This window comes from Pocillopora verrucosa, chromosome 3 (genome assembly GCF_036669915.1).
Source record: "Pocillopora verrucosa isolate sample1 chromosome 3, ASM3666991v2, whole genome shotgun sequence".
NCBI classification, from domain to species: Eukaryota; Metazoa; Cnidaria; class Anthozoa; order Scleractinia; family Pocilloporidae; genus Pocillopora; species Pocillopora verrucosa.
This window is the reverse complement of record NC_089314.1, coordinates 9,345,516-9,467,411: the sequence shown is the minus strand read 5'-3', so window position 1 is coordinate 9,467,411 and position 121,896 is coordinate 9,345,516. Positions and strand designations below refer to the sequence as shown.

The 121,896-nt window shown below is 38.2% G+C and overlaps 11 protein-coding genes and 1 pseudogene across 11 annotated transcripts in view; 5 read left to right on the top strand and 7 right to left on the bottom strand.

Moving 5' to 3' along the window:
• Nucleotides 1-1,420: 1,420 nt before the first annotated feature.
• On the bottom strand, nt 1,421-4,502 carry LOC131780279 (uncharacterized). The gene has a single exon (XM_059096899.2). It carries the CDS (start codon nt 4,475-4,477, stop codon nt 2,270-2,272), a length of 2,208 nt encoding a protein of 735 aa, XP_058952882.2. The 5' UTR covers nt 4,478-4,502; the 3' UTR covers nt 1,421-2,269.
• Nucleotides 4,503-5,660: 1,158 nt separating this feature from the next.
• LOC131780298 (uncharacterized) lies at nt 5,661-17,466 on the bottom strand. The gene is made up of 14 exons (XM_059096915.2): nt 17,413-17,466; nt 16,930-17,001; nt 16,579-16,650; nt 16,083-16,151; nt 15,545-15,616; nt 15,132-15,203; nt 14,968-15,039; nt 14,814-14,885; nt 14,374-14,448; nt 14,172-14,246; nt 13,558-13,757; nt 8,683-8,808; nt 6,789-8,351; nt 5,661-6,109 (listed from the first exon to the last, which is right to left on the bottom strand). Exons 4-14 carry the CDS (start codon nt 16,100-16,102, stop codon nt 5,724-5,726), a joined length of 2,733 nt encoding a protein of 910 aa, XP_058952898.2. The 5' UTR covers nt 16,103-16,151; nt 16,579-16,650; nt 16,930-17,001; nt 17,413-17,466; the 3' UTR covers nt 5,661-5,723.
• Nucleotides 17,467-20,699: 3,233 nt separating this feature from the next.
• Nucleotides 20,700-25,138, bottom strand: LOC136279525 (dorsal-ventral patterning tolloid-like protein 1). Its single transcript, XM_066163462.1, has 5 exons — nt 24,745-25,138; nt 23,807-24,043; nt 23,099-23,225; nt 21,459-21,530; nt 20,700-20,775 (listed from the first exon to the last, which is right to left on the bottom strand). The coding sequence occupies exons 1-5, from the start codon at nt 25,136-25,138 to the stop codon at nt 20,700-20,702; spliced, it is 906 nt and encodes a 301-aa protein (XP_066019559.1).
• A 3,121-nt stretch (nt 25,139-28,259) lies between these two features.
• On the bottom strand, nt 28,260-33,071 carry LOC131780297 (uncharacterized). Its single transcript, XM_059096914.2, has 3 exons — nt 32,618-33,071; nt 31,194-31,451; nt 28,260-30,846 (listed from the first exon to the last, which is right to left on the bottom strand). The coding sequence occupies exons 1-3, from the start codon at nt 33,069-33,071 to the stop codon at nt 29,543-29,545; spliced, it is 2,016 nt and encodes a 671-aa protein (XP_058952897.2). The 3' UTR covers nt 28,260-29,542.
• A 616-nt stretch (nt 33,072-33,687) lies between these two features.
• LOC131780282 (uncharacterized) lies at nt 33,688-39,327 on the bottom strand. The gene is made up of 3 exons (XM_059096903.2): nt 38,748-39,327; nt 36,665-36,818; nt 33,688-36,033 (listed from the first exon to the last, which is right to left on the bottom strand). Exons 1-3 carry the CDS (start codon nt 39,117-39,119, stop codon nt 35,720-35,722), a joined length of 840 nt encoding a protein of 279 aa, XP_058952886.1. The 5' UTR covers nt 39,120-39,327; the 3' UTR covers nt 33,688-35,719.
• A 486-nt stretch (nt 39,328-39,813) lies between these two features.
• LOC131780296 (ATP-binding cassette sub-family C member 4-like) lies at nt 39,814-52,946 on the top strand (annotated as a pseudogene).
• A 1,602-nt stretch (nt 52,947-54,548) lies between these two features.
• On the bottom strand, nt 54,549-64,690 carry LOC131780294 (ATP-binding cassette sub-family C member 4-like). The gene is made up of 8 exons (XM_066163966.1): nt 64,549-64,690; nt 61,816-62,387; nt 60,696-61,078; nt 58,669-60,011; nt 57,663-58,233; nt 56,844-56,980; nt 55,996-56,357; nt 54,549-55,398 (listed from the first exon to the last, which is right to left on the bottom strand). The coding sequence occupies exons 2-8, from the start codon at nt 62,353-62,355 to the stop codon at nt 54,847-54,849; spliced, it is 3,888 nt and encodes a 1,295-aa protein (XP_066020063.1). The 5' UTR covers nt 62,356-62,387; nt 64,549-64,690; the 3' UTR covers nt 54,549-54,846.
• Nucleotides 64,691-66,612: 1,922 nt separating this feature from the next.
• On the bottom strand, nt 66,613-76,557 carry LOC131780293 (ATP-binding cassette sub-family C member 4-like). Its single transcript, XM_066163970.1, has 8 exons — nt 76,420-76,557; nt 74,300-74,871; nt 73,447-73,829; nt 70,717-72,059; nt 69,687-70,257; nt 68,833-68,969; nt 67,971-68,332; nt 66,613-67,394 (listed from the first exon to the last, which is right to left on the bottom strand). The coding sequence occupies exons 2-8, from the start codon at nt 74,837-74,839 to the stop codon at nt 66,843-66,845; spliced, it is 3,888 nt and encodes a 1,295-aa protein (XP_066020067.1). The 5' UTR covers nt 74,840-74,871; nt 76,420-76,557; the 3' UTR covers nt 66,613-66,842.
• A 586-nt stretch (nt 76,558-77,143) lies between these two features.
• LOC131780260 (very-long-chain 3-oxoacyl-CoA reductase-like) lies at nt 77,144-84,268 on the top strand. The gene is made up of 11 exons (XM_059096882.2): nt 77,144-77,323; nt 77,844-77,890; nt 79,169-79,244; nt 79,593-79,703; nt 80,598-80,653; nt 81,155-81,199; nt 81,340-81,374; nt 82,069-82,150; nt 82,468-82,533; nt 83,023-83,172; nt 84,025-84,268. The coding sequence occupies exons 1-11, from the start codon at nt 77,173-77,175 to the stop codon at nt 84,139-84,141; spliced, it is 936 nt and encodes a 311-aa protein (XP_058952865.2). The 5' UTR covers nt 77,144-77,172; the 3' UTR covers nt 84,142-84,268.
• A 1,232-nt stretch (nt 84,269-85,500) lies between these two features.
• Nucleotides 85,501-97,712, top strand: LOC131780257 (uncharacterized). Its single transcript, XM_059096879.2, has 10 exons — nt 85,501-86,896; nt 88,652-88,939; nt 90,913-91,281; nt 91,986-92,137; nt 92,697-92,856; nt 93,431-93,519; nt 94,149-94,386; nt 94,949-95,063; nt 96,086-96,158; nt 96,325-97,712. The coding sequence occupies exons 1-10, from the start codon at nt 86,797-86,799 to the stop codon at nt 96,412-96,414; spliced, it is 1,674 nt and encodes a 557-aa protein (XP_058952862.2). The 5' UTR covers nt 85,501-86,796; the 3' UTR covers nt 96,415-97,712.
• A 12,291-nt stretch (nt 97,713-110,003) lies between these two features.
• LOC131780258 (organic cation transporter protein) lies at nt 110,004-115,043 on the top strand. Its single transcript, XM_059096880.2, has 9 exons — nt 110,004-110,288; nt 110,791-111,019; nt 111,262-111,457; nt 111,794-112,006; nt 112,579-112,713; nt 112,959-113,056; nt 113,271-113,382; nt 113,669-113,741; nt 114,348-115,043. The coding sequence occupies exons 1-9, from the start codon at nt 110,004-110,006 to the stop codon at nt 114,540-114,542; spliced, it is 1,536 nt and encodes a 511-aa protein (XP_058952863.1). The 3' UTR covers nt 114,543-115,043.
• A 1,841-nt stretch (nt 115,044-116,884) lies between these two features.
• LOC131780249 (kinesin-II 95 kDa subunit) overlaps nt 116,885-121,896 on the top strand; it is a 15,411-nt gene continuing 10,399 nt past the window's right edge. Inside the window, exons 1-7 of the mRNA XM_059096871.2 lie at nt 116,885-117,078; nt 117,687-117,772; nt 118,325-118,429; nt 119,371-119,441; nt 120,242-120,295; nt 120,456-120,580; nt 121,103-121,186. Coding sequence (XP_058952854.2) covers nt 117,076-117,078; nt 117,687-117,772; nt 118,325-118,429; nt 119,371-119,441; nt 120,242-120,295; nt 120,456-120,580; nt 121,103-121,186 — 528 coding nt within the window. The 5' untranslated portion in view covers nt 116,885-117,075. The remainder of the gene's footprint in view (nt 117,079-117,686; nt 117,773-118,324; nt 118,430-119,370; nt 119,442-120,241; nt 120,296-120,455; nt 120,581-121,102; nt 121,187-121,896) is intronic.

Sequence of the window (121,896 nt, the reverse complement as noted above, 5' to 3'; positions counted from 1 at the left end):
TGCAAGTTAGATAAGCACGCGACTCCAATATTTTTTCTCCGCGACACGAAGCGACGAATTCAAATGTGAGCACGTCATATATTTTGATTGTAAACTTCTGCAACAAAAACAAACAAAGCAAATGGACTTAATTCCTATAATCTTTGTTCATAAGTTAACTCCTTATCACTCTCACTCAAGAGACCGTAAGTAATTTCGTGTATAAACGTTTCCGCTTCAATGCGGTTCCCACGACTATTTACTGATATCAGACAATAAACCAGGGATTAAGTCTATTGGGTGGCCTCTTTACCTATATAAGACTCTTCTTTGCTTTCACCCTTTCCCTTCAAACGACAGATTTTGTTAATATTTGAGTTTCTCTCACGAAGGGAAAAGGATAAGATTTCACCATTGGACGAATCGAAGCTAAACTTTTATAGAAATTTTTACAATCGAGTGGTGAACGTGATCGTGAATTTCAATGTTTTTTTTTTCTACGTTATCTCATTGGTCTAAATTGACTCACGCCACCTTCTCAACCAATTAGATGCAATCTAAAACCAGGCACGACCAAGTCACCCAACACAGCGGTCAAACGTCTACGTATGTGCGAACGTTGTAATGGCTGCGTTCATGCAGTCATACGCGAATTACAAACAGTAACACAAGCCAGTAAGTCATGATGTTATGAAAGCATACAACTTTTTTGGTCAAGCTTAAAACATGGTGTTAAATCAACAAGATACCCGTACCTAAGTGAGCTTTGTGTTCGAAAAGTCGAGTTCGCCTTTACCTTACTTTTGTTTCCTGATACATATTTCTTTGAACGTTTCAATTTTTCGAGCAGCGTTTGTTCCTTGTGTTTTACTTTGAAATTCTGCGCGGAAATTGGCGCGCGGCCGTCCAGTATTGATACCCTCGCGCATGGGCATAGTTTAACCGCTGCGTTGGGCCACTCACGTTTTCCCGCGCTTGGGTCAGTTTGCACGATTTGAATACAACGAACCCCAGTCACGCGGAGAAATTATCTTAAGTCCCACTGGTATAAAATGTTTTCATTTATCGCTTAAATAAGCAAGAGAACTCAAAAACAACCTTGGGGAGTAATATGAAGAGAAATGATAATGGGGGAAATTCGTAAGATGAGAGATGGAAAATGGTGAGAAGTGATAAGATGTACTGGCATTGGTCACAAGCATATCTCTTTCTATCTCTGATTGTAAATCGTTTTTTGTTTGTGACCTCAAAAAAAAAAAGATCTCTAATGAAATGGAAACTTTTTTAAAAAAGACATTTCCATTTTTGTGGTTACAATCATTCAAAACGATGTAAAGATATTTCATCTCTGGTTTATAATCATGATTACTTTATCACAAAGCTCTAATGGAAATAATTCACATATCTCCAACAGCGGTTGAGAAAACTTTTTTTTGGTTTCTTGGAAGGAGTAAAATTTTAAGATAGCATTGGTTCAAGATATCCTGGGTACAATTACAGTCAGTGCAGCAAAGACTCAAATTATCCAAGTTAATGGCTGGGAGTCAAATAATTGCATGGGGTATGTAAAGATAAAGTCTACACACAAGCCAAAAGGCCCACTCTGCTAAAACTCATCCTGACTTCCATGGCAGTGGATATAAGTATAGCTACTCCCCTTGGATGAGATGCCAGCTGTCCAGGTCACCTTCGAACAATTTATGCAGTTTCCTTGACAGTTCCCTAATACCCATTAATTCTCCTAGATTGAGGGAGGTACTTAAGGAGTTACAATGGCATGTCCATGGTCAAACTTTTTGCAATTTGAAAGCCATTTTCAACCAAGTAACTCTTTGGAATCTCAAAACATGACAAGCATCTTGCTTTCTTGAATAATTTTAATAGTGGGGATTAAAATAAGTTTGTTTTGGGAGCATACTTCTCCATTAAAAGTTCTGAGTTCAAACTAGAAATCAAAAGTTAACTCTTTTACAATTCAACATGTGTTTATAATGATTTCCCCTTTAGAAACTTTGACACATTTCAGAAATTCTGAGACATTGACTTTAGGCATTACAGAGGTAAACTAACAGCGAGCAAACTCCTGACAAACTCTAAGTACATAAATGCACTTGATATTGTTGGCATGACGACCACATTCAATAAACCCTTGTGTATTATACACTCAGGATGCAGTAATTTCAAATTCAGTATAAAATGGGGCATAACCTTATACTGAACCATTTTGTTAAACAATGGCTTACCTTTGTTTAAATAATCCCATAAAACAAAGCCCTGCAATACATGTATATTAAACATTTTTCAATGAGTCTTTCAAGGCTTTTTCCAAAAGAGAAACATACTTTGGATGCACATGAGTTCCATCAAGATGATACTCACTGTTGAATTCACAAGTTTGCTTTGCAAGTAAAACATCCAAGAGCTCTAGCCATTGCAGTCCACTGCAACTTTCAACAGCTTCTTTAAGTTTCTCATTAAACTGAAGCACCACATTTCGTGTCTCCTTCAGCACAGGAAGTATAGGATGAACAAAAGTTACAAAGCCATGGCGTTCATTCTGCTCTTTAAGAAAATCAATATAAATGCTGACAATTGTCTCAATCGCTTCTTCTACAGAGTCATAATTACATTTGTCAACAGCCCTCAGCAGACCCTCTCTGCAATCAATTTCTCCAATGTTGAAAATAACAGTTGAATCATTTGGCACTTCTTTCAATGCATTCAAGAGAGCAAACTTGGGGTAAAAGGAGCTTTCTTTTCTAATGTGCCAAATTTTCACACCAGTGGCAAGCAATGGATGAATGACATGTGGTTTCTCCTGGTAATTGATGGTCCTCCAGGCAGGAGATATACAGTGGCTATCAGAAGCAAAGTAAATGAAATCTGGGTTTTGAGGTAGTGGAGAGAATGGCACTTCCATCACAAGGCTGATGCAAGAAAAAAACGCAGCTTCATTACGTAGGAGTGTGAGATGTAAACCTCTATCCTTGTGTAGTTTGTCCAAAACAGGTATGAAAGCCTTTGTTGAATTAAGTGCACCTTTTACAAAGAGTATCTTTACAAGAGTAAACAACAATCCCAGCTGTTGAAACTCAGAATCAAGAGCTTTCCCGATATTTTCCTGGTTCTCAAAGTCTGGAGGAATGCACAGTGTGGTGTTGTTGAGGTAAATTTCTTCTGTGATCAGCTGTAGAACTGGTATGAAATGCGAGCAAGAAACCCTTCCAATTTGTAGGTTGCCATTTCTAATCAAGAAAGAGCGGGCTTCTAAAAATGCTTCATTGTGCTTGCTGAGGATTTCATAAGTGTGAACAAGGTAAAGGCAGATGCCTGGATCATGCGGTGATAGCTCATATGCACGAAGCACAAGCTGCAAAGTTTCCTTTAAAGCACCCCACTCACGCAGAATGTCAGCTATGAACATAAGTGATTCTGATGTACACCAGACTTCACTTAGCTGATCTTCAAACACACCCATTCCCCCTGGAGAACTCATCAAATTAGCAAGTTCTTTTCTAACATCATGCTGGTATTGGCCACCAGATTGAACCAGTAGTGACAACAAGATAACTATCGCTTCCTGTAAGTCATCCTGACTGGTACCAGCGGTATGGATTGCAAATCCTTTCAAGCTCTCCATGTGAGAGGAATCTTCCTTTAGCACATTTGAAAATAGATCTATAGCCATTTTAATGTTCCCTGACTTGGCACAGACCTTGGCAATAGCTGCTTGAACATCATGAATTTCATGTTGAGAAGCTCCAAGAGATTCCAAGTGACTCATGTATTTCACATAGGCATTAGATGCCTCTTCCAGTTTTCCCACCGCAGCCAAACAATTTCCATGGATGAAGCACAATGATGGGTCAGTGGAGTTAACATGAATAGCTAGCTCAATGTACTCCAGAGCTATCTGTGGACGGCCAGCTTCAAGGTAAATTTCAGCCAAGCAAGACAGAGGAGAAGAATTTTCTTCATCCACTGAAAGTGCTTCAGCACAGATTCGAGCTGCATTTCTCAAAGTACCCATCTTTTTCCGTAGATCATTCAAGCAGAAACTAGTCTTAGTTTTTTCACTGATTTTCGATACATTCAACTCCACTTCAGACGAAGACTTTGTACATGAAGGTTCGCCATTCTTGACAAACATCCCAGGTCCCTTTTGATGAACAGACGAAATACTAGAAGCAAGAGAAACTGGAGGGTGCATAACAATTCTTCGTCTCTCCTTTGGCACAGGAAGTTGTTTTAAAACGACAAATAAATCCATGCCGTCTTTTACGACCGACGTGACGTCTTGCTCTAGAGACAGTGTGGATTTCCTTGTGTTCACGAGTGTCAAGTTTTCGAGGTTTAGTTCGAAGAGAGATGCATGGTTAGCCTTGAGAGCCTCAAAAAATATATCCACCACTAGCTTCAGCTTTTCTTTTTTGCTTTTATTCCATCTAAAAACCATGCTAAACTCCGGAGGACCATCAAAGTGAACGTAGAACTTCATGGTTCGACTCCACCAAGTAGCACTGCAATCAACGAAGAGATATTTCCTGACACATTTCCTTCCGTAATCTTGTACCCAGTCCTAAAGGAGGGAGAGGTTACTCAGCTACTTGAATAATGCTTAAATAAATAAAGGCGAGCATGATACGTCCAATTTTTTGGTCGATGTTGTTATTGTTGTTTATTTTATTTTTTTTGTTAACAAGAAATTGAATATCATAATTTAGACGTGACTTTAAGCAGAAATTACTATCGTATTATTTGTTCTTCGACTGAAACCTGAAGTGTACCTTCCAAGCTATTTTGAGTCAAAGAAGGGAGAGTTTTATCCTTTTAAGCAAGAATTTTGTTTTTCCATTTTACATGTCGATACTAAGCTTGTCATAAGTTACTGTTATTACCATCATTAATATCATCTAAGAGAATATCTCTTGCCTTCTTTCGATATTTAAAAATTATCCCCGAATAAATTACAGCAAAATGAACAACGACAAAAACAATGTCTACATAAGAAAAAACACGAAGCAACAATGTTATGTGACTATGGCCCGCTACTATGTATTATTCCAATAATCATCAACAATCATCAAAATTGACTCATCAAGGAGTCTGATAAACGAGATTGTTACGGTATAATTTAACTGGCGAAAGAATTCTATATTCCTACAGACTACTTTATTAGACAACAAGTCCTAGGTTATAATTCGTATTAAAAAGTGACTACTTTTAGCAATATAATAATAATCCACTTAGAACCTGCTTAAGCACAGTACAGACTATAACTGAATCAGTTCACTACTAACACCAACTCAATGTTGTCTTCAAATCTCCTCGAGATGCACACTAGTTCACTGTCATTAAAGCTTTCTAGACAGTCGATCTCTGCCGACAGCAGCAGCTATTACTCGCATACGACTAAGTACTTATATACATCCACAACGTATTCTAAATCTTTTCAGAAGTCTAAAACATAACTATTCCGGTAGATTTTCTATCTGTAGGTCAAATGAAATTATTTCGTAATACAAATGGTATTCTGGTAGATTAAATCATGAGTGCATAACGTAATAGAATGCTGCAAACAATTTCTTGGTTTGACATCAGAAAGTTCGAGTAACCACATTGCCATGGCCAGGCATTCTAGAAATTTCCGGAAACAACTGTTTTTATTTCACAACCTATAACAGTGATCTACCCAGTAATTCTGTACTAATCCGTATTTCCGAATTTTTTTAATTTAATTTTTTTTACAATGGAGCCTCATTGCCGTTTTGGGGTGGATGAACCACCAAAGCGGAAATGCCAAGATCGTTCATCGAAATACTTCCGGAATTTCTAGAAGAATTCGCACTCTGCCTGTTGTCCTGTTGACGCCGACTATCTTGGCTTTCGTCGTCACCTTCCTCAAGAGCGAAGTCGACAGCTCCACTGTCTTTGACAGCTCCTGTCACGGACGGCATCCCGATCCGTCCACTTTGAAGCTGCTGCCTCATCATGTTCCTTCCCACCAACCCTCTGAGTTCGCCTTGTAAATCGTTAAGAGGAAGAAGCATCGCCAAGCAACACGACATGGACCATTTGGGATTTTTGCGCCATTCTTTCAAAAAATTATAAAGGTAGACGGAGTACTGAACTGAAAAAAACAATTGTGGTGCAAAAAGCATATATTTATGGATCCACAAAAACTTTCTTGAGAAAATTGCTTACCATTTACTTAACAAATCAAAACAAATAAGTAAGGTGCAATAACGTTGGCTGAAGTGTTGACCGAAGGATTGAAGTTTGAAATATTGGGCGTTACATGGCAATCGCTGTTATTATGTGAAAACAGTTTTTGGGACGATCTCGGAATTTCCTGGGTAGATTTCTTGCAGCTTCAGTATTTTCTTTTTCATGAACGCCTTTCCAATTGGCTCATGACAAGAGTACATTTTACGCGGAGACACTGAATGGAGTAATAGAAATACACTATTATGCATCCCATGCATCCTGAAAACTTTTTCCTTTAAAGTAGATGATGTAGCTGCTTCTAATTCTTTGCTCACAAACAATCTCACTATAGAATTTCTTTGCATTATTTTTCATCAAGAAATTTGGCAACATATTGCAATGCGCGGCATTTTCCAAGGTATGCCAAGTGCTGGTACTGGATCAGTTCTTCTATGTACGCTTTTGGAGATAAAACTGCGATTGGTAGAATGAGTTGAAAGTTTCGTGACAAAACTTTCGTGTAAACTTTTTTATTGATAAGTGAACTTCCTAACCTTATGGGACTTGTAGAATAGGTTAGCTTTGTAAGTGCGTTAACTTACCGACTAGTAAACCAATCACCAGCGTATTGGCTCCAACCACTAACAAATTGAACGTAACAGTGTCAACATATGGATCAATTGAAGCTGGAACATTCTCCTTGGGGATCTTACTGACGGCGCCGATGCCTAGGTTTACGAACGTAACTGCAAGGGTTATAATCATCATTTTATTTTCAAATGAGTCTTCAACTGGGCTTACATAGGCAAATAAAATACCATACAGTCCCGAAATCACACATGCCAGGCCAACATAAGCCCTGCTTTCTCCTCCTATGAGGATCAATCCAGATGTTAAGATGACTTTACGCACCATCTCGACAAGTTCCCAATACCAAGAGGTGCCGGTGTAATTCTCGGAAAGAAATCTCAGTCCGGCTGCAAGTTCACTGATGTATCTTTGTTGTTCTCTTGATTCGTTTTCCGTAACCTTTACTTTTTTGTGTTTCTTCCAAAGGACTAGGTAAGAAACCAAAGGGATAAGTAAAATGTATACAACGGCAAAATATGCAACGTTGACCAAGCGCTTGTACCTTGGACTGCGACACTCAACTGTGAAATCAGATTTGAGATAAGTAAAGCAGCCGTAACCTTTGTCAGTAAAACAGAGCTCCCGGCAGGAGAGTGGGAGAACATTTGCAGTCTTAGAACAAGTGCTAAGGTAGGTCACGAATAAGAAGAAAAACAAATTTCTGTAGACAAGTTCTTTAGTCTGAGAAACTTGTTTGGATTTATCGTCATCTTCAAGCTGGTCGTTCCTGAGGATCATAAACTTTCGCGCCCAATAAGCTACCACCGCAAATACAATGGCCCCAATGTTGATGGCCAAAATGGCAAACAAACTCCCAAACGCGTCTATCTTAAGTTGCGGCAAAAGGCAGTGCATTGGCGCCATTTGAAGGACATTAAATTGAAGAATTTCGGAATACCGTGCAATAACAGACAAGGAGTCTGGCCATGAAATGAATGAAAAAGCATCCAGTAGTCCAAATGTAACTTGATAAAATCCTATGATTATCTTCAGCCTAGCCAAAATGATGTCGACCAGCGGACGCTGGTTGTTGCTCTGTCTGTTCTTCTTTACACTTGTCCATACGATGACCACAACTAGAATCAGCAACAACGCGATGGTGATGGCTAACTGTGCTCCCATCCAAGACTTTGATGGACACTTCTTACAAGTCTGAAGTCGTTTGTGATACTCAGGGCTGCAAACCTTGCAAAGAGGGCCCTCGTAGCCTTGTTTGCACGTCGAATCCAGACCACCGAGGCAAGATTCCTTTCTTGGGCATTCGTAGGCTAACGGTAGATCAAAACTATACTCAACTTCGTTATTTTCGATGGAAGGCTTCGAAGACCGCAGGTTGAGAGTAAAGTTCTGGTACATGCCTTTGTACACATCATTATACCACCTCCACCAAAATCCTGGTTTGAGTGTGACGTAGTCGTCTATACACAGGAAGCCTTCTTTTTGACAAGCCTTACAGCCCTTAAACAGGTGGGTACGATAAAATCCTTGTAGACATTTACAAGCACGGAATCCGGCAAAAGAGTTTGTATCCGTTCCTGTAAAGAAGATTTTGATCGTTATAAGATGACATCAGAGATGCATAGATGCCTGAACCATTTTAACTGTATCTGAGTTGGCTGGCTAAACAAGTTAATCTCGGAGTGGCGTTCATGTATCAGTGATCATATTTTTGTCTTAGCTAACTGAAAAAAAGGCAGCATCGAAAAAAGAATCTAATTAACTGACTGTTAATGCTAGGTGAAGAATTCTTCTGCAAAAATCTTTCTTCGTATGAAAAGTTTGATCTTGTTTGGGTTAGGGTTGAAATTTTATAGTAGACGTTGTTACATATATATCGACAGTTGCATATCTTTTAGCTTCTGCTACCTTGGGGGCATGCGACACAATCCAATGCTCGCCTTCCTGGCTTTTTATCGAGTGAAACAAATGTCCCGTTCGGGCATCTTTTACACTGGTCGCTGACGTATGCTAAGGTATCGGAAAAAAAGCCTCCTGAAACAAGAAGCCATGAAAAGAAAAAAAAAGCAATTTAGAGCCTTAACTCTCTATTCAGGTGTTAAACTTTAATGCTTCCGCTTCTTTTAATACATTAAAAGTCAGGTTCAGGCATTTTAATCCGGCGTCCAGCAGGCTAACCTTGAGATCACTACATGTATTCTACAGGTGAAGGGTGCGTTAAATTCGCTAGTTAATGTAACGTACTATTTTAGAGATACGCAATATTTAGAAAATAGATTCCATGTTGTCGTGCATCTGTTCAGTAATAGATCACAGCTGAAGTCAAAATGTGGTTAGAACAAAAAAGTGGCACACGAGGCGCAGCCGAGTGTAGCCCTGATGTCCTTACCAAATTTTATTTACTCCTGAACAGACCAACGGAAATATGGAATCTATTTGTTTATATACTAAAGAAGGTGAACGATTGTTGAGGGTTGTTATGATAGTTAAACAAACGTTTGGCCTCGTTTCTAAAGGCTTTAATCTACAAAAACCTCGTGCTACATATACTTCACAAAATGGCGTCTTCACAGAACGAGTCCGCTGACATATGTGTTGACGGGCACTAAAAGGTATCGGTATCCCGGATTAACAATAACATCAACAATGTAAATTACGAGTACCGGTAAAGTTACTTAAATGAAGTTTCCAATGTTTGACTGTCACTACATTCACCCCTTCCTATAAATTGAGCCTATCTACAGGGCGGCGCTCTCGCTGTGATCTCCTCAATTCTGTGGGTTCTGGTTCTTTAGTTGGTTCTTGCGTCTTATCAACATGATGATCGTTGACGGGAGAAAACTCACTAGAAATATTGGGTTTAACGACTGGGAGCTGGATTGAAGAGGGTGGTTCTAGAAGTTCCACTTGACCACAAGGAGCAAGATTCTTGGTTGAAACTGTTGTTTCTCTGCCATTAGGGTAACGAACGTGAGCGTAGTGAGTATTGGTCTGGAGAACATCAGCTTTTTCAACCAGAGGATCAAACTTACTGTGTCGTACATGACGCTTTACATAAACAGGGCCAGGTTCAGCCAGCCAAGAGGGGATCGAACTACCTGTGGATGAACGGCGTGAAAAGTTCAGGAAACGTTCATGCGGAGTCTCATTCGTTGCGGTGCACAGAAGAGAACGGATCGAGTGCAACACATCTGGCAGGACCAATTGCCACTGTTCTGCCTGAAGCTTCTTTGACTTAAGAGACGTTGTAATCGCCTTCCATACAGTGCCATTGTACCTCTCAACTTGACCATTACATGTGGGGTTATAACTGGTTGTACGACTTGTAGATACACCTTTGCTAGAGAGGAATTCCCGTAACTCTTGACTCATAAACGAAGCCCCTCTGTCAGAATGCACATAGGCAGGCATACCAAATAGAGAAAACAATGTGGTGAGACACTTTATAACGGTCGGAGTAGACACATCAGGGCAAGGGAAAACGAACGGGAACCGTGAAAACTCATCAACAACATTCAGGAAGTATTTATTCTTGTCGTTGGAAGGAAGTGGCCCTTTAAAGTCAATGTTGATTCGTTCAAAGGGTTGGGTAGCTTTTATAAGTTGAACTGGGTCCGGGCGGTGGAATACCGGTTTACATTCACAACAGATTGGACAGGAGTTCACAGTCCTCCTAACATCTTCTAGAGAATAAGGCAAGTTCTTGACTCGAATAAAATGCCATAATCGGGTAATCCCAGGGTGACAGAGCGAATCATGGAGCTTGTAGAGAGCATCACTGACGCTAGAAGCACACGTGGCTCGTGAGAAGGTATCCGGTGCTACATTATCTCTGCCTGGTCGATACTCTATGTCAAAGCTATAGCAACTCAGTTCAATCCTCCAGCGCATTATCTTGTCATTCTTAATCTTTCCTTGATGACGCTGGTTGAACATGTAGGAAACTGACTTTTGGTCCGTTTTTAGAGTGAAGTGGGACCCGGTGAGAAAATGTCTCCAGTGCCTGACCGACTCAACTATTGCTTGAGCCTCCTTTTCTACAGCAGAGTGTTTCAGTTCACTACCTTGAAGGGTGCGGGAGAAAAAGGCTACAGGTCTGCCCTTCTGATTTAGGGTAGCGGCTAGCGCTACATCTGAGGCGTCTGTTTCCACCTCAAATGGAATACTCTCGTCTATGGCAGAGACAGCAGCTTTGGCAATGATCCTCTTTAAGTCTTCAAATGCTTTCTGTGCTTCAGAAGATAAAGGAAATGATCTACAGCTGGTTATGGGTTTAATTCTGTCGGCGAAACAAGGAACCCATTGAGAATAGTAAGAGAAAAGTCCCAGACATCTATTAAGAGCCTTTGAGCTTTGCGGCAGTGGGAGCTCCAGTAGAGGCCTTAATCTTTCGGGGTCTGGACTAATAGAACCATTTTCAATGACATATCCCAGTAACGGCAGTCGTTGAGCAGAGAAGACGCTTTTGCTGTCGTTGAATTTAAGATTCGCCTTTTGAGAAGCCTCCTGGAATAATATGAGGTTAGCATCATGGTCAGCTTGATCCTTTCCACATACAGTTATGTTGTCGATGTATGGAAACACAGCTTTCAAGTGGTTATCTTCAACAAATCTCATCATTTCTCTTTGGAAGTAGGCTACACCGTTGGTTACACCGAAAGGAAGCCTGGTAAACTGATAAAGCCCACCTTTAGCTTCAAACGCAGTGTAAGGCTTGTCATCTTCTCTTAAAGGTATTTGATGATACGCACTCTGGAGGTCAAGGGTACTGAACACTTTGTACTGAGCTATTTCGTTGATCGTATCACTGATCCTCGGCAGCGGGAAAGCATCTAGTTGGGTGAATCTATTGATTGTCTGGGAATAATCAATAGCTAGGCGTTTCTTGTGATTTTCATCCTTTGTGACAACTACTTGTGCCCGCCAAGGGGACCGGCTTGGCTCAATAATGCCTTCCTTGAGCAACCGTTCTACTTCATTGCCAATGAAGTTCAGGTCTTCTTTGCTGTAGCGCCTGGACTTTGTAGCAATAGGATGGCAGTCGGCAGTGAGGTTTGAAAATGGTGATGGCGGCTCTATGTTCAGAGTAGTGAGACTGCATACCGACAGCGGCGGTTTTGTTCCGCCATACTTGAATGTGACACTATCATGTTGAGACTGAAAATCGAGTCCTAAAATCAGATCAGAGCAAAGCCCTGGCATAACCAACAGGCGAAAGTCTTTATAAGTTTGACCTTGGTAGTTAATAGTAACAGAGCAAGAGCCCTCGGTCTTTGTACTTAACAAAGATGTTGCCATGGAGACCTGGCTGACCGAAGGGTTAACAGAGATAGCAGCTACTTCAACGAGGCTTGGATGTATGTAGCTTTCACTGCTTCCGCTGTCAAAGAGTGCTTCTACACTCCAGACCTTGTTGACAACAACAGTAGCAGTTGATCCTTTAAGAGATTGGGGAATTCCTACGGTGGCAAGAGTAGGTGGCCAGAGAGCAGCTGAAACTTCGCTGGGTTTAGAGGCCTTGCTTCGGCAGACTTTCGCAAAATGTCCCCTCTTTTGACATTTATTGCAAATTGCATCTCTGGCTGGACACTTGGAACGAGGGTGTTTAGGATTTCCACAGAAGAAGCACTTTGAATCAATTGCAGCGAGTGTGGAGTCTGACTGAGCAGAGTCGACTTGGATTGGATTCTGAGCGGTCATTTCTTGTGCTGAGGCTGCAACGCTGACAGGTTGAGGGACAGAGTAACTCTCTGAACTGCGCATGGCAGAGTCGAGCGCCCTGGCCTGGTCAAACATCGTTTTCAGATCTAGAGTTTTGTTTTCTAGTAGCCTTTGGCGTATTTGGTTAGAATGTAGCCCAGTAATGAAAGCATCCCGTATATATTCCTCACAATATTTGGCAGCGGTGACAGATTGAAAGTTGCAGTCTTTGGCGAGAGTTTTGAGCGCTTGAAGATATTCGTCTAGAGTTTCACCAACCTGTTGTCGTCTGGTAGCGAGCACGTGTCTGGCGTGGATTTCGTTCGTCGGCTTCACGAAAATATTTTGAAGAGTTTCGATTGCAGATTCGTAGTCGGCACATTCTTCTACATATTCGAATACCGCAGGCGAAATAAAATTTGTCAGGACTCCAAATTTATCGAGGCCTTCTTCCGTCAATACGGCGAGGAAATTTTCGAAGGTTCGACGCCAGTGAATCCACGATTTTGATGCTCCAGACGTGCTTGGATCGGCGCTGAATCTCTCGGGCCTGAGGACTTTATCCATTTGTTTTTTTTTTTTTTTTTTTTTTTTTTGTAGATTAAATTGTTATGATAGTTAAACAAACGTTTGGCCTCGTTTCTAAAGGCTTTAATCTACAAAAACCTCGTGCTTCATATACTTCACAAAATGGCGTCTTCACAGAACGAGTCCGCTGACATATGTGTTGACGGGCACTAAAAGGTATCGGTATCCCGGATTAACAATAACATCAACAATGTAAATTACGAGTACCGGTAAAGTTACTTAAATGAAGTTTCCAATGTTTGACTGTCACTACAAGGGTGATGTTATCTATACGTCCGTCCTTCAATAGATTATAAGTAGGGAACCAATCAAAAGTGTGTGCGTATTTCAGCTTATCATATAAAAACTAATGGCAACATTAACGAATAATGATTTTTTTTACTGTAGCAAATTCCGAAGGAAACTCTCAAGAAATAGTTTGCATAGTTTTGATTTAATTCTCACAATGGATCTTTTTCTCAATTAAAAAAGGAACGTAATCGATCACACTCTTACCTGGAGGACATTCTGAACAACTCGTGGAACCTTTATCTGCAGATTTAACAAATGTTCCAGCAGGGCAAGGCAAAAATTTGGAGCTATCTTGTGACCACTGTGCAAAACCGGATTGCTCCAAAACCCTCCGTAACACACCCTTCATGTCTTCGTCTATGTCATCGAACTCTATATACTCTTCATCGCTTTGTCCAACGCCTCTTGATATTTAAGGGAGATAAGCAAGAGAATAGCAATTACGTATCACTGAAATTAGTTCCTTTTTACTAAAATGAGGTCTGCCTCGAGGGAAAAATCATCCACGTAGCATGATGTTATCTTAAGGCTTCCGTTTCAATAACCTGTGAGCTGCATAAATGCTCACTCCAGTAAGGTTGCTGGTATACTGTAAACAGCGAATTTGCATTTCGGTATGAAAGTGTTGCATTTTTCAGTCAGGAAGAGAGCCAGCTAGCCATTCAGCTAGAGTGACAGACAGACAGGAAGACAGAAGGACAGATATTTACTTCCAAGGTCACCTTGGCATCTCTGATAAACTGAACCTTTGTTCATGTCAAATGACTGTTTGCCACCGTCTTCTAGTGAGAAATTGTCAAAGCTAACAGAACACTTACAGTTGCACTCTGCATTGCACTGAACCGTTCTCTTGGTTGAAATTCAGCGACCCTATCTCTCCCTCATTCATGCTTCTGCCAAAAGGAAGACAGGTACTGTCAAAGCTTTGAAAATATTGAAGTAGTCTTCATGTCTTCATGTTTTTGTTTTTGTTTTTTTTTTTCTACAAGCTGTGCATTAAGGATTGTTTTTAATACTTGCATTTTGGTGGAAAGGCCCTCGATGCCCTCAAATGACTCTAGATGTACTGCTTTCATTGCTGTGCGAATCAGATATCTAAAAAAGAGATTGAAAAAAATTTTTTTCTAAAACATTAAATTGTAATGATGTAAATAAAATTTTGATTTATAGTAAACTGGAACAAAACCAGAATGTCCCAAGATCACTTCAATGTTTGAGAAAAGGCCACCTGAAATTATAAGGTAAGAGATAAATTGAAGGATGGGTGGAAAAGAGAATTGATGGTAAAATAAATAAATCAATGGTCTGGATAAACAGACAGACGGGCTGACGGATAGATGGAGGGAAGGATATATAGGAAAATGCAAGGAAATATGGAGGGATAGATGAATGAATGTAAGGACAGAGGATGTATATTGGTGGATGGATAGATATGAAATAAGAAATTTGTCAAAACTTACATTCTCATACTTGAATTGCTTAAAACGAAAGCCTTAGATCCAATGAGCTCTATTTTGTTTTCTGAAAGCATTCTGGAGAAAGTACACACGTTAAATAATGAAAAATCGAGAAATACAAGATGTATTGAAAATAGTAATGATGTCTTAAACTTACAAGACTTTAAGCTTCTGTAAACTTTTAAAGGCTCGATTTGGAATGTGGGTAAGGCGATTATCATTCAATAATCTGAAAGTTGAAAACATCAACGTGATCTTTAGGAATTGAAGTCATTCCAGATTTGAAATAAAAAAAAGTGATAATCATAATATTTAACTTACAAATACTGGAGATTGGTGAGATTGGAGAAAGTCTGACTTGATATGGAACTGATATTATTTTGTGGCAATGACCTGTAACATAGTGTAAGGAAAAAAGTGAACAATTTTGCCACTGTAACAAAACATGAGGAAATTGCAAGGCCGTTAAATAATTGTAGGAAAACATTGTCGACTCGATTTGTTTCATGGTTGAGTCTAAGGAAACCACTTCGACACTAGACAAAACTGATTGAGTTAAAATTAAGTATGAGTTGAATAACTTCTCCACCATCTGCAAGACGGTTGTTTGTGACCTTCATTTTTCATCTCAACCTTTTCTTTTTACAGAAATTTGCAATAAGGGCAAATGAAATTTGCTTTAGACTCGATGAAATCATGAACTGTAAACAAAGCTGTTGCATACTAATACTCACAGTAGTTTGAGTCTATTGAGATTGCCTAACAATCTCTCAGGAATTTGGTCAATCTTGTTTCTTGACATGTCTCTAAAGAATGATTTCAAACATCGTATGATTTCATAAAATTATATTTTATATTCATGTTTACTAAAAAAAATTTACAGTAACACAATAATAGATACTGTTTTGCAAAATTTTAGAATTTCTGTCGTACTTTTCCCAACCAATCCTCTTCCTTTCATAGAATTGCTGAGCTCTACCTTTACATAATTTAGACCGCTGTCCTAACAATAAACTCGGGAGGCTCAGATAAAGAAGTCAAAAATGAATTCTTTGAGGCTGAACTTGGCAGTCGTTCGCCGAGGACCACTGCAGTGACGATCAGATCACCTTCACGACTCAAAGATCGGGATCGAAATCAGGATCACTTTCACCGCTAACATCACGGAAACAACTTTGAGGATATTCATCACGACCTCTATCACTTCAAGTTCTCGTTCAAGTTCACTTTTACGTACTTTATGAAGGGAAAGCATAATCGACAGTAACTCACAATTGCAGTAGGTTCTTCATTGCCCCAATGTTTTCAGGAATGGCTGTAAATTGATTGTTTTCCAGTGCTCTGCCAACAACAGATCTCCGTGAATAAACACTCAATAAACAAGAATATTCATTACTTCAATTCCTCACTAATCAAATGAAATGGATTAGTTAGTATATCTAATGTACATGAGGACATGAATTTTAAGTATAAGAGCAGTAAGCCCAAGGATTGCCTTAAATAAAAACATGAAGAAAAATGGAGAATTTTCAAGAAACAATGGAGAGAGAGAATTTACTGGGAAAAGCATTCACGCCTATTGAAACTACGTCATCGCCTTAAAAAGGTTACAAAGCTTAAATTTAATGGTAGAAGCACGAGTATCTAAGTGTTTATTTGTTGAAGTTGCCAAATGGAACAAATATTCACAGTTAAATGAAATGTAAATCTATCGCTTTTTCAGACAACAAGCTTAGGGTAGTGGGAAGGGGGAACTCAGTTTACTCACAAGATCAGTATTGACGAAAGGTTACTTGAGATTGGGTCTGGAATGGCCGTCAAGAAGTTGTCACCCAACTCCCTATTTTTTGAGATGAAATCAAACAGGACAACATTTAGTAATGAACATCAATTCAAGAAAAAAGATAAAGGTAGCAAGGTTAAACACCTTTTACCATACGGCGTGAGAAAGGTCTCCATCAAACTGCTCAAATTTCTATGGATTTATTTTTGACGAAGTATGGTAAGCCATACGATACAATTCCATGCACCTGTCTTAGTATTTTCGTAATGATAATACAATAAACGAAGGAATGTTTTAATGAAATTCCCTTCATGAAAGAAGTCTTTGTGCACTCACAATGTCTTGAGCTTAGGGCAATTTCGAAGAAGGCCATCCGGAATAAAAGAGATGTTGTTATTTGACAAATGCCTAAAAATACAAATACAATGTTATCTACTTAGCGCTATATAACCCTTATATACCATAAAATCAGTAGGTAGATTCTCCAAGTTGTTCTCTATATACCACCTAAGGTGCTAAAAAGGAGAGTTGGTCAGCAATCAAGAGCTTCTCTAGTTGGAGATCATTTTAACTGATGGCTTGTGGCAGACACATCTATTTTCATAACTTGGATATATCTGAAACCAGGAGAGAGCAGGCACAGCTTGTTGCGTATCGCCAAGCTCAGTATCTAGTTCTTTGCAGCTCAGAATGAAGGCATCAGTTGACTATTTGTAACGTCTCAAGAAAAATACACAGAATTTACCAGTTAAGAGCTGGTTTTGTCGCCTTACCCGACCGGCTCTTCATGTTGATAACCATATCAAGAATCATACTTACAAATTTCTCAATCTTTTAAGATTCTTAAAGCTGTCCCTCTGGATGTGCGCAATTTTATTGCTTTGAAGTCTTCTAGCAGGTAAAAAAGTGATATTTATGATAAATAAATATTCTGTCGCACAATCACTTACGGAGTCCTAAGTTCAAACTCGGCTTAGTTACGTTTTTTGTACCGCAACAATTTTTTTATTGCGTTTGGTTTTTATTAACTTTTTTTTTTGGCTTTTGTTTTTTTTCCTAATATATTAATTAGAAAAGATATTGGACCAAAAAAATGTATACAAATGTGACGATGAATATAAAGCAGCTAGAAACTTGGCTACATCCTTTAATTATTTTTACAATTTCTTGCAAACTTTTCATGATTACCGTTATTTTATTCAATTTTGCTTTCTCATTATTGTTATTATTATCATTATTATTGTTATTTCCAATATTATTATTATTATTATTATTTCATATTGCAAAGTTTTTATATATAATGTTGAAAAACAAATTGGATATTGAGATCATTTTAATTTTCGTTGCAAAAAAAACCACTCACAATGTTTGCAGGTTAGCCACCTCCTCAAAAATGTTTTCCTGTAAAGTTTGTATCGAGTTTCCACTCAGTTCCCTATAAGAAAAAAATATTAAGGATAGCCCTCTTAAATATGCTATGAAAAATCCATCTACGGCGTAAAATTCTAAACTGTCTTAAGAGGAAAACGAAACAAAGCGATACTCATGAACTGAACTCTATTACCTACTTCAGCCAATTACTTTTAGTGCAATTGGATGAGAAAACGCATTACTGACAGAAATTGTTAGAGCGCTTTTCGATGAATGACGTAAATTCAAAACCAAAGTCAACACAACGGCCATTTAGAAGAAAGGAGAGTAACTTTAACAGCCAATGAGAACTCAGTTGAAGGTAAGACCAACCAATCTGTTTAAAACGCGGGCAACTAAGTTGTAATTGGTTGTAGTATTGTATCTAATTGGTTTAGAGAGTGGCGCAAGTTTTCTGTACCAATAGGAGAGAGAGAAATAAAGTAAAAACAAAGCAATCCCAATTTAATTTTGACACTTTATTGAACCGAATCCATCGAATGTGGTATACAGACTTACAAGTGTGATAGCAAAACTGTTCCATGAAATATTTCAACTGGTAATTCCTTGATCTTGTTATACGACAGATCCCTGAAAGATTTTCAATATTCAATTTAGGGAAAGAGCACTTGTTCTATGCACCATTTCTGATTGTATGCAAAAGAAGTCGAACTAGAGGGCAAAAAACAGAAAATGTATAAAAGTAACCTTTTCCCTTGAGGTATTTTTCATATCATCCAGTAATGTTACAAATTCGAGTGCACGAGAGGGATTATAAGCATGTGAATTACACGGATGCAAATAAATTGGTTTCTACTTAAAACCCACGAATATTTTTTTTCCATTTCAACAAATTGTTCATATTTGGAGACATCCTTTGAAAATCTTACATCACTATTTGATATGTAAACAAGTTATTTACCAAACAGCTCCTCACTTATTCTAACTGAGTACTCTTGTACAAAATAGAAGGACAAAGGAGCATCAGATCTCGGAACTTACAATGTTCTCAGTCGATTGAGATTTCTAAAAACTTCTGGTCGCAAGATGGACAGCGTGTTGCTATGCAGATTTCTGAAAAGGAATCAAAGCAAACCCAAATGGCTCACACAGAGTTTTACTCTCATGTAAGAAACAAGAAGGAAGAAAGAAAAATGTTTATTATCATTGTGAGATGCTCAAATACCATAGAGCATGAGGATTTTAAATATATGAAATTCATATATTTGCACTGCGGTGAAGAGATTAAATTAAGAGATCCTCGCAGCTAAGAGCACTACTGAAACGAGTACTTGAAAATAGGACCTGAAAAAAATTCAGGCCGAACGGGATTTGAACCCATAACCATAGCGCAGTCGAGCCGAATGGCCCACTCATCTGAACTTACTCTGGTTTCCTTTGCATGAAGCGATAAGAGTATCACTCCTCCCCCTAGTTGGGATATTAGTCCATCGCATGGTTATCTCCAGCATTTCATCAGGCTTCCCTGACAATTAACAAGTACCCATTTATACTACTGGGTGGGGATAGGCACTGTTAGAGTCAAATGTTTTGCCCAAGAACGCAACAAGTCTTGATCCCAGACCTCCTGCCCTGGAGTCCAGCAAATTAGCTATTAGGCTGTCTCACATATTCATTCAATTTTGAGGAGGGAGAGGGCTTAGGCCCGTCCAAAGCGTGCTGTTTAACAATGCAACAAAGTGGCGCTAAAACATTCAAAGTCGCTGAATAACTCACATATAACTCAGACACTTAAGGTTGTCAAATATGCCATCTGGAAGATCCTTTATCTGATTCCAATTAAAATCACTGAAAGAGACCAGAGGTAAAACGCTTAATAAATGAATCACAGAATAAGCCAAATGCAGTCATTACACTCCATTTAGCTATGAATCCTCACAATCTGCGCGCTTTCCACGCCTATTTTAAATTTTTCTTACACCAGCAAGATAAATATCAAAGTTATCTACTAGTTTTATCAGAATCAACACAGTAAGTTCATCTGGTTGCCCAAGAACTTCAAAACAAATGCACTAAAAAACATTTCCAACTTACATTCGCACAAGTGAAGTCAAGTTGAATAGGGACTCATTTGATAATTCTCTGATGGAGTTATGAGCAAGGTCCCTGAGGAATGGTAATTTATTATATATATTATTTATGACACTCAAGTACAACAAGAAACAATGAAAAAAATATGAGAGTAAATACACTCGGTCTCATGATGACCCTCCCTCCCCACCCTTTTACAGGTCTATAAGGCAAATTAGAAATTAGCCCCCCGTTCGTAAACGAAGTGCTAAATCTCCTCATTAACTGGCTTCTGACTATTCGTGTGGCAACTTTGTGAATGACTGACACCCAGAAGAAAAATAAAATTCACCTACGTGGATACAAGGCTTAAGAAAGTATCTGTGAAAACCAGAGGAAGCCTCTTAAGTAAGTGGAAGGGGAGTTGGTCTGTCACCATATACTTTTGTAGGTAGTGTCGCAATTGCCGTATGAAATTAAGCCAAAGTAAAAACAAATTTGGTTTATAGAAAACATCATCGGGCACCACCCTCGCCCCCCCCCCCCTTCAAATTGAACGTTCTTCCTCCTAGGAGCGCCGTCCAATTTCGGCCGAAAGAATTAAAAAATTAGTGTCCCAGCTCTAAAATATTCTTCAATCAAAACGAAAGATTATTTCGCTGTTCTTACAGTTGCTGTAAGGTCATCAAGTTTGCAAATATTCTTCTTGGAAGCTTTTTAATCCTGTTGAGTCTCATATTCCTGAAAAAGAAGATATGCACTATTACAGAGAAAAAAAGAACTGGAAACAAACTCGCATTACGTTGAAAACAAAATATTATTCTATCGATCATAACCATAACAATTTCCTCTTATGTGATTGGTGCATCAGCTGCTTTGTTTTTTCTAATTATTCTGAAGAGTAGTACTCGGACAGTTGGTTGAAGCAGCAAAACATACGACGTTCACTTAGCTACATCCACCAATCATAAGACTAATTACAATAACCATAGCAATAACCACTTACCTTACAAAACTGAGTAATTTTCAAAAAAGTGGGGGAATTTAATACTATAGAAAATGTATTAACTGGAGATATTTTCTAAAATTTAAATAAATGTATCTTTTTTCGGAAATTGCAATGGTTATGATTGATTGGTAACAGGACTTCGTTTCGTCCAATTCATTCAGTCCTATTACCATTATTAATAAACTATATAGAGAAGCGCTGTAAGGAGTTAAGTGGTTATGGCCTAGATTATCAGAACAGAAGTTTGAGTTTTGAAGTAAAGCAATTTCAATTTCTTTTATCTCTTCAATTTCCAGTTCACAAGGTTCGTTAAGCGCATGATGATACCTTTAAACACATACAGTCCCTTTCAAACCTTATAAGTAATTGACGATTTTGATAAGTTTAAGAAAGAGTAGGCAGTAGAGATACTTACAGGATTTGCAAATTAGAAAGCGAATCAAAAACGCCCTCAGGTAGCTCTTCAATTTTGTTTTGCTGCAGGTACCTGCCATTATTGAAATGTAACACAAATAAAAGATTTCAAATATGGTTTCGAATTTTTCTTGGCTCTATATCATAGATATAAGTTAAATACTTCTACTACTGCTAGTTATCACGATTACATCTTTTAAATCAAAGGTAAGTAAAAAAAACATTTCAAAAAATGAAACAAGCATTTTACTCACAATTCTCGGAGTTCTTCAAGATCACTGAACATGTCATTATTGAGCTCGTATAAGTGATTATCTCGAAGGTCTCTAAAGGGTGAAATGGGAATATTCTTTCCTCAGGAATATCTCTTTCATCATGTTACTATTAAGAAGTATAAATTATTTTGTCACTTCCTTCCTTTTACAAGAGGTACCTTTTATTTCCAATTTTCGGTCGCAAGAATAAAATTTTCTATTAGCTGTACAAAACTTTTTCGAATTGCTGTATTTTTCAGCGAAAATTATCAATAGCCACAGAGTGTCTTTATATACTTACAATATCTTCAACGAATCCATGTTTTGAAATATATTTTCTGGAAGATTATAAACCTTTAGTTTTCTTAGGACCCTTGAAGAAACAAAGTTAGAAATTTCAGTATTTTGGCTATTTTTTTTTACATTCCCGTTACTTTTGAATTCAAAGCTTAAAGATAAAAAGTAACTAAATTGGCATTGTGCAGTAGATAGGATAAGAGTCGAAGACAGATCATTTAAACGGAAACAATTCGTTGCCATAGTTAGGGTACATAACTATTTTTATGCACGTTTACATCTTCAAAATAAATATTATGGCTGCATCTTATGATTATAGCTGCATCTTAACAAATCTCCATCTCCAATACCAATCTGTGTTATTTTCGTCTGTCCTTGTGCATCTTCTCTTTTGTCTTCCCTGCACAGCTGGTAATTCAGGGCTAATTTTGCGGGTCGCAAAAAACGAGTGAAAATTTTATGGCACAGCTCCCATTAGCCGTCTTCAGCTGTTTGGTAGATATTTTTAAAATAATAGGCTGTAATTCCATTATCACATGAACATCAGTTAAGAAATTGACGTTCAGAAATAGCTTGGATCTTATTGTACCCGATGACTGAAAGGAAACCCAAAGATCAATAAAGCATAAATAATGAAAGCTATTTCAATTTATATCTTCAGTTGCCATTGAAAAAAATTTGAACGAGATGCTGTGATCGAAAGCGACAAAGGACCTCGTTCTTTGCGATGGTGGCGATAGCAGCAATCGAAAGACAGACAGTCAGAAAGACACCAGAAGACACATAACTGACACATAATTGTTATCATCCACGTTATCAACTCGGAGAAGGGATTTATTTCTGATCAAAGTTCGAAATATTCTTAACAAATAGATTCTGTGTTGCCGTGAATCTGTTCAGTAATAGATCACAGATGATGAAAAAATGTGGTTAGAACGAAAAGAGGCAAACGAGGCACAGCCGAGTGTGTCACCGACGTTGTCCATGGAGACATCATCAATGCAACCACAGCTCCTATAATAGATTACACGCAGGACCCAATGAAAATGTGTGTATCAAATCATTCGGTCTATTACATAGCAATACTTACAAGTCCATGGTAGTTGTTGGGATGCATTTCAAGATTCTGTCAAGAGGTGACGCACTGTGGCAATTGAAGTCATTCCGTGCTGCTCCATCTTCTAGGTGGCCATGACCGGTGCATTGGCTGTCACAGTCTTTTACCACCAAAGAAAATAGAAGCATTTATCGTATATTCAAAAGAAGTATCTCGTTCTTGATCGGCAATGCATATGTTGGTTATAGATTGCTTACAGGATTCCTGTATTGCACCCGCTCATAATGTAATCTTTTAAGGATAAATTAACCATGTTAGATTCTGCAATAATTCGAAAATTATTGCAAATGGTTAATCTGTTACAAGATTTTTAATGAAGTGATAAATCCAAAGAAACACAAGCATTTAAAAGTCCCGTCGAAGTTCACTTTTTTCCTGTGATCTCATGAGTTGGAATGATTCGGTATGAGAACAGTACCTCTTTCTTCGTTTATTTCATTTTATTTCTTGGATCGCTCGGTAGTTGCACTAGAGGTCGTGGATATGTAAATGTTGTCTTCTTTCATATAGAGAGACTGCGCTAGGATTCGTAATATTTTTCACATTCTTTTCTCGAGGCAAGGCTTTCTTATAATGGATCAATGCCAGTGTCTGGGAAACTGTGCATTCCCCCCCCCTCCGACTCCCACCCAGCCCAACTTTCTATCCCGAAGGGATTATTGATCAACAAAGTGTTCTTACTTGCTGTTAAAGAGACTTGTATTTCTTTTGAATCAATTCCGGCTTGATTTTTTGCAGTGCAAGTGTATGTTCCCTCGTCATAAACTCTGATCAAGGCATAGCCACTGCTAGTCACCAATACTTCATCGTTGTTTGTTATCGTTATGTCCACAGAGGGTGTACCCACGGCTGAACACCACAACCAATGTCCAGACAGAGCCCTTACAGTAGAGGCTGGTATCTTCACTGTTGGCTTTTCTAAAAAAAAAAGAGAGAGAACTTTGTGGAAAAATTGGTGATAAAGAAATGGGAAAAAGTGACATTAATAAGTCAGAATGCGGGCCATTCAATGTCATTGGTAGCATCAAGGAACGCATAGCATCACCATTGAATTGTGTTCATATGGCACACATACATTCATATTTCACTCGAATTTTAAAGAAAAAGCGTGCACTGACTTCTTCCGCCATTACTTCTCGTACTTGGACCATAAACCTTTTGAAAGGTATTATCATATAGAGCACAATCCGCTAAAAGAGAGTCAGAAATCATGAATATCCTCATAAATCCAAACCGAAACAAATTATGCCAGGGCAGTCAAAGGACGTTCTCTACATGCTCACAAGGTGGATGTAATTTAATATTATATAAATTGCGAAGAAAGTTATGAGACATAGATACACCTACTGAAATGTTAACTGAAGATAACGACATGAGACTTCAAAGGAATTATCGCCTTCTTATTAGAGGCAGCTATTTAAATAGCCCTGCGGTAACTGAAAGGTTCCTTGTGGCATTATTGATACTAAAGACGGAATTTGAAGCCTCTGGGAAACTTTATTAACTGTCTCAGTTTGTTTAAAACTAAATTTGTGTAGTAAACTAGTACGGAACCAGTGCGTGGTATTTCAATGTCTTTATGTAACAACAGGAAGTCAGGTTTGCTGTTTGCTCTTTACCTGCAGTGGTAGTTGAGATGAAAGATCCTTCAAAATTACAAAGGAGAACATCGGTGTCCAAAAATAGGCGAAGGAAAAGATGGCGATCACTCGAGTTCAAAGAAAATGAACGTTTAGTGCCGCGAAAAATCCCAAGTGAATTGCTTTTGTCGTCGACTCCGTCCCAAACTTGCAGTCGAGTTTCGATTTGTCTACCAAATTCATCTTTATAATACAGCTGGAATGTTTCAAATGTTAAGACGATTTTATGATTGACGGGCGCTGTTATCAACCAGCTACAAGTGTTGTTGGCAAAGAATCGAGGGGTGAGGATTGTTCCCCGTTTGCCTTCAACTTGGTAAGAACATGATGAAGAACCCAAACCTACACCTGAATAACGAGAGTCAAAGTTCATCTTGCTGATTTGCCAGATATGAAAATTAAGACAAAATAGTATCTCATTTTTCTTCTTCAATCATGGTTTATCATTAGTATTAAATGTCAGCTGTATTGAACCTATAAGGGAAGGGGGGGGGGGGGGTGAGTTTCTAAAGAAACCGTGATGCTGCGTCGGTAAGGGGTATAACAAGCTTAAGATAATTTGGTTTTATCAACCGAGCGGATAATGTGAATTGGCCACCGTAAAGAGTTCCTGGGAAACTCTTTACGGTGGCCAATTTGTGGTGGCCACCCAGGAGTATATATGATTACTGGCGAATCGTCAGGGAAGCCTATTGAAATTTTTGGGGGGGGGGGACGGAGGGAGGCATCCCATCCAGGGGGGTAGTGGTAATACTCCCAGTCACTTCTTGCCATAAAAATCGTTTTAAGCTCCGGCTGGATGGGCCACTAGGCTGGAGTGCAGACCTGACTTACTTACCTATCTAACTGCTGATCTCAGTGCTTCATCAGGGTAGAGCTTATTCCGGTTCTGTAGCACTAAGTGACAAAGTGTACTATACTGCTACTCCCCTGGATAGGATACTAATCCCATTTCAGGTGTCCTTGTAAATGAATTATGAAACGACATTCAACTTTAATGTAACAGCTAGAAGATTTAGATATTATAAAAATGATTGTGATGAAGCAAAAATCGTTCATTTTCTATCGCAGGAGCGAATGTTAAACATCAAGCGCTGAAGAAAAAGAGGAGGGTTCCAAATAACGTGTAACTAAAGTGAAAATAAAAAAAAGAGACTCCCACCGTTTGCATATAGAGTTGATATTAGGAGAGCCAGCCATGTTCTTGGTATTGGAGTCGACATCTGAAATAACGAAGTTAAGTTCAAATTAGCAACAAAATTTCTTAGGATTATATAGCAGTAGCCTGAACAACATTTGCAAACTCTTTTAAATAATAAGCAAAGCTTTGAAATGTTGATCATTGATTCCGTTTTTGAGGATAACTTTTTGCGGGTACTTAATTTTGTGAAAATGATTTACTTAGCAGTCGAGTCAAAAAAAATATTATTGCAACCGTTGATTTATTTTTCTCTTAATAATGTTCCTTCGGGAATTTTTTTTACAGGACTGCGATAAAAGTATTTAGAAAAGGCCTTTTATTAGAATTCGCAAAGCTTCGAATTTTAATATTTTCTAAACTCATGTATGACTGCCTAATATAGCATAAATTGATTAGTTACGACGTTAGTATTTTGAGATGGTCACTCGAGAAGGAAAATGCCTAGATGGAGGCAGGTGTTCCTGACCAGAAATATATTTTAGTTTGAACTACTTACGTTTCAACATGCCTTGGTACAACTGCCTTATCTTATGCGCTACTTTCCTGTATCCTAAATGGATGCCAACTGATGTAATTGCCTTGTTGTGATATAATCTTGCAAATTCCTTCTCCGATTTTTGTGCTTCGGTTTCTTCTGGTCTGCGCAGAATTCAGATAAATTGTTAACGTAAATGTCATTCCTATAATGCACCTACCAGTAAAGAACTGACTCAGTTATGGTAAAATACTAAAAGATATACTTTAGATGTGTTACAAATTCCCATGTTTTTAGGACACGAAAGCTATTTTTCTAGAAGTTTACGTTCTGTTCCTCTAAAAATTATAACCAGCCACTGGCTCACTTGAAGTTGAATGGCTGTGCAATGAAATTTTATACAAAAGTCTAATAATATATTACAATCCAAAAATGACATTTCATTGCATCCACGGAGCCAAATAGCTAGTTGGCTTAATAGTTGCGAAGTTGCATTTATTACTTTGGTTCGAATTTCGATTTTCTTGTTTTCCAAACGTAATATTTCTTAATACACCTTAGTAGAGAATCATTCTCTGCCTTTCATCAGTAGAGACGAAGGTGTGAAATTCGAAACAAAGTGCACCGTTCGAAGATCGTCATAAATTGCATAACCTGTTAGAAAATTGATTTTAAAGGGGGCGTAATATCTGTTTAACCATAGATTCGGTAAACCTGACCACACTTTAATCCAAGTTGGATGCCTGTCCAAACGGTTACAGTAAAAATTACTTAAAACCTGTACTTACTGCAGTGGTTCTCAAAAAAGCGATGGCGAGCATTTAATCACCTGTCTGAGATGTTTTCAAGTTATTTGCTGTCTTCAGTCTCCAGTGATTTGTCCTTGGAAAGAAACACTTTCGGAATGAGCCCACCACGGGCTTTGACAAAAAATTTCAGCCACTATTCTCTCACAGTAAGTAATCAATGTCTAGAAATTCAGTTAAAACAAGTCATTTTAAAATACACAAAATGCAAATTCCTGTTTGTTCTTGGCACACATAATATGCTAAATCGCTGTTAACGTGGTTCTTTGACTATCGTAAATGACTTTATATTGTATTAAATTAAGCAGAAACTATATATAACAGCAGTTTTGATAGGGGAGGGAGTTCATGTTAGATAGAATAAGAAGGAGTTCATGAAATTTAGAAGTTTTAAATTTAAAAAAATGGAAAAATTTAAATTCTGTCACCTGCATTAGAGCCTTGTTGGAGGAAAGTCAATTAAGACACGACTGTCAGTTGAAATAGACATATTCAGAAATGTAAATAATAGATGGTTCTCTCTTTAATTTTCGTATAATAAAAAACTACTGCTCAAGAAGACAGCTATCAACGTGATTTTTATTTTGCCTTTTCCATCTACCGTATTTTTGACAGAATTGAAATTATAAACATGCAAATGATAAGAAATTGATTTCATGCCAATAAAGTTGATTTGTGAGTAAACACATGCAAGTGTCGAAAGCCCTTTTTTTTCATTTGCATCGAGGTCATTTCACAGCAATTAGGTTCCTTTTCAGACGCACCATTTGCACGTAAGTCAAAAGGCACAAATCTATAATTACAGAGAATTTAAGATAATCAATACGTAGTTAAAGATTGAACTGTGTAAGGCTCTTGAGGGGGATGATGGTGAGACAATCGATGTAGCAGAAACCACCTTTGATAGCTATTTCTAGAAGATGTAGGATTCGTTTTAGGACAAAAACAACAACAGCACATTATTGGTTGTAGAATATAGATATATCATATTTCTGTAAATATATTTCTGCAATACAGGAACAAGTTAGTCATCATTTTGTTGCTTTCTAGTTTCTGGCCATGTTCCCAAAGCATGGCTAAGTAGGATATGACTGATAATAATAATAAAAAAATATATCAAGGGAGCTGAAATACTAATTTTTACCATAGAATTAACCATCCCCTATTTTAATTAATTTTATTATTTAAAATAATATAGAATGCTAAGAAAACCAGTCATTAAGAGCCATAAGAAAATGGTCCATGCAATAAATAACGGTAATAGGACTGGGTGAAGTCCAATTCGGTTTGTAATCATATGAGTGATAAACACAATTGGATGACCCCGAAGGAAGAGTCCATTTTCTCAATCACGGGTATGATTGCCGACAGAATTGGACGACAAGAAGTCCTGTTATCACTTAATCATCACCGTTACAATTTCCGAAAACAACAAATACATTTAGCTCAAATATCTCCAGTTGAGACAATGTCTAAAGTAAAAAGAAATTTTCCTATTTTGGAAATTTCTCAATTGTTTTTTTAAGATAAGTGGTTGTTACTATGGTTATTGTGATTAATTCTGTGATTGGTGGATTTGGCTGGGGGACTTAGTGTGATTGGCTGCTTCAACTGTCCAATCACATGCAGGTGCCTGATAACACTTCACGTTTACAGATGGACAGAATGATTAGTGAAAAAATAAAGAAGCTACTGCACCGATCGCATTTGAAGAAATTGTAGTGGTTATAATTAACAACAAAAATACTCGTCTGGTCATATTAGAATGTTAATTGAGACATCGTTTCATCATTGAACACTGAAGCGCAGGGAAGTGACTAGGGATCTTCGATGTTTTGTATATATACGCGGATGCAGACGTCAGAACATGTATCACACTTTAACTGTCTAGAATTTACGCTTATCTGCTCTTTGTGTTTCTACTGTTCTCATTCTAAAATGGCCTGCAGATAATAAAGGGTCTATTCTTGTTTTTCTCTTATGCGTCACATCCGACAAGCTATATCAAAAGAGGACATTAGCCTACAAATTTCAAAATTTTGGGGTTTAAGAAAAACCTTCATCAGAAAAAGGAAATGGACAATAATCTTAATCAAAGCTGTTGATACCGATTTTAAATAATATTGTTCCCTCATTGTCTACATTTTTCCTACACCCCAGCGCTGATGCTGCTTGGCATATGCGCCGTCAATGAATTAAATACATGCCTAGAAGATGTTTGCACAAGGAATTTAAAGAGGAATGGAAAAGACTTATCTTTTATAATACTCAAAAGTTTTTTGATTTTTGTTTCAACTAGCGTTGACTAGAGATGTTTAATTTTCTTGAAAAGCAATAGCAATACTTTCGTAAAAGTGGAAAATCTTCCATTATGCAATATGGTTGGTCTTTGTATGCGTCGATTCTACTTATGTCCCCTACAAGTGAGGGAACACCCTTCTGTATCCTAACAGTAGCTTCATAAAATCCCTCATTGGGAGATGTAACAAAATGCAACTGATACAAAGTGTCTTTAACGAGGTTATTCCGGGACTTTTTACCCAAAACCACCCCACAACCGTCACACGTATCTCGTGCATCTCTCGTGGTACCCTGAAACCTTTGCATGGCTTCACTGGGCATTTCGCGGAATGCCCTGTTCACTTCTTTCAGTTTCAACCGCCGACACATCTTCACCAGCTCTTCATTCTGTGACGTCAGATTGTTGATATGTAATACCACAAAATCTGCTAATTCCATCACCACAGACTCATTAGTGCCAACCTCTTCTAGGTCAAGACAAGGACACCAATGATCGTCTACGCCAGCACTCGCGCATGTGCGATTCCTTGGATCTATCCGGCTAAACAGGCTTTGCCCAACTAAAATCCCCCTTGGGTAATGAGGATATGACAAGATGTGACGTAAAGTTGCATAAACATCAAAAGGTGATGTAAGAACGCGGGAATTATGAAGAAGGTTACTTTGAAGGTCAGGATACTCGTCTTGAAACCATTCCGGCAAGGTAAATGACATAAATGGGAATCGTTCTTCAAGTTTCCCTTGTATTGTACTCCTGAAACCAGAAAATCGTGGTCCGTGATCGGAAAAAATTATCAACAAAGTGTTTTTCAAGAGTGACTCTTTTTGCATCGCCTCTAAAGTTGCTTTAAGGTCGTCGTCCGCAAAACCAACCGTGTTTACGCTATCGTGTGATATGTCAGCATGAGATGAGAATGCAAATTTTGGCGTGTCCTGGTAACGTCGGAAAAAACTCATCAAATAATTTAGAGATTCGTTATGAGCAGGCCTACTGTTAAGGCAAAATTTGCTCTTCATCATTAGTTGGAAAGCCTCTAGCCAAAACGGTCTGGCGTAATGGTCAGTGGGCGGATCGTGGAAACCTTTCAAGCGATAATTAAAGGAGGCAAGATGCGGGGAATCTTCTGAAAACATCGTAGCGTACCCACTCTTTTTAAACTCTTTAAAGATCCAACGCCAGTTGTCTACTGGTCTAGATGAATCAATTCTCTTTCTAGCCTCTGATTGCTCTTTCTCCGTCTTTCCAGTCAGCAACGCTGTCAACTGTGCCGTGGTTCCATCTCCTACGATTGTCTCACCTGTCGATTAGTGCAAAAAGATGCCTATCACTGGTAAGGTAATAGTACGTAAAGGTACACTTGACTTTTATAAGATGAAATATTTCGTAAATGGACGGCACCAAGAAGCATATAAAAAGCGGTACTAAAATCTTTAGAAGACGAGTTAACGAAGGGCTACCGAGTCATCATTTAAAGTGAGTTTAATTTTTTTTTGTAAATTTAGCCTTCTTAATTCTTTACTGAACTGGTATGGAAATCTAACTTCAAACACATGAACGTTATCATTAAAAAAGCAACATATGGCCTATCTTTGGCACTGCCAACTGCTACAGCGCTAACTCTAAAGTGAACAAGAGATAACCTACCTTGAAATAATATCGAGGTCATATTCTTGATTAGATAGTCCAAACTGTGAGGCATTTTTCTTTGAAAATTGACCGCCGACGTGGAGTCAAACATAATCAGTGCAACATTCAAAGGAATTCCTGGCTTGGACTGTCTTCTGAGAACTTCTTTTTTAGGAAACACGTGCATGTGTACGTCAGTTTTTATATCTCCCGACGATGTGACGACATCGACTCGAATGAAGTCCGTCTCTACGGATGCATTTCCGCTAAAGTAACCTGAAACCATAACCACGTATGGCATACATCTCTTTTAATCTGCTTTGCTACTTACTTACTTACTTACTTACTTACTACTACTACTACTACTACTACTACTACTACTGCTACTGCCACTACTACTACTACCACTACCACCACCACCACCACCACCACCACCACCACCACCACCACCACTACTACTACTACTACTACTACTACTGCCACTACTACTACTACTACTACTGCCACTACTACTACTACTACTACTACTACTACTACTACTACTACTACTACTACTACTACTACTACTGCCACTACTACTACTACTACTACTACTACTACTACTACTACTACTACTACTACTACTACCACTACTATGATTTATTGCGATTTTTTGCGCTGCAGATTCCTAGATAATGCAATGTAGAATAGACTGTTATCTTTTATTTTTCGGTTAACTTAAATCGCCTTTAGGCTCCGCGAGATCTTAGCTAGAGCGTCCATCTTAGAAGATGAAGAAACATTTTCCTTTTTTAACTATGCCCACCCAATTCTTCAGTTTTTCAGTTTCGTGGAAACGGCTTTTAAAGATGACATTTATTTCTAGATTTTGTTGGTGTAGAGGAGTTTAGATTTTTCTTAATTGAAGAAAAACTGATTTAACATTAAAGGGGGTAACATCCCACTGAAACTGTGGTGCTGCGTCGGTGGGGAGTGTTATTATAATTTGGTGTTATCAGTTGAATAAATGATTTATACTGGCCACCGTAAAGAGTCGTACTTAGCTCAGTATGTCTAAATTTCTATTACAGCCAAGATCCAAGATTGGTCCATGCTATAGGGGGTTGCTTTAATTGTAATATCAAAATCCATGTCGCAACTAAGATCGGTAGTAGTAAGTATAAGTAGTAAAAAAGTTGAATAATCAAAAGTGATTTAGCCATTTAAGCATTTTTTTATTTTTCTGAAGAATACAGCCTAGAAAGGTAACTTGTGAAAAGTTCCTCAGTCCGTGAACCTTTAAAAAGCTTTAAAAAGCTTAGAAAAGCTTAAAAATGATAATCTCGGAGAAAACTTTTGAGTGGTGTCCTCGCAATAAGTTCCCCTTACCCCCTGGCGCTGTAGGGAAAAAAACCCAGAAAATTGAGGACAATAGTTGAAATTTTACTTCTGAAAACACTCACCTGTTTGATTACGCTTTTCCTCGTTGCGAACTCTGACTGGATCAGAAAGAACCACTCCAAAATCGTCCCCCAAAGGCCTTTGGATCGTTCTGTATTGCACGGAAACGACTCCAGTGCCTTCAACTCGAAGGACATTGTTCTCGAAGCTTGAATAACTAGCACCATTACAACGCAGCTTACCGAAGTCCTTAGTAAAATGAATCACACTAGGGTGAAACGGATCCAATTCGGGAAGCTTGCAAGCTACGAAGTTGTTATCATCATGGCGCTTTCCTAACAAGCTTTTATTGCGAAATAGTGAAGAACTGATCGGAATATGTTTAGCTGAATGATTAAGAAGCAGTATTGCTTGATAGAAAAACGAGAAAAAACTTACAAGGCCAACTAAAGAGACAAATATCTTCCAGTTAAAAATTTTTGCCATGTGTTTACGACTGAATCGCTCCTCGCACATTTAGAAAGTTAACAACTCCTATATTTCTCCTTTACCGAAAGCAAAATCTTGGCACCAAAAAAAATGGAGATTTATTAGAATATTGGTTTTCAGACAAAAAGCCACATTTCTGAATAACTAATATATGTTGTCATAGAAAAGAAAAAAGATGAATTTTCTTTCCAGTTTTATACAACGTATTTACATGTTCTGAAAATACGATCGATTGGACTATTTGTACAAGTTCTTGAACTTTCTCCCTCTCTTAACGTCCAATTATATAAAATGCGTATTTCTTGCTCATAAAAAGAATTGAAAAGTGGTAATTGATGTAATTAACTATTAATCCATGAGCGCACGTCGGATATGAGGTGATAAATAGCTAACAAGGCGCGTAGAACCGAATTAGCTATAATCAATCTCGTATCCAACATGTGCAAATGGAAAAAATGTATCCATTTTCATTAAACCCTGGACGTTTGGGATCAATATCAGTATCTGGGCAACTGCCCACCTACCCCTCCCCTAACCCAATATTAACCTTAACTTGTTGTCAATTGACTGTTGTTGTCAATTGATATGACTGTTGTTGAGTTAGGGGAGGGGTAGGTGGGAAGTTACCTGGATACTGATATTGATCCGACGTTTGGATATTTGGAGCCTTTTAGCAGCTCCATATCAGATAACCGGAGCTACGTGAACCAATCAAAACACTAGAAATGCAATTTCTGGAGTTGAAAATTTAATAAAAACTGATTGCAGAACTGCCCCAAATAAACATAAAGTTGATTTTAGCAGTTTTAGCAGACATATGTTTTATTGATTTTCCTTATTGTTTTTCTTCGGGAATTAATATGTGTTCGTGGTGGTTGCACAGGTACTAAATTTCTCCTTTGTTGCTGAGTAGCAGACCTAATCGCACAGACGTAAAAGCTGAAATTATTATTCGAGGACTGGTAAAGATAACCTTGCATTTAGCAAAGAAGTAATAGAGGACCAAACTAAACAAGATTTTTACGTGGGCATCATTCAGTACAGGGACTGGTTAAATAATAAATTTCCCTGGCCTTCTGTTTGTTGAAGCGTACAACATGTCACTGAGTTACCAAAGTCATTTCTTAGATATTCATGATGGTAAGCATTCATTGGTCGATTGTTTTCTTTTAAACGAGAGTATGATCGTGGGTTTGTGACGTGTTTCGTTTAATTCTTGAAAAAAATTTATAAAAGCAATCGAGGACTTTTTCCTTTCGGAAGAATTTATAAGAATTATGCACTGCTTTCTCGAATTCTTCCATGCACCTGTGTGTTTAGAGGAGGCTATGAAAACATTAAAATAGTCCTCTATTGCTCAAATTTCCGTGCAGTGTGTGAGCTTTTCTTCAGGTTTGTCATCAAAGAGTGCTTCTGATTCAATTCAATTATAATGAATGACACAGAATATCAACACATTGCGTTGATACTCTATTTGCACTTTTGGAAAGTTCACCAAATATGTATGATCTGTAAAGATTTCTACCTTCTACAGTTTTCTGTGTTCTTTGGAATCGATGTTTTGTTGGTCAAGATGCGATTAAGGGAGATGCTCCAGTATAAATTTGATATTTTTACGACGTCTTAAAGTCATCTACATGGTTGTAATGTTATCAAGACTTCCCTAACTACGAACTGAATGAAAAGACACACCTTATATTTAGAGCTTTGAACGATTAGGCTTTCCTGCCAAACAAATGAAAAATACCGATGCCTCGTGTCATGTTTAAAACTGACTTGTCTTCCACTAATTTTTTTTTCTATATTTAATATATTTTCACTTTTATAGCTTTCTGGTTGAATTACTTTTTGTCTGTGACATTAATTGGATCATCCCCTGAAAACCATTTCTAGTGATGGAGGCCTCCTCTTAAACGATGTATGTTTTGCCATCCTCATGAGGGTCCTTACTTTAAATATCCTCTTTTTGCCTTTTTTGTTACAGGAGTGTAGTCAGAATTTTTCAAATGGGTGGGTCACACTGTGTCAACAGAGGGCACTCACCAGAGTACAAAGGGTGGGGGGGGAAAGTAACGGGCACCCCTCCCCCCCAAAGTAACACTTTTATATTACCTGTTAATTGCACTTTAAAATGGCTGTTTTCGCCATCGAACCAACCAGGAATATCACACAATCGTTGGCAAAAATGCTGTATCAAAAATGCAAGTATCAAAAATGCTGCACATACGCAAAATAAATAAGTTTTTAAATTAATAATTATATTTTGATTGCCACAATTTGTGTTTAATTTCATTTTTTATCCTTGCATTCTTATTTTTTATCCTTGCTTTCTTATTTTTTATCCTTGCTTTCTTATTTTTTATCCTTGCTTTCTTATTTTTATCCTTTTTTTTGTAGTCTTTATAACAACGGTTTCATCAAGGCCGTACGCCTACTTATCATTGCACCATCATGCAAATTTTACCATATTAGGGCAACGGACCGCACAAAATAAGCAACATACACCTTATTCGATGGTTTAACATATAAAATGAACGGATATATTGCTCATGGCTCGTATTTCCCAATCCCCTAAGGGTTCAAAAAATACAAAGCAACTCGCAAGACTTACTCGCTTATTATATGTTGAGCCATCAAAAAAGGTGTGTTCTCTGGCTTCTTTTTTTTTTCTTTTTTTAACACCATAGAGTATGCCATCTATTCACGTTCGTTCCTGGAGACGTGATTACCTCTACCCAATGAGAGCTGAAAGAAGAACCCCATGATTTATCGTTCGTATCCACGTGACCAATCACGTGATCAGCGTTAATTACATATTTACAACAATGCATTGCGGTCAACCGCAAAATTATCTGACGTACGTCAAGAGAAGTAAGGTCCAACGCAAAATTTTCGTAGAAGAGTACATCAGTGCTTCCTTTCTTCTTCGATGTTCGATGTGACTCCAATTGTTTTTGTCCCTCCAACAGTAGCACGTTTATATACAAATCTGCAAGTTAAAAATTCGAGAGGTCAGGGATCAAAACTTGGCTGAATCATTGTATTGTGTTCTTAGGAAAAACACTTTACTTTATAAATGCCTCTTTTCGCTTAGGAGTTTTAACGGGTACCGGCAATTGTCAGTGAAGCTTATTAAGTGCTGGGGGGGGGGGGGTGACCTTGCGATGGTTTAGTATCCCGTCTAGGGGAGAGTGGTAATGATCCTTGTCGTGTGATGCTGTTAGAACTAGGATAAGCTCTAGCTGGGTGGACCACTTGGTGCGAGTCCTTTTTTATCTAAATTGGATTTGACTTGATCCTCAGGGGTGAATTCCTATTTAAAGAAAATTCAGAAGTTGAAAGCTTGGCACTCAACCCAACCCTTGGAAGCGACAAACCCTGTCTAACCATCAATCTCTGTGCCGATCCCTTTTGACATGCGTTAGTCCCAAGTTGAAAATGATTGAATTCAATAAGTGATTTAAAATAATTTAATTCAATACCATGTTGTCGAACTTTGCCAAAATTTAGTGTATAAATTTCCCTTTAAAAGAAAAAAAAAACATGGGTAATAAAATGTGCTGGGTTATATCAAAGGACTAGTCTTAACAACGAATAACGAATAAAAACTATTATATTACCTGAACAACTTACGCCACATCGGTCTTGTCTCTTCCCCTCTCGGGCCTTGCAGCAGAGGTTGCGAGCCTTTACAATGTTTACCTTTAGACGGCTGGATGTTTTGTCGAAAAAAAGAGACACATTCACTTCCCCGGCTGGGAAATCTGGCAGCACCTACCCAGAAAAATAAAAAGGATCTTACGTGGGTGAATTAGCACTTTAAATCACTAATAGCAACCATTTTACTCCGTGCAGCTTTTTTCCTTTTCCTGAGATAGCTTGTTGATATGAAGATGTAGCTCTATTTCTCCACTCCGTAGCCGTTCGAGTGTTTCCGAAAAGCTCTGTGATAGGGGCTGGCTGGTTTAGCAAAATAATCTCTAAACAATTATTAACCTCAGCGTCTTTGAAAGGCGCTAAATAATTTTAACTGTTGACCAAAATCAGCACGCGCACTTTTCCTGTCAACTCTTTGATTATCAACATCTCTTTTGTTTCATGAAGCCCTATTTGCATGAGAAAAATCGCCCCAGGCAAGCGCAACCTAGTTACAAGGTAGAGATATCTCTGACATCACGAATGACAAAAGCAGTTGTTAGAAATGATTTAACAATGTAAAATTTCATAGTCACTGTATTCGTCCCCAGTTTCTTGAGAAGTCTAAGTAATTATCAGTACACACGATATAATCATTTTTGTTCAGGAAGGGCACTAACGTTACTCGTATTTGTACAAGAAATAGGTCGCCGAAATCTTGATTTTTCACTTTGCCAAGAAAGATCGTTTAGCGATACTATTTTTAAAGAATATTCGCTAGCCTTAATTTAATCTTTGTCTGCTTCTATTTCCGGAAAAAATTGTCTCGCGTTGGATTCATTAATAATGTCTTAATAGCACTTAAAATGATATTTAGGACTGCATATTTGCGAGTTATAATTTTTTAAAACTTATTGTTATCCTAAATAAAACTACCCAAATATTTGCCAAGCAAATATAAGGGCTGTAGACGTGGCTTAATTTAAACAATAAGGTTTTGTTTTTTCGTGTATGCAATAGAATTGATTAAAAACGGTCTGCTAAGCTTGCTTTCGAGAAGCTGCTTTTATGAAAGAAAGTAAAACTTTATCCCATTATCACATTTTATGAAAAATTTTTCATCGTTTTGATTTATTGATTCATGTTGATAATCCATTTGAAAGAATATACGGCTCTTACCCCCCCTACCTACCTCTAACTGTATGTTGAGGGACCTATACGCCTAAATGACTCTCAAAGAAGTCTATTATGCTGCAGTTTATTTGTAAAAATCATGCACTTTCGTTGTGAATAATCTTGAAAGACTGGTTTATACAGTCGGTTATTCGAACAGCGACTCTCGCATGTGAAACGAAAAGAAAAAAAAAATCTCGATTTGCGGTTCCTATTTAGCTTCTTTTCTGGCTGGCACTTTAAAACAAGAAATAATTATCGTTAATGCAGATATGTCTGTCTTGAAGCAAAAGCTTGAAAAGTCCCATCTTTATCTTTAAAACCCATCGCCATTCATTGACGTAGTCGTTTAGTAAAGCCGATTCATATTTTATTTTCGCTTTTTTTTGGTGTACCACTTGCTCTGCATAGTCAAGAGCCAGAAAGCCAAAAAAATCACATTTGAAAAACAACCTAAAACAATATAACAGCTAGGTGCCGCAGAACGAGCAAAGCACTTCATTCCTCGTAATTGTCGAATGATTTTTTGCATAAATTTCAGTTGAACTGATTTTATTTTTTGGTAAACAAGCGAGCAACTTGACAGGTTGTTATCGAGAGGCTTTTTATTATGCAGAATTTGTTTCGTAGAGATTTTTGTTTTCAGTTTGAAAAGTGAAATAAGAATATTTGGTCCGTTAAGTTACCTCTCCGTGTCTTGAATCAGTCATTTTCTTGGTCATATAGAACAAAGATGAAATGAGACGATACTCCAAAAGGGATAGGATATGGTTATGGATCGACAGACGATTGAATGGATTGCAATGACAAACTCAAAACAAGAACTATTGCATGACTTGTGAACTGTGACGACGGTTCTTATAATCCCTGTCCTCTTTCCTTAACTACACTCACCTGGCCAACCGTCATCATGTCCAATTCGTCTTCTTCGCCTTCTCTTACTTTCGGTAAATAGTTGTTATTCTTCGCATCACCGCGAAACGATGGGTCGACCGAAATGTTCTCTCTCTTCGCACTAGCTAAATAGAGTCCACTGAGAGCTTTTGCTTCACTGCGGTATTTTTGTTTTGCTTCTCTCGCCGTATCGGTCACGCCAGGTGTAAGAGACATCGGTTGAACCGCATGAACCGCCAGTAGATCAGAACATGGGGAAATGGGCAACCTTTTCTGATTTCTACGATCACCCGTCGCTTCCATCCATTCAAACCACGTTTCTTCATCCTCTTCGTCTTGAAATACGGACGCAGTTCCTTGCTTATTTCCCATTATTAAAAGTCTCCTTCGAAAGTGTTTGTAATGTGTCTTCTGCTTGAATGCATATGTTCGTAGATGGTGAATCAAAATAGATTAGCCCTCGCTTAAGTTCGATCGCTCGGTTGAAATTCTGGATGCGAATAATCCCCCGCAGACGTACAACAAAGGCGAAAACTTTTGTAAAAATGTGCCAGAGGTAAACATAATCATTTGTACGACTTCCCGGAATAAATTAAATATTCATGATTGACTAACTTCTTTATTTTTATCTGCAGCATAATGACTTTGACAGCTTCAACGCAGAGCGAATATCATTATTATTATTCTTGGGAATATTAACATTTGTTTTGCAGTTTCAAAATTTTTTCCCTTTTTTTTGATGAAACACGAAAAAATTGTGAATAAAAATTGTATTTCGCTTTAAATCTTCTATGATGATGTGGTTGCATAATTTTATTTGGTTCTAAAAGGGTACAGCTGTACAAGAACAATACGGTGCGGGGATTTAATGAAGATATTTTTTAATGTAATTAGAATCTTAACGTCAACAGCGAAGGGGAACAAGGCCAATAGCAAAGATTTAACCAAATGCCCACAGAATTATCCAAAATTTCTTAGCAGAAAGACTAATGCCCTCTCGGGCCTCAATTTCGACCATGTTGCTCGGGAGAGTTGTCCTCTCTTCCTTTGAAATTGATCTATCCGAATGGCTTCAGGCAAACGTGCGCGTGGGACACTCGTGGGTGCAAGATATGAAGGTTGGAAAGGAAGTTACTAGGTTTTTGACTGATCTGATCTTCTGTAAAACTTGGAGTCAGATTGAGGCGGCATATGTTTAATATTTTTTCTTTTTTTCCGTAGAGAGGATGATATTCGAGACAGTGTGATGTTTGCTGCTCTTTCTGTCCATTTTTAACCTATTGGTACCCTTCGCTGCACCATTTGCCACTGTTTACATCATTGCATTAATTCGCATTCGCTGCATATGGTTTTTACATTATCCACTCTTTCGTCCCACTTCGCGAGAACTTCCAGGTTTGATTATCCGGTCATTCGTAACAGTGTTATCAAATCTTAGATCGGGTCCTTGTTCTTTTTTATTCGTTCGTTCGTTCGTTCGTTCGTTCGTTCGTTCGTTCGTTCGTTCGTTCCTTCGTTCGTTCGCTTGTTTATTCGTTCATTCGATCATCCGCTGTTTTGTTCATTCACTCCGTCTTTCAGTCGCCATCATGTTGGGTCGGTGGATCGGTGTGTCGATCGTTCGTTCGGTCGCTTAAGCTTATTGGGCTGTTCAATTGATACTCATTGGCAAAATTGTTTTGATTTCAGACAAGTTAATACATGGAATCACTTTTAGTGACAGAACAGTGCGGTAAACCTCTGTGAATATTTTCGTATTTTTGTATTTTTAGTTTCACGTATTGATGAATCAGCATATCACTTCCTCTTTTCTCACTGGCCTAAAACGGTATTTGTTCGATGTTGTACAGAAGGGAAAACGAACTCTTCGTCCAGCCAAAAACAGTTTAAGACATTTATCTGTAGAGACAAGCAAAAGAAGACATATCGCACATACATTGCTTAAGTTGTAAATCATGTCTTTTGTCTTTTCAAAACCCCCAGCGTTAAAAGGATGCAAACAACAGCCACTCGTAGTGGAAATGTCAGCTAGAATCGTTGTCACGGCAACTATAACGCCAGCCACGAACTGTATGGCGAACAAACGAATGCTACACAACGGTTTTGGCTTGATGCAATTCATGTTGGGTAACAAAAATTTTCTGGCATATATCGTGAAGATTAAAGCAACCGTAGAACTAGTTTGCAAACAAGAATACAGGAAAATAATTAAACGGCAGGTCCCCACTCGTATCTTTTGATGAGCTGTAAAGTAAATCTCTACTGCTCCCGAAGATAAAGTTTCCTGTGCGATAACGAGCCATTCCAACAAGGAAGATAATATGATTAACACGATGAAATTGTCATGAAGAAGAGATATTTCTCGTAGTCTCCTGGATTCTTTAGTGAAAAGCATTGATAAAACTGATACGAGAAAATAAACAAACCCCATACTGAGTAAAAATAGGCACCATTGCTTGGAGTGAAGACAAACAGATGTGCTATCTCCTGATCCTTGAAAAAGATGAAAATCGTAGTGTGTCATGATTTAAAAAATTTTCAGGACTGTTGCATCAGGACTGATCCATTCTTCACTATCTTGGAAGCAATATAGTTTACAAATAAATTCGACGACCCGCTGTGCTTTGAATTTGTGTTGTCCTCGGACCACAAGTAAGGCATTTGCACCACGCCATACCATTAAAACGAACTCCACCTCAAACCAGGTTAAGAAAATAGGAGCCTCTTTCAACCTAAGGACTGTAATCCACTCTAAGAATTACATGTATTTCTTAATTTATCTGACGATATTTAGCACCTTTTAAAGTCATCATTAATTAAATCGTGAATTTCAGGCGTGATCGGTTTCAAAGAGCATGTAAACAGTACCTGTTGAAAATAATTCTCCTGTAATGTTATATTTTGTGTCTCGTTAAACACGAAAAATGAAAAAATCTAACAGTTTTACGAAAATAAAAAAGAAACTTTGAAATAAACGTGAGCAAAAAGGTGCTACAGAAATCACGTTGCTTTTTAATCTGATCGGTGCCACATTTAAACCATTACACTCATTTTGAGATGTGTAGAAATTAAATCTTAACCTCTTGTAAATGAGCTCAATGGTCGCCATTTTTAGTCGTTTACCCCATATTTCTGTCATTCCATGAAAGTGAATCTTGGTCAGTCTTATAACAAAAACAAGGAAGACGATGCTAACAAGTAAGTAAAGGCGATCAGAATCACTAGTTGTCAATTGTTGCAAATAGGCAAACGATTTCAGCCAGTACGAACTTTCAGAGAGGGTAGTAATTGCTTGCTACTGTTCTTTTATATGCTTGAACTGACATTGACTATAGTTCAGTGGTACTCTTATTTTACTCTGAAATTTCGTAAACCTTTGACTCAGTCAGTTTACCATTACTTTCTTGAAATAAAGCAACGAACCTCTCCTGGAAACCTTGCATGTTCCCATTGTTATTTTGTTTCTTAAGCCATTTTGTAATTATAATACATCAGGATAATCAACAGCAATTACATATACATGAATGTGAAATAACCGAAAATTTAACATGTGGCGAGGAAACCCAAAAAGAAAACCGAAAAGAAACCAAAAGTCTTAAGCGAGCGATAGGCTCCTCATATTTTGCAAAGTGAGACATCAGTTATATAGCATGATAATTTAGATTAAAAGGAAAGAAAAAAACACACGCACAGGAAACAACAACGACAATAGCAGGCACTCAAATAAACATATCCTTTAGCAGGGCAATTTAGTACTATCATTTAAGTTGATAACTTAAATTTGTCACCGTTAGCTTAACGGTTAACTTATCAACTTAGTAACTACTAAATTACTTGATAATACTAAATTTCTCTGTTATATTGTCCTACCGATGCAGCACCACAGTTTCTTCAGAAACTTACCTCCTTTATTCATATACTTAAGCAGCTTGAGAAAATTGCGAAAGTAAACGTTGGATTAATGTTCGCAATTAATATAAGACTTCCAACAGTTTTGGAAGAGAATTGAAAAGTTTAGGTCCTTGGAGACGTAACGCAAACTGTCTAATATTTGTTTTAATATTTGTTCTAATATTTTTAGGAGGTATGTGAAAAGGAGTTGCATTTTCTGGTGTAATATCAGTGAATGTTACTCGACAATGAAAATAATCTTTTGGGAGCACCAGGAAGACGGCCTATCTTGATCAAAGACATAATATTCCCTATTTGAAATTGATATTTATTTTATAGATTAACAATTTTTAACTGCTTAAATATGAATGCGATATAATTTACTTTCCAATTGTTCGTCACAAGTGTTGATTGACGGTATCGATATTAGAACTCTGAACCTTCAGAGAGCGCGACGTTCGATGCCTCAAACGAGGTGAATATCATTGAATAATCTCCTCGAATGGTCTTGGGGATTATTCAGTAATATTCACTTCGCCTGAGGCAAATAATTGTTAAATTCTGTGGAAAGTGAAGTCGCTTTTATGACTTCCAGTGCGTTGTAGCAATGATTATAGCATACCAACGAGATAGTATTCCTGTAATTCTGAAGAAATTAATTTCATAATCTTCAATAAACAGAAACGCGGTAACTTTTGTAACGTCCTATGGAAAATAATGAAGCGGATGATTTAACTTTTAAGGTAGTCGGTGTATAATGAGAGAAGAACGAAGAAATTTGCATGTTGAAGTTAAGAGTGTTTCCATTATTAGATCACAGTCAATCAACCACAGCGTTGCGTTTCTTAAATTACGGAATACATCTTCGACAGAAGATTTTCATCTACCAGTTTTTACGAGCGCTACATCACACGTTAGTTTCATTTAATCAGTTAGCAGCGATAAGTTCTTGCTTCTCATGCTTGCCTCTTGACTTTACACCGCAATTCAGAAATACTGGACTAAGGAGAAACGCTCACTTGTTCACGCCACATAGATTGCGTGCAAATGGACAGCTTCTAACACGAGGCATTTGTATAACAGTCGCAGTGTTCAGGTCAGTGCTGAATCAGCGGAGCTTTTAAAGTTAGTTAAAAACGCACTGTCGAGTCCTTTTATTTACTTACCGTATTTATTCGACTATTAGCCGAGCGATTTTTACACAAATTAAAACTGAAGTAAATTAAAATTGGCGCTCTAGAGGGGGTCTCGGCTTATGGCCGAAAGTTTTTAAAAAATTTTCTAGCGCATGGAAACTCTACTAAATCGGGATGTATTTACTTATAAGCTAACTTAAAGTAAGGAAACACAATATGCAATCATTGGTTATTAACTTTTAATTGGATGGTAGTTTGAACCGCGTCGGTGTCTCGCCCATGTTAAAGATTCTTGATAGGGAATAACCGTGATGATGACGGGATGCGATTACAAATCGATGGAACTTGGCTGTTTTCTGCACGAGATTGTTTGATAGATACTACGGATGTGTAGGTACTGGTGATGCCGCCTAACAACACAGTTAGTTTTAAATTTATTTTTTGGATCACATTAATCCATCTGAGTTATGAATCGCTGCTTTTCAGGTGAATAGTTAGCTTTTTTGTCCTTTGCATATTAAATCACCATAAATAACCATTGTCTAAGCCTCATTTATGACAATTAATGTGATTTTTTCAGAAAATGTTAGGTTTTCCTGTAGTTAACAATTCAGTCCTGTAATAATGTATGGGTCTCGGCTTATAGCTGGCTGTTTTCGACTGCTTAGAGCTCTCTCTTTAAATGTCAGCTTTTTAACTGGATGTGCAATTACTAAATGTTTCTTGCATACTTAAACAGGTAATTATAAGTCTAATGATAGAATACCCGGTTATTACGCCAAAAGCTTATAAATCATACGTCGTGCCTTCCGCACCGCTACATCCCTTAAAAAACTATCTCAACTTTTAGAGCTCCTCTCCTATTAAATTTGACCACCCTGCCCCTCCCCTCCCCTCTCTTCTTGCATGTAACTCGATAGAGAGGGTTACACAGCCTGCTCGTTTAAGGGTTTACCTGTTGTCTTATTTTCACAGAACAAGCAAAAGGAGGAAAGGAAGGATTACTTTTGAAATATGGAAAGGGATGAACCGGTGGGTAGCAGTCGTTTTACAGCCCCACATCCTTATGACTCTGCAAACTGGCTCTCCCGAGTAACACTACAGTGGATGAACACCGTCTTAAAACTTGGCAGCAGGAAACCACTGGGAAAGGAAGACATTTTTCCCGTTCGCGAGGAAGACAGTATGGATCAACTCGTTCTAAAACTTGAAATTAAATGGCAACGAGAAGTTTACTTCAGCCGAGCTCAAGGTTGCAAACCTCACATGTGGAGGGCATTATCCCGTATGTTCTCATGGCGAGCGTACATGACGCTGTTTATTCTCAAAGTACTGAGACTTCTTGCCTCCGTTTTTCTACCACTGCTGCTGTGGTTTTTCTTGTCATACCTGGAGCAGGAACAGCAGGGATATTCTGTTTCTACTATTCTATTTGTTGGTGGTATAATTGTTGTTGTTGTAACCAAGGGACTGACGAAGAATCACTACACTGGGATGACAAAAATATGGGGGATACGACTGAAAGTGGCGTGCATCGGGCTTATCTACAAAAAGGTGAGTGCCACGGATTTGAAGCAAAGAATAGTTAAGTAGCTCCTAATTTTACGTTCTTGATCTTGTTATCGCTAGGGTCCGCTACTTTTTACACAGCTTCATTTCAATGGGTGGGATGGAAAGAGTCTTACCCTAACAGCTGATTTCGTCTAATTGTTTACGTGGAGCGATGTTTTTGTTTCCTTCCAGTGATAGGATTCCTTCCGATACATCTTAGAACCACTTCTAACCCTGGTTCAACAACTCATGGTAATTCTGTTTAGATAGATAAGCTGCCTGGGATATTCACTAAACGCTATGTAACATTTCTCTTTTACGCAGATTCTAACCAAGCTTAAGCGTAGTGACGTTCAGGAAATTATCACAGGAAAGACCATAAATCTTGTGTCAAACGATGCTCGGAAGATCGAAAAAGCTGTTTGGGATTTATCCAATATCGTTTTCTTTCCTATCGAGATTTTGGCTGCTTGCGCTGTTCTTTTGACCTTGATCGGATGGAAAGCTCTTGCCGGAGTTTTATTTTATGTTGTATTAATTTGTTGCATCATTGTACTGTCACATCAAAGTGGAAAGCTACGCCTCAAAACTCAAGAGGCCAGAGACAAAAGACTGGAAGTTATGAACGAGGTTGTTCATAACGTTCGGGCTGTTAAAATACACGCCTGGGAAATGGAGTTTGCTGAAATAATCAATCAACTAAGGAGGTAAAATACACCAAAGAAAGTACTGAAGTTATATTCAAAGTTCCTAGTGGTACGGAATACCATTACCGGGGAGGTTTTAATTCCACCTTCGATCCAGGCAAACTTTTGTGACTGATTCATAAGGTTTGTTATTTTATAGCTTTATATCCGTAGTCCACATCTACAGCTCCGAAGGCGTTTGCTTTCAAGCCTTGAAGTCTAGACGTATTCCTGTTTTGATATTTTCATTAAAAAAAACTAGCTTTCAAACGATTTCATTTCCACGCTTCTCCTTGTTGCTTATTGAAAGGGATGATCAACCGAGGCGTAATATTTTCATACCTAACATCTTAGTCTCCGATTCAAGTCCCAAAAAAAAGACCCGGTTTTAGCAAAAGGAAATAAGACCAGCTTATTTATGTGCCAATCATTTTCCTTCATAGGCGAGAAATGTGGTTTGTCCAACTACGAGGGCTCATTGTTTCCGGCTTAAATTCCGTGGGTTTCACAACAGCGCCATTGGCCAGTCTGCTATCTATAATAACTTTGATCGCTACCGGGGAACAGATCACTGCTTTCGCAATGTTTACAATCCTGTCCTGCCTTAATGTAATAAATGATTCTGTGACAATGGCCATGGGTTTCTCACTGCCCTATGTTGCCGAAGGCTACATTGCCGTCAAAAGAATCGAGAAGTTCATGTTAAGGCAGTTTGGATTAACATCGGCTCTATTCGCTAAGCAGGATAGGCGATTGAAAAGAAAAGGATGCAGTACAGCCGTCTTCAGACCAGAGAGCTTCAGATCTGGAGACACTAAACTTCACTCTTTATCTGAAACTCCAACGAAGATAGATACAGAAAAGAACGGGCTATCTATGGTTCGAGTCTCGGCTTCATGGGACAAACGTGAAGACAGGAGAGCTTTAACGAACGTTACATTTTTTGTGAGCCAGGGTGAGATGTTAGCTGTAACAGGACCAGTAGGGAGTGGAAAGTCCTCTCTGTTGATGGCAATTCTTGGAGAGCTACCTACTATCAGTGGAACAGTGGCATTTAATGGAACAGTCGCATATGTTCCACAGATTCCCTGGGTTTTCTCGGGCACCGTTAGAGACAACATTCTTTTTGGAAGACACCTTGACATTAAACGTTACAACGAAATTCTTGATGTTTGCTGTATGCAACCAGACCTACAAAACTTCTCTAAAGGAGACTTGACCGAAATAGGACACCGTGGTGTAAGTCTCAGTGGTGGTCAGCGTGTACGTGTAAGTTTAGCACGTGCACTGTATTCTGCTGCAGATATCTATTTGCTGGATGATCCCCTAAGTGCAGTGGATACTAAAGTTGGAAAGCATCTCTTTAATAACTGCATTTGTGGATTTCTCTCAAACCGGATTCGTGTTTTGGTGACGCATCAGCTTAACTACTTAACTCACATACCTAACGTAATGGTGCTGAACAACGGTGTCCAAGTCGAGGAAGGACATTGCTTCAGGGAGGAAGATTCCAAAACTTTTCAGTTTGTTTCCCAAACAGAAAGTGCCAAGGCGACATGCAAATCACCCCCGCATAGACCAACTCAACTTCCTCATGAAGAAGACCTTGGGGATCAAAATTTAAAAGTAGAGGAAGAAGACCGCAATACTGGTTCCATTACTTGGAAGATATATTGGAGCTACATCAGGACAGCCCTGAGAGTTCCTTTTGTACTCTGCCTTTTTCTGGCTGTTCTTGGCATAAAAGGTATTAGAACAACATTGTAATTAAATAGTTCCAGTTTCATTGGTATGGGTAACATCGAAGTTTTAATTTGTTTTGGTTAAGGTTACCTCACAGGATCTCTATGAAACCAATATAGTTGCCCAATCAGATCTGCATTGCAAATTAATTTTTTTCGTTGGATAAATATTTATGTTGGAGCCGACGTACCAGGTATTTGAAATCCAGATTGTTAATAAAGTGATTCTCTCAGAATATAGATACCTGCTCATCTCTACTGGAAGTATTCACTCCTCGTTCCAACGATTTAATTTCAGTAACATACCTTTTAGGATTATTATTTTCCATTTGTTCTCTTTAGGGTTACTGGTTGCTTCTTACTGGTGGGCTTCCCAGGTTACGCAAATGAGTCAGGAAGGACAAAGATCCTTTACGACATTGGGAATATACGGCGCTCTTGTTGGATCATCCTTTTTGGGCAACATAGTTGTGTCTTTCCTTGTTTGTCTTACACTCCTCCTAGCTTCTGAAATGTTGCATAACAAGATGGTCTTGGCTGTCCTAAAGGCACCAGTTCTGTTTTTCGACAAAACTCCAGTTGGACGCATTTTAAATCGTTTTTCTAAAGATATCAGTGTCATGGACGATGATTTGCCTACTCGCTTTCTCCTGGCTGTGGAAGTCTCTTTATTCTCCATCAGCACCGTTCTTCTTCCTATTGCAGCCAACGCCTGGCTTATTTTAGTGGCAATTCCTGTCGTTGCAGTTGTCTTATGTTATGGACGATATTATATAAAGTCATCTCGTGAAATTAAACGATTGGAGGCTATCACCTGCAGCCCTGTATATTCACACATTTTAGAAACCGTCGCCGGACTTGAAGTAATTCGCTCATCTCAAATGGAGCAGGGTTTCTTGAAGAGTCTATTTAGGTAAGTGTACAGTCTAAAACCCCTGATAAAGCTGTTCGAGATTTGGTAATGAAACTTGGTAATGATTACTTATTGTTTTTTCATGATTAACTCACTTCTAATGCAAATCGTGACTTTGGTAATGCATACTGTTGTTGTCCTTTCTACTGGGGACGTGTCACCTTTTAAAGCTAAGTGCTCAGCTGTGATTGGCTGGTAAGGATAACTGTTGTAGTGATTTTAACCATGTCAAATACCAGGTAAAATGACAAAAAACTAGAGAGAGAAAGGGAGATTACCCTGCCTTATTGGGTTCTTTCAACATTTTTCCCCATTTTCTCATCCCAAATTCTCATGGATTTTTTTAGTGTAAATGTCTTACCATTCAACTTGATTCTTTTCATCTTCTAAGACACCAGGATGAAAACACATCAGCTGCAATCATGGTAATCACCAGCACACAGTGGCTTAGTGTGCGCATGACTACTGCTTGCAGTCTAATGATAGCTGCAGCGGCAATTGGCGCAGTTCTTGTCACTCAAAGCCCAGGTAACGTTGCACCATTTTTCAGAGTTTCTAAGATGCGACCGTTTTAGAAACAAATTTTTGCTGAAGTTCTGCTCAGTGATTGGTGGCGAAGCGATGAAGCGAAAGACCAATGGGCTGTCAAAAGCTGATAGACAGAGAAAGGCAAAGCTATGCAGGTCTAAGCATCCAGAAAGACAAATGAACAAACATAATGAAATTAACAGACAAAAATTGAACTACTACATACCACGTTGGACCTAAACACAGACACAAAGAAACACGAAGTGACAAAAGAGAAAATAAACAGACATAGTGACAGCTAGCCAAATAAACAGAAAGACAAATCTAATTGAACCGAAAGGCATAAAGATTGAAAGCCGGGTAGAAAACCAGTAACATAGATGGACGTGCGGACGCAAAACATAGACATTATAAAAACGATAAAGAAGCGTTTCCGCCTTAATCATACCGATGATCTTATCAAAAACCATCTTTTAGCTTTGGCAGGGATGTCGCTTTCGTTCTTGCTTGAATCGTTGGATGAGGTACAGTACGGCGTCAAAGTAAGTTCTGAAGTTGAAAACAATATGACATCTGTAGAGAGAGTAATGTGGTATACTGCTTTAGAAGCTGAGCCAGGATATAGCACAAGATCTTGTCCTCCATCGTCCTGGCCGCAGCGGGGTAACCTAACCATCAGCAGGATGTCCCTAAGGTACACCAAAGGTGGTCCCCTGGTTTTGAAAGACATCAGCGTGTCCATCGCTGACAAGGAGAAGATAGGTATTGCAGGCAGAACAGGAGCTGGCAAGTCATCCATTGTCGCAGCCCTTTTACGCATGCCTGAACCAGAAGGAGAGGTTAGAATAGGTTATTTCACATTAGGTATCTACGCAGTCTTTAAATGTTAAAAAACGAACCCAATGCTCTAAACTGATGTCGCAAAAACGCATGCGAAAAAACAATGCGGTCATGTCTTGATTTCAAGTGTGATTGCTCATGACGTATTGAAAATCCCCAGATTGTAATAGCCTTATCGGTGTCATTATTTGCATGACCAAAGCCATTGATGACCTTAATTAGCCATTTTTATGAACTGATTCCTTTTTTTCCGAAGGGGGTTGCTTTCGAACACTTTTTCAGCTTAAGTCACTTCTGAATCAGAATCTGTCATCTGCTTCCTTTGTTAAATAAAAGGTGGCGTTGTGTCGCTTTTATAGCGAGTTAGTCAATGCTCTTCGAACGATATGTGTATTCAGGATCGTTTACTTCTCACTTTAAAGGTTATTCACGGTTTTAATCTTAGTGGATATCTGAATGACATGATTAGGTTACGATTGGTTGTGAAAGGTGTCTGCAGCTTATACCGATTTGAAATACTGAGAGAAAATACAGCAGCAGATGGCTTTATTCTTTTCGATGTTCTGCTGCGATAACAAAAGGAACGCTTTAGATAATTTTGTGTAAGCCCTCGATGAATTTAAAGATTTTAAAGATTAATAGTTGTATTCGACTTTCAAAATGCTTCTTCAAAATAACGTTGATAACGATTTTTTTTAATTGTAAAGTAACTAGCAACCATATTTTCGAGTAGTTTTATTTTTTTGTAATGTAATTAGGGAATTTTTCTAAAGTAACTAATGAATTAGATTCACTTATTTAATAATTAATTTATTCATTTTTCGGAAAAATTGGCACTACCATACCACACTGAAAATCAAACAGAAATAGTGTTATTTATTTTTATCTCAAAGGGCACGGTAAGGGATCCTGCAATCTGATTGGTTCTTTATGCGGTCCGTATTTTCCTATCTCTGCCCACGGGAAACGGTAACGCTTTCGTGAATCGCCGAGTACATCCCTACTTTCGTTGCCATTTTTCATAAATATATATCGTTTTTCCAGCTGGGCAGTATTTTAAGCAAAGACGTCGGTCACTACCTCAAGCCGATAAATAACTTATTAATCCTCTCTTTTTCTCTCTCTCAAATCACTTTGGTTGACAGAAAAATATTGGTTTCAGAATAATCTTTTTGTATGAGCAGTACTGTCATTACGTTGGTTGACAAGCGCCTGAAAAACCGTCTGCAATAAATTTTAATAGTTCACAAAAAGTGTCTAGAAAGTTAAAACGTGAGGTATTTGGTTACAGTTGAACTAATCGATGGAACTTTCATTCATTTAATAAATGAATTTTCTCAAACAATTTGTTCGTAGAGAAAGGGCGAACGAAGTTTTAATTTCAGTTCTACAACAAATACACGCTCTCGGTGAGTCTTTCCAAGTCCATTAAATTTAGACATTTGTACCATAAGCTGCACAACAGAAACTGAAGGAATTCGATGAGAAAAGGCCGCATTAAATCCCCTTGTGCCTAATTGGAGTGTATCATTCGAATTTAGTTTTTGTGGAGGAAAGACCAGATTTACACACGCTATTGCAGCAAACAAACGAGCAGACTCTCACAACTTCAAAATAAAAAAAATTTGAATTAACTTAAAATTACTTTCCTTGCCGTTTACTTAATGAACAGAGGTAAATCTTCGTACATGAATTAATCGTCGACGAGAGTGAATAATACTTGCCGTGAGATCATTGACTGTTTTTGAAGAAAACATTGTCGTAACAGTCCTTGCCAAAGTCCTCCAGTCCTTTTTTCTTACACGCTCTCTAATTGACAGGTGTCAGATTGTGACAGATACTTGTAAAAATAATGTTTCAAAGTTTGTTTGGAAGCCTTTTAAATCACTTTTATCATAACGCAAATGAAATGTGAAGCCTCTCTCTGTTATTTGCATCACCTCTATTTTAACTGGCATTTACTCGCTCAAAAATTGTTCAGTTTATGGAAGATCTTGCCGTATTTACGGCCCTAAAGCATTCGCACTTTTTCGGAGAGAATTTCGCTAAGTTTTGAAAAAAAATGAAAATGTCATTCACCAGCCTAGGTCGGTTCTTATTTGGAAAAACTGTGCCCTCTGTCTTGAGTACCGGCTGAGGCGTACTCAAGAAAAATCTGAGATCAGATTTCAGAATAACCGTTGGTTTTATTAACCAAGCTTTGAACAACCTAGCGTAGAGAATAAGACATTTAAAAATATTGAAGAGCAATCCATGATAGATAATCATCAAATAGTTCGAAAATTTTATTACGATGTAGTTAACTTTCCATTTGTTGGTCACAGGTGTTAATTGACGGTGTCGATGTCGGAACTCTTAACCTTCAGACGGCGCGGCGTTCCATGGCTGTTATTGCGCAGGACCCGGTTCTCTTTGGAGGTAGCTTGAGGAGAAACCTTGACCCATTTTCAGTGCAAACAGATCTGGATCTTTGGACTGCTCTTGAAGAAGTGCAGTTAAAAGCCATGGTGGAAAAGCTTCCTGGTCAGCTTGAGTACAGGGTGAACGAAACCGGGTCTAATTTCAGTGTTGGTGAGAGGCAGCTAGTCTGTTTGGCTCGTGCATTGGTTCAGAAGAGCAAGATAATCGTCATGGATGAGGCCACTGCCAATGTAGACTTCAAGACAGACAACTTGATCCAGGAAGTTATTCGTCACAAATTTAAAGACTCCACAGTGCTGACCATTGCTCATCGCCTGAACATCATTATGGATTATGACAAGGTGCTGATTCTAGATGGCGGACGAATGGTGGAATTTGATAAACCTGAAATTTTGATACAGAATGGTGGAATATTCGCTGAACTGGTGAAAAATTCCTATGCAAGGAAAAGTGAAGCCAATGGAGTTAAGAGTGAAGGTCCAAATCATTGAAAATGCATCAAAAAAGAAATCCCATGGTAGAGGACAGAAACACCTTTCAGATGTTAAATTGCAGCTGAATTTTTTTCCTCTCCTCCTTTCCCTAGCTGTACACTAGTAATGGAAAGAAACTGAGCAGGGCTTGGCTGAAAGACACAGGAATGTTTCCTTATACTTTTTGCATGTCAGTGGTGGCCATCTCAGTAACTGCTGCTCGTGCACCAATAAGATGGAATTTTAATCACGGTTGATATTATAAAGACTAAAAGAGAATTTCAATCATTCTCGAGAAGTTTAGAATTTGTCACTTATTACTCATTGTGCAAGTTGTATGTAATTGTGTTTTCATGCATGATTTTTTTGTTTGCTTAACTCTATCGCTTGTGACTTTGGTCGCAAAATGGAAACGATGAACTCTGAAATAGCCAAGAAATTTTAGATGCTTATTCATGATCTAGTGAGATGTTTTCGTGATTTAACAGATTATAACCGTACTCAAGCATAATGATCTTCAGAGAATTGTAGCAGGAAAAAAAACAATAAATTTTGTATCGAATGATGCTCAGAGGTTAGAAAGGGCAGTTTGGAGATTCTCCTATTCCCTTTTTTTTTTTTTATCCTTTTGAGATGTTGGGTCCTTGCATCGTACCATTTATCGTAATTGAATAGAAAGCACCTCCTGGAGTTTCACTTTATCCAAGAGATCTAGATTTTTGTGAAATCCATCTCTTGCATCATTGCAGTCATGTAAAATTGGGTTACTGCGACCCAGAACGTTAGAGGTTAGGGATCAGTGAGGTTTTATGTGGTGCTTGGAAAACGACCTTTGCTGAATTTAAAACTTCACAAAATTAGAAACTATGTACATATCAGAAATTATTATTTTTCATGAGCTGCATACTCAGCTTTTATCCACATCACTGAGCAATTTTTATATGACAGGAACATTGAGAATCCATTCATCTGCAGCCACTGGAAAGCTGCCCACTTGTAAAGTCCAGAAGCTAATTTATGCACACAAGGGGAAAAGGTAAGTGTGTTCCATCGTCAAAAACTAATTGAAAAAACGCGTTCTCACAATCAAGAATACATTGTCAAGTTTTTGTGACTGTGAAACCTATCATTAAGGGTTCACCACTACACATTTGCGAGATCATTTCAAATCAAGTTTTCAAAATCGTTGGAAAAAGAGAGACGAGCCCTTTTCCTTGCCGAATTACCCTACTCTTTGGTTTAATCTCTTGCTTCAACTCTTACATCGACAGCTTACTTGAAGGTTTCGCAACCTACTGATATCTCGCTTTCCCTCTTTAAAATTTTCGGAATGTTGCCCCGCCGGTCTCCAAGGCATATAAACAAGATCTAATTGCAGAATAGTTGATTCGAAACACTTAAACGAATTATACAAGCTAAGCATTTAATGCAAGAGTGGTATTAGGCTAGCATACTTCTTAAGGCCAATATGGGATGACTCTCAAACTTTGTGATATGAGCGAAAGGGAAGAACATGTATTGGTGTTTAATGGTTTCATACAATTACCAAAAAGCACATTAAGAAACAAATCCAGAATTTTTGAGGAAAAAATCGAATTTTATTTTCACTTCGTACAAAATCAATCTTGATTAATTCCATAACAACAAAAGAAGAATAATTGAGATGACTATTTGTGGGCGTGTAGCAAGGATGACAACAAAAATTCCTGTATCCGTCAGCTTACACCTGCACAGTTGTTTTTTTCAATTACCAGTTTACAGCTAGGCAAAGAAGCTAAGAAAAAAAAATAAAACAAATCAGCCGCAATTAAGCTCCTAAAAGGCGTTTTTGTCCCAGCGATGAGACTTGAAAACAACTTTTAACCTTTCGTCAGTGTATTTTCCATGATTTGGACTTTTTACTCTTTACTCCTTTGGCTTACATTTTCCCCTCATTGGTATTCTTCACCAGTTCAGCGAACATTCCACCATTCTGTATCAAAATTTCAGGTTTGTCAAATTCCACCACTCGTCCGCCATCAAGAATCAGCACCTTGTCATAGTCCATAATGGTGTTCAGACGATGAGCAATCGTCAGTACTGTGGAGTCTTTAAACTTGTGACGAATGACTTGCTGAATCAGGTTGTCTGTCTTGAAATCTACATTGGCAGTGGCCTCATCCATGACGATGATCTTGCACTTCTGAACCAATGCACGAGCCAAACAAACCAGCTGCCTCTCACCAACACTGAAGTTGGACCCTGCTTCCTTTACCTGGTAATCAAGCTGACCAGGAAGCTTTTCCACCATGGCTTTTAACCGCACGTCTTCAAGAGCAGCCCAAAGCTCCAGATCTGTATGCTCTGAAAATGGGTCAAGGTTTCTCCTCAAACTACCTCCAAAAAGAACCGGGTCCTGCGCAATAACAGCCATGGAACGCCGCGCCGTCTGAAGGTTAAGAGTTCCAACATCGACACCGTCAATTAACACCTGTGACCAACAAATGGAAAGTAAATAATATCGTAATTAATATTATCAAATCATGTAAGGAATATTTATCATGTAATGTGGTAATGTGGTTTCAAACTTTCAAAAGTCTCATACCTTGATGTTTCATGTTTCGCCCACGCAATTTGTTGTTTAACAAAGGACAGTTTTTAAATAACAGATTCCAATTCAATAAACACAATTTTCAATTCTTTGCTTTTGAAAGTCTTCTTGGAAAACCAATTGTTGAAGTGACTTGCATCCCGCCCTTTTACTCAAAATTCTATTGATTGTTAAACGATACTAACTAAACGATTGTTTGGATTTTCTTTATGAGATCAGTACACAACACCAAATTGAATTAATATTGGTGTTTCAGTTTTAGTTTTCTCACAGCGGATCTGATCGGTACTCTCTTCACAACTACAGTACATAAATATTTTAGATGCTCATGGCTTACTGGAGTTTACAGCAATATGTTAAGTAATGGCGCTTTCCCGCATGCGTTTTCACAAAACTAGTCCCGAACGTTGCAAAGAAGGTTCGGTTTTCATGTCATAAAAATCCTCGGATATGTTGTGTGAAGTACCGTATTCTAACCTTTCCTTCTGGTTCAGGCATGCGCAAAAGTGCAGCAATAATGGATGACTTGCCAGCTCCCGTTCTGCCTGCAATACCTATCTTCTCCTTATCAGCAACAGAGAAACTGATGTCTTTCAAAACTAGAGGACCACCTTTAATGTACCTCAGGGACATCTTGCGGATGGTTATGTCACCCCGCTGCGGCCAAGACGAAGGAGGACAGGTTCTTGTGCTATATCCTGGCTCAGCCTCTAAAGTGGTGTACCACATTACTCTCTCAACTGAAGTCATGTAGTTCTCAACGTCAGAACTTACTTTGACGCCATACTGGACCTCATCCAATGACTCAAGCAAGAAAGAAAGGGACATCCCTGCCAAAGCTAAAGTATCATTTCAATAATGAATATAATATAACCAGAAATTCTTGAGGTGCGAAGTGCTTTCTTGCCGTACTTCTTTCTCGCTGTTCTTTGTCTACGCGTTCGCCGGTTTTCTACCTGGCTGTCAATCTCTATGCCTGTCGGTTCAATTAGATCCTTCTGTCTGTTTATTTGGCTGTTACTGTCTGTCTGTTTGTATTTCTGTCAGTTCGTATTTCTATGTGTCTGTGATTAGGTCCTACAAGTCTTTCAATTTGTGTCTGTTAACCCACCACTGTTTGTTCATTTATCTTCCTGGCTACCTGCCCGTGCGTGCTTTTACCTTCAGGTCGTGTATATGTATCAGTCTTTGTCAGTCCGTCTATCTGTCCATTGTCCGCCAACCGCAGAGCAGGAACTCAGTTATTATTTCCAACACCAACAAAAGCTACCAGTTACTTTAACTAAAGGACCTACTAAGTTCTGAAAAATTGATGCAAACGTTACCTGGGCTTTGAGTGACAAGAACTGCACCAATTGCTGCTGCAGCTATCATTAAACTGCATGCAAGTGTCATGCGTACAGTAAGCCATTGTGTGCTTGTTACTACCATGATTAAAGCTGATGTGTTTTCATCCTGGTATCTTAAAAGATGAAAAGAATTCAGTTGAATGCATAGACATATACGCTATCAAAGGATTCCAGTAATGCAATGTAATCTGCCCTTTCCTTTCTGGTGTCCTTTTAATTTACCATTTCATCTATTATTTTAGACGGATAAAATTATTTTAGTAATTTTTTTTATTAAGTACGCGTATCACAAATGAACTCTCTCCCGAGGTAACTTAGGCCATTCGATGCTAATTATTTAGCAACGCCTCCATGAAGGAAAAAATTAATTTCTCGTCAGTACAGAATTAAAAGTCCGAGTTGTATGAACCAAGATAAAAAAAGCTGTAGGCATTGAAGGAGGCAATTATACTTGTTACAAAGTTTCATCCTTTGTCTCACGATGTATTCACTACAGTTGTGGGTGGCGACTTTTCGATTTATTAAAGATAGTATTTATCTTCACAACTGTTGAATATCAGGGAGTCAAATCTGAGCATAAAGCGTTATAAGGTGACATGTATCACTATAAAGAAATTAGTTTTAGTGGGCAGTAGAAACGTAGCGGCTCAGATCGAAAGTGTGTTATAAAAAGTTATTATCAATTTCAAAATATTTCAAACTCTTAATTTTCGCAATGAAGAGCAGATATTTAACTTGCTTTTTCATTTATTTTCTTTCAAAATAATTTATCTTTGGTTTTAGATTCCAACTTACTTGAAGAGACTTTTCAAGAAACGCTGCTCCATTTGAGATGAGCGAATTATTTCAAGTCCAGCGATGGTCTCTGAAATGTGCGAATATACAGGGCTGCAGGTGATAGCCTCCAATCTTTTGATTTCACGAGATGACCTCATATAATATCGTCCATAATATAACACAATTGCGACAACAGGAGTCGCAACTAAAATAAGCCAAGCGTTGGCTGCAGCAGGAAGAAGAACGGTGCTGAAGGAAAATAAAGAAACTTCGACAGCCAGGAGGACGTGAGTAGGCAAAACGTCGTCCATGTTACCGATGTCTTTTGAGAAACGATTTAAAATGCGCCCAACTGGGGTTTTGTCAAAATACAGCACTGGTGCCCTGAGGACAGCCAAGACCATTTTGTTGTGCAATATTTCGGAAGCTTTAAGGAGAATGAAACAAAAAAGTAGTGAGACAGCTATGTTGCCTAAAAATGATAATCCAACGATAGCGCCGTATATTCCCAATGTCGCGAAAGATCTCTGCCGCTCCTGATTCATTTCCGCAACCTGAGAAGCCCACCAGTACGAAGCAACCAGTAACCCTGAAAAAATGAAAACAGTAAGTAATAATCATAAAAGTTATAATTAATGAAATAATATCATTGAAAAATAGTGCCAGAATTAATGATACACAGGTATCTTTCCCCTGAGAAAATCGCTTCTAGATCAGCCTGGATTCATATCCCTGGTATTTCAGCTAAAACATACATATTTATCCCCCGAAGAGGTAAATGTAACCATAGTCCCATTTTTATGTTTGATTTGAGTTTTTGGGGCCCTTTTAAGGCAGAAAAAAAACTTGAATTCATAAATACATATCTGATTGAGCCATGTTATTGGTATACCATATAAAACCTAAGAGGTCTTTACCAAGATAAAACCAAAAGGTTACCCACACTAATGAAAATGGACCTTGTGAGTTACAATAGTAGAAAATATCAGGTTGCTGTCGTTCAAAAGGAATGTTGTTCTCATACCTTTCATGCTAAGAACAGCAACAGAAAGGCAAAGCACCAAAGGAGCTCCGAGAGCTGTCCTGATGTAGCTCCAATATATCTTCCAAGTAATGGAACCAGTATTGCGGTCCTCTTCCTCTTCTTTTAAATCTTGATCTCCGAGGTCTTCATCATAAGGAAGCTGAGGGCTTCGATGCGGGGAAGATTGGCATGTCCCCTCAGCACTTTCGGTTTGAGAAGCAAACTTAAGAGTTTTGGACTCTTCATCCTGGAAGCAATGTCCTTCCCCAACTTTAACACCGTTGTTCAGCACTATAACGTCAGGTATGTGAGTTAAGAAGTCAAGCTGATGAGTCACAAAAACACGAGTTCGGTTTGAGAGAAATCCGCAAATGCAGTTATTAAAGAGATGCTTTCCAACTTTGGCATCCACTGCACTGAGGGGATCATCCAGCAAATAGACATCAGCAGCCGAGTACAGTGCACGAGCTAAACTTACACGTACACGCTGACCACCACTGAGACTTACACCACGGTGTCCTATCTCGGTCAAATCTCCTTTAGGGAAGTTTTGTAAGTCTGGTTGCATACAGCAAACATCAAGAGTTTTATAGTAACTACTAACGTCAAGAGGTCTTCCAAATAAAATGTTGTCTCTGATGGTGCCTGAGAAAACCCAAGGAATTTGTGGAACGTAAGCGACTCTTCCATTTAATGTCACTGTTCCGCTGATAGCAGAGAGCTCTCCAAGAATTGCCATCAACAGAGAGGACTTTCCACTTCCAACTGGTCCTGTTACAGCTAACATCTCACCCTGCCTCACACGTAATGAAACGTTGGTTAAAGCTCTTCTGTCTTCACTTTTGTTCCATGAAGCCGAGACGCGGAACAAAGATAACTCATTCTTTTCAGTGTTTGTGTTAGTCGGTGTTCTCGACATAGAGAGCAATTTAGCATTACCAGCTTTGAAGCTCTCTAGTCTAACGAAGGCTGTACTACATTCTTTTCTTTTTAAACTTAAACCAAGAAATCCATTTGGCCCCAGCTGCTCAGCAAATGTAATTTTTGCGTTGGTCTCTGCACATGTTAGTCCAGTTTCCTTTGACATGAAGTCCTCTATTCGTTTGGCAGCAATGTAGCCTTCGGCAACGAAAGGCAGCGAGTAAGCCATGCCAAGAGCCACAGAAAAATTTATTACATTAAGGCAGGATAGGATTGTAAACATTTCCAAAGCAGTAATATGTTCTCCAGTAGATATCAAAGTTATCATAGATAGCAGACTGGCCAATGGCCCTGTTGTGTAAATCACGGAATTTAGGCCGGACACAATGAGCCCTCGTAGTTTGACAAACCACATTTCTCGCCTGTGAAGGAAAATGATTAAAACGTGAATGACTTAAGATGTTCGATATCAAAATACCTCGCCTCTGTTGGTCGTCCCTTTTATTTGGGAGAACAAGAGGAAGGGTGGAAATAAAATAATATTATCGTTATAATAAAAATAATAATAATAATAAAAATAATGATAGTAATATAATAAAAGGAGGAAGAAGAAGAAGAAAGATGATAATGGAGATAGCAATAAAAATAATAATGATAAAAATTACAACAATGGGTTCTTCTTTCCAACTATTTTCAGGTACAATTGGAATTTGGAGTGTGGGTTTTTGTGGGTGGAGTAAAACCGGAGGACCTGGAGAAAAATCGGGAAAAACCGAGCAAAGAGGGGAGAACCATCAACAAAATCAACCCACACGTGACGCCAGGTTTAGTAATCAGGTGCTCTCTCCGCTATGCCATCCCCTCTTCCTAGTTAGTCTGGTAAGTTAGTTTTTTTTTTATGAAAACAAAAAAGAAAGTATATGTGCAGACTTAAAGACTTGAAAGCCCACGAGTGGGAAATACGGATATCCAGCTACAAAAGAAAAGCCTCTTGAATTACTTTGGATGGTTGCTCAAAATCGAAGGTAGAGGTAAAACATTGTAATGGTATTTTCTTCCTCTGGGCATAGGAACATGAATGAATCACTTTGTTTTGCTTATTCTACCTCCTTAGTTGCTTGATTATTTCAGCAAAGTTCATTTCCCAGGCGTAGATTTTAACAGCTCGAACACCATATACAACCTCGTTCATAACTTTCAGTCTTTTGTCTCTAGCTTCTGCTGCTTTTAGGCGTAGTGTTCCACTATAATGTGACAGTAACATGATGGTAGAAATGGATATTAAATAAAATGAAACTCCGACAAGAGCTTTCCATCCTGTCAAGGCCAGAAGAATTGTGCAAGAACCCAGAATCTCGATAGGAGAGAACAGAAAATTGTTCAATGCCCAAAAAAATTCTTCCATCTTCTGAGCATCGTTTGAAACAAGATTTATGGTCTTTCCCGAGACAATTTTCTGAAGGTCACAGCGCTTAAGCTGCGTTAGAATCTGTGTAAAAAGAGCAATATCACGCAGTGTTAAGTAAATATTCAAAGATGCTTGGTTATTTTTGTTGTGTTCTTCAAACGCGAAACGACTCCACTTTAAGAAAAGACCTTTGATACAAAACGACTAAACTGTAACTAACAAGAAAACTACAACACACGCGGTTTAGAACGAAAACGAATATCAATAGATTCCTTGACAGTTCTGGGTTACGTAACTCCTGTGACGTTTAAAGTTAATTAATATTACAATTTTCAGAAAACAGTTTTGCTTGAAAACATAACCATGAGTTGGTGAACCACTGTTTTGCGGAATAAAATCAAACTAAAAAATATATTAAGAAAAGAAGCAAATGAACAGCCGTTAGGGTAAACCTCGTTTCCAGGGTATTAATTTTTATCACTGCACCTCAGAGGGAGGGGAGTAGGGCAAGAAAATAGTTCTCTGAATCCGCCTCGACTAAGAAGAGGATTTATTCTCTTATTTAATAACGTTTTGGAACCTTGGTTGCTAAGTGACACTCATATTTTACTATAACTCAATTGTTACATCAATGCGTGGCATAGAAGAGCAAAGAGGTAAGTCCCCCGTCTTCAGGCTCGTACCCAGTTTCTTCCTCCACGAATACCATCGAAATGAAGTTGTGAAATCTAAAGAGCGGCCCTTACAGATTAAAAAGGTCAGCAGCATAAAAGTAGAAGTTAGTCTATTACACTTTGCTTCAAATCTGTGGCACTCACCTTTTTGTAGATGAGCCCTACGCACGCCACCTTTAGTCGTATGCCCCATATTTGTGTTATTCCATAATAGTGATTCTTCGTCAGTCCCTTGATTGAAGAAAGAAAAATTATACCGCCAATGAACAGAAAGGTAGAAACAGAATATCCTTGCTGTTCTCGTCCCAGGTCCGACAAGAAAAACCACAGCAGCAACGGTAAGAAAACGGTGGCAAGAAGTCTAAGTACTTTCAAAACAATCAGCATCATGTACGCCCGCCATGAGAACATTCGGGATAATGCTCTCCACATGTGAGGTTTGCAGCCTCGGGCTCGGCTGTTATTAACTTCTCGTTGCCATTCAATTTCAAGTTTTTGAACAAGTTGATTCATACCGTCTGCCTCGCGGACGGGAAAGATGTCTTCCTTTTCCAGAGGTTTCCCGCTGCCAAGTCTTAGGATGGTGTTCATCCACTGCAATGTTACTCGAGAGAGCCAGTTTGCAGAATCATAAGGATGTGGGGCTGTCGGACGACTACTAACTGCCGGCTCATTCCTTTCCATGTTACGTTGGTTATTCTTTTCTTTTGCTTGTTCTGTAAAAAATAAGACAGCACTTCAACCCTTAAACGAGCAGGCTACGTAACACACCCTATCGTGTCATAAGCGACAGGAGAGGGGAGGGGGCGGGAGTGGGAAAAGTAAGGGGGGGGGTGGATCGAGCTTTAGATGGTTAGGAGCTCTTAAAGATAACGTACACCTTTTAAGAGCCGTGGTGGTGCTGAAGGCTTGACGTGATTGACTCTCAACAAATTTACGTATAGATGGCCTTACTTCGTATTACTTGGGCCTATAGGGGCGTTATTCTAAAACATTTCACGACCAAGGGTTGGAAAAGCTACTGATAACCTAAGGTACTAGCTAATCTCGTACTCAGATCCAACCGTGTGACAGAACATCTTTCCTTAAAAAAATGTTGCCTTGTTGTGTTTGTTATACAAATCAGGGTGGCACTGATCTAATTGCAATGTTAATTTCGTCATCACACATGCGAGGATATTTCTTGTATGCTAACGAGCTCTTATGGAGACTATAAGGCATAGATTAGTTATTTACAGTTGGTTATTATTAGTTATTCTGGAGAGAAATCTCCTATGATTTGAAAGACCTGAATACCAGCCTTCCGCTGCCATTAAAATCAAAGATGGCGGCCATAATTTTCTCTCAAAAAATACTGAGCACTCGCTCGCCAAAATTACGCCTACTCTGCAGGTTAAAAGTTATCCGGTCGAAAATCCGCAAATTAGTTCATAGACCGTGAATCAATGAAAGGAATGCTTTCAACCACAACATGCAAATTTACTTGACCCCATTTCATCACACACTGACTGGTTTGAAAGGCCAATCAAGTCCTTCACCACTTCAAATTCCTTAGAGCACTTGCTCCAAAATTTATCCAAACGGACCTGAAGAAATGAAACGTGTATTTCAACGCTCGCAGAAACTGTTGGAAAATATAGTCATGTCGAAAGATTTTTCTATAGTTAATCATACGTAATAAGTTCATTGACCGTGAACTTATAACTACAACATGCAAATTTCTTAGTTCTCGTTTCATTTTACACGGACTGGTTTAAAAGGGGGCTCACGTCCTTCACTGAATCATGTTGCTTAGAACTATTAGTTCAAAAGTTGTCACATTTGTTAATAGGCAATTTTGTATTTTGTTCTCGTTTACTCTTCACAGAATCGTGGGAATACTATCTCGTTGGTCTACCAAGCGTTTGATAATGAGCAAAATAAAACGATAAAACGCTTCGACTAAATGCCCAGCAGCCGGGTACGGTCTCAAATAGACTAAATGGGCTCAGGAAATATCAGATGTTTGTTTAAAAATGTCAAGCGATTTAATTTGGTTTATTGTAGACAGACTCTCTGCGCTTGAGCATACTTTCATATCGCTCGGTTCTCGACACGCTTCCGATCAGACTGCCGGGCACGGTCTCGAATGGACTAAATATCCGGCAGTTAGCAATTTTCACCAAAATACCACTGAAAGATTCCTTGAAACTTCTAAAGGGTATTATATTTTGGTAAGAAATGTTAAGTGATTCCAAATATTAATTTGGTTTTTTAGTGGACAAATCTTCTAAGCTAGTGCAGACTACAATGTAGTATAATGTTAGTATATTTTGGTATGGTACGTGTAAGCTTAACCACTTCTGAAAAAAACGAAAATTTCAAAATCGACCTCGAATGTACGCAATAGGTTTTTACGAATTTTTCGGTAGCATTTTGGGGACATTAGTCCATCGAGGCCGTGCTCGGCAGTGTGATCAGAGACGGGCAATTTTTAAGTGTCGACAACTGAGCGATATTATTGCATGCTTAAACTCGGAGAGTTTGTTCGCTGAAAAAGACAATTAATTTGTAGAATCACTTGAAATTTCTAAAAAAACATCCGATAATCCTAAGAAGTTAGAAAGAATGTTTCGGTGGAAAGTCTGTGAAATTTTCTCACTGCTGGGCATTTTTTCCTATGCGAGACCGTGCCCGGCTACCGGGCATTTAGATGACAAAATCCTTGATTTAAGAATAATGCAACATGCAATGGTCATTCATGGAATGCATTGGAAGCTTTAAAAGCGACGTAAGCTTCCATAGTATAACCATAATGCATTTCTTTCAGTCACCCGGTCCTCTGTGTCGCCCTCTATACCCATATGCACGATCATTCTACATTACTCTTTCACAGACCTTACACCAGGATAATGACCTCAACAGAAAATGGTTGCCTTCGCCCTTCGGAGCTTCGCCTCTCCGCTGACTGTCTTTTTACGAATTACAGTTTTACCCCGAGCAATAGTATTATCCTCCAATATCTCAGGTATCGGTATAACATGTCCGAAGGCGTTGAAATTATTACCGAACAGCCACAGGGCTTCCATGCAGCAAGTGACGCAACAGGTAACGCAACGGAAAAAAATCCAGCCCTAGTCTCCTTCGCAGCCGTTATCAAGGATGTCACGCAGCGCTCATTATAAACGGTTGGCAGTTTCAGGTCTAGCTTTTAATGACCTTTTATATTTGGCACAATCTCATCCCAAGCATGTAAGATACGCAGCACCCCAATGATGGATGCTGATCAACCAGCTGAGACTTTCTCGCTTTGCCAAAATGTTGTGTTCAGATTCATCCAGCTATTTAAGGGCCTTTTAGAATTTGGCTGATTGAATGTAGTGGGTTAATATTGTTCAGACTGAGTGCACTCTAACATCAATTCATATCGAGATCGTTTGAGAATAATCGGGTACACAAATAAACCCCATAATGATACCTGTAGAGTATAACTTACCAGTAAATTCTCCAAGAGAATCCAATTCTCATCAAACATCCACTGTATCCCCCCTTTACCTATATAAAAATCAAAAGTTGTATAGAATCCTTTGGCAGAGGACAAAAACACTCTTCAGGTGCTAAACTGCAACTGATTTTTTCCTCACCTTCCTTTCATAGCTACACACTATTAATGGTAACTGAGGAAACTGAGTAGGGCTTGGCGGAGAGACACAGGAATGTTTTCCTCATTCTTTTTGCACGTCAGTGGTAGCCATCTCAGTAACTGTTGCTGTTGCACCAATAGGATGGATTGATATAATACAGACTGAAAGAGAATTTCAATCATTATCTCGAGAAGTTTAGAATTTAGAACGATTTATTTAGAAGTTTAGAACAAACACACAAAAGAACGAGTGAAGCAAACAAAAACAATCTATGCACGAAATACAAAAATATATGTATTTTGCGAGCCATTTGTCAAACGAGGGTTTGAGGGCTACCTCAACACAGGTAAAAACTAATTAAACATATTGGCTCTATTTGACAGTCAACCACATGTAAATTAAAAAGCAAATGACATATTATTTACTAAGGTAAGATCACTGTTGGCTTTAAAAAGAGTCTTGGTAAAGATGACCAGGGACTACTGTTTTTCTTATGGTAAAAATACTCAAAAGAACCCACACTACTGAGCAATTGTTACATGCTTTGTGCAGACAGGAACATTGAGACTCCAATCATGTGCAACCTCTGGAAAGCTGCTCACTGGTGAAGTTTACAATGCGTATATAATAAGCGGTTTCAGAAACGTCACTGTTCCAGACAAAACTCAGAAGTGAGAAGCTATTTTACGCACTAAAACAGAAAAGGAATGTGTATTACAACGTCAAAAACTAATTGAAAAAAACTCGTTCTTATATTCAATAATACATTGTAAGGTTTTTGTGACTACGAAATCTCTTACTTGGAGAACATCACCAAACATTTACGAGATCATTTCAAATCAAGTTTAAAGGATCGCTACAGTATGGACTCGTTGAAAACCTATTTTCGGTTACATATCTTGCTTCAACTCTTACATCGACAGCTTACTTGGAGGTTTCCCAACTTACTAATATCTCGCTTTCCCTCTTTAAAATTTTCGGAATGTTGCCTCGCTGGTCTTCCGAGCGTATAAACAAGATATAAAAATAGAATAACTGACTTGAAACACTAAAACTAATTATACAAGCTAAGCATTAAATGCAAGAGTGGTATTAAGCCAGCATACTTCCTAAGGCCAATATAGGACGGCTCTCAAACTCTGTGATCATGAGCGAAAGGGAAGAACACGTATTCAATTTGCAAAATGCATATTAAGAAACAAATCCCAGACTTTTGGGGAGAAGAATCGCATTTTATTTTCATTTCGTACAAAATCAATCATGATTAATTCCATACTATCGATAAAAGAACAATTGAGGCGGCTACCGGTGCGCGTGTAATAAGGATGACGACAACAATTCCTGTGTCCCTCAGCCAAGACCTGCACAGTTTTTTTTTTTCAATCACCAGTCTATATCTATGCAAAGAAGCTAAGAATAAAAAAAATCGGCCGCGATTTAGCTGCTGAAAGGCATTTGTGTCCTCAGCGATGAGATTTGAAAACAACTTTTAATCTTTCGTCAATGTATTTTCCATGATTTGGACTTTTTACTCTTTATTCCTTTGGCTTACATTTTCCCCTCATTGGTATTCTTCACCAGTTCAGCGAACATTCCACCATTCTGCATCAAAATTTCAGGTTTGTTAAATTCCATTACTCGTCCGCCATCAAGAATCAGCACCTTGTCATAGTCCATAATCGTGTTCAGGCGATGAGCAATCGTCAGTACTGTGGAGTCTTTAAACTTGTGACGAATGACTTGCTGAATCAGGTTGTCTGTCATGAAATCTACATTGGCAGTAGCCTCATCCATGACGATGATCTTGCACTTCTGAACCAACGCGCGAGCCAAACAGACAAGCTGCCTCTCACCAACACTGAAGTTGGACCCTGCTTCCTTTACCTGGTAGTCAAGCTGACCAGGAAGCTTTTCCACCATGGCTTTTAACCGCACGTCTTCAAGAGCAGTCCAAAGATCCAGATCTGTATGCTTTGAAAATGGGTCAAGGTTTCTCCTCAAGCTACCTCCAAAGAGAACTGGGTCCTGCGCAATAACAGCCATGGAACGCCGCGCCGTCTGAAGGTTAAGAGTTCCAATATCGACACCGTCAATTAAAATCTGTGACGAGCAAATGGAAAGTACATGATATCGTTATTAATATTATCAAATCATGTGAGGAATATTTATCATGTAATGCGGTTTCAAACTTTCAATAGTCTCACACCTTGATGTTTCATGTTTTACCCACACAATTTGTTGCTTAACAGAGGGAAGTTTTTATATAACAGATTCCACTTCAGTCAACACAGTTAGCAATTCTTACTTTTGAAAGTCTCCTCAGAAAATGACCAGTTGTTGAAGTGGATTGAACCCTCCCTTTTACTCAAAATTCTATCGACTACCTAAACCATTGTGGCGATTTTCATTGTAAGATCAGGACACAACACCAAAATAAAACTAATATTGGTGTTTTAGGTTTAGTTTTCCCACAGCGGATCTGATCGTTACCCTCGTCACAACTACAGTTCATAAATATTTCAGATATTCACAGCTTATTGGGTTTTATAGCAATGGGTTAAGTAATGGTGCTTTCCCGCGTGCGTTTTCACAAAACTAGTCCCGAACGTTGCAAAGTAGGTTCGTTATCATGTCATAAAATCCTTGGATATGTTGTGTGAAGTAGCGTATTCTAACCTTTCCTTCTGGTTCAGGCATGCGCAAAAGTGCAGCGATAATGGATGACTTGCCAGCTCCCGTTCTGCCTGCAATACCTATCTTCTCCTTGTCAGCAACGGAGAAACTGATGTCTTTCAACACCTGGGGACCACCTTTGGTGTACCTTAATGACATCTTGCTGATAGTTATGTCACCCCGCTGCGGCCAGGACGAAGGAAGACAGGTTCTTGTGCTATACCCTGGCTCAGCTTCTAAAGTTGTGTACCACATTACTCTCTCAACTGAAGTCATGTAGTTCTCAACGTCAGAACTTACTTTGATACCATACTGGACCTCATCCAACGATTCAAGCAAGAAAGAAAGGGACATCCCTGTCAAAGCTAAAGTATCCTTTCATTAATGAATATAATATAGCCAGAAATTCTTTAGGAGCGAAGCGCTTTCTTGCCATAGTTCTTTCCCTCTATTCCTCGTCTGCGCGTCGGTCTACGTAACAGGTTTTCTACCCGTCAATCTCTGTGCCTGTCGGTTCAATTAGATCTTTCCATCTGTTTATTTGGCTGTTACTGTCTGTCTGTTTGTATTTCTGTCAGTTCATATTTTTATGTGTCTGTGTTTAGGTCCGCCAAGCCCTTCAAAGTGTGGCTGTTAATCTCACTACTATTTGTTCATTTGTCTTTCAGGCTACCTGCCCGTGCATGCTTTTACCTTTAAGTCGCGTATATCTATCAGTCTTTGTCAGCCCATCTATCTGTTGATTACACTGCTTGTCCGCCAACCACAGAGCAGGAACTTGGTAGTTATTTCCAAAACAAACAAAAGCTACCAGTTACTTTCACTATAGGACCTAAGAAGCTGTGAAAAATTGATGCAACATTACCTGGGCTTTGAGTGACGAGAACTGCGCCAATTGCTGCTGCGGCTATCATTAGACTGCATGCAAGTGTCATGCGTACAGTAAGCCATTGTGTGCTTGTTATTACCATGATTAAAGCTGATGTGTTTTCATCCTGGTATCTTAAAAGATGAAAATAATTCAGTTGAATAACATGTACGCTAACAAAATCCATGAGATTCTGAGGAAAACGTGTCAAAGAAATCCAGTAACGCAACGTAACCTGCCCTTTTCTTTCTGGTGTTCTTTTAATTTATCATTTCATCTATCATTTGAAACGGATAAACTTACTTTAGTAATTCTTTTTATTAAGTACGCAAATGAACTCTCTCCCGAGGTAACTTAGGCCATTCGATGCTAATTATTTAGCAACGCCTTCATGAAGCAAAAACTTAATTTCACGTGTACAGAATTAAAAGTCCGAGTTGTGTGAACCAAGATAAATAAAGGCTGTTGGCATTGAAGGTAGCAATTATACTTGTTACGAAATTTCATCGTTTGTCTCACGATGTAGTCACTACAGTAGTGAATGGTGACTTTGCGACTTAATAAAGGTAGTCTTTATCTTCACAACTGTTGAATAACAGGGAGTCAAATCTGAGCATAAAGCGTTATAAGGTGACATGTATCACTATAAAGAAACGAGTTGTAGTAGGCAGTAAAAACGTAGCGGTTCAGATCGAAAGTGTGTTATAAAAAGTTATCATTATCAATTTCAAAATATTTCAAACTCTTAATTTTCCCAACTAAGAGCAGATATTTAACTTGCTTTTTCATTTATTTCATCACTTTCCAATGCTTTCCAAAGAATTTATCTTTGGTTTTAGATTCCAACTTACTTGTAGAGACTTTTCAAGAAACGCTGCTCCATTTGAGATGAGCGAATTATTTCAAGTCCAGCGATGGTCTCTGAAATGTGCGAATATACAGGGCTGCAGGTGATAGCCTCCAATCTTTTGATTTCACGAGATGACCTCATATAATATCGTCCATAATATAACACAATTGCGACAACAGGAGTCGCAACTAAAATAAGCCAAGCGTTGGCTGCAGTAGGAAGAAGAATGGTGCTGAAGGAAAATAAAGAAACTTCGACAGCCAGGAGGAAGTGAGTAGGCAAAACGTCGTCCAAGTTACCGATGTCTTTTGAGAAACGATTTAAAATGCGTCCAACTGGGGTCTTGTCAAAATACAGCACTGGTGCCCTAAGGACAGCCAAGACCATTTTGTTGTGCAGTATTTCAGAAGCTTTGAGGAGAATGAAACAAAAAAGTAGTGAGACGGCTATGTTGCCTAAAAATGATGATCCAACAATAGCGCTGTATATTCCCAATGTCGCAGAGGATCTCTGTCGCTCCTGACTCATTTCCGCAACCTGAGAAGTCCACCAATAAGAAGCAACCAGTAACCCTAAAAAAAATGAAAATAGCAAGTAATAATCTTAACTAGTATAAATACTGAAATCATATCATTGAAAAATAGTGCCAAGATTTCAATTAATGATACACAGATATCTTTCCCCTGAGAAATTCACTTCCAGATCAGCCTGGATTCGCATCCCAGGTATATGAGCTAAAACATATATATTTATCACCCGAAGAAGTTAATATAACAGTAGTCCAAAGAAAAATTGGAGATCCTTTTTTTTTATATGTATCTTTAGTACCTTTTTCACGCAGAAAACAAAAACTTGAATTCACAAATACACATCTGATTGAGCGATATTATTGGTATACCATATAAATCCTAGGTGGTCTTAAAAGATGAAACCAAAAGGTTACCCGCCCTTGTAATTAAAATGGAGTTTGTGAGTTACAATAGCAGAAAATATCAGGTTGCTGTCGTTCAAAAGGAATGTTGTTCTCATACCTTTCATGCTAATAACAGCAACAGAAAGGCAAAGCACCAAAGGAGCTCCGAGAGCTGTCCTGATGTAGCTCCAATATATCTTCCAAGTAATGGAACCAGTATTGCGGTCCTCTTCCTCTTCTTTTAAATCTTGATCCCCGAGGTCTTCATCAAAAGGAAGCTTAGGGCTTCGATGCAGGGAAGATTGGCATGTCCCCTCAGCACTTTCGGTTTGAGAAGCAAACTTAAGAGTTTTGGACTCTTCATCCTGGAAGCATTGTCCTTCCCCAACTTTGACCCCATTGTTCAGCACTATAACGTCAGGTATGTGAGTTAAGAAGTCAAGCTGATGAGTCACAAAAACACGAGTTCGGTTTGAGAGAAATCCGCAAATGCAGTTATTAAAGAGATGCTTTCCAACTTTGGCATCCACTGCACTGAGGGGATCATCCAGCAAATAGACATCAGCAGCCGAGTACAGTGCACGAGCTAAACTTACACGTACACGCTGACCACCACTGAGACTTACACCACGGTGTCCTATCTCGGTCAAATCTCCTTTAGGGAAGTTTTGTAAGTCTGGTTGCATACAGCAAACATCAAGAGTTTTATAGTAACTACTAACGTCAAGAGGTCTTCCAAATAAAATGTTGTCTCTGATGGTGCCTGAGAAAACCCAAGGAATTTGTGGAACGTAAGCGACTCTTCCATTTAATGTCACTGTTCCGCTGATAGCAGGTAGCTCTCCAAGAATTGCCATCAACAGAGAGGACTTTCCACTTCCAACTGGTCCTGTTACAGCCAACATCTCACCCTGGCCCACACATAATGAAACGTTGGTTAAAGCTCGTCTGTCTTCACTTCTGTTCCATGAAGCCGAGACGCGGAACAAAGATAGCTCATTCTTTTCAGTGTTTGTGTTAGTTGGTGTTCTCGACACAAAGAGCAATTTAGCATCATCAGCTTTGGAGCTCTCAAGTCCAACGATGGCTGTACTATATTCTTTTCTTTTTAAACTTAAACCAAGAAACCCATTTGGCCCTAGCTGCTTAGCAAATGTAATTTCCTCGTTGGTCTCTGCACATGTTAATCCAATTTCCTTTGAAATGAAGTCCTCTATTCGTTTGACAGCAATGTAGCCTTCGACAAAGAAGGGCAGCGTGTAGCTGAAGTTAACAGCCACAGAAAAATTAATTACACTGAGGCAAGATAGGATTGTAAACATTTCCAAAGCAGTAATCTGTTCTCCAGTAACGATCAAAGCTATTATAGATAGCAGACTGGCCAATGGCCCTGTTGTGTAACCCACGGAATTTGCCCCGGACAGTAGGAGACCTCGTAGTTTGACAAACCACATTTCTCGCCTGTGAAGGAAAATGATTAGAACATGAATGACCTGGTGTAATTTTCTTTTTTTGTCTTTAGCCTGGACATCTTTTGGGATGTTTGGTATCAAAATACTTCGCTTCTGTTGGTCGTCCCTTGAAGAAAAAAAAAAAAAAGGGGAGGGGGAAAGGGAAAAAAAGGGGGGAAGGAAAAGGGGGGGGAAGGGAAAGAAAAAAGAAAAAAGAAGGAAAAGAAGGGGAGGGGAGAAAAAAAAAGAAAAGAAAAGAAAAGGGGAAAAAGAGGGGGGAGAAAAGGAAGGAAAGAAAAAAGGAAAAGAGGGAAAAAGAGGAGGGAGAGAGAAAAAAAAAAAAAGGAGGAAGAAGGAGAAAAAAGAAGAAAAAAAAAAAAAAAAAGGGAAGAAAAAAGGGGGAAGGGAAAAAAAAGGGGAAAAAGGGGAAAAAGAGGGAAAAAAAAGAAAAAGAAAGAAAGAAAAAGAAAAGAAAAAAGAAAGAAAGAAAGGGGAGGGGTGAAAAAGAAGAAACGAAAAAGAAAGGAAAAAGGAAAAGAAAAAAAAAAGGGGAAAGGAAAAAAAAAAAAAAAAAGAAAAAAAGGAAAAAAGGGAAAAGAAGGGGAAAAAAAAAAAAAAAAAAGAAAAAAAAAAAAAAAAAGAAAAAGAAAGAAAAAGGAAAGAAAAGAAGAGAAGAAAAAAAAGAAAAAAAAGAAAGAGGAAAAAAAGAGAAGAGAAAGGAAGGGGGGGGAAAAAAAAGAAGAAAAAGAAAGAAAAGAAGAAGAAAAAAGAGGAAAAAAAGAAAGAAAAAAAAAAGAAGAAAGAAAAGAAAAGAAAGAACAAGAACAAGAAGAGGAAGAAAAGGGGAGAGACAAGAAGAAAAGAAGAAGAAAAAGGAGAAAAAGAATGATGATAATGGTGATAAAAATAAAAAAAATAACACAGGCATTTTAGCCATGGACATTTAATGAGGGGGTTCTTCTTTTTAACTGTTTTCAGGTCCAACTAGAATTTGGAGTGTTGGTTTTTTTCAGGATGGAGTAAAACCGAAGGAAACAGAGAAAAACCCTCGCAGCAAAGATGGGAGAACCATCAACAAACCCAACCCACATGTAACGCCAGGTTCAGTAATCCAATCCGAGTTAGAGAGGTAAGAGACTAAAGCCACTATGCCATCCCCGCTTCCCAGTTAGTCTTGTTTGTTAGTTTGCTTATGAAAACAAAAAAGAAAGAATACAAGCAGACTTCAAGACTTGAAAGTCAACGAGTGGGAAATACGGATATCCAGCTACAAAAGAACTCTTGAATTAGTTCGGATGCTTGCTCAAGATTGAAGGTAGAGGTCAAACATTGTAATGGTATTTTCGTCCCCTGGGCATCATGAACATGAATGAATTTGTTTGTTTTGCTTATTCTACCTCCTTAGTTGCCTGATTATATCAGCAAAGTTCATTTCCCAGGCGTAGATTTTAACAGCTCGAACACCATATACAACCTCGTTCATAACTTTCAGTCTTTTGTCTCTAGCTTCTGCTGTTTTGAGGCGTAGTTTTCCACTATAATGTGACAGAACAATGATGCAAAAAATGGATATCGAATAAAATGAAACTCCAACAAGAGCTTTCCATCCTATCAAGACCAAAAGAATTGTGCAAGGACCCAGAATCTCGATTGGAGAGAACAGAAAATTGATCAATGCCCAAACAATTCGTTCCATCTTCTGAGCATCGTTTGACACAAGATTTATGGTCTTTCCCGAGACCATTTTCTGAAGGTCGCAGCGCTTAAGCTGAGTTAGAATCTGTGTAAAAAGGGGAATACCACACAAAGTTAAGTAAATATTCAAAGATACTTGGTTATTTTGAGAGAATAGTTTAGCTTGATAACATGACCATGTGTTGGCGAACCATTTTTCTGAATAAAACCAAACTAAACTATTAAGAAAAAAAGAAGAGGGAGTAGGGCAAGAAAATAGTTCTCTGAATCCGCCTCAACTAAGAAGAGGATTGATTCTTTTCTAATTACCGTTTTGAATTTGGAAGCTTGGTTGCTAAATGACATTCATATGTAACTATAACCCAATCATTACATCAATGCATGGGATAGAGGCAAGTCCCCAATCTTCAGGCCCGTTCCCAGTATCTTCCTCCCCGAATACCATCGAAATGAAACTGTGAAAACTAAAGAGCGGCCCTTACAGATTAAAAGAGATCAACAGCGTAAAAGTAGAAGCTACTTCACTACACTTTGCTTCAAATCCGTGGCACTCGCCTTCTTGTAGATGAGCCCAATGCACGCCACCTTTAGTCGTATGCCCCACATTTCTCCTATTCCACTGAAGTGATTCTTCGTCAGTCCCTTGATTACAGAAAGAAAAATTATACCGCCAACGAACAGAAAGGTAGAAACAGAATATCCCTGCTGCATTTGTTCCAGGTCCGACAAGAAAAACCACAACAGCAACGGTAGGAAAACGCTGGCAAGAGATCTAAGTGCTCTCAGAATAAACAGCGTCATGTACGCCCGCCATGAGAACATTCGGGATAATGCTCTCCACATGCGAGGTTTGCAGCCTTGGGCTCGGCTGTAATTAACTTCTCGTTGCCATTCAATTTCAAGTTTTTGAACGAGTTGATCCATACTGTCTGCCTCGCGAACGGGAAAAATGTCTTCCTTTTCCAGAGGTTTCCCGCTGCCAAGTCTTAAGACGGTGTTCATCCACTGCAATGTTACTCGAGAGAGCCAGTTTGCAGAGTCATAAGGATGTGGGGCTGTGGAACGACTACTAACCGCCTGTTCACTCCTTTCCATATTTCGTTGGTTATCCTTTTCTTTTGCTTGTTCTGTAAAAAATAAGACAGCACTTTAACCCTTAAACGTGCAGGCTACGTAACATACCCTATCGTGTCATAAGCGACAGGAGAGAGTAGGGTGGAGGGTCAAACTCTAGAGGAAGAGGAGCTCTTAAAGGTAACATATTTTTCTAAGAGCTATGGCAGTGCTGAAGGCATGACGTGATTGAAAGTTGGCAAATTTACCTAGACATGTAGCCTTTCTTCGTATTACTTGGGCCCTTATTCTAAAACATTTCATTTAACAATTGGTTCATGCGTCAGCGTGCGTTCATCGAGATATTGAGATATAAAGCACGCGGAAAGTTTGGAGAGCTCGAAAGATGCGTCAGAGTTGCTCGAGGCGTAGCCTCGAGCAACTCTAGCTTCTTGAGTATCTGACCGCTTACTATATTGAAAAGATCCCATTTTAGCTTTTCTTACGTACGTAGTAAACCTAGGAATGGATAATTCGCTAAAATGGGTTCTTTTCAACGTTGTAAGCGGTCAGATAGAAAGCGATGCACCGTAGAAGTAAGGTGAGGTATTTTCATTGAGAATTTGATCGTAATTATATTCCTAAGAGCGGTCGTAAATATTCCCATACAAATTCTTATATGTACGCCGGAGAAGCACGAACTGATCGCCACCAACCAATTAGAAGGAAAGAAACGTGTGTTCCAACGCTCGCAGACATTGTTAGAGAATGTTGTCATGTCGAAGAATTTTTCTATGGATAATCATACGTAATAAGTTCATTGATCGTGAACTTATAACTACAACATGCAAATTTTTTCGTTATCGTTTCAGTCTACACTGTCTGGTTTAAAAAGGGGACTCATGTCCTTCACTAAATCATGTTCCTAACGACTATTGGTCGAAAAGTTATCACATTTCCGTCAATAGACAACTGTGTATTCTGTTCTCGTTTACCCTCCACAGAATCAAATTAATTTTGTTTTTTAATGAACAAATGTTCCGAGCTAGTGCAGACTGCAATGTAGCATAATGTTAAAATGTTTTAGTATGGTACGTGTAAGCGAAAATTTTCAAACAAACGTCGAATTTACTCAATAGGTTTGTATGAATTTTTCAGTGGCATTTTGGTGAAAGTATCTAACTGCCGGGCATTTAGTCCATTTGAGACCGTGAACGGCAGTACGTCTGATCAGATGCGTACAAGTGTCGACAACAGAGCGATATTATAATATGGTCAAAGTAGTAGAGTTTGTCCTCCGAAGAAACAAAGACATTTTGGAATCGCTTAGCATTTCTAAACAAACACGTGATAATCCTAAGACATTTGAAAGCACCTTCCGGTGGAAAATCTGTGAAATTTTCTAACTCCTAGGCATTTTGTCTATGCGAGACCGTGCCCGGCTGCCGAGCATTTAGTCACAGCGATGACAATTCTTGATTTGAGAATCATGCAACATGCGATGGATGCACTGGAAACTATAAAAAGCGACGTTAGCTTCCATAGTATAACCAGTCACCTGGTCCTCTGTGTTGTCCTTTATACCCAGATGCATGATCACCCTACACTCCTCTTACACTGACCTTACACCAGGATAATGGCAACGGAAAAAGGTGTCCTCAAAATTTCCAGGTTGCCTTCGCCCTTCAGAGCTTCGCCTCTCGGCTAACCTTCATTTTCGAGTTACACATTGACTCCGAGCATTCGTAGTATCCTTCAATATCTTAGGCATCGATAAAACGTACCCTTGCAAACCCGAAGGCCTTGGAAATATATGCGTCAAGTGACGCATCAAGTCACGCAACGGACAAAAATCCATCCCCAGTCTCCTTCAGCCATTGTTTAAGGTGTCACGCAGCGCTTATCATAACTAGGTTAGCAGTCAGGTTCAGCTTTTCATGCTTGGCACAATCTTGTCCCACGCATGTGAGACATGCTGCATCCCAATGATGGATGCTGATCAACCAGCTGAAACTTTCTCACTTTGCCAAAATATCGTGTTCAGATACATTCCAGCCATTTTAAGGCATTTTAGAATTTGGCTGATTGAATGTAATTGGCTAATTGATTGAATGCACTCCAAAATAATTCATATCGAGCTCGTTCGAAAATAATCGGGTACACAAAGAAACCCCATAATATGACCTGTAGCGTAGTACTAATGGTAAATTCTCGATGAGAATAAACATCCACCCTACCCACTCTGTCCCCATTTGAAATGAAGACACGCGCACCGCGCATTTTCATTGGAAGAAGTAAGAACGTATCCTATTGGTCCGATGGTGCAAAGGTTGTAACACTCCTGACTGTCATATTGTGAAAGCTGGTGTGGAGAAATGGAGTGGAATTTTCTATCCGGTGTCGGTGCCTTATTTCTGGGCTACTATTCTTTAAACTTTGTGCTGCAAGTTCTTCATGGAATAAGAGCTTTTGTTCTTCCAGCTCTTGGTCTTAGAAAGAATCTTAAGAAATTTGGTGAATGGGCAGGTAAGCTTGGCTATAATTTGCGCAAAGCTAGTAATTTTTATAAGTACATTACTCCAATCGATCCTTCCTAAGTTTAACTAGTGGATAGTTTGCCGTGTTACATGCTATATCTGTCTGTTCATTGAGAAGTCCTTAGAACCAAGGAGAACCGATTGTCCTCAAGGTAGCATTTGCTTTGAGTTTTTCCAGCGCGAACTGCTCGACTCGATCGTGATACCACGGTGTAACATGACGGCTTATGGACTACATGATTAGATGAGCTCACTGATGTGAACGAATTTTGGTTTTTTTTTTCAGTGGTGCTGCAAAATATCTCTTTTTTTCTAGTTTCATGCATGGTTTACTGATTAATGTCTCACATGTTTGTTAGAAATTAGGTATCTAAGTGCAAAGTTTGTTATGCCTGACTAACAAGTTAAGGGTTTTCTTTGATTTGCAAACCGTCTCATTCTTTGTGTGCAGATCTTTAGCTGAATAAATTCCTTGTAATCCTTAGCCAATTTTTTTCTTTCGTTTGCAGTGATTACAGGGTGTACCGATGGAATCGGAAAAGCCTACACACTTGAGGTACTGTGATTTTCATAATGCAAGCATCTCACTTCTGTGAAAAATAAATGATTAACCATTGAGTCAATAATAATTTAATACTTTTTTATAGTCTAAAAAGATGGTAGTGATAACTCAGTTGTATCACGGCAATATAATCACTCCAAATCAGTCCAAGTGGTGTAAGATTGGATAAGACAAAGTAAACCTGTAGACTTCCCAAAAAAAAAAAAAATTCAGCCATTTAACAGAAGAAGAGATGTGAACTTGGACCCTTATCATGAGTCTGCTGTTTCCTTCCACTGTCTGAAATACCTTTTTTTTTATGTTTTGGTAAAATGTAATTTAGTCTGGTGAAAACAACACATGTACGTCAAGTGGTCTTACAGCATAGTGGTTAAGAGTTATGTGGACTTTGGATTCCAGAGTTGATTTCATTGTCTGGCTATTTCCTTACCCTGACCACCTGAGTTAATTGTCATAGTACTTTACTCTCCCTCAAAAATTATACTACCTCTAAATCCTTCAACTCCTCTGAGTGACCAAGACAAAATTTCTCCTCACTATATCTATGCAATATCATGCAGACAAGCGATTAGATTATAAGGAAAATTATCAATTATGGGATTATTAATTGATCCAATACCAAATTCTTCAAACTAACATGAAGAGAATCATGTGGCACATAGTAAGGAGAATTGCTAATGAGATCTTGGGAGTTAAAGGTTGAAGAGGCCTGACTTTATCTCTGTCTATAGTAATGCAAGAAATCCCATGTTTGGTCAATAACACATGTGAAATAAAGGGATTTTGCCAAGGGTTTTTCATCATCATTGCCACCCACTAGAACAAAAGCAACAAGGGTTATTTCTAAATATAGCAATCATTAGTAAACTTAATATAAATTAACCCTTTCACTCCCAAGATCTAATTAGTAATTCTTCTTACTATCTGCCATACAATTCTTATGACGTTAGTTCAGAGAATTTGGTATTGGATCCACTAATAATCCCAGGATTGATATTCTTCTCTATTTTCATCACCTGCCTGCTTGATATTGTAGTGATATTGTAAGGAGAAATTCTGTCTTGGTCACTTGTGGGAGTGAAAGGGTTAATAAAATGTGAAAATAAATCTCTTTTAAATGAATAGGAGGTTAGAATCTTAAATTTCCCATCAGTTTCATTCCATAATATACATAAAAGCAAAAGATTCTTTGATATGTCTTTGTTGTATTCCAAACATGTCTGTAGAAAGCTTCACTGTCTGTGTAACTTTGTCTTTTTGTGTTGACCTCAGCTTGCAAAGCAAGGCATCAAGTTGGTCCTGATTAGTCGCACTGGAGAAAAGTTGGAACTGTTGGCTACAGAATTAAGTAAGTAATTTATAAGATGAAAAATGTTTGTTTTAAATTCAAACTTTACCCTTAAACTCCCAAGATCCAATTAATTAGTCTTCCTTCAGACCACTATACATTTCCTCATAAAATTAAAGGGCAGAATTTGGTGATATATCTTGATGATGTATTCTGGCTGATAAGGCTGTTTGTTCTCATACCCTGTTGGCGTGATAACATATTTGAAACCACAGGGAGGAGCTGCATGTTGATCACAACTGAGAGTTAAAGGGTTGAGGAGGATATGGCAAATAATCAATGATGATCTGTAGATACATACACATATGTAATAGCTTTTCTATTCATGTGCTTTACTTTGATTCACAGAGGAAGCATATGGCACTGAAACTAAAATTATTGTTATGGACTTCACTGGAGGAGCTGAAATCTACGATGGGTTAGGAGACAAACTTGCTGGTCTTGATATTGGAATATTGGGTGAGTTATAAGCGTAACAAAAATGTAATGAATTTTCAGCATGAAGGGATTATTGCATACCTTTGGTAGCCAGCAAGATTTTGGTACACTTTCCATAAATTGCCATCGACTGCATTATGAATACCATTACCAAAACCTCTATTTTACAAACCTAAGAATAGCATTTGATTTTTTTCAATTTGATTATTTGGGTGTGAGAGGTCTTGAAAATGATGGATATATATATATGTACAGTAGTAGTAACTGATGATTGGACAACACAGACAGAGGTCATCATCTGTGTCAACCAAGTACAACAGTCCTTTTCAGGACATCTCTCTCTCATTCTTTTCTTCTTTGTTTTTGTTTTTTTCTCTGGTTCCTTCTTTCCTTTCTTTCTTTTTTTCCTTTATTTCTGTTAACCCTTTAACTCCTAGAAGTGATTAACATGTAACTTCTCCTTATAATATCCAAACATTATCCAGGAAACAGGTGGTGAGAATACTCAAACTCATCAGGTACAAGACATTTGTACCTTGATCAAACACCAAATTCTAGTAACCAATTTACAAGGAAATGTATAGCTGCAGCTAGAGGGGAGAATTGACAGTCAGATCTTGGGAGTTAAAGGGTTAACTCAGTAAATTATGATTTAAATATTTGTTTAACCTTTTAACTCCCGTGAGTGACCAAGGCAGAATTTCTCCTTACAATATCAATACAATATCAATACAATATCAAGCAGACAAGTGATGAGAATAAAGAAAAATATCAGTTAGGGGATTATAAGTTGATCCAATACCAAATTCTCTAAACTAACATCACAAGAACTGTATGGGAGACAGTAAGGAGAATTACTAATGAGATCTTGGAAGTTAAAGGGTTCATTGTTTAAATTATTTATTTTTTTTGTAGTCAACAATGTTGGAGTTTCACATTACCCAGAATTTTTTGGCAACATGAAGCAAGAGGTAAAATATGACATTAGTAGACGGTCATTAAATTTCCAATGATAAGCATTTGACATATGTTTTATTTGAATTTTTGTGCCATTTTAGCTTAAATGCTGACAGATGTCATACATAAATATATATTATAAATAAGTTAACATAAATTATATTGAGCTAACAATCCCTTCCACAATGAATTTACTGAAGGCATCTTTGATAGTTATTTCACATTTTATGTAATAATGGTAAATTTGTATGTTATAGATATTTAAGATGAATGGGAAGTTGTACTGTTAAGTCTTGTCTAAGTAGCTCATTTGCACTTGAATTGTCATGAATCTTTGCCACTTTCTTGATGTTTTCACATTGGTATTTTTTGCCAATAAACTGCACCAGTTTGTGCCTTGAAAATGAGGTTGGGGGGTGAAATTGGGTTTTCCAAGATAAACATCTAAAAGGCCTTTTTTTCTCTGGCCACCTATTTGTAACAGTTTACAGATGATTCGTATGATTTCTTTGTAGGATGCATGGAAGATGTTGAATGTTAACGTTCTTTCTGTCACAATGGTCAGTACTTGCATGCACAGCAGCTATTTCTAGAACTTGTGGTTATATTGTTTTTATAGTTTTTTCTTTGTCATAGAAAATGACTCTTATATGTACTAAATAATTATTATTATTATTAAAATGTTTGTTTTTCCATAAAGATGACTCACACTATCCTTCCAGACATGGCCGCCAAGTAAGTTTGTGGACATTTAAGATTTCTTTTGGAGCTTCATTTTTGTTTAGACTTTGCATGGGGTGGCTAAGGCTGAGAGCCCTGGACTCCAGTTTGTGATGTCTGGGTCCAAGATCAGCCCAGGGAATTGTGTTGCATTCTTGTTCAAGATGCATTTTTTCTCCTAGGAATTTAAACAGATATTAGTGAACTGTTACAGAAGCCTGAAAAAGTCCTCAAGGTTGTTACCTGCAAAGGACTGGCATTTTGTCCCATGGGAGTTAAAATACCTTTGCATAATGCCTTCTTTTTGACTGCTTTGTGTTTTCCATTACTGTTACTTTCCTGTGATGACTCCTGCTAGCAAGCTTTTATTAGTAACACAACAGTCTGTGTGTCGGATAGGAGTGGGTGCCAGCAAGAAGTCAATTTTTTTATTTTTAGATAAAGATAGCTTTTGGGAAGTAAAAAAACCTGATATAGAATAGATTAAATGTAGTGTATTTCCTTTACAGCTGTACATGTACATGTACATGTATGTAGACCTAATCATGCCAGAAAAATAATCTGTTTCTTAGGTCTGGTAAAAAAAAATATTCAAGTTTTCTTTCCTATGAACGAGTCCAAAACTGCACACACTGTTCTTTTTTATTGATGATAAGATTTATGCTGATTAGGAGTAACTGTTTCCTGACGTATCTGCATTGTTCTCTAGAGGAAGAGGTCTGATAATAAATGTAGCCTCTGCAGCAGGCCTGACACCTACTCCACTGCTGTCCATGTACTCTGGGACCAAGGTCTGTGTTGCTCACCTAATTGATGTTGACTAACAGTTATCCTTAATATTATACATGCTTGACATTTATCTCTTTGTTCTATGGAAAAAATTATGAGAGGAGTTACGGGGCCAGGAAAAAAAATTTGTTATTTTCCCCAGATTACTGAACAGAACAGCATTTTTTTTAGCTTGTGCAATTAATAGCTTCCAATTTCCTTGATAACTCAGTTGGTTAGAGGGCTGCATCAGTCTTCTTGTTTTTCTGTTTTTTGCTTTTTTTTTTTTTTCTTTCTTACAATAAACCTTTTTCTATAACAACTTTTTTTTTATTGGCAGGTGTTTGTTGATTTCTTCAGCAGATGCCTGAATGCAGAGTATTCTTCAAAGGGCATCATTGTTCAGGTGATTGCTCTTTCCTCAACATACTGAATTTTTGTGCCTTTTAATGGATATGCATTAATCATGTGGTACTGTATGAGAAGTAGTGGCCTGGTGGTTAATAACCTGTGCTAAGGGTACTGAGGTCTGGGTTCAAGACCTTGCTGGTTCATTCTTTTGAGTCCTTAGAAATAGGTATTGGCGAATTGTCAGGAAAGCCTGATTGTTATTAGCCTGAAATGCAATTTGTGTCAGGTGTTGTAGAAATTCCCTTCCTTTGCTTTTTCCTTGGGGGTGTGGGGAGGGGGGGAGGGTACAGCTACATGTAGGCTGGGGGGGGGGAGGTAACTTTGTCATGGGTAACCTTGTGATGAACTGGTGTCCCATCCTGTGGTGGGGGAGTAATACTTCTTGTGAGTTAGGGTTAGGATAAGCTAATCCTACAGAGACTAGGATAAGCACTGGTTTTACATTGTATGTTTTATTTCATCTTGGTTTTTTTTTCATTTTCAGTGTGTATTACCCTACTATGTTGCTACTAAGATGAGCAGAATCAGGAATCCAAACATCTTTGCTCCAGGCCCAACTACTTATGTTCGTCAGGCCCTGGGAACACTTGGAGTGGAGTCTAGGACTGTAGGATGTTGGAGCCATGCTTTGCAGGTAACTGCACTTTGGAAGAAACACTAAACACAATCTAAGGGCCAACACATTTATAATTAAAGTCTTTATAGAAACTATTTTGCACAATTTTTCCAAAATCAAGTCCTAAAAAATGTGTTAAAATATTTTTTTTCATTTCTTTTCATCCATGTTTTCCGCTGACTTTTCACTTGTGATATATCAATTTAAACCAGATAGTGCACTAAAAAGACAGAATGAATGAGAGCAAAGAAGTTAGTTGTCTGCAATGTGTTACTCAACCCAAATATTTTTACTAATTTTTTGAGAGCTGGTTTTATTGTGATGGTACAGTGCTTTCCACATCAATGTGAATTATGCAGAACTATTTGAAAAAATAGATTTTAGCCGTTGTCTTGCAATGGAAGACTTGTTTTCAAAATGAACTAGTTTTTTGTCAGCAAAGATGCTTGACCATAAGAATGTATTAATTTTAATCAAGTTCCTTCTATCGTTTAGCACAATCCTTATAACAACAGTAGATCAAAAGTGTATTTGAGTCGACAGGTCATCGGGGCGACTTTATGAAGAAATAAATTTCTTCTTCTTCTGGGAGAACAGCAAAAACGCTATTTTAACCTCAATCAGCTGTAAAAGATGGCCTTTCTTTCCATCAGTCGTAAGACACGAAAATAAGAAAGTATCTTCGACATCTTTGGTATCACCAGATATTTTCCTTAGCTGTAGATGGGGCGTAATCGTTCACGTGACACTTTTAAACTACGCGAAAATTTTTGTCGGATCACAAACGAAATGTAAAAGGAGGAGTGTGTGTTAATATTTCGCCAATATAACAGTGGTGTTCCTAACGTGAATTTACGTTTCTTCTCGTAGAACTGGTTTATATCACGGGTTCCAGACTGGCTGAGACAAAAGCTGATGTGGAATGTCAACACGGCGAGGCGAAGGGCTGTCCTGAAACGACTCCGAGAGAAGGAGCTGAAAGACTGATATGTTAAACAAATATTTCTGAAGGAAAGAGAAGGCAGTATTCCATCAGTGCAAGCAATGAGCGAATGATATTTCTGTCCAGAACTGTTAGTGTGGGAAAAGAAATGAGAGGAAATTTATAACAAAATTTGATGGTTATTATGATTACTAATGTTTTTAGTTACAATTAGCAGACGAAGTGTCCTATTTCTTACATCTTCACTCTCCTCCCGGGTTGTTGTGGAAAAATTGACCAAAGACAGGCCGTAAATAAATCCGAAAAAGTTCTGAATAGTTGTGTAATTCTGGGAACTTGACTCCTTCAGTTATCGTTTTCCCAGTTACAGTTATGTAACTTTCAAACAAATTCAGCCGCGAGATTCAAATGCGCGCCGATAACGTAATGCATAAGATAGCATTGTACAAGCAAAGGCACGAGCTGTCAATTCATTTTTTTCTTTTTTTTTTCAGTAAAATTTTTATAATTCCCATTCCAGATTTAGAGCTTTACTGTCAAGTGACTGCAACAAGCAAACCATTTTTTAGCGGCCGTTGCGTGTAGCTAATGACTTTGAAAGCTTCAATTTAATCATCTCAAACCTGACAGCGATGAAAAATCACAATGCCCACATCATTGTTTCTGACCGATAACTGATTTGTTGTATTACGCACTGGCTAGTTATCGATTTATATTAGCAAATATTTCCTCTCGACAAATCTGCTCAGTAAAATGTTTTGTTTCGCTTGTCCAGTCAGTTGGGTCGTATGAATGTCGCGCGATGTGGATCGCTAACTTTGAAAAATTACAAATAGCCTAAAGTTTACAGGTGCGGTTGATGATTCTACAAACAGAAAACTGCCGCACGTAAAATCGCTCGCGAAAAATTTGTATGCCTCTGTAAAAAGTCATATATAGCATAGCTGCACCCTAACGCGCGCTCTGATTGGCCAATATTTGATGAAAAAAAAATGGATGTTCATAGAGATGACTTCATCGTCGGGGAAATTTCTTGTTGGCAAAGGTTTCGAAATTCAAGATTGTTTCTCCGTTCTCTCCCAATTTGGAGATAGATCTGCTAAAATATAGAAAATATTCTAAATAATACTATTTTTAAAAAACAATGAGCATGTAGCCCTTTAGGCGAAGAAATTAGTTTTGGAGTTTACGTTACTTCATTCCCAAACTCGAATTATGGCTGAAAACAAAACGGAGTTTTCTGACTTCAACTGAGGCTTTGCGACGTTGGGGACTCTTCATTAGAAAGGTAAATTTCAAGTTGAAGCGTTGATATGTCCCAAAATCGTAGATTTTGTTTTGAAATCGTACAATTTACAGAATTTTCAACACGAAGCTACCCAATCAGTCTGACTGTAAATTCTGGTAAACAGTAATGGAAGAAACAATTGCCTAGTAATAATCTTAATTTTGGAACGCAAAAATATTGTGGCAATCAAAAGCACCAGAAACAAAGCTTAACTGGAGATAAATTTCGCTCGATTTCGCTTGCAATCATAACTACGTAACATAATCGCCAAACATCTGCAAACTATTGCTTACCAAAGTTATCGGGTGTTAATTACCATATCGAGAATCTCGGTCTAAACTGACTTGGCTAAGTCCTTAAACAGTTTTGATCGCAAAGGGTCTTGTTCTGAGCTAAAATACCAACTGTATTTCTTTTGTCGAAATCTCGTCAAACCTAGTGAATGTTTATGGATTTCACGATTCTGGCGAATTTAAGTCAAATTCGTCAAAGCGAAATCAGCTTGGCGGAATTGACTATTTTGACGAATCTTCGCCATATTCTAGACATATCTCCCAAAAAAGTACATTTTGAAATTTTTTTGCCTCTCGGTGGTGTAATCCCTGACAGGAATTGGGAATTCACCCATTTCATTCTGTATTTCAGGTGTCTTATCAAATATTTTGCCCAGTTCCCGTCTTTGATTGCAGCGGGCCAGATAGAGGTCTCGTGAAAATCATGAGGGCGTGTTGTCTCTAGATAAGATTAGGCTCCATACGGTGCACCTGCAGATCATGAGCTAAACTGAAGATCTAAACCATAGTGCTAGTGGGCCTTGTCTGACAAGCACGTGTTGCTATTTTTTTATAGTTGACTGTGTGATGTTCATGTGAAACTGTTACAGGGTCGAAGGCCGATGAGCTGCAATTTCGGAGAAAGGATGGACATGTTAGCGGTCGGTGTTTAGGCGCTGTCGATTTAGTTTTTACGAGAAAATATACCATAAAACAATGTATCAAACAATGAAACGAACGATCTTTATCAATGTACATGTCCAGTTAATCGACTCTTTTAATTATTTCAACGCTCTTAGAGGCAAGGGCGGAAGTTTCCATAGATACCACACACCATCGTACTTGAAGCGTATACAACCAAGCCACAAAACCACGGGATTGGCAAGTGACTTTGTAAGACAGTTCGTGGTAAGGGAGGAAGTGGCATGACGGAGGCTAATGTGAAGGTTAATGGAGCAAGATGAAGAGCGATTTTATCATACTTTACGATCATATGAGACTGACGAAGATTGAGGTTCAATAGAAAGACACATCATTGTGCTCAATGTCGACAACAGCTGCAAATCGACGTGAACAACGATGGATCAATGTTGTTGTATTAACATGGATCTAAACAGTTTTTGGAGCAGTTCGTCGCGATGAAGACATCGACATTCGGAAGATTTGACCCAGTCAACTTTGTATCTCTATTGCTGTGGTCTTTGATCGAAGTTTCATCGTCTAGCAATGCTACACAAGGTAGGGTGAATCGAGAGGGAGTGCCAAAGGCGTAAATTGTTTTGCAGGTGAATAGATTAAAGGCTGTCCAAATACGTTCTTCCGTTATACCTCTCGCTCCGAAAATGTAGCACAACCGCTTAAAAAAAATCAATTAAAGAGAGTAAATACTGTCAAGCTCTCTTTCTGCATGTGACATAGATACGTTGTTATTGAATTTGATTCGATGCGGTACCTCCTTTGCTTGGATTAATTTTTGATCATACTTCTCATAAGTTGTTTTCAACTCGTGATCACTCCTGTAATCCATGACGCAGTGCGCAAGATAGCGCATATATTTGTAAGGGAAAACTTACAGATACAGGCCCAGTTTATATTCCTTGTAAATTGACACTAAACGATACTAGAGGTACGTGACTGCGTCGACTTAAATTCTTCTCGCGCTCTCTCGAATACTAATTTGTTACACACACGCGAAAGATATCTGTTGTCACGTTCAGTGTACATTCCTTGCGTTTTGGATGGCTTAAAAGTGCCATAGTCAACATCGACTTGTCAAGTATTTTGTTTGTTTTTTTGAGATTTGCAACGTCAAGAAAATAAATATTTGACGGCATCGCATTCAAGTGGCGCGATTACACAAAATCACCATAAAACAATGAAAAGGACGAGAAAATTCATAATCCAATGTCTTGCGACCAATCTGATTATTTCCTGAAAGGGATTATGTGTAGATACCCAGATCAGATGGTCACACAATTCGTTTGTTTTCCAGTCTGAGGTATATGGAAAGTTGAAAGGAATTACAGTGTAGCTCCAACACAAAAGACACGAAGCTGTTAACGGCGAACACAACCAACGAGGTTGCAATATTGTGTAAGAGCATACTAATTTTTCCCTGATACCGTTGATTTCAACCCTCCTTCCCCTGTTAAATTTCGCACTCTGTTTTCTGCAATTTTACAACACTGGATATGGGAAGGGGCCCATTGAAGCAATCTTTACTCCAATTTAAATTTTTATTCCTAAATGCTTTTTCAAAGATGGCTACAGCTGTGCGTAGATGTTATGTTTCAAACAGTCTGTCACCATTGTTAATGAAGTGTCTCGCTGGCCTCTCTCATCTATGTGTTTGAATTTCATATATTCTTGGGCATTTAATGTATTCTTGAAGAACAATAACAAGTTGTTAGTATAGCACTTGGCATTTTAACTTCATAATACTCTATGTGGTCATATATATATATATGTATATTTATGTATGTATATATTCTAACCCCAAGTACTTCCATTAATTTCTTAACAAATTAATTCCATGTTGCTGTGCTGTTATTCAGTAAATTAAATAAATCACAGATGATGTCCAAATGTGGCAAAACTGGCAGGCAAGGCTTAGTGAAATGTGTCACTGATGTTTTTACCACATTTTCGTGTCTCCTGTAATCTATTACTGTACATACTCAGGACAACATAGAATCTTTTTGTTTAATATGATAAAAAAGCGAAATGTTGTTAATGCAACTATAACCTGCAATGAATAGAACATGAGTGAGAACCAATTCAGAATTCAGCTTTTTACATATTACTAATGTTAATCAAACTCGTATAATGTACATTCATTATTTTCTCCCAACATCCAGACCCTTGCAGATTCAAAAGCTATTGATAGCTCAAGAAGCATCATTTTGAAAACTACTGATTAGGAAGAGATTTAAAAGTATAAGATTACTCTGGTTCATAATTGTTGCATTTGTTTTTCTTAATTTTCAATTTTAGCTCCTCATCTAATAATTCAACCAGCACAGCCAGACAATACCTACTTTTCCTTGACGGGATCAACCTTCTTGTTGAACTGTACCATTAAAGGGGAGAATGTACATGTGTTTGATTTATCATGGTGGCACAATGGAGAACAACTATCCAGAAGTAAAACACGACAAATTGACAATGCCACACTGCAGCTGCAGTTATTGAATGCAAAAACTACTGATAATGGAATTTACTGGTGTAATCAAATTTCTGACACGAAATCTGGAGGAATAAATATCTCACTTTCTGTGGCAGGTAATACCTTATTTATAGGATTTAGTGCTACCAAATACGAGCCCACCATGTATGTAGGAAAATTTATAAGCTCCCTGCCCCACATTAGCAACCAACTTCCCCACCACACATTAGAGGAGTTTTGAAGATTACTTCTTTACTAGCTTACAATCTCTTAAGGTACTCTGTACTGTGCATTTTCACCTTTTTTTTGTAATAATTATTACTCTTTGCTGAAAATAGTGAAGATTGAATCAGTGCCCACTCTCAAGGTCTGTTAACTTGAAAAGTACCCAGAGCTCTTAATTGCTCTCAATACCATAATAATGCTCCTCTCCCCCATAGGTCTTCAAGATCTATAAACCATTTCTCATATCTGATGAGGCTGATTACATGACCTCCAAGGAATGTCCCCAACCTAAATGTTTAATTGATGGGAATGTGTTCAGTACACCCAATAAGTTTCATCAGAAAACATGCCTAAAAGCATGACATTCCTATGGAGACACTATGGGTGGTGGAGAACTAACTTTCACTTGATAACCTTTTCAGGCATCCTCTATCTCAACAGCCACTATGATCATGGCAGTAATGATACATTTCACACCTCACCTCTTAACCCTCACTTTTCACCTGTAACCCAAGACCTTTCACCCCTTGTAACCTTCTACCTCCCCCTGGTTCATTTCTTGTACCTCTTGTCCATGACCATCCTAGTCACTATTTACCCTTAATTTAGCCTTAACCCTTTACAGTACACCCTAACATCAGCATTCATATTCTCCATACTGTTTTCTGTTCATTTACTAAGGTACTGACAAGGAGAAATTGTTCAACAATCAAGAGCTTCTTTAGTTGGTGATCATTCCCTTTATTCTCATGACGCTATAATGTTTGATTCAGGGGTGATATAATTTGTAAAGGAGAAATTCTAAGATGGTTGAGTCACTTTTACGGTTTAAAGGGTAAACCTCTCTTCTATCACTGCATCAACCCTCTAACTCCCAGATCAAATTTGTCATTCCCCTTACTGTTAACCATACAATTCTTATAATGTTAGTTCAGAGAATTTAGTATTGGATCAACTAATTATCCCCAAATTGATATTTTTCTTTATTCTCATCACTTATCTGGTTGATACTATATTGATATTGTAATGAGAAATTCTGTCTTGGTCACTCATGGGTTAACCCTTTCACTCCCAAGATCTCATGATTAATTCTCTTCATTGTCAGGCATACCCCTCTTATGATGTTAGTTAAGGGAATTTAGTCTTAGATCAACCTATAATCCCTGAACTGATATTTTCTTTATTCTTGTCACTTAAGTCTGCTTATATTATATTGAAACTGGAAGGAGAAATTCTGTCTTGATCACACATGGGAATGAAAGGGTTAAAGGGTTTAAATTTCCTTTTCCAGTTGGTGCTTACTCATCAGTCCCTTTGACCCCAAATAGTGATAAGCATCTAATTTCTCCTGACAGTGTCACACCTGAACCCAACATTAAGGTCATCATGAACTCAAGAAGCTCTTTACGGCTAAACACTATACAGTTGTATATTACAGCTCAGAGGTACATGCCCTTGTGAAAAACACGTTAAAAAAAGCGCACATGTATGTTTCTTTGGAAATGTATAATTATTATTACATAGAGAGAATAGTATGAAGATCTTCCATACTATTGTTAGGGTATAAAGGATTAACCCTTTAACTCCCAAGATCTGATTGTTAATTCTCCTCTCTATAGCTGTTACACTTTTTCTAGTAAATTATTGAGGAGAATTCAGTGTTCGATCAAGGTGAAAACTTTGACATGACAAGTCTGAGTATTCTCATTACCTGTTTGCTGGATAATGTATATACTGGTATATTATAAGGAGAAGTTGCATTCTGGGAGTCAAAGGATTTAACTTACAGTGTGTGAAACAATGTAAGTAACCTTTTGTTCACTTCTTATTTCTGACTTATTTTGCAATCTTGTGTTTCCTTCAGACCCACCAAGTCCACCACGTAATTTAAAATGGAGTGCTATTGGTGCTATGAAGAGGGAATATCGTTTGTATTGGGAAGCTTCTAGCTATACTGGTGGCTTACCAATTGACTATTCTATCAAGCTTTGTTTAAATGACTCAGTAATGAAACCAGCACTGCCATCAGCACTTACCTGCAAATGGATTGATAAATGTCATTATTTAAATGCTCCCAAAAATGAGAGACATTTATCATGCATACTGAAGGCAACTGATGATTTTATTCCTGGTTGTGGAACTGGATGTAGTTACTCCATCTATGTTGTTGCTACAAATGCTGTAAGAAGTACAACCAGTGCGATTTTCTTACCAATTGTCCACTTATTTGAAGGTAATTTTTAATATTCTTGATTCATGTCCAATTTGGCTAGCTATAGCTGATTTGGGTTAGGGTTAGGGTTATAATTTGGTGTTATCTTCTAAGTTGATGATGTAAATTGGCCACTGTAAAGAGTTTCTAGAGCTGAAATTTCATGTCTTAGCTCTTCAACAGAGTCATAAAGAAGGAGTGTCATTAAAAGCTGGTTACTGACACCTGTAAGACCTGACTCTCAATGCAGTCCATTAAGCTTATAATGGATGACACAGCTGCCCATGACACCATTGGCAGCTGCTCGTGGATAAAAGTTTTTGAAACTCCTGATAAAGGAATATTGGGATTTCTTTGTTCACTCTGACAAAGGGCTAGCCATCAAAATGTGAGCTTTTGAAACTCCTTACAGTGGTCAATTTATATTTATATATAGCCCCCCCCCTCTCCCTCTTCTGCAGCTCCACAATGGAATATCCTTTGAAAAAATACTGTGGTGTGGACTGATAATTATCCTTTTGTGCCGAAGGAAGACAACAGTATGCTTATTCCCTTCATGCTATGGAAACTGTGATAGGCATTGCAACTGTCTGCCATTAAGCATGCAACAGTCTATGAATGACCTATGTTAATCAATTGTTGTTGTATTTTTATCATTGAACTTTCATGGTTATGATAGTTTTGCAAAACCATTTGACCGTGCAATATTTTTTTGTACTCTTCAGCTACACCTTGGCCACCAGAAGAACTCACAGTGAAACAACTTTCAAACAGGAATCAGGAATATAAAGTTTCTTGGGCAGAAAAAAGGGATTGGCGGTACGTTGTTATTGAGTATACAGTACTCTACCACACATGGGGAGACAAACACAATAAGGTTTGTTTCTTGGACACACATGTAGATTGTAAAACATTCAAAGAATGAGGGTTACTTGTGTCTTATTTGTTGTTTGTTTGTGGACATGGGGATTATATATTTTTACACATTTCCTGTTATCATAATCTAGCTATTCTGTGTTACATTCTGCACGCGTGCCTATTGGCCCATCAAGCCAGAGGTTATCTCATGTAGCAGGAAGCAACCAGTAATGTTACCTCTTCCCCTTGGGTGGAATGCTAGTCCCTCACAAGGTTACTCCCCACCATTTCATCAGTCTACCTGACAACTCGCTTGTACTTGTTTGTACTCCTGGGTAGAGAGGGCATTGTGAGAGTTAGAAGCTAAGGTGCCTTCCCTAATAACACAATACAATTCAATCCGGCCAGGTCTTGGAGTTCACTGCATCTCCCATTGCTGATTTCACTTTGTTCAGATCCAACTTTATGCTCAGTGATGGCCTTTGGTGAAGAAAGGTTTCTTAACTATAAAATCAAGTTTGAGTTTGATTTTTCAAAGTTATTTTCAGCATTTTCCTCTTTTGTCTTCTTTATTTCAGACTGCTGTTGTCAAAAATAAACAGTTCACTATACTAATAGGATTGAAAGCATTTACATATTACTATGTGTACTTGAAAGTCAGATTTTTAAACGATGACTATCCCAACTCTGCGTACAGTGACATCGTAGGGCCACGTATTATCAGGACATCACCAGGAGGTAGGTCAGGTCTTTCAGTATGTATATTCTCCATACTGTTCTCTATACATCTACTGAGGTACTGAGAAGGAGAATTTGTCAAACAATCTTTCTTCAGTTAGTAATGATGTCCTTTATTCTTGTGAAGTTATTGTGTGATTCAGCTATGATGCTGTAAGGAGAAATAAGACGCTGGTCACTCTTAGGGGTTAAAGGCTAACACCCAAGTTCAACTTCCAATTGCCAACCTCTACAGATCAACTGGCTGTATTGTCTTTCGCTATTGACTCTCTATTGACTCTCTATATTTGGGAATGCACATCACGTAGCTTATTATGGCCGTTTGATAGGTTGAGTAATGGGGGCTCCTCGCGCACGTGAGTATCATGCGCACTAGTGATATCCGTGCGGGCTCCCCCCCCCCCCCCTTCGATAAAAGGGGTATTACAAGAGAATTTGGTTTTATCAACTGAGTTAATAATGTGAATTGGCCATGTGAGGAGATAATAAAGCTGAACTAATGTAGGCCTGAGCATCCTCCTTTGTGAAACTGACTCATATCATACACACTATATATATTTTAAATCGATTGCAGTTCCAGTCAATCCGCCTGTAGTGGTAAGGGATCGTTCAGACATCTTCCCTGGTAATTCAGGCCTCAGAAATGTAACTGTAGAATGGAAGGTAAACACAAGTGAAACTTGCTCTCGAACATTACCGACAAAATACAACTTTAACTTTAGTTGTTCACGATTTATTTAAATATTTTGACCGCCGGATGTCGAAATGTTATATATCAATGTAAAGAAAATAAATATCCTCGCCAGTGAGCTGATGAACCTTCAGACTTGAGCTGGAATCGAACCCGTGCCTCTAAGATACTCGATACATTTGAAGGCGTCACTACCAACTGGGCTACGAAGCCATATGTTGTGAACTAAACATTTTCCAGTTTATTTTTCATTCTCGTAAAGGAACCTGCTCACAATCAAACGAAATAGACCATATTTAGACATAATGAAATGTTCATTGCAGACGGGTTCCAATTAAAGAAATTGCAGAAAACCTCATTCATCAGTTGTGCTGTATGCCGAGTGCGATCAATTGTCATTTCTTGACCAATCAAAGCGCGCTTAGCTTAACATCGCGATCAATCTAAGCAAAAGAGATTACTCCAAACATCTTAACCTCATTCTCAGGTCCTCTCTTTTCCTCCCCCGAGAAAGAAGCATACTCTCTCGAGGCAGGAAGGGACTGTCATGCATGGATGAAGAAAAAAGTATAACATAGGAATCTTACACTGTTCTTTTCAGTTGGCAGACATTTCTTCATGGCGTGGTACTCCCGGTAAATACATGGTTTTTTGTAAGCCCCGCAACGTTGGCAAGGGACAAGCTCAAACTTTAGAGTACAGCATAGATGCCACTTCAAACAAGACCACTCTACCGAAACTAAACTCTCGGACCAAATATAACGTTTACCTGAAGATGTGTAACAAAGAAAAAAAGTGCAGTAACACTGGTGAATCGTACATCATCAAAGAAGTGCAAGGTGAGTGGGAAGGATAGGGAAAATATTGAATGTGTGAGACGCCTATAGACCTGAATGAAGTCCAAGAGTTTAAAAGTGATATTTTAGCTTCACATCGAGGTATTGTACAGTTTAACCAGCATTCTCGAAAACCAACCGTTCATAAATGTGTTCTTGTACCATTTATTTTTGTTTGTTTTCGTCTGTTTTATCTTTTATAATCTTTTAATTTACTATTCTTTCCTCAGTTTCTCTGAATAATTGTACCAAGGAAAAATTTATATTTCCCAATATTTTTCACCGTTTTCCAGGGGTTATCTGTTGTTGATTTTTTAACTACCTCTTTAAATTTTAGCTTCCAGTTTTCTCTGGTGTTCTCGCTTTGGTTACCCTCCAAAACCACGCATAGTCCCTGTTTACTTTTTATTTACGACTTTATAAGTGCACGCACTTCTATCGTAGAAATTTAGGACCAATTGTCTCCAAGTGCACTGCTTTGTTTTGTTTTCTTTTAAATTGTACAGGCTGTTGGTCAGAAAAAAATTCTTGAAGCACGTACTTACAGTGTTATCGCTTTGTTTAGAGAAAGAAACACAACCAAACTATCAAAAGAAACTGAGTACTATACAGATAGTCTTGCTGTCCATTTCAGCGGTCATGGTATTCGTAGCAGTTCTATGTGTTGTATACTTATTCAGGTACGCAAAATGTTTGTCAATATATATGTACCACCATCACTTGCCCAGGTTTTACTGCGTTATTGAAGGCCCTTCAATCTAACAAATAGATTCCACGGTACTGTGCGTCTGTTTAATGATAAAGAGTTTTAGATCCTCGTTTGGTGTGTTTACTGCAACGTCAAACCGCGGTCAGCAGTTTGTGGTTAGAAGTTAGAATTTCCGTGACTTTCAGCTTTTTAGATCGACGTCGGCTTTCAACTGAAAAAAATCAACATGTTCACCTCCATCTTGAATGACACAAAGATGGAGGTCCTTCATTTCATACACAAAATGTAGCTAAAAGATTGGTTTTGTGGCATCCCAAACGGATTGGTAATAAAGGAAAGACCTCACCTCACATATATTTATAGGACATACGTGAGAACTTTCGAACAGGAAGAGAAAAAGCGTCGATGAAGTTCAAGTACCTGCCCCGCCCGAAGTTCAAACGTGGACGGCAAACGGCGCATGTGACCGCTGGAGTCTGGTCACGTGACTCCTAGACGTTTGCGGTCACATGTATTTATAAAAAAACGTGGATATAAAACTCCCCAATAGATTACAGATGACGTTAAAATGTGGTATGTTCAATTTGGCTAAAACTAGCAAATTGAGCTTGAACATAGCCTGCGACCACGCCTTCATTATACGCCCCGCCTCGAGCAACGCGAGCCGCAAGAAGTCTGCAAGGGGAGACCTCTCCTTGACTTCTCTTGAATCTCTTCCCCTGCAGTGCGCACGGTGAGGGCCTGATCGCATGCTAACTGTATGCGAACATTAAATTTTCACCAAATTATAACATTTCCGTCTGTTAGTGAGAGTATATCAAAGTGCCGTTCGAAGGATATGGTGGTTGTTAACCACAGGATATTGTTTCAGTGTCCCTTGCCAATTTATGAACTCCAAACACCACGTTGTCTTTCGACCCAGTTTGTCTCAATTTGTTCATGTAAATATGCAAATTATTCCCTTTGTTCTTTCTTAATACTTTATTTGTTCAGGAAATGGCGATGTTGGGAAGCAGGAAGGCATACACCAAACTTTCAACCTTTGGGGGAGCTTATTCACATTGGTGTGAGTATCTTTTATTTTTTCAGATCCTTATTTAGCTGCTTACTTGCTTCTGACCCGGTCAAGTGACACGTGGCTTTGACCTCAATCTCTCTTTAAGTTCGCCGGATTATTCGATAAAAACATATTCACTGAAGTAAGACGTGGTTTCTTTTGTTTGGTTTTGCAGCCTCCAGCTAACGATTATGAATACGTCAATTCAGACGCTAGCGCCCAGGTAGAAGGGGACTACGATGAAATTGAAACAGGCGGAAACTAGTTTTGGTAGTCAATTGAAAGAGCACTTTTCAACTGAGTGTTGGGAGCAATCTGGGATTGCACTGGTTTTGCCCGATTTGTCTTCATAGCAGTTTTAAACAAAGTGTTAAAAAACCAGAACCAAAGCCATCGCAGAAACCAATCAGAGCAAAGGTTAACATAATTTTTAGTCAATGAGAGCTCAAAGTGAAAACAAACAGATTGTTGAAGCGCGGGAAAACGGCTAATGATTAAGTCGCGAATGTGTTTAGTTCTGTATCTGGTTGGTTGAGAGGATGGCGGGAGTTTTCTGGACCAATCACAGAGCAAAGTTTTAAAAGCGTTCCAAAGTGAAACCCAAGCAGTCCGCTCATAGGATGCCATCTTCCGGCATTTCACCAATCTTTTTATCATTGGAAAGATTATTTAGTCATGCAACTGTCTGTAAATGACAATTTAACGTTAAATTAGAAAAAGAAGATGATCATTGACGCGATAGATTATGCACATTTACTAATAATTGATAGATGTACTAATAGAAAGAAAACAGCAAGAATTTTTAAGGAGGATAATTTTAAGGAGTTATTATTGGAATAATAAGATTTCTGTGTACGTTCCTACCAAACGAATTTATTTAGTTCTGTGTTTTATTGTATTATTTTGCTTTATACAAGAATTTTACGAATGCACAGACATTTTCCTGATTGTTTGAGATTTCTTTTAGTTTATGTGGGCATCTAAGCCTTGAACGTCTTTTAATCTGTCACGCGTGTTTTGGAGCTGGTGCATACGAGAGGAGGGGAAAACATTTTTGCTGATGCACCTCGCAAACTTTCCTCAGTAAAGGGAGGTGTTATCCTAATATAGTATCTAGTCATCATTAATTTACAAGAATATGAATGAGAGAATTGTAACATGGGGACATATTTGTGGACATGGAAGGTTTAAAACGGTTCATGCAGAACTTCAGAATGGCTTCAAGTCTGAATAGGAAAGAATTGTTCAATAATACATTTGAAATTGTTTGCATTATTTAAGGAAACTTGTATATCTGTGCGTGAGATTTGTAAAGCTGAATACTAGGTTGTCAAAAGCACAGCTACCCACAACAAGTTCTATTTATTAATGCTTATGTGTCGTGTAAATATTTTAGACCAGTAGCACATACTTTTTATGAGTGTTATTTAATATAACTTATTTGAATTATGAATTTTTGTATTTGCAATTTTGTACTTTCCCGAATCGACGGTTTTCACCTATATTTTATAATATCAGAGTGCACGTGTGTGTAATAAATATATTTATTGTTTTTTCAGAGGGCACGGTAACGAATCTTGCAATCTGATTGGTTCTTTACCCGGTCAGTATTTTCCTATCTCTGCCCACGGGCCACGGTAACGCTTTCGTGAGTCGCCGAGTACATCACAACTTTCGTTGTCATTTCTCATAAATATACCTCGTTTTCCGGCTGGGCAGTATTTTTAAGCAAACACGTCGGTCACTACCTCAAGCCGATAAATAACTTATGAATCCTCCCTTTTCTCTCTATCAAATCACTTTGGTTGACAGAAAAATATTGGTTTCAGAATGAATTTGTATAAACAATAGTGTCATTACGTTGGTTGACAAGCGGCCTAAAAACCGTCTGCAATTAATTTTAATCGTTCACAAAAAGTACCCAGAAAGTTGAAACTTGAGGTATTTGGTTACAGTTAAACTGAACGATGGAACTTTCATTCATTTAATATCTGAATTTTCTCGAGCAATTTGTTCATAGTAAAAAAAAAGCGAGCGAAGTTTTAATTTAAGTTCTACAACAAATATACGCTCCTGGTGAGTCTTTCCAATTCCGTTCAATTTGGACATTTGTACCTTAAATTGCACAACAGAAATTGAAGGAATTGAGAAAAGGCTGCATTAAATTCCCTTGTGTCTCGTTGGAGTGTGCCGTTCGAATTTAGGTTTTGTGAAGGAAAGATCAGAGTTAAACACGCCATTACAGCAAACAAACGAGCAAACTCCCACAACTTCAAAATAAAAAATTGAATTTACTCACAATTACTTTCTTCGCCGTTTACTTAATGAACAGAGGTAAATCTTCATACATGAATGAATGGTCGATGAGAGTAAATAATACTTTCCGTTAGTTCATTAACTGATTTTTAAGAAAACATTGTCGTGACAGTCCTTGCCAAACTAGTTCTGTTGGTTTTCAAATGTTCCTACGATTTTTTTTTCTTGCGCGCTCTCTAATTGACAGGTGTCAGATTGTGACAGATACTTGTAAAAATAATGTTTCAAAGTTTGTTTGGAAGCCTTTTAAATCACCTTTATCGTTACGGAAATGAAAATGTTTCGCTGAGGAATCTCTCTTAAATTTGCATCACCTCTATTTTAACTACCATTTACTCACTCAAAAATTGTTTAGTTTATGGAAGATCTTGCCGTATTTACGGCCATAAGTCATTCGGGTTCTATCGGAAAGAATTTCGTCAAGTTTAAAAACAATAAATATGTTATTTACCGGCTAAGGGTCGGTCCGTATGGTGAAAAACTGTGACCTCGGTCTTGAAAATGCTGCCCTCGGCCTACGGCCTCGGGCAGTATTTTCAAGACCTCGGTCACAGTTTTTCACCATACGGACCTCCCAGCCGGCAAATAACATATATTTATTTTTATAAATAATTGCTTCACAACTCTTTTTTTTTTGTGTGTGTGTAAGATTTTGTGTTTATGGTTTTTAACGGTAAATTGCGGGGAGATCGTGATATAAAAGACAAATTCTTTTAATTTTAATCAACACAACCCTTCATTCCCTAATATCAGTACGCTCATTCTCCATACAGTTCCCAATACATTCCCTATGGTTTTGACGAGGAGAATTTGGTTAACAATCAAGAAAGTCTTTTCATGACCTTAGAGCATGATTCAGCCCCAATTCTGTCTGGAAAAATTACACGATAGTCATTCTTACGTGTTAAAGGATAAACCACAAGAAAACACAAGCAGCAATTATTGGTACTTGGTTAGCTTTGTACTTTATGCGGTTCCTCGATGAAATGGAAATTTGAGAAGAAAACCGTTTTTCTTAATAAAACGCTGCCGTTAGTCTATCCCTTGTCTCGTACTCAGACGTTTCAGTTACCGTCGTACGATAGTTAGCGCGATAGTAAACAGCGCGATAGTAAACAGCGCGATAGTAAACAGCACGATAGTAAACAGTGCGATAGTAAACAGTGCGATAGTAAACAGCGCGATAGTAAACAGCACGATAGTAAACAGTGCGATAGTAAACAGCGCTATCGTAAACGGCGCTATAGAAGCGGAGGAGTGAAAAAAAAAAAAGCGAGGGAGGCTTGAGTCGGGTCGTATACTGAATAGACCCGACCCATACCTCTCGTAAATCACTCCTCCGCTAATATTTTTCTATTTCGTTTTTTACTTTTCTCCGTTTTACCAACTGATCGCTTGGAATAGGTTACACTCCTAACGTTTATTTGAAACATGGCCTAGTAATCCTTGCTTGAACATTAGGGCGGCATTTTATTGGGTATTTTGAGTGGAGTGTCATTTGTTTTTGCACTTTTGTGACATTCAAGGGTTGATTTTTTAAAACTTTCTTTTCCGTGTCAAACCAAGCATTACTATTCTAACAACACTGAGTTTCCAAGAAAAAGTTTTGTAAAATATTTAAACGCGCACAGGTTATTTGTAATTAATACGTATATCTAAGTGAATCCCTTAGTCCGCCAAAGTCTGAGTAGCCAATTGTAACATCGCCATAAATGACTTATGAGACATTTCTCGCGGTAGAAGATCCTTGTTATTAAATTTCAAACGCGTGAACTCTTGATTTAGGTTTGCTATCTGTCTGCGTAAAAAAAATAGATTATGAACAAAGAAAGATGCGAAAATAAAGGAATAATAATAATTATTTAAAGAGGGAAACACACGAGTACACAATTTTTATAAGAAATTTCAAGTCCTCATTTGGGATATGAATTAAGGAAGAAAAAAAAGATTTCCACTGACTCTTCCTAAATTTTTTCAAGAGAAGTAAGGCTGGTTACTGTGGGAATAAACATTACCTGATGTCAATCCCCCCCCCTCCCTTCGTCTGTTATCTCTCACCAGATATCTCAATAGGAGATACAGCTTCATTTTTATCCCTATTAACCTTTCTTAGCAACTACAGGATCACTTGTATGATTATTCGTTCCTAAAGTGCAAAACTTGACAACCATTCAGGTGGAGGGAGGGGAGGCAGGAAACCTGTGAATGTGTTGATATTCTCTATATGTAGAAAATTACAAAGAAGTCGTCTGATTACTTAACGCACTTCACACATCTTTTAAATCTGATAACACTTTTGCGTTAAATAAAGACATACCTTAGTGCCATTAGCCATACCATATCTTTGATTTCCGAATCTCGTTAGAGAGTCTTACTGTTTCCATGGTCTTGAGATATCTTTGTTTCAACTAGAGCAATTATGATGCAGGAGGAAAACAAGAATGACATTTGAAATTGAAGTCAAAACAATAAGGAAGATGTGTTTCCTCATAACAGCTTTCATTCTGTGCAGCCTACCACAGAGACTAGCTGGGCTTGAGAGTATGTTTGCAGCAATCTAAATTTGACTCCCACTCATTATAGGTAAATCCTAGGCAAATGCACGCAGTTATAATTGCAATGAAGATTTTATGCATTTAACTCGATTCATTCATTTTTGATTATATGTGACGTAAGATTCTGCGAGATGATCCTCGGTATTTACCCCCTTCATATTGGATTGAAGCTTCTACCTTCTCAATCACTGTTGAATCAAGAAAGTTTTGGTATAGGAATACAGGGTTTGGGAAGAATTGAGTTAATATTGCGTTTGTTTAGTATCCGGGCCGGAGACAGCGGGACAAGATATAGCCCTTAGGACTGACTGGGTCAGGCAGTTAGGCTGATGAATTGATTGGCGCCCGTCCCCCCATTTTCAGTCAGAACCAGCAATTTTACAGAGCTTTTGTCAAGTTGTAGGAAGCAACTCAAAATCTTCGTCTGCCTTTTTCTCTTCATCAGGCGTGCGTGGGAGTTTATTTGTTCCTTCTTATCTGCGAATTTGTGGCGTTCGAGATAGAGCTATGATGGGAACCTCTCTTTGGTATTCCTGGAGCATTTCGTTGATGGCCCTAGCGGGAATCGCGTACCTCATACCAGATCGGAGATTACTGTGCATTGTCACAGGGACACCAGCAATTCCTCTTGTACTTGGCTTTTTGTAAGTGTCGAGTTCCAGATTCCTCATGGAGATTCAAGTTGGAGATCGTTTTCTGTAATTCTCGCAATCTTAATGTTTGATTCAGCCGTAAAAATGTTTGGAGAAGTTAAATGATTGTCACTCTCAGGGAGTAAAGTGTTAACTTATCGGAGGCTACATGCTTTGGTTCTTGTCATTGTATCTCGAAGGTCACTGTTTGAGACGGAACCACCTGACAAGAGACAAATCATTCGATTCATGTACAAAATTTTTACTTTGTCATTTACTGCTCACAGTATTTTTAGTATTTTTAATCTTAGACGTGACTCGTTAAGTATCTTATTACTTACCTCAGATTGATACTTCATCTGAGACTCCTAGTCACTATTTTCTTCATGACAGGATTTCTCCAGAATCTCCTCGCTGGCTGATTGTGAAAAGGAAGACTAGGAAGGCTAAGGACCTCTGCATGAGTATTTCCCACGTTAATGACAAGAACATTCCAACGGAGGAAATCAAACTTGAGGAAATACACGAAGAGACAATGGGAGACATCCGAGATTTGTTTCTTTAACGAAAGATGGCTGTTAAGACCCTGATCACGAAGAAGAAATATTCAACTCGAAAATAATCATCATCATCAATTTTTTCTTTTTTTTCAGTTACGAGACTTTTCCATGTTATTTACTGGTGATGGAATCATATTCTAGATCTAAGAACGTCTCACTGGGGCTTGCAGATAACATGTTACCTCCTCCTCACCTCTCCAAAGTTTCACTTCGGTAGAACTACCAAAGACAGTAAACTCAATCATTTCAGGCTTCACAGTTCCGCCACTGACCCTTTAACCCTTATGAGAGATATACATCTTATTTCTCGCAACAGTATCCCCCCTGAATCACACATTAACGTCATGAGAATAGAGAAAATGATCGCGAACTCAAGAGACTTTTGATTGTTAGACAAATTCTCCTCGTAAGAATCGTAGGGAATTTATGGTGAATAGAATGGAGAACTTGAATATACTCTTGGCGATTGAATTTTTTGAAGATTGGCTTGTTCAAATTTCCGCCGAATGTGAAATAAATCACTTCTAGGTTTGGACGCAAAAAGGGCGTTATCATTCCCATGATTCTTACCGCTATCGGTGCAGCCGTCTCCGTTCTCTTGACAACAGATGACGAATCCAACAAGGGTAAGTTTAACTCTTGTTAATGGTGTTCAAGATTGATTGAAAGCATGTACATGCCCACTAACAGGGCAATTTCTATGCGCCATCTATTAAGTAAATTTCAAAAAGCTGTCAGTTAATATCAATAATAGACGGTCAGTCCTTGACTTTGCAAAATGTCTTCAAGGGAGTTTTTTACATCATTGGTCTTTTAAACAATCAGTATTGTCATTTCAACAGGATTCTTTGCCGCTAAAATAATTATGTCGCTGGTTTGGGCTAAGTTTTGAATAATGATATCGTACAATGGCCTTGTTTTGTATTCAGCAGAGCTTTTTCCTACGGCTACTAGGTAAGAGTTTTTAGGACTAGCCTCCATCGTAACTATTAGACTTTGTTTCAAGCTGTCGATTGATGCCACAATCATTTAAAAAATAGTTAAGTGTTTTGAAAATTTCATCCATCTTTGTCAAGCCAAGCAAAGTTTTTCGGGGCGAGAGCGTTATCTGGTATATCGAACATTTAGAATCTCTTCGAATTCGAATCTATAAGGATCTCTATTTAACAAGCGCGCGTTGGGTTTTTTCTTTCTCTCACACGCACCCATAAAATCAATGATTTACTGATCGCATCGGCGTCCCTAAGGTCGTATAAGTCGTGACAGAGAGTTTTGAGGAGCTGACGAATTGTTTGTTAGCCCTTCGACAAAAAAAACTCATTAACCTATTGGTTACTTCAATGGAAAGTCCTTCATACTATACCATCAGCGTGTATATTCACCATACTGTTTTTAAATAAATTATATAGCGTTCACAAGGAGATTTCAATTAAAGATCAAGAGCTTCATTTTTAAGTTTGCGATTATTTTCTTAATTTTCATGAGCCTAATGTTTTCTTCAGCAGTGATACCTTAGTAAGAAATTAAACGTTAGTCAGCCTCAGGGTCAAAAAATGAACTCACCCAAAGGTCGCACAATGTTAATATACTGCCACTAGTATTACAGCATAACTAAAAGGAAAGTCTTTGCCTTTTGCAAGTTGGGCTTTTTCTTAATTTGACTCTCTTTGACTCTTCACGGTTGTAGCGGCACCCTAGAAAACGATTTACGAAGACCAGGTTTGCTTTTCTGTCTTAACTTCAGGAACGTATCCATCCAATCTTACCGTATGGGATCATGAGATTGAACGTTTTTGTGGTAGCATTACTAAGCATGTATCTGGACGAGACTCGTTACAAGTCCACATTAGAGATCGTGGAAAGGTCTGAAAAGAATTCTGAGAAAGATGTCAACCCGTCGCAAACGGCCACATTGCTGCTACATAACCTTGAAGATTAAATTATTTTCACTTTACGCTATAGAGTAATTGGTTTTGCTTTACTCTGTAATGAGATTGGTCCAGAAAATTCGTGCCACTCTCTCAGACAATAAGAAGCAAACTAAAACAAATCATGAGTTGGTCGCTCTCGTTTTCCCGCGCTTCACGCAGCCTGCCTAAAGCGCGGGAAAACGAGGGCGGCTTGGTTTGGTTGTTGTTTTACATGACGAAAAAGCAACATTTTGTAAATGGTGACGTCATCTGTGAGTCTGTCCTCCAATAAATCTTGAGCAAGAGGCATTCAAAATGAGTACATAATTCAGCCTTTTATATGATACGCAACAGATGCACGGTAGTATGCAATCTGTTTGTCCTGAATCGTAACGATAAAAAATATCAGAAAAACGTTGTTAATGGTGGTATCATGGTAATGTCATCTTTGCGTCTGTCCTCCAATAGATCATGAGTTTTTATCGGAATTATCGCACATCTTTGCCAAAACTCCAACCAAATGAGTTTCTTTAGCGTGTATTTTATTGCTTCATATTACTTGTAAAAAAATTTTTAAAATGCACCTACTTCTTTCTAGAGTGATAGAAGTTTCTTTAAGTTTAATATGGGATCAAAGTCTTTAACGTGTTTTAATGATTTTTAAGTGTGTCTTGGAACTAGTGCCTACAAGACGACAAGGCAATAGTTTTGATTATGTACATAGCAAATTTTCCTCAGTAAAGGAAGATGTAATCCTAATATATCGCCTAATTCTCATTAATTTACAGGAAACGATATAAACTAACTGAGAAAATTGTTACATTAGATCATATTTTTGAACATGGAAGGTCAAAACGGTTCATGTAAAACTTCAGAATGGCTTAAAATGATAAAGGGCAAACTCACAAGAGGCCAGAAGTGTTAGTTATCGGTATTGTGCCAAGCTTTGTATTGTTACGTAGTACCAGGATAAAAGTTAAATTTGAAGGGAAACCCGTTTTTTCGCGATGAAACGCTCATTGCGTTTATATGAAACTTGGCCCAATAAACCAACCTTGAACATACGGGCGCTGTTTAATTGGGGCCCGGTGTTGTCACGCTGGGTTTTCTTTTTTCGGAAGTGACACTATTGGTCAGATGTTCGAGACGATACGACCTGGGTCTTCCCTAAGGATTATTTATTTCTCTTTGAACATTTTCAAGTTTAAAACTACTATCAAATCCAAGCAGAGACATGTCGCATCGGTTATATTCATGAGAAAGAATTATCTGTTTTGCCTCAGCCTGTAGTATTTTCTCGATTGATCGAGAAAATACGATGAATGATAAAAGTGCTTTAAAACCTGCTATCTTCCTCCACTCAGCTCACTTAAAATGTCACCAGAGGGATGTTTTATCACATTTTAAATTCATGTATCAAATTCACGCCACTTAACATAACTCTACACAGGCCTACGTTCCTAGTAACCATCATGATAACAGTTTCCTTTGTTAAAGTTTTAGATTATTACACCCCAGGTGAAAAGCATAACACTTCTGCCACGCGAGGACGCTGCAATTCAGTTATTTTGTATATGAATGGAGATGTGAGCACAGTGAGGGATGTTACATAGGTCTTTTGACTCATTGTGGAAGCTTTCTGTAATTTAAGCGAGGAATGAATAATTGTTAGTGATGGGCCTTGCCGCCACTATATCGGTTAAGGACGGAATAAGATGCAAATCTCCCGTCAGGAAGTGGTGAAGATTTTTCTCACGTTGCTCTCTAAATCGTGTTTTCGGTTTTAAATTTTGAGAATTTTAGTAAAATTTTGTTTAAAATGCTCAGCCGAAGAGCAAGATGTCGAGAAGGTGTAAGAGGTTAGCAAAGAAGAGGGCTCGGATCAGTGGGTACTGGGCCTGTTTCACGGGCGAAATTTTGAAAAATTCACTATATATATATTTGTGTATTCACGAGTCGCGAGTTAAAAAAAAAAAGCTTCAGATCTCACCTCACCTCGCCTCTCTGTAAAATTAACGCATCACGAATAAGCTTGGGCTAAATCACGTCACGTTTAAAACCTTTTTGCCACCTTCGTGTAAGACAGCGAGGATTACACGATATACAGTTAGGGTGATGTAAACACGTGCTATACGGATTTCGGCATAAGAATAATCTAGGACATTCACCTTGGCCCTTGAACATACAAGATTAGGGTACCTCCGCAATTAATGCTCAAGGTAAAGAAGGATGAGCTATGTAAAACGTATTTCGACAGTTCTTCTGTCATCTTTAGTTCTGAATAATACAAAGAATAAAGTTTAATTTAAATTGTATAACAAAATGCAGATTGGACAAAACAAACAATAGTAACAGAATAATGTATGCATTTACAAGGAAAATTATAAACAAGTTATGAGCCTTTATGGGCCTTACATTGGCCCTTTTTCTGTTTTCACGCAAAAAAGGGTTCGCCAATTTGTTAAGCGTTATGGCAACAACATCGATATTAAGTTGATTTTCTCATCTCTTAAAATGGGCAATATTTTTTATGTGAAAGACCCCATCCCTCGTGGGCTCCGTACGTGTGTGGTTTACAAGTTCTTATGTGCGGGCCGTAATGCCTACTATGTCGGCGAAACCTCTCGACATTTATCCACACGCGTACGTGAGCACTTGGTTAGTGATAGGACCTCTCACGCCACGCCGGACCAGTATGAGCGAACAGTTCCCATATGAAGTAAGAATTCCCTTTAAGATCAGCGAATAATCAACTTGGTATTAGTGAAAATCTGTAAAAAAAACTCTTCCTTCTATCTACAAGCCCTTTGGGGAAGCATCGATATCGCGCACATTCTTAGGTAATAAAGACCCTGTTAATCCCAGTTGAGTTTGTGCGTATTGAACAGATAATACGATTCTTTATTGGAAGCAAATGAAAATTGAAGGGAATGCGAATAACATCATCGTGCTTTCTCGAAAGGATAATGACTTGAAGAGATTAGCGACATTCTGGACGAGCTGTAACTTTTTATAAATGCAGTTCTGTATATCAATTCGATACTTTTTCATGAAAAGGATTGAACATGGTTTTGGCCTAAAATAGGACCAGTTTGTTCAATTTTTGGTTTATAGCGAGTGTTTAAATATTTCAGATATCAAAAAGAATGTTTTATGGCCCATTTCAAGAAACGTTTTCCCTCAATTATTTTAGATTATGCTAACTATTGGTGGAAATCGTGTTCTCTTGAAGGAAGTTACAGTTCGTTAAGGAGTTTTTAATCACAGCTCCAAAGTAGCAGGTTCAGTTTTGTGATAACGTTGGAAAAATACCTTCTATGCTAATGTAAATATTAAATTAAGATTTGAAAACTAGCATAATGAAGGATGTGATAGACCCTCAAGGGTTATTTTTTTAAAATCAATTTTAAAGAAATAGACTATTCTAAATGGACATATTCTAAGAAACGTTTTCTCTCAATCATTTTAGATTACACCCACTATTAGTGGAAATCGTGTTCTTTTGAAGCAAGTTACAGCTTGTTTAGGAGTTTTTAATCACAGCTCCAAAACATCAGATTCAGTTTTATGATAAAGTTTAAAAAAACCTTTTATACTAATGTAAATATTAAATTAAGATTTGAAAACTAGCTTAATCAAGAATGTGGTAGATCCCCAAGGGCCATTTTTTAATCTATTGTAAAATATTGAAACGTGGGCCTTAACCAACACACTTATTAAGTGGCGATCTGAGTAAGAGTTGTCTAAGGTATTTCGCAACGGAAAGAAGTTTTGCCCCAAACTTTGCCCATTAAACTATCTATGGTAGTAAGTAAATCACCATATTGGTTTCTGGAAATATATTAAAAGAATTGTTTTCGAGAGCTCTCAATAATCAAAGCTGCAAAAGACCCAGTTTTTGACCTCTTGCGACATCGAAAATTTCAAAAGTTAGTAAGCTCGCTATTCGTAACACACCGCAAATCGTTTGTATTCCCAAATTGTGTAATATCTAAGGAGTTTGGAAAGCATTTCAATTTTGATATGTGTTTTTTAAGAGATTCGCCATAATTTGTCGAAAAACACCCGTTAGACAGCTGCCTGAAGTTTCTCAAAAGTACTCTCTCTCTCTCTTGGGAGATATTTCGCAAAACCAGAACAGACCATTAAAAAAAACTCCAGTTGAATTGCTTTCAAACTTTTGGTGAAGGCAGAATTATGAAAATTAGAATGTTGAGCAAACTCCGACCGTTCTTTCAGTATTAGTGGCTTCATAAATCTTGGATTTAGACTTTTGGAACACACTGATTACTAATCTCAACATTTTAAACGGCTAAAATCTGGCGTTCGGTCGGAGTCTTAATGAGAAACTCTTTTTCAAGAATTGGTTTCTGTTCTATTATATTTGAGTTTAGAGAGCTTAAGCTATTCAAACCTGTATGAACATTTCAGAACAAAACTACAGGATTTTATTTAGCGTAGCCGGCGATAACATCTCGAGGCTACAAGCAGGCCCTCCTTTTCGGCGAAGTCCGTCCCGCGAATAAAAAAAAAATCAGTGAAGAAAAAACTAATGTTCGCGCCTCATTCTAGAAGCTCCCGGAGGCGCGCTAACATCTTTTTTTTTCTTTTTTCAGCTCTGACATTCTTATTTTGACTCGCGCGACGAACAAAAGGAAGTAATCCAATTGTGTATCTAAATAAATGATATCTCCCAAGAGTACTTTTGAGCGAAATACCCTGGACCACTCTTACAGATATCGCCACTTAAAACGTTTCCTTGAATCTGATAATACTTTTACTTTGAATAAATAGATACCTTAGAGGCATTAGTTATAGCATATCTTTACTTTTAGAATCTTTTAAGAGAGCTGAAAGTCCATCCCAATGTAAGTAGGATCTTGAGATATCCTCGCTTCAACTAGACCAATCACGAAGCTGCAGGCTGAAAAAAAAAAGACATTTGTGATCAGAATGGAAACGTTAAAATAACGTGTTGACTTTCAAAGCATTCATCCTTGTCAGCTTACCGCGGAGGCGAGGTGGTACTTGATTAGTGTTGGCAGCGATTTATATTTGACTCCCAATCATTGTAAGTAAATCTTAGGCGAATGTGCGCAGTGATAATAGAAATAATGATTTCATTTATTTACTTATTTATTTACTTTTGATGATGTGATGTAAAGTGAGATTCTACGGGATGATTCTCAGTATTTACACGCGACATATCGGATTGGGGCTTGTTGAAGGAGGGAAGGAAGGACACTTTTGGTATAATTAGATGGGGAGAAATGAGTTAATGATGCGTTCATTTTAGTCATCTAGTGGCCACCAGGATAAATGATATGCTAAGGTACCATAATGTAAATGTTATGCTAAGGCGAGTCAATGAAGAAGGAAGACATGGTAGGGGCCATATTGACTATTTATTCCCTAGAACAGCACCGAGCACGAGTTCATCCGGAAACTTCAGAATACGTGATGTAATCATATAGCGAGTAATGCAACGGTAACGTGACAGAAACATTCAGACCTGCTTTTGTATTTTTAACCTTAGTGATAGGTCATTTTTAACAGCCAACCGGAAACGGATTTTATTTCGGATTCTGGAGTGATACTGTGAAACACTTGGGGGTGAAATATATACCAGGTCCTACATATTTCGATTTCTCTTTGTGGCCGAAGTGTTAAAATGTCATGCAGTCGTTAATGATCGACAACATACCTTTCGGTTTCCTTTGTGTTGTTCTACTTATTTCCAGGATCTATTTTGACTAAAAATTGAATTCAGTTCTTGTCCAGGTTAAAATGCTAATAAAGAAAACCACGTTTTGCTTTTTTGCATTTGCTAAAAAAATCAACGATGCAATTTCTAGCACTTTCTTTTGTACCTATTCAGGCAATGGCATTAACTGCTGACGAAGTGCTCATAAAAATCGGCAGCTTCGGCCGTTATCAATTTCGTCTGCTGATCTTCGCCAACGTGCTCGGGTTTTTTTGGCTTGCATGGCCGATGCTTATCAACACGTTCATAACCGCTGAGCCAGGCTGGCGTTGCGTTGCAAACAGCACCGAGTGTCAGATGGATGGAATTGTTTATACTGAGGACGACAACTACAATCTGAGGTGTAACATGTCGAGAGCAGCCTGGGAATTTGTTGGCGAATATACATCAGTTGTCACACAGGTACAGACAGTAGTGAGCCAGGAGAGGCTTTTCGATTAAAAAGCATCTTCCTTAAATCTCGGAGATATTTTCAATAGGGGCTCGAAAGTAATCAGGGATTGCATTGATTTTTTTTACTTGGCACTTTCTTTGATCCAGAAAACTCGCCATTCCCTTAACCAATCAGATCTAAAACCAACCAACCACGGCATGGTCGTCTTTGTTTACCCGCGCTTTAGGCAGTTTGGTTGTTTTTACTATGAGCTCTCATTTGCTCTCTGAGTATTTTCCTTTCTTTTAATGTGCTCTACTGATTACGTTGGTCATGGCTTTACGACACTATCAGAAAAGCACTTTAGTTGCTTTTTGATTCATTTAGCTTTGGTTTTAGAAAACTTAGTTTAAATATGCTGAACAGCCTGAATTCGACAGGAAATAGAAGTTATTCTTATGAGTTGTTACTTCTAGCCAAGTGGAAACAAAGTCATTCAGTCAAGTTTCTGTTTTCTTTCTTTCGTCACAGTTTGATCTGGTGTGTGACAAAGCGATATATGGAACTGTGTCTTCATCTTTGCTCTTCCTTGGGTCTCTGACGGGCGCTGCCGCAGTCAGTACTTTATCAGACAAATTCGGCCGTAGAATCATCACGTTTACAACTGGATTTCTTATTTCACTATTCAGTTTGCTGTCAGCTTTCTCAAACTCCTATTGGCTATTCACTCTTTTTCGCTTCATTGTTGGATTTAATTTAGGTAAATGCACTGTAAAAAATATTAAAGGTAACCTCCGATCCGTTTATTCACTCCTAGAGCAGTTTTCCATCGAACGTAGAAAAACCAAACCAAAGGGATTCCAGTGTACAACATCGTAAGCCAGTTAGAATTTCTTTCTTCAAAACTAGGGTTGACAGTTAGGCTGATAAACTGGTTAACGCCATTCTTCATCCCCCCCCTCCCCCACTAATCTGATCGGGCTTGTGTATTTTCTTCATCAGGTGGCATAGTTGCTATCTATATACTTATCTCTGAATTTGTGGGCGTTCGCCACAGAGCTATGATGGGAACCTCTCTTTGGTACTCTTGGACCATCTCGTTGATGTCCTTGGCGGGAATTGCCTACCTCATACCAGATTGGAGATCACTGTGCATTGTCACAGGGGCACCAGCAATCCCTCTTGCACTTGGCTTCTTGTAAGTGTCGAGTTCCAGATCCCTCAAAGAGCTTGAGGTGATCATGAGCTAATTATAATGCCCTTTGTGTGAAGAAGTTAAATGCTTGTCACTCCACGATTAAAAGGTTAACTTATTCGAGGCCATGAGCGTTTGTTATTGGTAAGTATCTGATAAATAACTGTTATGAATTGTTCCTCATTAAATAATTACATGTTCAAGTATTTCCACGGTGATATTCACTGCTCACAATCGGTATGTAAATTTCACTCTTAGTTTGAGCTCGATAATATCTTATAAGTTACCTCAAAATGGTGTTTTTTCTAATACTACTACTTGCAATTTTCTTTGTGACAGGATTACGCCAGAATCTCTTCGCTGGCTGATTGTAAAAGGGAAGACAAAGGAGGCTACGAATCTCTGCTCAAGAATTGCCCGCGTCAATGGCAAGAACATTTCAATGGAGGAAATCAAACTTGAAGAAATACGCGAAGAGAGAATGGGAGACATCCGGGATTTGTTTGTTTCACGCAAGATGGCTATTAAGACCGTGATCACGTGGTATTGTTGGTGAGAGGAAGAAATATTTAAATCACAAATAATTATCATTTCCCTATTGCGCACTAAGCTAGATCAAGGAGACGTCATGTATCCCTTCAAACAATAGATTCATGAATTTCAGCTATTGAAAATATGCCACTACTGTTAAATGTGATTTGGTTTTCAGACAAATTACTGTCTCCTCCTTACCGAACCCTTACTTCAGAGGAACTTGCATCGACAGAAGTCAAGATTCCGTCTGGAAATACAGTTCAGCCATGAACCCTTTAACTCCTAACAGTGATAAGCATGTAATTTCTCCTAACAGTGTCACCCAGAATTAAGAATCACGTCAAACATTAAGGTCATGTGAATAAAAGAAATGATCACGAACTCAAGAAGCTCTTGATTTTATGACGAATTCTCCTTTTAAGGATAATACGAAATGTATGGAAAATAGTATGAAGAACATGTAGACTGATGTTAGAGTAAAATTTGTGGAGAAGACATTCGCCTCGTTTTACGCAAGGAAACGTGGGAACTTTCAGAGATATGTTTACCTCTGAAAAGCGAGTTTTTTGTTTTTGTTTTTTTTTTTCTAGGTTTGCTAATGCCATGGTGTATTATGGTGTATTCATGAGCGCACCCTACATTGGCGGCAGCATGCACTTTAACTTCTTCTTAGCCAGTGTCACAGAGCTTCCAGCAATTACGGCGGGCATTTGGATTTACAACAGGTTAGAAAAAAATTCCGGCAATGCTATTGATTTGTATGTCAGAGGCATGAACAGGAAAACGCTTAAAGCTTCAATCAGGCTTCCAATTCTAGGAGTTGTTTTTCATAGCCATTCGATAAATAAGGGGGTAAGGTTCTAAAGATACTGTGGGGGGGGGGGGGGTGGGGGTTGAGCAATATAATCTGGTTTTAGTTTTCAGCCCGTGTAAAACGTACCAGTGCTGAAACATGGCTAACCTCTTCTAGATTTGGACGCAAAAAGGGTGTTATGATTCCCATGATTCTTACCGCTATCGGTGCTGCCGTCTCCGTCCTCTTGACAACAGATGACGAATCCAACAAGGGTAAGTTTTGACTTTTGTTGATGGTGTTCAAGAATGAGAGTGGGCATCTACATGCCCACTTACAGAATAAATCATGTGCTCCATCCAGAGAGTTAAATCTAATTAACATGATGTTAATAGACATTAATATGTAAAGTATGTTGGTGATTTATCAATGTCAGCTTTGTATTTAATTTTGATACATATTCAACAATTTTTATTGTCATTTCAACAGGTTTCTTTGTCGGTAAAATCATCATGTCGCTGGTCTGGGCCAAGTTTTGGATAATGATATCTTTCGATGGTCTTTATGTGTATACAACGGAGCTTTTTCCAACAGCTATTAGGTAAGAGTTTGTACCGGTCTAATCCTCAAGGAAACTTGTGGATTTTGTTTCAAGCTATCGATCGATGCTACAATGACTTCAAAATATCAAAGCGTTTTAAAAATTCCTAGCTCTTACATCTGCAGGTCTACATTAGAATATTTCTTTGCCAAACCAAACAAAGCTTGTCGGGGCGATAGCCTTATCTGGCTAGGTTATCGAATTTTTAGAATCTCTTCGAATCTACAGGGATTTCTATGGCTAGTTATATTTAATCGACCCTTCTAATATTGATTCCTCACCTAAGAAACATTGCATTGGGAACATCAGAAGCTGCAGCTGGTATTGGATCATTCAGTTCTTCGTACGTTATATACACGGTAAGCCACAGAAAGCATAAGTGGGCCGTTTTCTTTTTCTTTTTTTGTTGAAAAACCTTAGAAAAATAAAAATCGAATTATCACATACAAGTCATTAAAGCCGCATGAGCTGCGCCAGCAAGTTTTGAAGAGCTGACGCTTTGATAGACGAAGCAACGCTCAGTAACCTACTGAGTACTATAATGAAAGGATCATCCCTTTAAACCCTGGCACCAGTATACATATTCTCCATACTGTTTTCTTACCTTTCCTAAGGTGCTGACAAGGAGAATTTGTTAAGCAATCAAGAGCTTCTTAAGTTGGTGATCATTTCCTTTATTCTCGTGACCTTAATGTTTGACTCAAGTGTGATATTGTAAGGAGAAGTGGGATGCTGGTCGCTCTCAGGGGGTGAAGGGGTTAACTATGTTAGCGACAACACGATGGCAACATAGTGCCACTAAAATAGCAGCATCCCCAGAGAACAAATCGACTTGATTCCAAGCTTAAAACCTTCTACGCGTTTTCAAATTGGAGCACTTTATCGACTGTTTTTGACTCCCTGCGGTGAGAGTGGCACCCTAGAAAACAAATTATGAAGATCAAGTTTGTTTTTTCTCTTTTCAGCAACGAATCCATCCAATCTTTCCGTACGGGATCATGGGATTGAACGCTCTTGTGGCAGCATTACTCAGCATGTATCTGGACGAGACTCGTTACAAGCCCACATTGGAGACCGTGGAAAGATCTGAGAAGAATTCTGAGAAAGATGTCGATCCGTCGCAAGCGGCCACATTGCTGCCACATAACCCTGACGTCTGAATTCTATTCATTTTCACGCTAGAGAGCAAATTTCAATTGAGTGTCGAAATTAATCTGAGATTGCATTAGTTTTCTTTTACTTTGCTCTTTGATTGGTCCAAAAAACTCACGCCACCACTCAACCAATCAGATGCAGGACTAAAACCAATCACGACTTGATGACCCCCGTTTTCCCGCGTCTTGGTCGGATTGTTTGTTTTTACTTCGGCTTCTCATTGGCTATAAGAAGCAATTTCCTTTCCTCTGCTTTGCCGTTGGGATAACGTTGGTCTTGGTTGTGCGACACTCAATCGAAAAGCCCTCTAACTATTACTCGAATGTATGGCAGTCTTAAAAGTAAGCGAGATAATAACGTAACAACGGTTGAAAGAAAATCCTAGAGGTACACGAGATACTTACGTAACAATCCAGTGAAAAAGAATACTGAAAGTGCACGAGATACCAACGTAACAATCATATGAAACACTGGAGAATTATAAAGGTGCACGAGATACTAACGTAACATTCCTTTGAAAGAGAATCATAAAAGTGAGACACAAACATTAGGATAGATTAAAAAACGTTACTAAAATAACTTTCAAATGAAAGAAATGTGTGCAAGATATGAATGAAATAGAATCCATCAAGTGCGCGTGATGTTATCAAAGCAATCCAGTAAAGGAGAATCCTACTGGTGCAGGGATACTGACGAAACAATCGAATGTAAGTCAATCCTGAAATGCACGAGATGCTAACGTAACTTTTGAATGGAGGAGTATCTTAAAAGTGTGCAAGATACTCACGTAACAATGCAAGGAAAGAGCATCCTAATAGTGCACGAAATACTTATCTAACAATCAGATGGAAGAGAATCCAAAAGTGCATGAGATACTAACATAACAATCGGGTGAAAGGGAATCCTAAAGGTGCACGAGATACTAACGTAACAAACTAATAAAAAGGAGAATCCAAAAAATGCGCGAGATACCAACTTAACAATCGAGTGAAGGAGAATCCCATAAGTGCACGAGGTATTAACGTAACGATTCAATAAAATATAATCCTCAAGGTGTAAGAAATATTAATGAAACAATCTAATAAAAAAGAATCCTAAATACAAGCTACGCATTAGCGTAACGATCCAATAAAAAAAATCCTATAGGCGCACGAGATAATAAGACATGTAACAATCTAATTAAAGAGAAAGACAGACAGACAGACAGACGTACAGATATACAGGCAGACAAACGGACGGACATGTGGACGAACACACGGACGGTTGAATGGTTGCATAGATAGTTTAATGGATAAATGAAAGAGTAAATGAAAAAATATAAGCGAATAAATAGATGAAAAACGAATATACATATAAATGAAGGGATATTTGTTTTTTATGTTGACGCACGATCTAGCGTCGTCTAGCTGGAAGCATACAAAGCATTCCAATTATGTTATGACATGTATCATTAAAGTATAAGTTTTAATCTTTAGAAGAGATGTGACAGATCAGAGACTTTTGGCTGTATGTACCTCTGTAGATGACCTAGTTACAGCTTTGTAAAAGGAAACAGACTTCACCGCAGCTTTTTCTATCAGCTTATCATTGTCCTCCGCCCCACAAAAACCCTTCCGAGCTAGCTTGCTTGAGATAATTTCTGCATACAAGACTACCTTGTTCTGCTGCAGGATCAGAAACAACATCCGTTTGCTTGGCATGTTGCATCTACGAGTAAATTTTTCCCCCCTCGATAGAATCCTAGCCTATCGCAATCTACTTACTGGTTTCCCTCAGGTTTTGCTGAGGTTTGGCTGATGAACCATCGTCATTGATAAATGGAAAGAGACGCTTTGCGAGAAGAAAGTTTCCGGCTGTCAAGACCGACATCACTAGGGAACAATTCAGTGCTATTAGTCACTTCAAAAATCAAATGACACCTTCTCTTTGAGAAGTGATGGAAAAGGAAATAGAGCGTTATTCATCGTGAATTTTTTCTGCCTTTAAATATTATTTTCATTTTTTAGTAGTCTTTTTCTGTTTGTGAAATATCATAGCTATCTTACTTTCTCAGGTAGCGCATTTTATTTGACGTCCCTGCAGGGGGAATGTAATGCTAACAGAAAAGGCGCTCTCCTAAAAATGCTAAAAATACCAGTGTTAAGCGAAACGGCTTGTATGAGAAGCGAGACTTTAACCTTTGGAAACCATGTGACTTCACTCTTCTTCAACAGTAGGTATGATAATCTGCCTCTGGTCGGGTAACTTACACTTGCGCGCCTTTTCGTCTGACCGAGGCGAGAAATATTTCCGAAAAGGACTGGGTAGAGTGGGTACGGCTCTAATATAGACCGAGAGGGACTTGATACTAAAACAGAGAAGATGGCGGCTTTCTCGCTTCCTCTCTGGAAAATATGCGAGAAATACAGGGATCCGCTTCTTTTCATAGCATTTGTTGATGTGGAAAAAATATGAAAAATTAACTGACTTTGCGATAAGGTTGACCTATAGACGCTTTATTCAGGAAACAAGCCGAAATCCAGCTTACTCACAGTCGCCATGGTGAGTTATGAAATGTAAACTGTTTTTGAAATGTATCACCAGTTTTGATCTGATTTACAATTTGTGATTTTGTTATTTTTATCCGTTAAGTCAGGGATGTCCGAGGATTTCAGTCTGATTCTCACTAGTGGTTTTACTATTGGGTTAATTACACATTAACGATATCAATATAATGCGAAGTTGTCTCTATTTTCTTATTCGGTATTTTATAAATTTTACTATGTGCAGGTGTTGTTAAGCTTAGAAGCCAAAGTTACGACATTTTACGCTAAAAATCGGGGTCTCTATTACCTCCTTGGTTTGCCTTCTCAAAATAAAATTCTTTCATTATTGAATGTTTGAATTAATACTCAACATATTATGTGCATGAATCGTAGTTCACAATCAACACTTTTTGAATGTAAGTGAGTTTAATTTGCACATCAATTGACTCTGAATCAGTAATATATAAATTGGAACCTTCTTTGAGCATTTTTGGCGGAAAGTAGAATATCTGCCATGTTCAGAGCGAAAAATAGTAAATGGGAAATCTTTTTTAACTTGTTTATTTGCATAGTCTAACAAAAAAGGGAGTGAGTCATTGTTGATTGTTGTGTTGATTTGCATAGTCTAACAAAAAAGGGGGTGAGTCAGTGAAGGTGGTGGTGAGATGCCGTCCAATGAACCAGAAGGAAATAGCTCAAGGACATCAAAGGTGGGAAAAAGTTATTTGATGATAAGAACATGTGTGATGAGTATTAGTATTACACATTATTCAAAATCAAACAGCAATAAAAGGGTTTTATTATCAATAACTCAAGTTCAAATCATGGTGATTATTATAAACAAAAATACATTAAAGGAAATCTAGGAAGTTATCTCTACCACAGATGCTCCTGGAATAAAATAAGAAATTAGCCTTAGAAATAGAATTTTTAACTAGGGATAGTCTAGCTTACTTTACAAAACTTCCTTTTCTTCTTCAACACTTCCTGCATGTACATGTATCTCCTTAGGAAGGGCATTCCACTGTTTGATAAACCTTCCAAAGAATAAGTGAAAAATCATTTTACCCTGGCTAATGGCTAATTGTCATTTTTATTTTATTTAATTTTTATTTTGATATTGCTAGTTGTTTGAATGAGAGACTTCATTGAGATTTATTTCAAAAATAAGTTAACCTGTCAAAATTGTGAAAGAATCATTTAGATGGTAATATTGATACCTAATTATATTTCAACCACTTTCTCGATTTTATATTTTTAAGGATAATTGAGATGAATGTGAAGAAAGGAACAATTGAGATCAACAATCCAGCTAAAAAAGAGGAAGTGCCAAGAATGTTCACCTATGATTCAGTTTATGACTGGAAGTAAGTTTAAACCATTTTTATTTTTGGCATTAGCTTATTTAAGGCTCATGCCATCCATTGTCTCCTAGAACTAATATCTTGTTTTTCATTTGATTACCTAATCTGAATAGAATTGAGATTAACATCAGAAATAGTGCACTTAGAGTACTTGTAAAGATAAGGAAGTAATGTGGGAGAAATAATGCTTAAAAACAAAATTTACAGTAATGTGCAAAAGTAATGGAAATAAAAAAAGCTAATTTCATTTCTTGTTCTAAGGATCTTTTGTCTAAAGTTCAAGCGAAAATTTGATTGAAAGTTTGATTGAGGTTTTTTAAACAAAATTTTGTTTGAGGAATGAATTTCTGCTCTACAGTTTTAGTTGCATAAACAAGGAATATCTTGCAGAAAGTTGGAGCTGTTGAAAACAGTAGGTGTTTTGCAAATTTGCAGAAATGTTGTTGAAATTCCATTTTGGTCAAGAATTTGTTGAAAAGCTAGGAATTTAGTCTAATTTTGTCAAGATGTGTTTGCATTACTTTTGCACAGTACTGTACTGAATAGTGCCAATGCTGAATAGAAGGTCAAACTGGGGGGATTTTCAAATTTGTGAGCTTGTGAGCCCATGACTCATACAGCGACATGTATGGAGAGTGTGATTGGCAAACTAGATATTAATCCTTTAACTCCCAAGATCTGATTGTTAATTCTCCCCTCTAGCTGCTACACATTTCCTCATAATTTAATTTTGAGAATTTGGTGTTTGATCAAGATAACAACTTCTACCTGATAAGTTTGAGTATTCTTGTTACCTGTTTGTTGGATAATGTATGGATATTAAAGGGAGAAGTTACACATCAATGACTTCTGGGAGTTAAAGGGTTAAGAAGAGTTAAAAAGAAAAAGAAAAAGAAAAAAAAATTAATTTCCAGCTGTAACTTCCCCTTTTTCTCTTCATGTAGTTCAAAACAGATTGATCTCTATGATGAAACCTTCAGACAGTTAGTGGACTCTGTACTGGAAGGATATAATGGTTAGTTTTTAATTTCAGTTATTGTCTGTGATATTTATGTGATAGGATTGTTCTTATAAGCAAATTGTGGTAATGGAGTGTTGTTGGTGAAAGTGTCTTAGTATTCTTTTTTAATGGATGTTTGTTGATAATTGACCACCTTAAAGTATTTTTCTCAGGTTTCTGTGACAGACTAAAAATACATTTTATAATAAGTAGACCATCTGTCCAACCTGGCAGGGTATATTTTAGTTTTAGTAATTACCTGAAGTTAAAGTTAAAGATGAAGTTTGTGGCATAAAATGACCAGGTTACTGAGCAAAGGCTCATTCCTGTGTCACATGCAATCCCCTCGCATATTACCCCACACTGTCTATTTCATCTGTTTTCCCTGACTATTGGCAAGTACTCTGTTGTGCTTCTGAATAGGCTGTGAGTGGGTTCTAATCGGAGCTCTGACAGGAGCAGCTTAATGCTCATGAGACAATTCAAGTTGGCAAATGAAGCCAGCTTGTGAGAGCTAGACTAGTATGAGAAATGAAATCAGATGCATTCCTAGACAAATGCACTGTATTCCTTGTAGTTTCTCATTCCTTGTGCCAGACCCCTCGCAGACCTCTCTTTAGGTAGCTTTGCTTGCATACTTGAGCATGGGAGGTGTTCCTGCATCAGCACATGTGAGAACCTAATTGCGGGATTAACTCTTGGGTAGAAAGAGATACTGGGAGAATATAGGACCACAGCATGGTGACCCTGATCAGAGGTTGAACTGGACTTTTTGTAGGGGGATTAATATGTCACTCGCTGATTTCCCTTGTCAGGCACAATATTTGCTTATGGACAGACTGGGACAGGAAAAACATTCACCATGGAAGGTAATGTTGCAAGTTATATTTGAACCATCCCTACTATGAATGTCATAGTGTTCTACTTGTATATAATGCCAACAAATTATTTCAGAATGCTGTAAGTTGGTTTGCAAGTTTAAATATTCAAATAACTATAATTGCAGTTCATTTTCTTTTTGGTCTTTAGGTGTACGATCAGACCCAATCTTGCGAGGAGTGATTCCAAATTCCTTCGAGCACATCTTTACTCACATAGCCAGAACACAGAATCAACAATACTTGGTCAGGGCATCATACCTTGAGATTTACCAGGTACACCTGACACTAATCAGCTGTAACCATGGGGTCTTCACAGGCCAGCTATAGTTTTCCAAAGAATTTGCAACAGAGTGTCAGTAAAATGTAGCTTTCATGTGGCCTATTTTCAGGCTTTATTCAATTTACACTGCAAATAATTCCACATTTTCCTTGCAATTATATAACTTTCAGATGGGGCTATATCATGGTTCAAATTAAGAGAAAGTACAATGAAACAGGTTTGCTAATATTACCTGTGCCAGAACAGGATGATCTGGCTTGATGAAAAAGGGGGTGGGGGGGGAGGGATGTGTTGAGGATTGTAGTTTTAAGTATGTAACTGTAAAACGATTTGATATATACATGATTATTACTGTACTGCTTTAAATAGCTATCACATAGTTTTGGGAAATTTAGGGATGTGAAAGGAATATGGTAGTCACTTATTTGATTTCTTGTTGATTGTAGTAATTACCAGTGCATGTGCATGGCTTTGCAAATGAACTGATGTTGCTAAATGTTTAACAACTTCTTCAGGAAGATATCAGAGATTTATTATCAAAGGATCAATCAAGAAGACTGGAGCTTAAGGAGAGACCAGATACTGGGGTGTATGTCAAGGTTAGCATACATCTAGCAGACAACATACAATAGTCTATTTAACAGTTGTGTGCTTGGTTGCCTAGCCTTTGAACAGAAGTGAGACTAAGGGTGACCTTGTTATGAAACAAACGTTGCTGCTTTTCAAATGTAAATTACTTTGTTATCATGCTAACTAGATACTGGCTTCTATCACAATACGGTCACCTTCAGCCTCAATCCAAATAAGAGGCTTGGCAACTGAGTACACAACTGCAAAATGGTCTATTAGTGCATCAGCTTCTGCCTGCTATAGTGGGTGGATAGGGGTTATTCTTGTGCTCTTATAATATCTTATTGTTACTACTAAGATTGGTTGGAAAGGACTACTCACTCAGTGGTTAATGTGCTGGATTCTGTGTCTAGAGTTCTGGTTTCGCGACTTGGCCTGGTCATTTTCTTGTGTTGTTTGGCAAGAAACTTTTCTTTTAAATGCCTCTCTCTCCACGAGAAGTATAAATGGGTACTGGCAAATTGTCAGCAAAGCCTGATGAAATACAGGGGGGTTACTCTGTAAAAGACTGGCATCCCATTCAGGGGGGAGAAGTAATACTCCTAGTCACTCCATGCAACAGAAACTGGGACTAGCTCTGGCTGGATGGACCACTTGGGTCCAGTACAGCATTTGCCATTCATGAGCTTAAATTTGGTAACAAAAACTTTATGAAAACCAATTTCACATCTAGAAAACT

What these genes read in the sequence shown, in the direction of transcription:
- LOC131780282 (XM_059096903.2), bottom strand. Translation starts at nt 39,119, where the DNA reads ATGGGAAATAAGCAAGGAACTGCGTCCGTATTTCAAGACGAAGAGGAT. An exon ending in ACATGATGACGGTTGGCCAG is followed by an intron (nt 36,819 to 38,747) that starts GTGAGTGTAGTT and finishes TTTTCTGGGTAG; the next exon opens with GTGCTGCCAGATTTCCCAGC. An exon ending in ATGTGGCGTAAGTTGTTCAG is followed by an intron (nt 36,034 to 36,664) that starts GTAATATAATAG and finishes TTTAACTTGCAG; the next exon opens with ATTTGTATATAAACGTGCTA.
- LOC131780260 (XM_059096882.2), top strand. Translation starts at nt 77,173, where the DNA reads ATGGAGTGGAATTTTCTATCCGGTGTCGGTGCCTTATTTCTGGGCTAC. An exon ending in ACTGTTGGCTACAGAATTAA is followed by an intron (nt 79,245 to 79,592) that starts GTAAGTAATTTA and finishes TTTGATTCACAG; the next exon opens with AGGAAGCATATGGCACTGAA. An exon ending in TTGGCAACATGAAGCAAGAG is followed by an intron (nt 80,654 to 81,154) that starts GTAAAATATGAC and finishes ATTTCTTTGTAG; the next exon opens with GATGCATGGAAGATGTTGAA.
- LOC131780293 (XM_066163970.1), bottom strand. Translation starts at nt 74,839, where the DNA reads ATGGAAAGGAGTGAACAGGCGGTTAGTAGTCGTTCCACAGCCCCACAT. An exon ending in ATAATCAGGCAACTAAGGAG is followed by an intron (nt 72,060 to 73,446) that starts GTAGAATAAGCA and finishes TTTCCTTCACAG; the next exon opens with GCGAGAAATGTGGTTTGTCA. An exon ending in TGCCTGAACCAGAAGGAAAG is followed by an intron (nt 67,395 to 67,970) that starts GTTAGAATACGC and finishes TGCTCGTCACAG; the next exon opens with ATTTTAATTGACGGTGTCGA.
- LOC131780297 (XM_059096914.2), bottom strand. Translation starts at nt 33,071, where the DNA reads ATGTGCGAGGAGCGATTCAGTCGTAAACACATGGCAAAAATTTTTAAC. An exon ending in GGAAAAGCGTAATCAAACAG is followed by an intron (nt 31,452 to 32,617) that starts GTGAGTGTTTTC and finishes TTATGGTTTCAG; the next exon opens with GTTACTTTAGCGGAAATGCA. An exon ending in GACCTCGATATTATTTCAAG is followed by an intron (nt 30,847 to 31,193) that starts GTAGGTTATCTC and finishes ACTAATCGACAG; the next exon opens with GTGAGACAATCGTAGGAGAT.
- LOC136279525 (XM_066163462.1), bottom strand. Translation starts at nt 25,138, where the DNA reads ATGAACTTTGACTCTCGTTATTCAGGTGTAGGTTTGGGTTCTTCATCA. An exon ending in CATCTCAACTACCACTGCAG is followed by an intron (nt 24,044 to 24,744) that starts GTAAAGAGCAAA and finishes TTTTTTTTTTAG; the next exon opens with AAAAGCCAACAGTGAAGATA. An exon ending in CCAACAACTACCATGGACTT is followed by an intron (nt 21,531 to 23,098) that starts GTAAGTATTGCT and finishes CAATAATGGCAG; the next exon opens with GTACCTGCAGCAAAACAAAA.
- LOC131780258 (XM_059096880.2), top strand. Translation starts at nt 110,004, where the DNA reads ATGGCATTAACTGCTGACGAAGTGCTCATAAAAATCGGCAGCTTCGGC. An exon ending in ATACATCAGTTGTCACACAG is followed by an intron (nt 110,289 to 110,790) that starts GTACAGACAGTA and finishes CTTTCGTCACAG; the next exon opens with TTTGATCTGGTGTGTGACAA. An exon ending in CTTTTTCCAACAGCTATTAG is followed by an intron (nt 113,383 to 113,668) that starts GTAAGAGTTTGT and finishes TCCTCACCTAAG; the next exon opens with AAACATTGCATTGGGAACAT.
- LOC131780257 (XM_059096879.2), top strand. Translation starts at nt 86,797, where the DNA reads ATGAAGACATCGACATTCGGAAGATTTGACCCAGTCAACTTTGTATCT. An exon ending in GGGGAGACAAACACAATAAG is followed by an intron (nt 92,138 to 92,696) that starts GTTTGTTTCTTG and finishes TCTTTATTTCAG; the next exon opens with ACTGCTGTTGTCAAAAATAA. An exon ending in GGGAGCTTATTCACATTGGT is followed by an intron (nt 96,159 to 96,324) that starts GTGAGTATCTTT and finishes TTGGTTTTGCAG; the next exon opens with CCTCCAGCTAACGATTATGA.
- LOC131780298 (XM_059096915.2), bottom strand. Translation starts at nt 16,102, where the DNA reads ATGAAGAACCTACTGCAATT. An exon ending in GAGGGCCTTTCCACCAAAAT is followed by an intron (nt 14,247 to 14,373) that starts GCAAGTATTAAA and finishes TCCTTTTGGCAG; the next exon opens with AAGCATGAATGAGGGAGAGA. An exon ending in GGTGATTGGTTTACTAGTCG is followed by an intron (nt 6,110 to 6,788) that starts GTAAGTTAACGC and finishes TGTTTTTTTCAG; the next exon opens with TTCAGTACTCCGTCTACCTT.
- LOC131780279 (XM_059096899.2), bottom strand. Translation starts at nt 4,477, where the DNA reads ATGAAGTTCTACGTTCACTTTGATGGTCCTCCGGAGTTTAGCATGGTT.
- LOC131780294 (XM_066163966.1), bottom strand. Translation starts at nt 62,355, where the DNA reads ATGGAAAGGAATGAGCCGGCAGTTAGTAGTCGTCCGACAGCCCCACAT. An exon ending in TTCTTGAAAAGTCTCTTCAA is followed by an intron (nt 56,981 to 57,662) that starts GTAAGTTGGAAT and finishes TCATCTTTTAAG; the next exon opens with ATACCAGGATGAAAACACAT. An exon ending in TGCCTGAACCAGAAGGAAAG is followed by an intron (nt 55,399 to 55,995) that starts GTTAGAATACGG and finishes TGTTGGTCACAG; the next exon opens with GTGTTAATTGACGGTGTCGA.